This window comes from Cheilinus undulatus, linkage group 21 (assembly GCF_018320785.1).
Source record: "Cheilinus undulatus linkage group 21, ASM1832078v1, whole genome shotgun sequence".
Taxonomy (NCBI): Eukaryota; Metazoa; Chordata; class Actinopteri; order Labriformes; family Labridae; genus Cheilinus; species Cheilinus undulatus.
In genome coordinates this window covers 2,500,643-2,637,400 of record NC_054885.1, presented here as the reverse complement: position 1 = coordinate 2,637,400, position 136,758 = coordinate 2,500,643, and the positions used below count along the sequence as shown (strand labels likewise).

At 40.4% G+C, this 136,758-nt stretch overlaps 4 protein-coding genes and 3 pseudogenes across 6 annotated transcripts; 1 reads left to right on the top strand and 6 right to left on the bottom strand.

The window, feature by feature from the left end:
• Positions 1–23,747: 23,747 nt before the first annotated feature.
• On the bottom strand, positions 23,748–31,668 carry LOC121529527. The gene is made up of 4 exons (XM_041817458.1): positions 31,534–31,668; positions 30,989–31,388; positions 26,640–26,781; positions 23,748–25,801 (listed from the first exon to the last, which is right to left on the bottom strand). The coding sequence occupies exons 2-4, from the start codon at positions 31,290–31,292 to the stop codon at positions 25,333–25,335; spliced, it is 915 nt and encodes a 304-aa protein (XP_041673392.1). The 5' UTR covers positions 31,293–31,388; positions 31,534–31,668; the 3' UTR covers positions 23,748–25,332.
• Positions 31,577–41,649, bottom strand: LOC121529526 (annotated as a pseudogene).
• Positions 41,650–45,641: 3,992 nt separating this feature from the next.
• On the bottom strand, positions 45,642–55,562 carry LOC121503351 (annotated as a pseudogene).
• A 9,444-nt stretch (positions 55,563–65,006) lies between these two features.
• Positions 65,007–70,660, bottom strand: LOC121529299 (gastrula zinc finger protein XlCGF57.1-like). The gene is made up of 2 exons (XM_041817103.1): positions 70,379–70,660; positions 65,007–66,869 (listed from the first exon to the last, which is right to left on the bottom strand). The coding sequence occupies exons 1-2, from the start codon at positions 70,563–70,565 to the stop codon at positions 65,425–65,427; spliced, it is 1,632 nt and encodes a 543-aa protein (XP_041673037.1). The 5' UTR covers positions 70,566–70,660; the 3' UTR covers positions 65,007–65,424.
• Positions 70,661–76,663: 6,003 nt separating this feature from the next.
• On the bottom strand, positions 76,664–115,856 carry rab40c (RAB40c, member RAS oncogene family). The gene is made up of 6 exons (XM_041777865.1): positions 114,474–115,856; positions 94,773–94,833; positions 87,398–87,458; positions 87,158–87,235; positions 81,100–81,322; positions 76,664–79,866 (listed from the first exon to the last, which is right to left on the bottom strand). Exons 1-6 carry the CDS (start codon positions 114,613–114,615, stop codon positions 79,592–79,594), a joined length of 840 nt encoding a protein of 279 aa, XP_041633799.1. The 5' UTR covers positions 114,616–115,856; the 3' UTR covers positions 76,664–79,591.
• Positions 82,909–83,205, top strand: LOC121503447 (annotated as a pseudogene).
• Positions 115,857–121,567: 5,711 nt separating the features above from the next.
• On the bottom strand, positions 121,568–135,657 carry pigq (phosphatidylinositol glycan anchor biosynthesis, class Q). Of its 3 annotated transcripts, XM_041778455.1 has the most exons (15): positions 135,570–135,648; positions 135,183–135,268; positions 133,044–133,234; positions 132,609–132,795; positions 132,229–132,464; positions 131,806–132,002; positions 131,593–131,724; positions 131,362–131,482; positions 128,767–128,893; positions 128,478–128,631; positions 125,852–125,963; positions 125,694–125,774; positions 125,465–125,579; positions 125,321–125,382; positions 121,568–123,398 (listed from the first exon to the last, which is right to left on the bottom strand). In XM_041778455.1, the coding sequence occupies exons 2-15, from the start codon at positions 135,226–135,228 to the stop codon at positions 123,246–123,248; spliced, it is 1,914 nt and encodes a 637-aa protein (XP_041634389.1). In that variant the 5' UTR covers positions 135,229–135,268; positions 135,570–135,648; the 3' UTR covers positions 121,568–123,245. The 3 variants fall into 3 exon arrangements, with proteins under 3 accessions (XP_041634389.1, XP_041634391.1, XP_041634392.1); XM_041778457.1 differs by lacking the exon at positions 135,183–135,268 and having other exon boundaries at positions 135,570–135,657; XM_041778458.1 differs by lacking the exons at positions 135,183–135,268; positions 135,570–135,648 and adding an exon at positions 135,077–135,146.
• Between the last annotated feature and the right edge of the window lie 1,101 nt (positions 135,658–136,758).

Genomic DNA, 136,758 nt, shown 5'->3' with positions numbered 1-136,758 from the left:
CTGATGGGGTACCTGAGTTCAACAACACCCCTTAAAACACCTCTAAACAGGAGTAAAATCAGTCTGATAAACAACCCTACCCCATGGTTTAGGGTTTATTTGTGCTATTCTCTTTTCTCTGACCCTTCAGGACTTGGAGCTGATTCAAGAACCCCCTTCCCTCCAACAAACAAGCAATTACCAAAGAGGGTCATGGAAGTTCTGATCTTCCCCTCTGTGCTTCTCCTGTTCTCCACTCTTCATCTATTTCCTGAGCTGCTGAGGCCCCGATAACCTCACAGGAAGCTGACACTCTTGTTGCGGTTATGCTGAAGATAGACTGCACGACAAAAACATAAATTCAGCTGGATCTGGCAGCTAAAGTCTGTCGGAAACTATAGAACCCAGAACTGAAAGTTTAATCTTGTGTTATGCATCATTGAGCCTGTATAGACAACGCCTATGTGGAAACCAACTGACTGCAAAGACCGAGTGAGTCTGAATTATCTGCCATTGTGAGTATGAGTGTTTATTTCACAGCCTTCTAACTGACCACCAGATTATTCAGGATGCCCATTCTTCCTGACAATTAACCTCAAACAGGGAAAAGACGAGGTGTGATGGATGGCTGATTCCTCTGCACTCTATAGAAGTTAGATTTTATGAAAGATTTGTTGGTGAATTAAAGGGATATAGTCTGTGATGTGGCCCTCAGAGTCTGTGATGTGGGCCTCAGAGTCTGTGATGTGGCCCTCAGAGTGTTTGATGTGGCCCTCAGAGTCTGTGATGTGGGCCTCAGAATCTGTGATGTGGCCCTCAGAGTCTGTGATGTGGCTCTCAGAGTCTGTGATGTGGCCCTCAGAGTCTGTGATGTGGGCCTCAGAGTCTGTGATGTGGGCCTCAGAGTCTGTGATGTGGCCCTCAGAGTGTTTGATGTGGCCCTCAGAGTCTGTGATGTGGCCCTCAGAGTCTGTGATGTGGGCCTCAGAGTCTGTGATGTGGGCCTCAGAGTCTGTGATGTGGCCCTCAGAGTGTTTGATGTGGGCCTCAGAGTCTGTGATGTGGCCCTCAGAGTGTTTGATGTGGCCCTCAGAGTCTGTGATGTGGCCCTCAGAGTCTGTGATGTGGCCCTCAGAGTGTTTGATGTGGCCCTCAGAGTCTGTGATGTGGCCCTCAGAGTGTTTGATGTGGCCCTCAGAGTCTGTGATGTGGCCCTCAGAATCTGTGATGTGGCCCTCAGAGTCTGTGATGTGGCCCTCAGAGTCTGTGATGTGGCCCTCAGAATCTGTGATGTGGCCCTCAGAATCTGTGATGTGGCCCTCAGAGTCTGTGATGTGGCCCTCAGAATCTGTGATGTGGCCCTCAGAGTCTGTGATGTGGCTCTCAGAGTCTGTGATGTGGCTCTCAGAGTCTGTGATGTGGCCCTCAGAGTCTGTGATGTGGCTTTCAGAGTCTGTGATGTGGCTTTCAGAGTCTGCTCCTGTAACACATGGATAATAAATGATGAACAACCACAGGGAACTTTCAATGATAAAACTTTATTGACCATAAACCTGTCTGACAGCAGACGTTTTGGATTGGTCAACTTAACAGACAGATAGTGACAACAGAGTTAGACCAGACAGGGGATTTATCTGGAAGATGAAGTGACAGGGCAACACATCATGATACCATTTAATTTCAATTGACACCCAAAATTGCACGTACAAGACCATCAACAGCTGCAACAAGATCACCAAAAGCTGCAAGAAAACGACCAACAGCTGCAGCAACACGTGTAAGAAATCCTTCAATTTGATCTCGAGCTTCTAACTGGCATGGACAGACAACATTGATGATTTCAATTTGATCGGGATCCCAGACACAATCCTCCTCCAGACCGCTCGGTGTCATCCCAGAGTTGGGCGGCACCCAGGCCGTGTCAAACACCTCGCCGTAGCTGGGGTCATGCCAGGTCTTCTGACGTGGGTGGTCTTGATGATCAATGGTGATAACCCTCCCCACGTTGACCACGACTCTGATGACGACCTTGTCGTGCTCAGGATGATTCATGGGATAGCGTCTGGCTTTCTTAAGCTCTCTGCTGAGGTAGACGCCGGGGCCGAGCATCCCGTCAGTGGACTGGCGAAACCCCGTGGTCAGGATGGATCGGGCAGCCTTTCTAGAGGTACCGTGATACATCACATACCTCCCATCAGGGAGTGGAGCACCGTGACCCAGTCTGAGGACCCCAACGGGGAGTTTACCATCATCTTCGATCCACTGGTAGGGCATGTTGGCGTCAGGATCACTGAGAGACAGAAGATTATAGATTTACTCCACGGTTATTTCCAAACTAAAATAAATAATACTCTGGGACTGACAGCAGCTCTGCTCTGAAACTAAAGATAGTAAAAACATTTAAACCCTTCCTGATCACAGGTAAGAAATATCCTAATAAGGACAAAAAGTTACTGTGAAAGACATTTAATAAAAGTTATATGAAAATATATATATATTTTTACAACCAAATCTATGAATATCTTTGTGATTTTAACCCTTTACCTGCCAGTTTGACTGCAAGAAGTCATGGTTGTTTTTAAAGAAAAATAAATCTGAAAAAATGAGTGAATTTCTAAAAAATATATATATCCCATATCCTGGATATCTCAAATATTAATAATAAAAATAATTTTGATGCATTATTGTGTTTTTTTTGTTTTTTTTTTTTTTTTGTAGTGTAAAGCTTTACTCCCTAAGGAGCCATTCATAAACAAAAAGTCCACTTACAAAATCTGCTATAAAAATATAAAAGACTACTATTTTCTCCTTTTTGGCTTCATTCTTTCAAACAACTTCAGTCCTGTCCAAGACAAACACATATTTTAATATATATATATATATATTTTTTAACCCTTTAAATGCCAGTTTTGAATACATGGTGTCTCTGTCTTTGATGAAAAACACAACATTGTGGTTTTTTATATAATACATGATGGTGCTGCAGCATTCTTTATGTATTATTTTCTTGGATTTGTCATAGAATGAAAGCAAAATAGATTTTGATGCATGATTAGTTTTTTTTAGTGTCTAATTTAAGAATAATAACATAATCTTTTTGTGTTACTAATATTTAAATATATGTTTTAAAACAAATTTATTTTAATTTAAATGATTTGTCCTAGATTTTAAAGAGTTAATATTTGATGAATGGATCAATTAAATTAATGTTTAATATTGAAAAAAAAAAACATTTATTTAAAAAAAGAAGAAGAAGTATACATTGTAAAAAAGAAATAAAAGTAAAACATTTGGTGATACAGAAGTTTTTCATTAAGAGCGTAAAGGTTACATTTTTGTTTATTTTTGTTTCCAGTGCTGAGAAAAAAATAAAAATTTCTGACTGAAAAAAAAAAAAAAATCAAACACTGCCAAAAAATCTCAGAATTTTGACTTTTTTCTCAGAATGTGAAATAAAGGTTTGATTTATAACAAAAATCTTTTTTCACTGACCCTAATTCTCCTGTGTACACGTCAGACTAGGATTCTAATGTTTTCAACCAAATGCATGGAGGTGGTGAAAATGAATGAAATGGATAGAATGAGAAATCCTGGAGGAATAGATACAAAAATCAGATTTTACCAGGGTAAACCACGTTTTTGGTCACTGGAATCAGAAAGAGTTAGAAAGGTTTAATAATCTGACATTGCACCAAAAAACATGAATCAGATCAGACTGGGATTAAAACAGGAGAATAATCACATCATCTGTTTGAAAAGTTTTAAAACAGTTTTTTAAACAAATGCGTGTCCGTGGAAAATGATTCAACTGGAATTTAAATTTGATTAAATTGTGATTTAGAAAATAAAACCCATTTTGATTAAAGAAAAAGTTTGATAATATATATTTTTTTAACCATACTACCAAAAGTCTTAGTTTTGTTTTAAAAGCACTTTGAATGAACGGTGATCTATTAGTAATGTTACCATGACTGTTTTGGGGAAAAAGACACTGTTTTTAAAAAGGCATAAAAACTGGCATTAAAAGGGTTAATTTTGATTAACTGAACTAAATAAAAACATTTGAATAAAAAAGCTAAAATGAGTTCAGCAGTAAAGGAGCAGGAGTAGTAACAACATGCCTGACCCAGATCAGACTGGGATTATAACAGTACAAAAATTACATGTGAAAAATAAAATTACTAGTTAATGATACAAAACTGTGATTTAAATTGTGATATCTTACTACTATAACTGGCGGTGTGTGTCTGTCTTCATTTGCACGCTACAGCGTTGCTCCAATTGATCCAGAAACTTCTCTGAAGACTTCTTGGGTGTGCCAGTTTGAAAATGGTGCCATAAAAAAATCATAAATATCAACAGATTTTTAAAAAAATCCTAGAATATCATCATCCAGGGACTTTCCCTGTATAATGATGCATTCCATTTACACTCCAGGTTCAACCTGCTACAAGCTCATTTGATTAAATGATGATTTAAATTAATTAAAAACATTTCAATTTTAAAAAGTTTGAATGATAAAAAGAATTTAAAAAGTTGAACATTGAGTTGTTGGCCATTTTGTGGTCATAAGGAGTATAATGAAGTTTTTTCAGGTGTTATGGGGATTTAAGGTATCATCACATTAAAGCAGGTCTGTTAAAGTGGGCTTGAATGACTGATTTAGAAGATTCACTAATCCTAGGAGCCTTGTCTCCACAGACAGGACGTCCCGAAGTCGAGGGTACATGCTGATCTCACCTTCATGGTTTATGAGATTACAGAAAATCATTCTGAAAAATGTAAAAATCCAAAACATCATGAGCGCTGGCCTCATCCCTTCATCAGTAAAACATATTCTGACTCATTCGTTCTGACCTTCTCTCTTCACTTTTAGACATTTAAAGAATAAAAACAAATGTTTGTCCTCTTACCTCTGTCCTGGTTCCTGAGAGAGCGAGCGATCTGACTCCAGTCCACTCAGAAAGACAATGAGCAGCTATAGGGGAGTTTGAGTTTCTCCTGGGCCGTGTTTACAGGAAGAGACTACTTATATGGGCGTTGGTGTTACATGTCAGTTTTATTCCCTATCAGCAACCTAAGGCCGTGTTTGAGTCTGATTTATGTCTTACTTGTTTCCTTTGAATAGTTGTCTGGCTCTTTGTTTGTTTACTTTCTCAGTAGTTACCTTGTGTTTATTTCAGTTTATTCTTTTAAAGTTTATCTTTTTAATCATATTTTTGATATTCAGAAATAATAAATAAACTGAACCTGATGTTTGTGTCTTCAAATAACCATTTTATTTTAAATAAGGGTGATTACTTTGACGTCATATTTCTGAGTAATACATACTAATGCTGATATTATAATCATAAGAGTGTAATTGTCAGGATTGGTGGGAAAACTCAAAATGGAGGACCCAAAATGCAGATAAAATAAAAGACTGGTTTGATAAAACAAAACAAAATAAGTTACTCAAAATAAATCCAGGAATCAAACTCAAGTCCATTAAAACAAAACAAAATCCACTAGGAGCACGAGGAAGCACAAGAAGCAGAACAGGGAAGACATCAAATGAACCGGAGGATACAAAGAACCAAACACAAGGAGGGAAACTAAAACACAGGGAGGAAAACCGAACATAAAAACACAGGGAGTAATTCTAAACATGGAATAACTAAACATGAAACACAGAAAGTAACTAAACAAGGAACACAAGGAGTAACTAAATATAAAGCACAGGGTTAACTAAAGACTAGAATAAATAACTAGGAAAACTAAACATTAAATACAGGGATTACTAGACATGAAACACATGGAGTAAAACTAGACATGAAACAAGGAATTAATGAAATATGAAGCACATAAAACACAGAAACACAAGGGCTAAAGAAAAACTCCTAATAAACTCAAAACCTAATACAAAGTCAAACTAAAAACCTAGAAATCACAGAATTCACAAAGGATAACCATAGGAAAACTCAGGAACATAATAAATCAAAACCTGGATCATGACAGAACCCCCCCTTTAAGGGACGGATTCCAGAAGTCCCAAAATAAAAACCAAAAACAGTTCAAGACCAACAGGGTGGGTGCTAGGGGGGCCTGGAGGAGGGCCTAAGAGTTCAGGTGGGCGGCCTGGAGGCAGCTCAGAGGGACACGAGAGTTCTGGGGGGCAGCCCGGAGGCAGCCCAGAGGGACACGAGGGTTCAGGAGGGCGGCCTCGCAGCAGCCCAGGAACACAATTGGGGGTCAGAACCTCCGACAGGGAGTCAGGAACTGAGGTTCAGACGTCCTCAGACGACGGCCCAGGAGCAGAGGTCTGGATGGCCTCCGACGACGGCCCAGGAGCAGAGGTCTGGGCGGCCTCCTATGACGGCCCAGGAGCAGAGGTCTGGACAGCCAAAGACGATGAACCAGGAGCTTGGGTCTGGACGGCCATAGACGAGGAACCAAGAGCTTGGGTCCAGACGGACTCCAGCAAAGAATCAGGATCTGGGGTCTGGACGGCCTCCAGCGAAGAATCAGGATCTGGGGTCTGGATGGCCTCCAGCGAAGAATCAGGATCTGGGATCTGGATGGCCTCCAGCGAAGAATCAGGATCTGGGATCTGGATGGCCTCCAGCGAAGAATCAGGATCTGGGATCTGGATGGCCTCCAGTGGGGAGTCAGGATCTGGGGTCTGGACGGCCTCCAGCGAAGAATCAGGATCTGGGGTCTGGACGGCCTCCAGCGAAGAATCAGGATCTGGGATCTGGACGGCCTCCAGCGAAGAATCAGGATCCGGGATCTGGACAGCCTCCAGCGAAGAATCAGACGCCGTGCTGCAGGCGCAGGAACCAGATGGCGCTCTGCAGGCACAGGAACCAGACGGCGCACGGCGGGCACAGGAACCAGACGACGCTCAGCAAGCACAGAAACCAGGCAGCGCTTAGCAGGCACAGGAAACAGATGGCGCTCAGTGGGGACAGGAAGCAGATGGCACCCAACCGGAACTGGTGGCTGACAGCGCTCTGCTAGGACAGGTAGCTGACGGTGCTCTGCTAGGACTGGTGGCTGACGGCGCTCTGCTGGATCAGGAAGCTGAGGCTCAGGGTCACTGGAAGCAGCAGGCTGAGGCTCTGGGTCACTGGCTGCAGCAGGCTGAGGCTCTGGGTCACTGGATGCAGCAGGCTGAGGCTCTGGGTCACTGGCTGCAGCAGGCTCAGGCTCTGGGTCACTGGATGCAGCAGGCTGAGGCTCTGGGTCACTGGCTGCAGCAGGCTGAGGCTCTGGGTCACTGGATGCAGCAGGCTGAGGCTCTGGGTCACTGGAAGCAGCAGGCTCAGGCTCTGGGTCACTGGATGCAGCAGGCTGAGGCTCTGGGTCACTGGCTGCAGCAGGCTCAGGCTCTGGGTCACTGGCTGCAGCAGGCTCAGGCTCTGGGTCACTGGATGCAGCAGGCTGAGGCTCTGGGTCACTGGCTGCAGCAGGCTCAGGCTCTGGGTCACTGGATGCAGCAGGCTGAGGCTCTGGGTCACTGGCTGCAGCAGGCTCAGGCTCTGGGTCACTGGCTGCAGCAGGCTCAGGCTCTGGGTCACTGGATGCAGCAGGCTGAGGCTCTGGGTCACTGGCTGCAGCAGGCTCAGGCTCTGGGTCACTGGCTGCAGCAGGCTCAGGCTCTGGGTCACTGGATGCAGCAGGCTCAGGCTCTGGGTCACTGGAAGCAGCAGGCTGAGGCTCTGGGTCACTGGATGCAGCAGGCTCAGGCTCTGGGTCACTGGATGCAGCAGGCTCAGGCTCTGGGTCACTGGATGCAGCAGGCTCAGGCTCTGGGTCACTGGAAGCAGCAGGCTGAGGCTCTGGGTCACTGGATGCAGCAGGCTCAGGCTCTGGGTCACTGGATGCAGCAGGCTGAGGCTCTGGGTCACTGGATGCAGCAGGCTCAGGCTCTGGGTCACTGGATGCAGCAGGCTGAGAGGCGGACTGCTGAGACATCAGCATATTTTCCATAGCACATATTGCAAAAAAGTCAAGCAAAGTTATCATCTTATCTGCTGGGTCCATTGTTGGTTGGTTCATTCTGTCAGGTTCAGGCAAAATTCAAAAACAAAAGGAGGACCCAATTGCAGATAAACTCAAAGAAACTGATTTAATTAAACAAACAAAAGAACTTACTTAAACTAATCCACAAAACCAAAAATCCATGAAACAAAATAAAAACTACAGGAGCACAAGGAAAGCACGAGGATTAACACGAGGAGTAACAGATGCAGAAGACACCTGATGAAGCACAGAGAACTAACTAAACAAGGAACACAAGGAGTAACTAAATATAAAGCACAGGGATAAACTAAAGACTAGAATAAATAAACTAGGAAAGCTAAACATTAAATACAGGGAATACTAGACATGAAACACGCGGAGTAAAACTAGACATGAAACAAGGAATTAATGAAATATGAAGCACATAAAACACAGAAACACAAGGGCTAAAGAAAAACTCCTAATAAACTTAAAACCTAATACAAAGTCAAACTAAAAACCTAGAAATCACAGAATTCACAAAGGATAACCATCGGAAAACTCAGGAACATAATAAATCAAAACCTGGATCATGACAGTAATACTGCCCTCTAGGGTATTGGTTCCAACCTGGGGTCTGGGCACCCCGAGGGGGCGCCAAAGATCTCAGGGTGGGCGCAGGACCCAGTCTGCTATAATAATGTCAAAATTAGATATGTGTATATTTTTAAAATCCTGGTTAGAGACATGATGTATGACAGTGTATTAGTGCCACCCTAAAGGATAAAAAGCACAGAGGATCCATTTCTGAGGAAAGCCTTGACATTTTTGAGGGTACGAATTTAAATATTTAGAAGAAATCAACCCAGAACTTTAAAGTTTAAAAAGTTGTAAATTTAGACAATCTAAATTCAAAATTTGAAGTTTATTAAATAATAAATCTGGAACGTTCTAAAGTTAGGAATTAAGAAAAAACAAAAACAGAAAAGATGGCTGGATGGACCAAGTTTGCAGAAACATCTCTGCTAAGTCCTGATGATCACAAATGACTGTGGGCTAAAATCAGTCATATTTCTTTACTGATCAGACCAGGAGGAAATATCATCTGCAGTATGTATGCAAAGAAAATGATTTATATCTGGTAGGATTTTACTGCCGCAACCTGTTATTGGCTGCTTTATAATCTGAAAAAGCGTTACTTCACGTACATTTATGACTTTAAAAGGATGTTTCTTTTATAAATTTATGATTTTATTTTACACTTGAACAATTCTATTTCTCTTAGAAATCAAAAGATCATCATTATTTTCTAAAGAATCAATTACAATTCTTTCAAATCAAGACACACACACACACACACACACACATACTGTATATGAAATTGTATCTGTATACAAATATATACAAATATATAAATATACACACGTACACGATTTCATAAATAGATGTATAAATATTTTATTTATCAATAAAATGAAAACAAACATATTTATATATAAATGTGATTATATATTTACATTCATAAATATGTATATATATATATATTTACACACACACACACAGATTTATGAATGTTAATAAACATATAAAAACATATATACTGTATATTCATTTGCATGTTTTTATATACATATGAATGAATATATGTTTGGATATATATAAAACTGTGTGTATATGTATATATACATATGCATATATATATATATATATATATATATATATATATATATATATATAAATGAAAATACATACAAATATATAAATGTGTGTATATGTATACATATGCTCACACAAACATATTTATACATTGCTGAACAAATGTATTAGACACCACCCAAAGTAAGGTTTACGCCACAGCTGCTCTAAATTAACAGCATTGGTAATTACCAAAATCATTTTTGATGTTTCTGCAATGGTTAATACACCAATATGTAGAAGCTCTTTAACCCAAATGATATTTTTGATGCTAAAATATAATTTTTATTGTTATCCATTAATTTTCAAATTTACTGATTTACAAAAACACTGAAAAAATAGTAAAGTACATTAATATTTCTTGATTAATATGTCAAATTATAGTTATTTACTTGCATTACTGAAGAGAAAAATGAGTTTTAGTGGTTGAATGTTATGCTTGATTCATTTCTGACTTCTCAGAGAAGCCCAGTGAGCCGGCTCAAATTTGGGTGAATTCAGTTTGAAATTCCTCATTCCTGTTCAAAATGGTAAAATGTGGAAAGCTCACTGAAAATGAAAGAGTCCGCATTAAAGTACTTCATGATGCAGAATGGTCTCTGAGACAAATATGACAGGTGGTCTAATATATTTGTTAAGCACTGTATAAATTTATCAATAAAAATGAAAACATAAACATATTTATATATAAATGTGTGTATATATTTACATTCACATATATATATACACACACATATTTATGAATGTTAATAAACATATCACAAACATATATATATACATTTGCATGTTTTTAAATATATATAAACCAATATATATTTAGATTTATATAAAATTGTGTGTTTATGTTTATATATACATCTGTGAGTCAGTGATGTGGCCCTCAGAGTCTGTGACACACAGAGAAGATCAGAAACCTCACGGATTGTTTGGACAATATTCGATGCTCCTTTACTTTATCTGTATCACACATGGATAATGAAGATGAACACCACAGGGAACTTTCAATGATAAAACTTAATTGACCATAAACCTGTCTGAAAGCAAACATTTCTGATTGGTCAACTCAATAGACAGATAGTGACAACAGAGTTAGACCAGACAGGGGATTTATCTGGAAGATGAGGGTCTGCAACAACACAATCAACAACTGCAGCAAGATGACTATCAACTGCAACAAGACCACCAACAACTGCACAAAGAAAATCAACAACAATTGCAACAAGACCACCAACAACTGCAAAAAGACCACTAACAACTGTAACAAGCCAATCAACAACTGCACCAAGACAACCAACAACAAATGCAACAAGAGTACCAACAACTGCAGCAAGATGACCAACAACTGCACCAAGACAATCAACAACTTCACCAAGACAACCAACAACAAATGCAACAAGATCACCAACAACTGCACCAAGACAGTCAACAACAATTGCAACAAGACCACCAACAACTGCAAAAAGACCACTAACAACTGTAACAAGCCAATCAACAACTGCACCAAGACAATCAACAGCAAATGCAACAAGAGTACCAACAACTGCAGCAAGATGACCAACAACTGCACCAAGACAATCAACAACTGCACCAAGACAACCAACAACAAATGCAACAAGACCACCAACAACTGCAAAAAGACCACTAACAACTGCAACAAGACAATCAACAACTGCAGCAAGATGACCAACAACTGCAACAAGACCACCAACAACTGTAACAAGACAATCAACAACTGCACCAAGACAACCAACAACAAATGCAACAAGACCACCAACAACTGCAGCAAGATGACCAACAAGTGCAACAAGACCACCAACAACTGCAACAAGACAATCAACAACTGCAGCAAGATCACCAACTACTGCAACAAGACAATCAACAACTGCAGCAAGATGACCAACAAATGCAACAAGACAACCAACAAGTGCAACAAGACAACCAACAAGTGCAACATGACCTGTAAAAACTGCCTTTTTGCCTTGAGCTTCTTTCTCATGTGGATGGATGACATCGATGATTTCAATTCGATCGGGATCCCAGACACAATCCTCCTCCAAGCCGCTCTTCACCATCCCACAGTGCGGTGGTACCCAGGCCGTGTCAAACACCTCGCCGTAGCTGGGGTCATGCCAGGTCTTCTGACGTGGGTGGCCTTGATGATTGATGGCGATAACTCTCCCCACGTTGACCATGACTTTGATGATGACCTTCTCATGCTCAGGATGACCAATGGGATAGCGTTTGGCTTTCTTCAAATCTCTGCTGAGGTAGATGCCGGGGCCGAGCATCCCGTCAGTGGACCGGTGAAACCCAGTGGCTTTGATGGATCGAGCAACCTGGCTGGTGGTACCGTGATACATCACATACCTCCTATCATGGTCTGAATCTTTGTCCCACTGGTAGGGCATGTTGGCATCAGGATCACTGAGAGACAGAAGATTATAGATTTACTCCACGGTTATTTCCAAACTAAAATAAATAATACTCTTGGACTGACAGCAGCTCTGCTCTGAAACTAAAGATAGTAAAAACATTTAAACCCTGCCGGATTATTGGTAAGAAATATCCAAATGAGGTCAAAAACTTACTGTAAAAAAACATTTATTAAAGTTATATGAAAATAATTTTTTTTACAACCAAATCTATGAATATCTTTTTAACCCTTTACCTGCCAGTTTGACTGCAAAAAGTCATGGTTGTTCTATAAAGGAAAAATCTGAAAGAATGGGTAAATTTCTAAAAATGTAGCTCATATCCCTGCATATTTCAAGTATTAGCAATAAAAATATTTTTGGTGAATTATTAGGGTTTTTTGTAGTGTAAAGCTTTACTCCCTAAGGAGCCATCCATGGAAAAAAAAGTCCACTTACAAAATCTGCAATAAAAATATAGAAGACTAATATTTTCTCTTTTTTTGGCTTTAATCTTTCAAACAACTTCAGTCCTGTCAAAAACAAACACATATTTTAATATTCTAGGGGGGTTTAACCCTTTAAATGCCAGTTTTGAATATATACTGTCTCTGTTTTCGAAGAAAATCAAACAAAAAGTTTACTTTTTAATATAATACATGATGGGTGCTGTAGCATTTTTTACATCATTTTCTTGTATTTGTCACAGAGTAAAAGCAAAATGGATTTTCATCATCATCATCATTTTATTTATTTAAATCGTCAATGCATTGAGGGAGAACCCTCATTTACAATGATGCCGAGTTACAGACAACAATAAGGCAAATAAAAATATCATCAAGAGGGAATAGCAGTGAAGGGGAAAAACATTAAAAAAGAAGTTCAACATTCATAAAACTGTTTGCAGTGATTACAATAAATGATTAAGACACTAAACACAAGTATATAATTAAAGGCAGTGACAGCTAAGATCAATGAGATCAGAAATTAAAATTTTGAATTAACTTATCAGCTAGTGTCTTATTGTGCTCTCATTGTACGGGGGGTGGATTTTTTTGTACCACGATTGTTTGGATTATATTTAGGATAAACCTCACTTCACGCTGATTGGCGTGTCTCATTTGATTGGCAGAAAGCTCAACAGGCAGAGGCTCTGTCTCTGTCAACCAGAGTGCTAGCTAGCTAGCTTTCAGGAAGTTGCGCTTAGTGGGCGGCCCGTTAGGTTGATCCAAAGTTCAGTTGAGACCGCAATTTCAATATGGATGTTCTTGTGTTTCAAATACATGGGCCAGACGTGGCCATTGAACAGGCCGCTGATGCCTTTTCAGCTCTGCCCATAAACTTTCAATGGGATTGAGATCAGGGCTTTGTGATGGCCACTCCAAAACATTGACTTTGTTATCCTTAAGCCACTTTGTAACCAGTTTGGCAGTATGGGTCATTCGGGTCATTGTCCATTTGGAAAACCCATTTGCGCCCAAGCTTTAACTTCCTGGCTGATGTCTTGAGATGTTGCTTCAGTATTTCCACATAATGTTCTTTCCTCATGATGCCATCTATTTTGTGAAGTGCACCAGTCCCTCCTGCAGCAAAACAACCCCACAACATGATGCTGCCACCCCCATGTTTCACAGTTGGGATGGTGTTCTCAGGCTTGCAAGCTTCCCCCTTTTTTCTCCAAATGTAACGATGGTCATTATGGCCAAAAAGTTTAATTTTAGTTTCATCAGACCACAGAACATGTCTCCAAAAATTAAGGTCTTTGTCCCTGTGTGCATTTTCAAACTGTAATCTGGCTTTTTTATATTTCTTTTGGAGTAATGGCTTCTTCCTGGGAGAGTGGCCTTTCAGCCCATGTGGGTACAGGACTTGTTTGACTGTTGATAATGACACACTCTCACCAGCTCCAGCCAGCATCTTCACAAGGTCTTTTGCTTTTGTTCTTGGGTTGAGATGCACTTTTCAGACCAAAGCACGTTCATCTCTGGGACACAGAACCCGTCTCCTTCCTGAGCGGTATGATGGCTGGACATTCCCATGGTGTTTATACTTGCGTATAATTGTTTGAACAGATGAACGTGGCACCTTCAGGCATCTGGAAATTGCACCCAAGAATGAACCAGACTTGTGCAAGTCCACAATTCTCTTCCTGATATCTTGGCTGATTTCTTTTGATTTTCCCATGATGTTACACAAAGAAGCAGTGAGTTTCAGGTGTGCCTTAAAATACATCCACAGGTGTGCCTCTAATTAACTCAAATGTTGTCAATAAACCTATCAGAGGCTTCCAAAGACATGACATCATCATCTGGGCTTTCTCAAATTGTTTAAAGGCATAGTAATCTTAGTGTATGTAAACTTCTGACTTTAAAGAACGTAATAAAAATTGTCTAAAAAAATCCTTTTCTCATTATTCTGGCATTTAGCAAATAGAAATAATTTTGGTAATCCTAATTGACCAAAAACAGGAAAAGTTTAATCTGATTTAATGTTAGACGGAGAGAAAAAAGTTTTTGTGCCTTTTTATATAGTGTATGTAAACTTCTGGTTTCAACTGTGTTACTCCAGCAAGACTACACCAATTTAACCCAAATATTCCCGATACGTGCATTAAATGTGGTGACCAGAAGGGGTCGCTGTTTTATTGTATGTGGGGGTGTCCATTAAAATTCAGTTTTTGGAAAAGTGTTTTAAATATATGTAGCAAAATTATTAGTAAAGAGGTCCCTCTTAACCCCAAGATATGCATTCTTAATATCTACCCAGATGATTTTGCAATTTCAAATAACTTAAAGTCACTGCTTAATGTGTGTTTCTTGGAGGCCAAAAGATGTATTGCTTGGTTATGGAGACAACAATCAATCTGTGGTGTGTCTCAGTGGTTGAAAGGAATGACCCTTTATCCTGCTCTGAAAACATCAGTTACTCTACAAAGAACAAACTTGACAATGTATGGAATGTGTTTTATAGATTTCTTGACAGTAATGTGTTATCAAGTGAGGCTTGGACTGATGAACAGTTTGAGTATTTATAGGGCTGCTGTTTTTCTGTTTGTTTTACTGTGTTTTTTCTTTTCTATTACTTTTTAAGAATTGTGTCATTCGACATCTTGTTTACTTTGTTTTTCTCTTTATAAAAAAACCAAAAGAGCTCCAAAATGGCAAGGCTGGATAGGTGATATGTTTTAATGACTGTTCCCTCATTCAATCCAAAAATGTTCACACGAGGATGAATAATGCGTTCTCTATGGAGTATTGGGGCCACTGAAAAAAAAAAAATTTTGAGACGAAAATTTTTTTTTCACTTGTGAGAAAAAAGTCAGAATTCTGAGATTAAAGTCAGAATTCTGAGATTAAAGTCAGAATTCTGAGATTAAAGTCAGAATTCTGAGACTAAAGTCAGACTTTAGTCTCAGAATTCTGACTTTTTTCTCACAAATGAAAAAAAAAAAAATTGTCTCAAATTTTTTTTTCAGTGGCCCTAATACTCTTCCGTAGTTCTCTGGGTCTTCTTTCATCATTTCTATGTCTGCTTCTTGCCAGAACAACCGCAGCCACGTGTGCACAATTACGCATACAAACTGTTTGCACCTCCCTTCGAGACGTGTTAAATATGGACTCAGTTTCTATGAGCAAAACTGCTTTCAGGTTTGACAAATCGCTTTGCGTGTGCGACTTTTAGGACAGCCAGTAGCTACTTTCCTCACTGAGGAGTTGGTAACACTGTGCACTGTTAGTAAATCAATTTGTACCTTTTTTTGCGTGTGCAATGAGTTTGCACACGTATTTAAACACACAAACCTTTAGTAGATCTGGCCCCTGTGGGTTTAACCCAAGATGAGGGGGGTCAGGTTCAGTTCAGGGCAGATTATGTGAGCGGAAGCGAGCGGGGAGCGCGAGCAGAAGGATTTTGGCCAGACTGCGGAGCGGTTTTTTTCAAAAAAGGTGGACCGGCACCTTATCTTGCGCTCCATCCCGCTCCAATTTCGCTCCGGTACCGCTCACACCATGCGTCTGAAGCACGTCTCACCCAGAATGCATCTGGAAGAATCTGTATCCGTGAAGCATCCCGTGTTGGTTTCACTGCTCCTGCAGAGCGACAGCCACATCCAGCACGTCAGACTGGGCTTTCCGCCGGAATAATCCGAGAGACTTGAGATGCCTGCACAGTGTTATTATACTAATATTAACACCATCGTCATTTTTAAAAACATCAGTATTTCCCAGTGTCTGAAACCGAGAGGATGGTCATGGTAATGCGCTTTCGTGTTTTTGATTTGAGTGTTGAGTATATATCTTATCTCATAATAAACACATAGGTGTGAGTTTACACGTGAAACACCTGTTACTTTTGCTTTTAAATCTCCAAAGGCAAATAGCGTAACAGAATTTCAAATGTGACTTATCATAGGTACTATCTGATCTATTCCTTTCTGACTCATTCTGTTTCCTGCTCTCTCTTCCTCCTCTAATCTTCTTTTACTCTCTTCTCTCTGCTCCACTCTTTTACTCCTGATGGAAGTTTGCTCCAAAACAAGGAGTCCTTACATTTATGACCATAAAACTGCCATTAAAAGATCAAGTTTTACATGTATCTTAGTCACACTAATCACCTCTGCTTTCTTTTCTGTAACACAGCTCTATTATCAGATCAACACTTTCATCTTCTGCCTCTCTTCTGCTCCAAAAACACTTCAAATGGTCCACATTGATACCCATGACACGTTTGTTTTTTTTTTTAACCAGGCTGTAAACCACTTTATTTTCTTCTTTATTTCTAGTGTCAAAACCAGCTGTTTAACACGTGTCCAGATGGGACTTCTGGTGTTCCTGCAGACAGCCTCAAGTGGGCAGTCACAGTATTGCGATTTTTTGCCCTTCCCCATTGGCTTCATTTTTCAGGACCAGAGGCTGCTGCATGGGCTAAGCCCCTGATGTTGGCAACACATAGCTCTGCCACTGACCAGATGTGACCAGATTGTGAGCTTATGTTTGACCACTGTGTAATTATTAGCACTTTCTACATTCAACCTGTGATCAAAAATGAGGATGCCTGCATGGACTGTTAATACTCCTGCTAGCACCAACACGTGGCATTGACTGACACTATAATCTGATATGAGACCCATGAGGGCCAGATCATAACATCTGCAATTAAAGCATTTTGCCTGGCTTTGTTCTGGTTCAGACACGGTTTTTTAATACATAGAGGAAACTTGCTATCAGGGAAATAATGTTATTTATCACAAGAGTCCCTAAAAGTATGCATGAGTAGAATCAGAAGCATCTGTAGTTCTTAACTTTTTGTTTTAAAGTTTTTACCTCATGATCAACAACTAAAAAAGGAAGTCCTGTTAGAAAACCAGCTGCTGTAGCCTGTCAGTGATTTACAACAGTTAATTTGTTCTTACTTCTCTGTTATTTAGACTTTTAAAGACATAAAAACATAAAATTGTGTTCTTTTACCTCTCTGGTCGTTCATGGAGAAGTGAGCTCTGCTTCAACGCAAGCTAAAGAGGTGGGAGGGGAATTTTCCAACAGTCAGTTTCAGTTTCATCCTGAGTCGCCCCCAGTCATGGCCCAATTGTTGAAAAAAGGCGCCAAAGTGCCCTCTTGGAAGCCAAAACGTGTGTTAAAGTGTCCTCTTGGAAGCCAAAACGTGTGTTAAAGTGTCCTCTTGGAAGCCAAAACGTGTGTTAAAGTGTCCTCTTGGAAGCCAAAACGTGTGTTAAAGTGTCCTCTTGGAAGCCAAAACGTGTGTTAAAATGTCCTCTTGGAAGCCAAAACGTGTGTTAAAGTGTCCTCTTGGGAACCAAAATGTGCTAAAGTGCCCTCCTGGTTGGCAAAACACACTTAGCTCCAGAAGACCATTAGGACCAAGAAATACTATGAAACATTACTGTTGCAATGACTTTTATGTTGGGCCCTTTCTTGATCTATATTGAGCCAGAACTATATATAACAGAACCAGTTTGGATTATCTGGTGCTAATATGGTGTTAAAATGCACTAGAATACAGGAAATTGCATCTACTTAGGGATCCCCCTAGGGATTTATCTATTTATTTATTTCTGTGTTCTTCACAGTCCAACATTGAATCTCCACAGTTCTTGTGGATGCTGATCCTCACTACAAACTAACTTGAGTAGTCTGTCTAGTTAGTCTGTTTTAAGGCTATATAATGTACCATTTGTAGAACATATAAACATGTCTAAAGAGCCCTCGAAAACACACCAAACTTAGTGCCCTCTTCAGTGGCGAGAATGCGCTGTATGTGCCCTTTTTTTCTTTTCGCCCCTGCCCTTGAAAAAGTCTGTGCACGCCACTGTTGATGATGTCCAATGAATGGAACGCCCATCAAAACAGGCTTATAAGACTGTTAATACCGTATCAGTCTCAGGAGATTTTTGGATAATAACGAACTGCGACACCACGGTTTGGCTCTTATGAGTCCTGTGTCGTTCTCTGGTCAAATGTTTTTACGTCTGACAGCTCACTGTGATCCACAGAAAACACTTGAAAGCACATACTGCATTTAGATTTTTACTCACTTTCACCGTTGCTGTCTGACCAAATGTTTCTTTCTCCCGCTCACTTCTGTGTATCTTTAAGCGCTCCAGCTGCGCGATGTTTCAAGCATCTTCCTCCCTCCCTCTCCATCTTTCCCGCTCCGCATTTTGCAAAGAGAAGACCCGCCTTCCTCTGCCTCTGATTGGCTCTATGTCTTAGCTGACCAATCCAACTGACAAATGCAGCAGGTATTAACCAATCAGTGGCAGAGTAGGATGTAGATGGAAAAAAACCGGAACAAAACGCGTCTCGTATAGAGTGGTGCAGTCGTGACGTAATTTTGTAGGCAAACCCGGAAGTTGGTGTAGCATGAGTTCCCTCGGCATCGAGCCTATGGGATATTTGAACGGGTTTTTGGATTATCGCTGAAAATAAGCTCTGTGTCCAATAAAAGTTTATAAAACTTGCACGTTTTGTTCATGAAGATAATCTTTATAAACTGATACTAAAAACATCATATCTGATTCGTCAATCTAACTGGCGAAAGTAAAAAGCTAACGTCATGCTATATTGAACTAGAACACGGTCGACTAAATTTAACGTCATCACACGCAGATACAACAAAATGGCTCAGTTGCTGCGCTTCGGATGATGACGTATGTAGTCCCTGTTAGCTGTATTTTAGCAACCGCCTTTATTAAGATGTGAAAAGATACACAATTCAAAGGTGGGGCATGTTTCAGATGTATTTTATGTCGTAGGATAAAACGGTAAACTCTCGTGGACTTGTGTTCACCACAGACCTTATTTCAGCCATTTAACCGAAAACTCATTTAAATTCCCATAGACTTTCAGACGAGGGAACCAGAAGTGCTAAAATGCTAACTTACTTCTGCGTTTTAGGAGTCATTCCTGCACCACTCTATAGACTCAAAACGGGACGCAGCATTTAATTGTCAAATACGGGACGATTCTGTATTTCAAGGGACGGTTGGAAAACCGAACTCTTTGCTCTCTGCAGCTCCCTACAGTAAATTTATGACCGTGCAAAGCAGATGGATACACCCGTTTGTTTCTCACAAGTGGCAACCTCTGGTCCTGAAAAATGAAGCCAGTGCAAAACATTGCTATACCGCAAATGTCCACTCAAGGCTGGCTGCAGGAACACCAGAAGTCCCATCTGAACACCTGTTAAACAGCTGGAATTTTTTTGTACCGTTTCATCCTAAATATAATCGTTTGGATTATATTTAGTGGGCGGGCCGTTAGGTTGATCCAAAGTGGGGTTGACACCACGATTTCAATATGGAAGTCTCCGCGGATTGGCTTCAAGAGCCGTTTGAGTCCGCCTATTAGACGGCTGACGTCACACAGGGTTTTTCCAGTTCTTTCTACAGTCTATGGTTTCTCACTGGTGAATCCATCTTGACAAAATCACATCAAAAAATGCATAAAAACACAACAACAGAGCAGTATTAAACATAACCTGAGGTAGTAGAAATGTTTTCTTCTCACTTGAATAAAAGGAAAATAAATACAATGAAAAAATAAAAGAAATTCTGTAAATAGCAATTTAGTCACATCTTACCCAGACATATCTTAAAGTGCATAAAACTTTATTTGCACAGTTGTAGCTACAGTTGAAGAGGGCGTTTTATATTTGGTGTCTTGGGACTACTTTTGACAGCATCGCTAGCCACTCCTTGTAAAAATTCCGTCATACCATTTTTCAATCCGTCATCATTTTCTCATTAATGTCTGTAATATAATATAATTCATTATGACTTTATTAGTAGTGTTTAATAAATGAAGGACCCTTTCCCACCTTATGTTTAAAGAACAATCATTGAGGTTCTGCATTTTTATGGCATTAAGAGAAAGATGAACAAAGCTGCACAGTGTTTACTCCTCGTCGTTTTTACGCATATAAGGTGGAGCAACAATGCCTGTCTTCAAGCAATCAACTATGAACTTAACCATTTAAGATATCACTTACAGTTTTAAGGATATTCCTAATTTCAAGGTGTTGAAGTTTGACCATAGACTGTAGAGAGAATTGGACAAACGCTGTGTGATGTCCGCCGTCTGCTTACAAAAGGCAGACTCAAACGACTCTTGAAGCCAATCAGTGGAGACTTCCATATTGAAATTGCAGTCTCAACTGAACTTTGGATCAACCTAACGGCCCGCCCACTAAGTGTGACTTCCTGTCAGTCTGCTAGCTAGCATTCCGGTTGACAGAAACAGCCTGAGTCTGCCGAGCTATCTGTCAATCAAATGAGACGCGCCAATCAGCTTTCATCCTAAATAATCCAAATGATCGTGGTACAAAAAAATTCACCCCCCGTACAGTGGGAGCACAATAAGACCCTAGCTAATGAGACACGTTTGGTGTTTTGAACCTGACTGTAAACCAGTTTATTTTGTGTGTCAAAACCAGCTGTTTATCATGTGTGCAGATGGGACTTCCAGTGTTCCTGCAGCCAGCCTCAAGTGGACACTTGTGGTATAGCGATTTTTTTGCACTTTCGCATTGGCTTCATTTTTTAGGAGCTGAAGGATATCTGGATTTTTGCTTTTGTGAAGTTAGTGTATAATGCTGCTGATCCTGTGTCTAAAACAATGCTGCTCTGTAATCTTTAAGAGCACAGGATGTTTCTGAATAACAGGAAATATCTGTATCCACTAAACTATGCCTCCTCCACTGCTCGTTAGCTACACGTCTTGAAACCAACACACACTATTTTGATACACAAAGGAGTGAATATACGTGGGCTGACAAGGTTGGCGCAGCCCATGATAGAAGAGGGCCCTAGACCAGTATGAACTGGACTGCTAGAAGACCAACCCATTGTACGGGGCGCGGCCCAAGAAGATAAGTGTTCATCTCTTTTGTGTATCGGGGCTCACTTTCCTGAGACGTCAGCGCTGAGCACATGCTTTACCTGTGACCAGAATAAATGCTGTTGACTAGAGACCGATCCCTCTCTTGTCTTTCTTCAGAGCTTCCAACAAAAGAACACTCTTTAACAGAGCAGAGGTTGCCGCTTGAGTTTGACGACCATAGATAATAAGTTGTTAAAAGGCTGCACTGTGGAGCCGTTCGCATTTTTGTCTGCTCCATAGAAGTTGTAATCTGAAAAAATGTCATGCGCTCGGATCTTGCACACTGAGTCAGGTTTGTTTGTATCTGCCTGACTTTGAAAATTCGTAGATTATGGCAAATAGTTTCGTACCCGCCAGATCCATCTGGAAAACCTCTCATAGACAGCGTTTGGGAAAGTGCAGAGCCTTTAAAAAATCCTTGGAGGGTGATTGGATGACATTCTGTCTGTCACATCTATACGGGCCAATCAGAGCAACTAAACACGTGACGTAGCTGCTACTGAGGAATAAACTCCTTACAGAACTGAAGAACGTGAACCATGGCGACTGTAGACATGTCAGTACATGACTCTTATGGTTTTTGACAAGAGAACAACTCACTGCTGTTCTTTGTTCTTCTTTTAATGAAGAAAGTCAAGTTCTGATAAAACTGGCGCTTTAGCAGCATCCACGCTAATGTCATCCACCACTTCTACCTCTTGTTGCTGCTTGCTTCTGTCACGACTCCGCTGCGCCCGAAAGCACTGCCTCTCAACGCTGATTGGTCCTGTCACTTTCTAGCCCAAACGGTTCAGATGGGAGCTTTGCACTCAAAACAGTTAGATGCTGTTTTTTGTTCATTGTGAAGTAAATTTACCAAATCAGCCACAGTGGTCTATGGATCATTTAAAGCATCAGAACAGAGATTTGAGACAGAAAACAGACTTTGTCTCTTCTCTGGCACAGAGAGAGCCAGGCGTGCTCTGAGCATGAGGTCAACATAATGTCAAGAGGCAAGTTTACAGAATGAGAGCTTTCCTCCAATCGGATTGTATTTCTCCTGAGTGGGGCTGACTTCAACTCATTCAACTTTACTTTCAGGCCCTAATCTCTTAGGTACGCCTGCTCCTTTGTCTCTTTTCCCGGTTCTCTCCTTCTCTGCTCTTCCCCCCCCGACACATACTCCTTATATTATCTCATCTTCTTTTTGTTTATAATTTTAACCACTTATCAATATATCAGAATGACAGCAAGCACCCTCATGCCTTTGTTTGGAGATTATTTTTATTTTCTCCCACTTATTTGTGATAAATACATTCTGATAAGTTAAAATATCAGTCCTGTTGTTGAACAAGAATTTTTTTTGGAAATTTTTCTTTCCAAAACCCCTTTGAAAATTCTTCAACATATTTTTAAAGTATCTCATGAAAAGTACCCAAATACTTCTTTATATAGTCCTCAAATCTCTCAGTGAAAATTCCTCATAAAGCTGGAAAATTCCAAAAAAAATTTCCCCAAAAATTCCATGAAAATTTCAAGCAAATGTCCCAAATATCAAAGTAACTCTCCCCTTAAATTTATTGGCAAATTCTAGAAAAAACATTCTCCAAAATTCCATGAAAATAATGGAAACAACCCCCCCCCAACGTTTTCTAAGAAAAATGCTGAAAATGTCAAAGGACAATCATGAACTCCAAATTCCCGATCCAATTCCCCTAAAATTTAGTAATAATTTCCCCCATATTCCCGATGCATTAAAATTTCTGTAATAAATTCAAAGCCGTGAAACCTCCAAAATACACAAACAGTGCTTAACAAATTTATTAGACCACCTGTCATATTTGTCTCAGAGACCATCCAGCATCATGAAGTGCTTTAATGCGGACTCTTTCATTTTCAGTGAACTCTCCACGTTTTACCATTTTGAACAGGAATGAGGAATTTCAAACTGAATTCACCCAAATTTGAGCTGGCTCACTGGGCTTCTCTGAGAAGTCAGAAATAAATCAAGCACAACATTCAACCACTAAAACTCATTTTTCTCTTTAGGAATGCAAGTAAATAATTATAATTTGACATATTAATCAAGAAATATTAATGTGCTTTACTATTTTTTCAGTGTTTTTGTAAATCAGTAAATTTGAAAATTCATGGATAACAATAACAATTCTATTTTAGCATTAAAAATATCATTTGGGTTAAAGAGCTTCTGCATATTGGTGTATTAACCATTGCAGAAACATAAAAAATGATTTTGTAATTACCAATACTGTTAATTTAGGGCAGCTGTGGCATAAACCTTACTTTGGGTAGTGGTCTAATAAATTTGTTAAGCACTGTATATATACATAGTGTAGATGCTGCTATTTATTGATGCCTTTTATTGTGATTGCCCCCAGTAAGAAATAAGGGTTAGTCAATTGTAGCCTGACTCACATCAGCATTACAGAAGTGAAACCTAAAACTATAGCAGCAGTAGCACAATACATAGAGAATAGAGATTTAAAAAAATCTTTGTCATGTTATGCTCAAACATGAATTCTGTATGCCATCACAGGTTTCTGCAAATAATTGCAGCCTTTCTGTGTTGATGTAAATTCTCCTTGCAGTAAAAAAGCATTTTTTGAGACCAAATTACAGCTTACTCCTACCCAAGAGGAAAATTCAGTTGGTAATCATTAATCGAATTTTTTAGGCAAGGCAAGTTTATTTGTATTGCACATTTCAGCAACAAGGCAATTCAAAGTGCTTCACACAGGACATTAAAATACATTGACAAAGGAAAAAAAGAAACACAATGGAAAACATTTAAACGAAACATGTGAAAAGTGATTAAAAACAGCAAATAAGATACACAAAAGATAAAAACCCAGGTTCCTCTCAACCCTGGTCTGGAGACTGAATTCTGTCCCAGGCAGTTTCACATTTCTGGCCAATACTGGATCCTTGTCTGAGCTCCAAGCTCTTAACTTAAAACAATTTAAAAGAAGAAGGTAAAAGGTGATAAAAACAGCACATAAAACCCAAAAAAGATAAAACCACACATGTAAAAGTTACAGTGCAGAGTTCAAGCGAAAATAGAAAATTGTGAATATGAGAGGAGAGATAGGAGAAATATAGGAGACATAGGAGAGAAGATGGGAAAGGGACGGGGGTACATCTTAGTCCAGCATTGACCAGCTCCTTCATCTGGTCAGTGAACTCAAAATGGGGTGAGGAGGGAGAAAGGGAGAGCAAGGAAGAGAGGGACCTGGTTGGGGTTTGAGGGGGTGAGGCAGGTGGACCGTCATAGGTGCTGTTGTTGTTGAGGGGGATGGAGGCCTGTGGAGACTGCTCCTCCTCTAGACTCTGATGCCTCTTTGGCTCAGAGCTCTCCTTGGGTGGGGGTGAATGTTGTTCCTCTTCAAGGTTTTTATTCTGCTGTGTTTTTGTCTTTCTCCCTGGCTGATTCCTTTTGTTTAAAGTCCTTGGCAGAGGGGCTTTGCTCCGAGGTGGTTCCAGTGAGGACTACTACTTGTAAATTTATTACACAGAACAGAGCCTACCTGTTTCGTGGTAGCTTTTTCTGTGCTCGTTAGCTGTGTGTTAGCTAGCTCCTGTCCACTGATTTGAGCCAATCGTAAAGCGGTGTCATTCCCACCTAGTCCGTTTACTTCCACATCAACTTCTAGGTGGTGAGTTTTAGTCTCCAGCACGGCAATTTTCTGTAGAAGTTTGTGGTAATCTTTCAAAAAGTATGTCTCCAGTGAGTAAAGAATGTCAGAGACCTTCTGTCCACAACTTTTAGTCCAAAATAAAAAAAGGTATCATCGAAAGAATGTGAGCAAGCAGCAAAGCTTCTGCAAGTAAGAAAATCTGGCATTAGACTTTTTGGACCATATTGCCCAGGCCTAAGGGTGTGGATAAATGACTTCAAGGATTTGAATTTGATTAGGATCCCAAACACAGTCCTCCTCCAGACCGCTTGACACCATCCCACAGTTTGGTGGTACCCAGGCCGTGTTGTATCCGTGGTAGTGCCAGGTCGTCCGTAATGGATGGTCTTGACAATCGATTTTTTTCACTCTCCCAACATTGACAGCAACCTTAATGATGACTTTGTCGAATGGAGGTGTAAATCTGGGATAAAGTTTGGCCTTCTCCAGGTCTCTGCTGAGGTAGATGCCAGGGCCGAGCATCCCGTCAACAGACCGGCGAAATCCTGTGCGCAGGATGGATTGTGCGTTCGCCCTGGTGGTGCCGTGGTACATCAGATACGTCCGACCGCTTGCTGGCTCACTGAGACCCAGCCGACTAACCCCAGGAGGCACGTTACCGTCATCTTCAGCCCACTGGTACATTATGTTGGTGTCAGGATCACTGTAGGAGAGACGATAAATTAATCCATCAGCTGTTTCATATAGAGACCTGAGAAAACTGAAAACACTTGTATTTATGTTGTCTCAGTATATCAGTCTGCATATATATATATGTGTGTGTGTGTGTGTGTGTGTATGACTGTTTGAACAGAAGGTCTGGTATTTAGTCTTTTTAATGAATAAACTCCAAGACACTGAGACTACTATGAAATAATGCTGTTTCCTTTTGTTTTTGTTTTTTTTTTCAGGTTTGTTAAAGCAGTAGGTTATTTTCAGTCCATGTCCAGTTTGCACCAGATGTGACCAGATTGTGAGCTTATGTTTGATAACTGTGTAATTATTAATCTGTAGCACTTTCTACATTCAACCTGTGATCAAAACCGGGGATGCCTGCATGGACTGTCAGTATTCCTGATGGCACAAACACATGTGGCATTTACCCAACTCTTTTATCTGATATGTGACACGGCAGACCGGTGAGGGCCAGATCATAACGTCTGCGATTAAAGCACTTGGCCTGGATAACAGCTGGTTTAGTCTAGGATCAGGCCTGGCTGGTTCTGGTTCAGACACGGTTTTTATACTCAAAGGAAACTTGCTATCAGGGAACTAATGTTATTTATGACAGGAGTCCCTAAAAGTGAGTATGAGTAGAATCAGAAGCATCTGTAGTTCTTAACTTGTTGTTTTAGAGTTTTTACCTCATGATCAACAACTACAACAAAGAAAACCTGTTAGAAAACCAGCTGCTGTAGCCTGTCTGTGTTTTACAACAGTTCATCTGTTCTTATTCTCTGTTATTTAGACTTTTGAAGACAGAAAAAAGTTTGTTCTCTTACCTCTGTGTTAGTTCCTGGAGGAGTGAGCTCTGCTTCAGTCTGCTCCAAAGAAAACTGAAGAGCTGTGAGGGGAATTTTCCTGCAGACTCTAAGTTTCGTCTGAGTCCTGGACCATTACAGGACTCTGGTATGTGGTCAGGTTGGTGTCAACAGCAGGGATGTTTGTTTTCTGTCCTGTTAACTCTTTGCTCTCTGCAGCGCCCTACAGGAGTCTTGTAACCTTGCAAAGCAGATGGAAACGCCTGTTTCTGTGTTTCTCACTGGTAAATCCATCTTGCAAAGCTCCCATCTGAACAGTTTGGGCCCGGTTAGAAGGTGACAGGACCAATCAGTGACGAGGGGCAGTACTTTAGGGCATGGCGGAGTCATGACGTAAGCAAGCAGCAACAAGAGACCGGTGATATTGTGGGGGAAGACATTTGCGTGGATGCTGCTAAAGCACCAGTTTTATCAGACTTTGACAACATTTCTTCGTTAAAAGAAGAACAAAGAACAGCAGTGAGTTGTTTTCTTTTCAGAAACGACAAAAGTCGAGTACTTACATGTCTATAGTCTCTACGGTTCGTGGAGTTTACTCCTTCAGTTGCGGCTACGTCACGTGTTTTTTTGCTCTGATTGTGACAGAATGTTCGTCCAATCACCCTCCAAGTTTTTTGCCCTTTCCCAAACGCTGTGTATGAAAGGTTTTCCAGATGGATGTGTGAAACTGTTAACTTTGGAAGCTATTTTTGATTTTAGTCTTAGTTTAGTCTTTAAATGAAATGCCTTTTAGTTTCAGTACCATTTTAGTCATTGCTATCCTTTTTAGTTTTAGTCTAGTTTTGGTGGATGAAGACTCCAAAACTAGTTTCGGGCCGGCCACACACTACAAGATATTAAGCCCGATTTGGGGCAAGATTTGCCTCCCCTGACGATCGTGGGGGCGTATCCCAAGAGGAGCCTCGTCGCAAATGACTGTTCATCTGAGTAGTCTGCATGTGTGTGGTGTCAACACGACTGTTTTACTGCTCCAAATCGTGTCGTAGCCTCCTACAGACATCCCTGTTTTGTTTTGTTTTGTTTTGTTTTCTGAAGTCACGTGATCACGGGAGGTTGTAGGCAGGTCGGCAGGTGTGTGGTCTCCAGTGATCTGACAGTCTGGCTGAGTCGTCAAGTGTGTGCTTTCAGAGGATTAAAGATGAAAAATCTTTGGAAATTGTCCTGAAGTCTGTGGTCTCCCACAGTTTAAAAATCATTCCAGATTAAAATTATCGTCTAGTGTGCGGCCGGCCTTAGTCAATTAAAAAAATCCTCACATTTTAGTCTTTACTTTTAAGCCAAGCATTTATTCTCTTACCTAAATCTGGTACCAAATCCTGATAGTGTGTTCTCTGCACCCTGCCAAACTTGGGGTCCCTGCTTTCTACAGCTGAGAGACAGAATAGCAACAGCTGCATTGTTTTTTGACAGATTTACCCACAGTTGAGAAAAACCACAGATTTTGAATGTCCGATGAAAACTACATTACATTTGAATCTAGTTTTAGTCATCTTGATGAAAACTAAACCTACTTTTTGTCAGTTTTAGTCACCACAGATTTATTTTTGTTAGTCTAATTTTTGTCACGGAAAAAAGGCTGTCGACGAACATTTTAGTCTGAGTCTTAGTCGACGAAATGAACACTGGAAACAAATCCATCAGGCATGTCAGGTTGGCGTTTTGTGTTTCTGTCATAATTTTGTAACTCTTGGTGCGCGTTTCGTTTCTCAGTAGTTGCTTCGTGTATGGTTTTTAAAAGTTTAGTGTGACTTCAGTCACTTTATGATTCTTTTTAACCATGCTTGTGTGCATCGCAGGTATCTCGATTTCCACCAGCGTCTAAAACCAGACATCCCAATCACACACTTGGTTTCCGCACTTAATTTTTAAAGTACGGCTGTCAAGATATTCAATTTTTAATTGCAATTAATCTCACAACTTTCATAGTTAACTTTTTTTTTTTTTTTTTTTAAGATTTATTTTTGGGCTTTTTGTGCCTTTATTGGTAGTGGAGTATAGAGGACAGTTGAAAACAGGGAGGAGAGAGTGGGGAGAGACATATGGTAAATGGCCACAGGCCGGGTTCTAACCTGGGCGGTCCGTGTACTTGGGGCGCGCCCTAAGCCACTAGGCATTTAACTGACTACCTTTCAATAAAGGCAGTGACATCAGCTAACAACAGACTAGACTAAGATGAAGTGCTCTGTGATTTTAGATTGTAGTGTTAGAGGGGCGGGGTCATTCCCCACTGTGGGCTAGTGACATCATGAGCCCACATATTAGCCCCGCCCACATTAAACCCAGCCAGGAAAGAGGTAAAAAATCTTTCAGTCTGAATCCAGAATTCAGTCAAATGTAGATCTCAGTGTTTTCACATGTTTGCAGCAACCGTATTCCAACAGATCTAGAGTGTTCAGACACACTTTGGATTTCAATTTACAGGGACTTTACTTCTACAAACTTGATGTGTAATTTTACTGAAATTTGACCTTGGGGTTAATAACACAGTTGCCTGCCACAACAAACCTAAATACAGATATATTATCACTTTACAGGGTCTTAAAATCTCCTCATCCTGACTGGAGGTGCCCCCTGCTACATGACGTACAGTCCCTATCCATGAACTGTTAACCTTCTTCCTCTCCTCATCCACACACCACCTCAGGAATAACTCAGATTCATTAGGACCAATTTTATTTTTGTTTTAAGGTTACAGTGTCAGTAAAAATGCTTGCAATCTTTTTTATCCAAACATATTAAAATACATTTGAACAAACAGACAGCACAGAGCTCACTTGTAGCCTCCTGCACCATGCCCACCGCGGGACTTGACAGGGCGTGGACAGATGGCTCCCATGATCTTGATTTGATTGGGATCCCAGACACAGTGCTCCTCCAAACCACTCGGCACCATCCCACTGTAGCATTTACACTCAGTATGCAGTTGGGAAATCTGGAAAGTAAAAATGCTAACAGGTAAGCAATGATAACCAAAAGTATTTAGTTGATGGGCTAGAGTCAAATTATAATTTCTAGGCTCACTCTAGGAGGCTGAGGACCAGTAACAACAAGCAGCAGACAGGTAAGTTGTATTGCAGGTACCTTTTGTATTATGTTATAGTGCAGAATATTTACAATATATACAGATCAGTCATGACCATTTTAACAGAAAACAAAACAAACACTTTAACCCAACGATAACCCAATTGGTTTCTGTCCAATATGTATCAGCAGTTCATTATGAATCAACAGTCAATATGTATCAGCAGTTCATTATGAATCCGCAATCGATATGTATCAGCGGTTCAATGTGAATCAACAGTCCATTAGTATCAGCAGTTCAATATGAATCAGTAGCTCAATATATTTCGACAGTTCAATATGTTTCAATTGAGTCTCCTTATATGCCCCTGAGATCAGGATGAATTCAGTGAATGTCTTTCAGTTAAAGTCCAAGGAAGAATGCAACAACAGTTCAATCCAGAGCAGTGAGATGAGAGCTGTGGGGGCATTGGGCTAGAGAGAACTAGAATGCAGATCTCCTACCGCACAGGTGGAGAAATCAACGCTCATCAGTTCAGGTTCAGGTTCTGGGTAAGCTCGCCATCTTAGATTGGTTTAGATCAGGAACAGAAAAAAAACCCGGCCTGTATAAGTAACAGGACCAATAAATTAGCTGTAAGCGGATAACCAACAATAAATGTACAATTTCAACTCAAATACAAACATCAGTCATAGTGCACTATTAATGTCATAAATTCATTTCAAATGCATTTCAAATAATAAATATAACATGTTCCATAGAACCACAGTTAATTGGTAAATGAAGTCACGCTGTGAGCGCAACCTGCGACCAACACTATTGTTAGCATATCATGAAGCTAATGAAGGTCCATAAGAATACATGTGTAGCATGCTAATGCTAAGCTAATGCTAAGCTAACTATTAATATGAATAGGCACGCGGCTAGCGCCGAGTTAGCATCAATAGCAAACAACAACACTCACCAATTCAAGTCGACTTTTAGAGCGTGTCACTCGCTTCAACTGGCTCGTTTTAGGTTGTAAACATCTAAAGAAGGTTTGACACAAGTATGAGACGATGTATACACAGAATCAAGTACTTTAGTGAGTTTCGTAGCGACTACTGACCTGCTGCAGCCCTGTATGGAGCGTCCCCCACGTCTCCCGACTGACTGAACCGCCATGATTTTCAAAGGATCAGTTCACATGACTCACGTGCGTCATGTGACTGAGTTCACACGAAGGCGCCAAAATACCGCGAGAACTACCAAAGACCAGCTCAGCAGTTAACTTATGAGAGTACTCAACTTTTTACAGGGGTTACACCACAGTTGGGTGGCACCCAGGCCGTATCGTATATCTCACTGTATCTTGGGTCTTGCCAGGTCTTCTGACGTGGGTGGCCTTGATAATCGATGACGATCACTTTGCCTACGTCGGCCACGACTCTGATGACGACCTTGTCGTGCTCAGGATGATCGAGTGGGTAGCGTCTGGCTTTCTCCAGATCTCTGCTGAGGTAGACGCCGGGGCCAAGCATCCCGTCTATGGAGCGTTGAAATCCACGGGCCAGGATGGATCGAGCAGCATGACTGGAGGTGCCGTGGTACATGACGTACCACTGACTGGCTCAGGCAGGTCCAGCCGGCTCGCCCCGTCAGGCAGACTGGAGTCATCTTCAGCCCACTGAACTCTGGTCCTTGCAGCACTAAGGGAAAGGTCAACATCCTGATTTAACATGGAACAAACCTTAAACAGCTTCGGGGGGTTTTAAAGATGTGCAGGTATTTGACATTACTTTGTAGAAGTCTGTTTTCACTTTGACATTAGTACAAAAATAAGGTAATACTCACGAGGATCTTCCAAATCGTCCTCCTAGGTCTGTGTTGGGGTAGATGACTTTAATGATCCTGATTCGATCTGGATCCCGACAGGGTCAGTTGATCTCTCCCAACATCAACTGAAACCTTCAAGACCACCCTTTCATGTTCAGGGTGATCCATGGGGTAGCGTTTGGCTTTCTCCAGGTCTCTGCTGAGGTAGACGCCCCGGCCAAGTATCCCATCTTTGGATCGTTTGAATCCAGTGGCCTGGATGGATCGTGCACCCTCCCTGGTGGTGCTGTAGTACATGACGTGTCGTCTACCAGGGGCTGACTCAGAGGGTCCAAGTCAACAAACCCCAGAGGGCAGATCATTGTCATCATCATCATCTGTGTCAGAATCGCTGGAAGAAACAAGATTATTTCAGTACAGCCCATAGTGCTGCTAACTTGACAGTAGGTTGCTGTTACCAGCAGTCGTCTGCTTACAATGGGCGGACTCAAACGACTCTTGAAGCCAATCAGTGGAGGCTTCCAGACTGAAATCACGGTCTCAACCAAACTTTGGATCAACCAAATAGCCCGCCCACTAAGCATGACTTCCTGTCAGTCTGCTAGCTAGCTTTCTGGTTGACAGAAATGGAGCCTCAGCCTGCCAAGCTATCTGTCAATCAAATGAGACGCGCCAATCAGCTTTCATCCTAAATATAATCCAAACGATCGTGGTACCAAAAAATTCAACCCCTGTACAGTGGGAACACAATAAGATAGTAGCTAATGAGACACGTTTGGTGTTTGAACCAGTTTATTTCTAATGTCAAAACTGGCTGTTTAACAGGTGTCCAGACGGGACTTCTGGTGTTCCTGCAGCCAGCCTCAAGTGGACACTTGTGGTATAGCAGTTTTTGCACTGCCATATTGGCTTTATTTTTCAGTTACCGTTTATATTCAATGCATTTTTACAAACTTTAACCTGTTTTGCCTTTTTAGACTCATCTTCGCCACTTTAAACGCGTCTTCACCACCTTAACTCAACTTTGCCACCTTAACTCATCTTCGCCACTTTAAGCTCATCTTTGTCCAACTAAACTCATCTTGGCCCACTTGAAACTCGTCTTCGCCACTTTTGCCACCCATTTTCTTTTCCCTTCCTGTCATTTTTATTTTATTTTTGTCAGCTTTTCCCACTTTTTCCCACATTTTTACAAACGTTTAACCCGTTTTTGCCAAGTTTGGTTAAGTTAACGCCTTAAAGCCTGAATACACAAATTGTAGCCGGAGATTTGTCATTTTTTGGAACCAAAATGTTTATTTCACTCTCTACTGAAATAATAATAATAATATTAAAAAAATGAGTTTCCATAAAATGTAACATATATATATTTTTTGTATCTCTTTTGATACATTAGATGTTTTTGGTAACTGATCATCCACTTAAGGGCGTTTTTTTTTTTTTTTGTCATTTATCAGATTGTATTCAGAATATTTTTTAGTATTGATCATATTGATTAGATAGAGGTATCATACAAGTATGTATCAAATATGATACAACAGGTTTTAAGGGGTTAAACCTGTTTTGTGACTTATTGCTACTCTTAGCCCATTTTCACCCCTTTTTGCCACTGTTAAACCATTATAGCATCTCTTTGCCACTTTTTACCCATTTACTCTACTTTTTTGCCACTTGTGACTAATTTTATCTACGTTTTGTAGCAGTTATTATGTAGTTTAGACGAAGGTCTTGTGAGAAGAAAAGCAGTGAAACAATTAAAATCTATTTTGATTTTTGAAAATGGTTGGTAAACACTGTTCTACAGCAATAATGAATAAAATTGATTTTTACAGTTCTGATGAGAGTGATTATTATTCACATTAGAAATGAAATGTGGTTATCACAGCTTAACTTTACAGTGGGCCATGCTGTTGCTGACCTCCATGGCCCCCAGTTTAACAGGGCCCCCTAAAGCTCTCCCCTTTATCTCCACTTATGGACTGCCATGATTGTAAAAACAAAACTTTTCCATTAGTCATCATTTACCCTTGTGTACTGGGGCGCTCATGTTATCAGAATCAGTTAGATCTTAAAAATCCTCCAGAGTGACGCGCCAAACTCAGATTGTGGAATATGCCAAAATAAACAAAAAATAAGGGTACACTCACGAGGATCCAGAAAATCCTCCTAGGTCTGTGTTGGGGTAGATGACTTTAATGATCCTGATTCGATCTGGATCCCAGACACAGTCCACCTCTAAACCGCTCGGCACCATCCCACAGTTTGGCGGCACCCAGGCCGTGTCGTATCCGTGGTCATACCAGGTCTTCCTGTACGGGTGGTCAAGACGATTGATTTTTTTCACTCTCCCAACATCAACTGAAACCTTAAAAACCACTCTGTCATTCTCAGGGTGATCCATGGGGTAGCGGCTGGCTTTCTCCAGGTCTCTGCTGAGGTAGACGCCAGGGCCGAGTATCCCATCTTTGGACCGTTTAAATCCAGAGGCCTGGATGGATCGAGCAGCCCTCCTGGTGGTGCCATGGTACATGACGTATCTTCTACCTTCTACTGGCTCAGGAAGGTCCAGTCGACAGACCCCAGAGGGCAGAACAAAGTCATCTTCTTCCCACTCAAACTCCATGTTGGTGTCAGAATCACTGAAAGAACATTCATGACTGTTAGGAGTTAATGCAGAGCAGATAAACATCAGAGTTAATCAACTATAATAATTATAATAATAATAATCTTTATTTATAGAGCACTTCAAAACAAAGTTACAAAGAGCTTCACAAGAAAGAGAAATACAATGCAACAAACAACACTTAAAGGGCTAATATCATTAAAGTACCTTTTTACCCTTTTTTTCATCCATCTGTGCAATCATTGGCCACTTCAATTTGGTGCAATTTTTCCAGTTTTCCAATTCCATTTTTTTCCACTTAAAACCATATTTTTCCTTGTTTCAATTATTTTTCCCACCCTTTTGGCCACTATAATCACTATTACTACAACTTTAACCCATTTTGCCACTTTTGAACCCTGTCTGCAACTTTTTATACCCATTGTTGCCATATTGTTGCCTCTATTGACCCATATTTTGCCACTTTGAACCGATTTTGCCACTATTAACCCCCTTCTACCATTTATTTTTCTGCAGGTTTTGGCCACTTCTAACCAATTTTTAACCCTTTTTCACCACTTTTTTACTCCTCTGGTTCTTATATTTGCCAATTCTAACTCATTTTTGCCACATTTTGCCACAGGATCTTATAATCATCATTCCCAGGATCTTTACTTGCTATCCGTCCCAAAGGTCTGAACTGAACTGGGAAAAAAGGCATTTAAATTTGCTGCTCCCTCTGCCTGATTTACAAAAAGAGTTGAAACTCAATGAACTGATGTCATTGGACACTTTTAAGAGAAGGTTGAAAGACTTGGAAGCAGACACTTCTGGATGCAAATGCTTTGACTAATGCTGGTTGTGTTTGGTAAATAGCTGCTGCCTGAATTCTTGTGTTTTTTTGTTTTTTTTTTGCATATGGACTACATATCTTGTATTATGTTGTATAACTGTTTTTATGTATGTCTGAAACTCTGTTCACTGCTGCTGTCTTGGCCAGGACACTCTTGAAAAAGAGATTTTTAATCTCAATGAGGTTTTCTCCTGGTTAAATAAAGGTTAAATAAATAAAAATAAAAATAAATAAATTTTGCCATATTGTTGGCTCTGTTGACCCATTTTTGCCACTTTAATTGCATTTTAATGTTTGTTATGGCCTTTTTTGCCACATTTTAAAAAATGTTCACAACTTTTATCGCCCTTTTTGCAACTTTTAAAGCCAGTTCACAACTTTTTTTTTTTAAATGTTTTATTTGGAATCAGAGATAAAAGACAATGAAACTAAATCAGTGCCATCTGAGTTTGAATTTGAATTTCTAAAACTGAATTTTTTTAGCATTAAAATTGGATTTTGAATTTTTAAACCATCAAATTAGCATCAAATTATTTTTTGCCCCTGAATCTTTAACCAGTGCAAAAATAAATTAAGTGTAAAAAACATTAAATGTTTAAAAACAAAATCAGTTTAAAAAAAAATCCAATCTCAAGAAAAATTCAGTTTAAAAAAATCAATCTAAAAAACCCCCCCCAAAAAACAAAAAAATCAGCGTAAAAAATTCAATCTAAAAAAAAAATAATAAAAAAAAATTCAGTGTCAAAAAATTCAAAAGCAAAAAATTCAACTTCAGCATCAAAAGAGACTAAGTAAACCAGGGAGAAGCAATCGATCCCTGTCTCAATTGATCAGCATCCTCTGTTGGCTGACATTGCTGATGAAGCTTCGAGGGTCTCTGTCACATGACCAAGGAAGCGTAACCTGATTGGCTGGATGTTAGATCAATTGAGACAGGGATCGATTGCTTCTCCCTGGTTTACTCGGTCTCTTTTGATGCTGAAGTTGAATTTTTTTGCTTTTGAATTTTTTGACACTGAATTTTTTGAGACGTTGAATTTTTTTTACACAGAATTGTTTTTAGATAAATTTTTTTACACTATTTTGTTTTAGATTTTATTTTTATACTCTTTTTTTGAGATTGATTTTTTTAACACTGATTTTTTTTTTCAGATTGAATTTTGTTACACTGAATTTTTTTTTTGAGATTGAATTTTTAAAAACTGATTTTTTGAGACATTGAATTTTTTTTTTCACTGAATTTATTTTGTTATTGGATGAAAATTCAGTGGCAAAAAAAGTTGGTGCTAATTTGATGGTTTTTCAAATTCAAAATTCCAATTTTGATGCTAAAAAAAAATCAGTTTCAGAAATTCAAATTCTAACTCAGATGGCACTGATTTACTTCCATACATGACTAGCAAAAAGACGTCCCTGATCCCTCTTAAGTTTTAATTTTAACACAGAAATGAAAAAAAGGGAAAAAATATTACCAAGAAGAGGGAAAAACAATATAAATTACACTTTTTAACATTAGAGCATGGGGTGTCTCATCTAATAAAACAGGAAAAAATATTTTCACAGAGGTGTCCGTAAGATAAATGAGTTTAAATTTAAAAAAAAAGAGCTTTTAGGGAGCAGTGTTAATTTTGTTGACTAAAACAATGACTTAAAATGTTCATCAACAGCTTTTTTTTCCATGACGAAAACTAGACTGAGACTAACAAAAATAGATCTGTGATGACTAAAACTAGACTGAGACTAACAAAAATAGATCTGTGATGACTAAAACTAGACTGAGACTAACAAAACTAGATCTGTGATGACTAAAACCTACAAAAACTAAGTTTATTTTTCGTCAGACCGGTGCTAATTATGGCAGGTTTTTTTTTATTTTAGTTTCAGTCTTTTAATGAAAAGCATTTTAGTTTTAGTCCCATTTTAGTCATTTCTACCCCTTTGTAGTTTTACTCTAGTTTTAGTCGACGAAAACTCAAAACATTTTAGTCTAGTTTTAGTCCATAAAAGTCCTCACATTTTAGTTTTTACTTTTAGTCCAAGCATTTATTCTCTTGCCTAAATCTGGTACCAAATCATGGTAGTGTGTTCTCTGTCTAACCTGGGCTCCCTGCTTTCTACAGCTGAGAGGCAGAATAGATACAGATGTGTTGCATTTGGACAGATTTACCCACAGTGGAGAAATATCACAGATTTTTAAATACATTGTTGCATTTTAAAAGAACTCAATCTGATGTCAGGTTCATTTATGCTCTCCTCTTACGTCTGTCAGTATTTAAAGAAACAAAGCTGTTTGTTCTCTTACCTCTCTGTTAGTTCCTGAAGTAGTAAGCTCTCAGCCTCAGTCTGCTCTGAGGGAAGGTCAGGGGCTTTGAGGGGAATTTTCCTGCAGCCCCTTTTACTTTCACTTCCGTAGTTATTCCTGGACCGTTACTTCAGGACTCTAGGATCATGTGGGCGTCAGCAGCAGGGATGTTTTCTCCTGTCCTGTAATCTCTCTGCAGCTTTTTACTTACTTTCTGTTTCTATGTGATCATTTTAAGGTTCAGCTATCTTTAAATCATGTCTGTGGCTCTGTGCAGTAATTTGTGTTCTTTCTGGGTTTTTGGACTTTGTAGATTTTCTTTTTGGCAGGAAAGATGGGGGTTCATCACAGGTGTGAGCATTTGGCTCCATGTACTTCTCGCCATGGTTTCTGTGGCTGTTGTTTGTATTTCTCCCAGAGTCTAAAGTCCTCTAAGATTATGCAGACCAGATGTCCGGACACCGTGTCCTAACTACACGCTTGCTCTCCACACTGAAGGCAGTGAAACCTCATTTCTCTGGTTTGTACATTTCAGGATCCCTGTGTTAATAATAATGAGATATAAGGGGCGAGAGCAAAAAGCTAAATTAGTGTGTTAAAGTCACAGAAAGCATCAATAACTAAGAAAATCAACAAAAATGGGTTTGAGGGAGCAAAAAGAAAGGTTTATCAGGGTCCATTCTCTGGGTTTGTCAGGGGTCATTCTTGGGTTTATCAGGGGTCATTCTCTGGGTTTATCAGGGGTCATTCTTGGGTTTATCAGGGGTCATTCTCTGGGTTTATCAGGGGTCATTCTCTGGGTTTATCAGGGGCCATTCTCTGGGTTTATCAGGGTCCATTCTCTGGGTTTATCAGGGTCAATTCTCTGGGTTTATCAGGGGTCATTCTCTGGGTTTATCAGGGTCAATTCTCTGGGTTTATCAGGGGCCATTCTCTGGGTTTATCAGGGTCAATTCTCTGGGTTTATCAGGGTCCATTCTCTGGGTTTATCAGGGTCAATTCTCTGGGTTTATCAGGGTCCATTCTCTTGGTTTGTCAGGGGTGATTCTCTGGGTTTATCAGGGGTCATTCTCTGGGTTTATCAGGGTCCATTCTCTGGGTTTATCAGGGCCCATTCTCTGGGTTTATCAGGGTCCATTCTGTTGGTTTATCAGAGTCCATTGTCTGGATTTTTTTCATTCTTATTTTCTGTGGGATCTTTATTAAAAATGTCGGTAAATCCATTTACAGAAGTATTATAAAATACTTGTATTTTTTATATTGAAGAGGTTACAGCAACATGGACGTATGGAAAAAATACTGAATTTAATACAACAAAAATAAACAGAGTAAAGGTTGATCAGCTGAAATGGTAAAGAAATAAAATCTGGAGTATTCTAAGTATTGTGAGGTGGCTATTTAAGCTTTTTAAGCCTACATGTATGCTGTTCGTCGTTTTAGTTTTAACTGCAGTACAAAATAACATAAATACATACTTCTAGGCTGTGGTAAAGCTACTTTTAGGCCATGTTTCTGTCAATGCATTACTGATGAAGTTATGATTTAAAGTTAAAGAAAATAAATTTTACCCAGAAACAAACACATCATGACCATCATGATGGACTTTTTTTTTGTTCTTTATGACAAAGTTGAGATTTTTGATCACCATATGTAGCAGAGATGTTAAAATGTTTATTGCTGTAGGCTGTGGGTCATTTTTAATCATTTACTCTAATAGTAAACTGCTTTATTTGGAATAAGGAATAAACACAGATTCGTTGGGGACCCATTTATTTTTTAACAGCAAAAATAAACAGTGTCTTCTCTGTATCCAAACATATAGAAATACATTTGAACAAACAAACTGAAAACAGAGCTCAGAGCTCACTTGTAGCCCCATGCACCATAACCACCAAAGGGCTGGACACGTCGTGGTTCGATAGTACCCAAGATCTGGATTCGATTGGGATCCCAGACACAATTCTCCTCCAAGCCGCTCTTCACCATCCCACAGTTGGGTGGCGTCCAGGCCGTGTCGAACACCTCGCCATATCTAGGGTCATGCCAGGTCTTCTGACGTGGGTGGCCTTGATAATTGATGGCGATCACTCTGCCCACGTTGACCACAACTCTGATGACGACCCTGTCATGCTCAGGATGTTTGAGTGGGTAGCGGCTGGCTTTCTCCAGATCTCTGCTGAGGTAGACGCCAGGGCCGAGCATCCCCTCTTTGGACCGTCGAAATCCAGAGAGCAGGATGGATCGAGCAGCCTGACTGGTGGTGCCGTGGTACATGATGTAATTTCTACCACTGGCTGGCTGAGGCAGGCTGAGCCTTTCGACCCCATAGGGCAGAGTGAAGTCATCTTCAACCCACTGAACCTGCATGCTGGTGTCAGAATGGCTTAAAGAAAGAAGATTTATGGGGAGACTTCATTAGGATTCAATGCAACAGTAAAAAATCAACAAAGCATAGTGTAGAAAAACATGAAAGATCCACTTCTTCAGGGTTTTTTTTGATATCTTGAGCATCTATCAATCTCTTAAATGTAAAATAAACCAAACTAGCCCTTTCTTAACGGCCTGTCTATGTCTGAAAACAATAAATGAAGTTGATTGAAAGTTAAATATCCTGTTTGAATTGTCTGCTTTAAGTGCTTTCCTAAGATGCAGCTGTAGGTTTAGATGGCCGGTCTCCAAACTTTTGTTTTACTGAGGGCCATATCCAGAAAAAAAACAATACCGAAAGGGCCACTCTGTGACTCTGAGTAGAATACTCTACTCATTGAGTAGAATTGCTGTCGTTTTTATTTTGTTCATCATGTAGTGTTAAATTAAAACACTGTAGAGCAGCGTTACTCAACCCTGGACAACCAAAGAGCCAAATTGTTGAAAAATACCTTTGCAAGATCCACAATCTAAGTGGTGAAAAGTGACAAGAATGGGTTAAAGTGGCAATAAAAATAAGTTAGAGAGGGCAAAATGGTCAAAAAGAGGCAGAAAGGGGAAAAAGTAGGCATAAATTAACAAAAACTAGGTGAAAAGTGACAGAAATGGGGAGAAAAAGTGGCAGAAGGGCAGAAAGTAGCAAAATTTGGTTGAGAAGTGACAAAAAAAGAGTTGCATATGGCAAAAAAAGTCAAAAAGTGGCAAAACATGATAAAAAATGAGTGAAACGTGACTAAAATTGGCAAAAAACAGCAGAGAGTGGCAAAACTGGGGAAAAAGTGGCATTTAATGGCACAAGAGGGCTTAAATGGGTGAGAAGTGGCTAAAAAATAGCAGCTAAAAGAGTCAAAAACTGGGGGAAATAGGGCAAAACTGGATAATACTGGCAAAGATGGGCAAAAAGAATAGACTAAAGTGGCCTTTTGTTCATCATGTAGTGCAGAATCATCATTTAGTGTTAAATTAAAACACTTTAGAGCAGCGTTACTCAACCCTGGACAACCAAAGAGCCAAATTGTTAAAAAATACCTTTCGCAAGAGTCATAATCTACTTGATGAAAAGTGGCAAGAATGGGTTAAAGTGGCAATAAAAATAAGTTAAAGGGGGTAAAATGGGGGAAAAGTGTGAGAAAAGGAAAAGTAGGCATAAAAATGACAAAACCTGAGTGAAAAGAGGCAAAAATGGGGAGGAAAAATTGGCAAAAGGACAGAAAGTAGCAGAATTGGGGTGAGAAGTACCACAACAACAGAGTTGCATGTGGAAAAAATGGTCAAAAAGTGGCAAAAACATGACAAAAATTGAGTGAAAAGTGACTAAAATTGGCAAAAAGCAGCAAAGAGTGGCAAAAGTTGGGGGAAAAAAGGGTGAAAGGTGTAAAAAAAAAAAACAAAAAGCAGGATAAAATCGTCAAAAACTGGAGAATATGGGGCAAAAACTGGATAATAGTGGAAAAAATGGGCAAAATTTGGCTTAAAGAAGTGACAAAAGTGGCCTTGAAGCAGTGAATCTGGATTAAAAGCGGCAAAAAAAAAAAAAGAAGCAAAATACGGTTAATGGAAATATACAGATAAAAATTACGGTTGACTATTAAAGCCAAGTGTGGGAAACAAACTGATTAATGTGACTCGCAATGGATAATTACTGAGGTCAGAGTTTCCCTTTTTTTAAAGGTTTTCAGGAGAAATAATATTTTAAATGAAGTCATAAGAGAGCCACGAATCATCACAAAGGAGCCACACGTTGAGTATCACTGCTTTAGAGTTAAAAGAACTACACTTTAAGTGTAAGTTTTTGGTGAAAACAGGAGTTCACGTACCTCTCTCCAGGCTCCGTTCAGAGTGAATGTCGTGAGTTTCCTCTGCTGTATTTATCTGAAAACCTTTTTCCACCTTTTAGTTTCGTTTCACCATTTGCTCTTTTGTAAGTTTCCGTTACAGTCAGACAGGAAGTCTTTAGGCGTAGTCAGCTCAGCGCACTTTTTTATTCTTCCAGCCAACAGAAAAGTCCCAGGATTTTCCTCATGGGCCCTTTAAGATGAAACACGTTTTAACTCTGGAGGAAGAAAGATAAAACATCATCGTTCATGCACAGGGGCAGACTTGTGGAATCAAATGATCCTTATCAGGACAAACAGGCGTGGAAACTGGCGGTCACACTGACAGCAGCATTCCTTTGTTTGCTCAGCTTGTTAGCATATTTGTGCATCTTGTGTTTGCTCCCATGGAAGCGTAAAATAAAGCTAAGTGTAAGGTTTACATTTAACATTTATACTGATCCGTCTCTCTCTAAACAGTCCTCCTTTAGGCCCATATTAACACACAGGTTAAAAATCCTCCAAATACCATCCCACAGTTTGGCGGCACCCAGGCCGTGGTCATACTAGGTCTTCCTGTATGGGTGGTCGAGACGATTGATAGCTTTCACTCTCCAAATAAAACCTTAAAGACCTCTCTGTCGCTCTCAGGGTGATCCATGGGGTAGCGGCTGGCTTTCTCCAGGTCTCTGCTGAGGTAGACGCCAGGGCCGAGGATCCCGTCTTTGGACCGTTTAAATCCAGAGGCCTGGATGGATCGAGCAGCCCTCCTGGTGGTTCCATGGTACATGACGTATCCTCTACCTTCTACTGGCTCAGGAAGGTCCAGACCCCAGAGGGCAGAACAAAGTCATCTTCTTCCCACTCAAATGTTGGTGTCAGAACTGAACAGAACTGAAAGAAGATTGATGACTGTGTGAGGAGTTAATGCAGAACAGAAAAACATTAACTATGATTAACATTTAAAGGGGTAAAACCATTTAAATTACCTCTAACCACTTTTTCCACTCATTTGTGCTACTATTATTTGCCACTTTTCATCTTTTTTCTTTCTTTTTTTTTTCAATTTTCATCCATTTTTGCCACTTAAAACCAATTTTGGCCTCATTTTATCCTCCTTTTATAATTTTTTTCTGCCCATTTTTTTTCTTTAATCCCAATTACTGCCATCTTTAAGGCAATTTTACCACTTTTAAACTGTGTCCACAAATCTGTGCCCATTTTTGTGACTATCTGCTTATTTTTTTTCTTTAATCCCAATCCCTGCCAATTTTAAGGCCTTTTTGCAACATCTAACCCATTTTTTTGCTACTTTAAAACACAGTCCACCAATTTTTATGACCATTTCTGCCACTTTAATTCCAATTTCTAGTACATTTGCTATTATTTGCCTCTGCTAAACCCATTCTTTGCCACTTCCTGCCTATTATTTGCCTCTGTTAAACCCATTCTTTGCCACTTCCTGCCTATTATTTGCCTCTGTTAAACCCATTCTTTGCCACTTCCTGCCTATTATTTGCCTCTGTTAAACCCATTCTTTGCCACTTCCTGCCTATTATTTGCCTCTTTTAACCCATTCTTCGCCACTTCCTGCCTATCATTTGCCTCTGTTAACCCATTCATTGCCACTTCCTGCCTATCATTTGCCTCTGTTAACCCATTCATTGCCACTTCCTGTCTATTATTTGCCTCTTTTAACCCATTCTTTGCCATTTCCTGCCTATTATTTGTCTCTGACTGTGTCCGAAATCACTCCCCATTCACCATTTAGTGCACTATATAGTGAATATGCCATTTTGTAGTGGTGTCCAAATTCTGAGTGAGCATTGTTATTTACTATATAGTGCACTCATTCTATCCCAGAATGCATTGTGAAAAGTGGTGAACAACCGATGGTTACTAGCCCAGCAATATTTACCATAATGCATCACGGTTTCTGCTCTCAAACATGACGGATGAACGAGAGGAGCACAGGAACATATAAATGCTTTTTTGTTTGTTGGTTTTATTAAATCTGTAAGATAACATTAAGGATTCAAAATGGAGTAACTTTTTCCCCCATGATGATTACAAGACTTGAGACCATCATCTTTGTGCAAAAATAAGTGATAATACACACAAAAATGTAGATTATTTTGTCACTAAAGAGACAACTTTTTAAATCTATCAGTATATCTTTTTTTTGTGAAAATATGTTACATTTTGTAGAAGTTTTCATTGAAATTTTACCGTTTATTTCGATCCTCAGCCGTTGTAAAGGAAATTTACGAGCAGTTTTAAATTGTGAGACGGCGATGACATAATCGCCCGCAACCGGGGTAGTGTCCGAAATCATTTTTGTGTTTTGCAGTTGAGTCCACTATATAGTCTACTATATGCTGCTACTATAGAGTGGATAGGGAGTAGGGAATGAGTGTGTGGTTTCGGACACAGCTTCTGTTTATCCATTCTTCGCCATTTCCTGCTTATTATTTGTCTCTGTTAACTCATTTATGCCACTTCCTGCCTATTATTTGTGTTTGTTAAACCCATTTTTCGCCACTTCCTGCCTATTATTTGCCTCTGTTAACTCATTTATGCCACTTCCTGCCTATTATTTGTGTTTGTTAAACCCATTTTTCGCCACTTCCTGCCTATTATTTGTCTCTGTTAACTCATTTATGCCACTTCCTGCCTATTATTTGTGTTTGTTAAACCCATTCTTCGCCACTTCCTGCCTATTATTTGCCTCTGTTAACTCATTTACGCCACTTCCTGCCTATTATTTGTGTCTGTTAACCCATTTTTGCCACTTCCTGCCTATTATTTGCCTCTGTTAACTCATTTATGCCACTTCCTGCCTATGACTTGTCTCTGTTAATCCATTCTTCGCCACTTCCTGCTTATCATTTGCCTCTGTTAACTCATTTTTGCCTCTTCCTGCCTATCATTTGCCTCTCTTAACTCATTTATGCCACTTCCTTGCCTATTATTTGTGTCTGTTAACCCATTCTTTGTCCACTTCCTGCCTATTATTTGCCTCATTAACCCATTTTTGCCACTTTCTGCCTATTATTTGCCTCTGTTTATCCTTTTTTTCCACTTCCTGCCTTTTTTGCCCCTGTTAACCCATTTTTGCCACTTCCTGCCTATTACTTGCCTCTGTTTATCCTTTTTTTCCACTTCCTGCCTTTTTTGCCCCTGTTAACCAGTTTTTGCCACTTCCTGCCTATTACTTGCCTCTGTTAACCCATTTTTCCCCACTTCCTGCCTATCATTTGCCCGTTAACCCATTCTTCGCCACTTCCTGCCTTTTATTTGCCTCTGTTAACCCATTCTTCGCCACTTCCTGCCTTTTATTTTCCTCTGTTAATCCATTCTTCGCCACTTCCTGCCTATCATTTGCCCCTGTCAACCCATTCTTCGCCACTTCCTGGCTATCATTTGCCCCTGTTAACCCATTCTTCGCCACTTCCTGCCTTTTATTTGCCTCTGTTAACCCATTCTTCGCCACTTCCTGCCTATCATTTGCCCCTGTTAACCCATTCCTTGCCACTTCCTGCCTTTTATTTGCCTCTGTTAACCCATTCTTCGCCACTTCCTGCCTATCATTTGCCACTGTTAACCCATTCCTTGCCACTTCCTGCCTTTTATTTGCCCCTCTTAACCCATTCTTCACCACTTCCTGCCTATCATTTGCCACTGTTAACCCATTCCTTGCCACTTCCTGCCTTTTATTTGCCTCTGTTAACCCATTCTTCACCACTTCCTGCCTATTATTTGCCTCTGTTAACCCATTTTTGCCACTTCCTGCCTATTACTTGTCTCTGTTAATCCATACTTTGCCACTTCCTGCCTATTATCTGTCTCTGTTTAGATTTTACTTTACAGAGTCTTTAGGTTTATAAACTTGATGTGTAATTTTACTGAAATTTGACCTGGGGCTTCATAACACAGTGGCCTGTCACATGACAAACCTATATACAGATATATTATCACTTTACAGGGTCTTAAAATCTCCTCATCCTGACTGGAGGTGCCCCCTGCTACATGACGTACAGTCCCTATCCATGAACTCCTTCTTCCTCTCCTCATCCACACACCACCTCAGGAATAACTCAGATTCATTAGGACCAATTTTATTTTTATTTTAAGGTTACAGTGTCAGTAAAAATGCATGCAATCTTTTTTATCCAAACATATTAAAATACATTTGAACAAACAGACAGAGCACAGAGCTCACTTGTAGCCTCCACCATGCCAACCACGGGACTTGACAGGGCGTGGACAGATGGCTCCCATGATCTTGATTTGATTGGGATCCCAGACACAGTGCTCCTCCAAACCACTCGGCACCATCCCACAGTTGGGTGGCACCCAGGCCGTGTCGTACACCTCACCGTATCTTGGGTCTTGCCAGGTCTTCTGACGTGGGTGGCCTTGATAATCGATGACGATCACTTTGCCTACGTCGGCCACAACTCTGATGACGACCTTGTCGTGCTCAGGATGATCGAGTGGGTAGCGTCTGGCTTTCTCCAGATCTCTGCTGAGGTAGACGCCGGGGCCAAGCATCCCGTCTATGGAGCGTTGAAATCCACGGGCCAGGATGGGTCGAGCAGCATGACTGGAGGTGCCGTGGTACATGATGTACTTTTTACCACTGACTGGCTCGGGCAGGTCCAGCCGGCTTGCCCCGTCAGGCAGACTGGAGTCATCTTCAGCCCACTGAACTCTGGTCCTTGCAGCACTGAGGGAAAGGTCAACATCCTGATTTAACATGGAACAAACCTTAAACAGCTTTGGGTGATTTTAAAGATGTGCAGGTATTTGACATTACTTTGTAGAAATCTGTTTTCACTTTGACATTAGTACAAAAATAAGGTAATACTCACGAGGATCTTCCAAATCGTCCTCCTAGGTCTGTGTTGGGGTAGATGACTTTAATGATCCTGATTCGATCTGGATCCCAAACACAGTCGGCCTCCAAACCGCTCGGCACCATCCCACAGTTTGGCGGCACCCAGGCCGTGTCGTATCCGTGATCGTGCCAGGTCTTCCGATACGGGTGATCAAGACAATCGATTTTTTTCACTCTCCCAACATCAACTGAAACCTTCAAGACCACCCTGTCATTTTCAGGATGATCCATGGGGTAGCGTTTGGCTTTCTCCAGGTCTCTGCTGAGGTAGACGCCCCGGCCAAGTATCCCATCTTTGGATCGTTTGAATCCAGTGGCCTGGATGGATCGTGCACCCTCCCTGGTGGTGCTGTAGTACATGATGTATCGTCTACCAGGGGCTGACTCAGAGGGTCCCAGTCGACAGACCCCAGGGGGCAGATCATTGTCATCATCATCATCATCTGTGTCAGAATCGCTGGAAGAAACAAGATTATGTCAGTACAGCCCATAGTGCTGCTAACTTGACAGTAGGTTGCTGTTACCCTAAGACCTCCTCCACACCTGGTTTCACCTGCTGAATGAGTGGGTGCATGGCATGCTGTTTGGCTCATTTAATTTTACAACACATACTATTAACAGGCCTGCCAACAGAATGGGCTGCCCCCCCACGTGATTTATCGATGATATACTGTAAATATATGCATGTTGGCTCCGTAGCATTAGTGCTGTTTTTTTCCTGTATCTAACCACAAACTGTAGAAAGAATTGGACCAACCCTGTGTGGCATCAGTCGTCTCCTTACAATGGGCGGACTCAAACAACTCTTGAAGCCAATCAGTAGAGGCTTCCAGACTGAAATCGCGGTCTCAACCGAACTTTGGATCAACCAAACGGCCCACCCACTAAGCATGACTTCCTGTCAGTCTGCTAGCTAGCATTCTGGTTGACAGAAATGGAGCCTCAGCCTGCCGAGCTATCTGTCAATCAAATGAGACACGCCAATCAGCTTTCATCCTAAATATAATCCATCGTGTCCGATAGTGGTACCAAAAAATTCAACCCCTGTACAGTGGGAGCACAATAAGACACTAGCTAATGAGACACGTTTGGTGTTTGAACCAGGCTGTAAACCAGTTTATTTCTAATGTCAAAACCGGCTGTTTAACAGGTGTCCAGACGGGACTTCTGGTGTTCCTGCAGCCAGCCTCAAGTGGACACTTGTGGTATAGCAATTTTTTGCACTGCCATATTGGCTTTATTTTTCAGGACCGGAGGTTGCCGCTTATATTCAACGCATTTTTACAAACTTTAACCTGTTTTGCCTTTTTAAACTCATCTTCTCCACTTTGAACTCATCTTCACCACTTTAAACTCGTCTTTACCACTTTAAACTCATCTTGGCTTTGTATACTTTAAACCCATCTTCATCCACTTGAAACTCGTCTTCGCCACTTTTGCCACACATTTTCTTTTCCCTTCCTTTCATGTTTATTTTGTTTTTGGCAGCTTTTCCCACTTTTTCCCACATTTTTACAAATGTTTAACCCGTTTTTGCAAAGTCTGGCCAAGTTAACGCTTTAAAGCAGGGCTGTTCAATTTGGGGCCCGCGGGCCAACTTTAGCCTCCAAGCGATTATTTTTGGCCCGCCGCCCATGTTTGAATTTTTGATCCCCCCCCCACTGCCAGCAGTCTAAATATTTCTTTTAATACTTATTTATTGTTGCACTTCCTCTCCTGACCACATATTAACATTGTGTTACATTGGGGGTAGGGTGGCGCTGTTGAGCTCCCATCAGCTCAGAAGCCCATGACCAGAGAGTGAGTCAGTGAGAAGATGCTGGGGTCATGGCAGAGATGGAGGGTGTGAGGCAGTGGCACACTGATAAGAGGAAGTTTAAAAATATTTGGGAACATGAGTACTTTTTTACTTAAATTGACTTCAAGGCGGAATGCCTAATTAGTATTTGTGCCATATGGATGTTCAGTAATTTCATGCTATGAAACACAATAAAGAATAGTGTTATTAATTTTCAAAATTACTTTGTATGAGTTTTTATTTTGCAAAATTATGCTATAGGCATATTTTATTTCATGCACTACAACATAAATGTTTAGTTTTGACCCGCGACCCTCCACCCGGATTCATTTTTGGCCCTTCACTGAAAAGAATTTGGGCACCCCTGCTTTAAAGCCTGAATACACAAATTGTAGCCAGAAATTTGTTATTTTTTGAAACTAATCTGTTTATTTCACTTTCTACTGAAATAAAAAAAATTAATTTCCATAAAATTTAACAATTATATTTTTTGATTCTCATTTAATACGATAGATGTTTTTGGTAACTGATAATCCCCTTAAGGGCATTTTTATCATTTATCAGACTGTATTAAGTATATTTTTTTAGTAATTTATTGATCATATTGATTAGATAGAGGTATCATACAAGTATGTATCAAATATGATACAACAGGTTTTAAGGGGTTAAACCTGTTTTGTGACTTATTGCTACTCTTAGCCCATTTTCACCCCTTTTTGCCACTGTTAAACCATTATAGCATCTCTTTGCCACTTTTTACCCATTTACTCTACTTTTTTGCCACTTGTGACTAATTTTATCTACGTTTTGTAGCAGTTATTATGTAGTTTAGACGAAGGTCTTGTGAGAAGAAAAGCAGTGAAACAATTAAAATCTATTTTGATTTTTGAAAATGGTTGGTAAACACTGTTCTACAGCAATAATGAATAAAATTGATTTTTACAGTTCTGATGAGAGTGATTATTATTCACATTAGAAATGAAATGTGGTTATCACAGCTTAACTTTATAGTGGGCCATGCTGTTGCTGACCTCCATGGCCCCCAGTTTAACAGGGCCCCCTAAAGCTCTCCCCTTTATCTCCACTTATGGACTGCCATGATTGTAAAACAAAACTTTTCCATTAGTCATCATTTACCCTTGTGTACTGGGGCGCTCATGTTATCAGAATCAGTTAGATCTTAAAAATCCTCCAGAGTGACGCGCCAAACTCAGATTGTGGAATATGCCAAAATAAACAAAAAATAAGGGTACACTCACGAGGATCCAGAAAATCCTCCTAGGTCTGTGTTGGGGTAGATGACTTTAATGATCCTGATTCGATCTGGATCCCAGACACAGTCCACCTCTAAACCGCTCGGCACCATCCCACAGTTTGGCGGCACCCAGGCCGTGTCGTATCCGTGGTCATACCAGGTCTTCCTGTACGGGTGGTCAAGACGATTGATTTTTTTCACTCTCCCAACATCAACTGAAACCTTAAAAACCACTCTGTCATTCTCAGGGTGATCCATGGGGTAGCGTTTGGCTTTCTCCAGGTCTCTGCTGAGGTAGACGCCAGGGCCGAGTATCCCATCTTTGGACCGTTTAAATCCAGAGGCCTGGATGGATCGAGCAGCCCTCCTGGTGGTGCCATGGTACATGACGTATCTTCTACCTTCTACTGGCTCAGGAAGGTCCAGTCGACAGACCCCAGAGGGCAGAACAAAGTCATCTTCTTCCCACTCAAACTCCATGTTGGTGTCAGAATCACTGAAAGAACATTCATGACTGTTAGGAGTTAATGCAGAGCAGATAAACATCAGAGTTAATCAACTATAATAATTATAATAATAATAATCTTTATTTATAGAGCACTTCAAAACAAAGTTACAAAGAGCTTCACAAGAAAGAGAAATACAATGCAACAAACAACACTTAAAGGGCTAATATCATTAAAGTACCTTTTTACCCTTTTTTTCATCCATCTGTGCAATCATTGGCCACTTCAATTTGGTGCTATTTTTCCTGTTTTCCAATTCCTTTTTTTTCCACTTAAAACCATATTTTTCCTTGTTTCAATTATTTTTCCCACCCTTTTGGCCACTATAATCACTATTACTACAACTTTAACCCATTTTGCCACTTTTGAACCCTGTCTGCAACTTTTTATACCCATTGTTGCCATATTGTTGCCTCTATTGACCCATTTTTTGCCACTTTGAACCGATTTTGCCACTATTAACCCCCTTCTACCATTTATTTTTCTGCAGGTTTTGGCCACTTCTAACCAATTTTTAACCCTTTTTCACCACTTTTTTACTCCTCTGGTTCTTATATTTGCCAATTCTAACTCATTTTTGCCACATTTTGCCACAGGATCTTATAATCATCATTCCCAGGATCTTTACTTGCTGTCCGTCCCAAAGGTCTGAACTGAACTGGGAAAAAAGGCATTTAAATTTGCTGCTCCCTCTGCCTGATTTACAAAAAGAGTTGAAACTCAATGAACTGATGTCATTGGACACTTTTAAGAGAAGGTTGAAAGACTTGGAAGCAGACACTTCTGGATGCAAATGCTTTGACTAATGCTGGTTGTGTTTGGTGAATAGCTGCTGCCTGAATTCTTGTGTTTTTTTGTTTTTTTTTTGCATATGGACTACATATCTTGTATTATGTTGTATAACTGTTTTTATGTATGTCTGAAACTCTGTTCACTGCTGCTGTCTTGGCCAGGACACTCTTGAAAAAGAGATTTTTAATCTCAATGAGGTTTTCTCCTGGTTAAATAAAGGTTAAATAAATAAAAATAAAAATAAATAAATTTTGCCATATTGTTGGCTCTGTTGACCCATTTTTGCCACTTTAATTGCATTTTAATGTTTGTTATGGCCTTTTTTGCCACATTTTAAAAAATGTTCACAACTTTTATCGCCCTTTTTGCAACTTTTAAAGCCAGTTCACAACTTTTTTTTTTTAAATGTTTTATTTGGAATCAGAGATAAAAGACAATGAAACTAAATCAGTGCCATCTGAGTTTGAATTTGAATTTCTAAAACTGATTTTTTTTAGCATTAAAATTGGATTTTGAATTTTTAAACCATCAAATTAGCATCAAATTATTTTTTGCCCCTGAATCTTTAACCAGTGCAAAAATAAATTAAGTGTAAAAAACATTAAATGTTTAAAAAAAAAATCAGTTTAAAAAAAAATCCAATCTCAAGAAAAATTCAGTTTAAAAAAATCAATCTAAAAAAAAACCCCCAAAAAACAAAAAAATCAGCGTAAAAAATTCAATCTAAAAAAAAAATAATAAAAAAAAAATTCAGTGTCAAAAAATTCAAAAGCAAAAAATTCAACTTCAGCATCAAAAGAGACTAAGTAAACCAGGGAGAAGCAATCGATCCCTGTCTCAATTGATCAGCATCCTCTGTTGGCTGACATTGCTGATGAAGCTTCGAGGGTCTCTGTCACATGACCAAGGAAGCGTAACCTGATTGGCTGGATGTTAGATCAATTGAGACAGGGATCGATTGCTTCTCCCTGGTTTACTCGGTCTCTTTTGATGCTGAAGTTGAATTTTTTTGCTTTTGAATTTTTTGACACTGAATTTTTTGAGACGTTGAATTTTTTTTACACAGAATTGTTTTTAGATAAATTTTTTTACACTATTTTGTTTTAGATTTTATTTTTATACTCTTTTTTTGAGATTGATTTTTTTAACACTGATTTTTTTTTTCAGATTGAATTTTGTTACACTGAATTTTTTTTTTGAGATTGAATTTTTAAAAACTGATTTTTTGAGACATTGAATTTTTTTTTTCACTGAATTTATTTTGGCATTGGATGAAAATTCAGTGGCAAAAAAAGTTGGTGCTAATTTGATGGTTTTTCAAATTCAAAATTCCAATTTTGATGCTAGAAAAAAATCAGTTTCAGAAATTCAAATTCTAACTCAGATGGCACTGATTTACTTCCATACATGACTAGCAAAAAGACGTCCCTGATCCCTCTTAAGTTTTAATTTTAACACAGAAATGAAAAAAAGGGAAAAAATATTACCAAGAAGAGGGGAAAACAATATAAATTACACTTTTTAACATTAGAGCATGGGGTGTCACATCTAATAAAACAGGAAAAAATATTTTCACAGAGGTGTCCGTAAGATAAATGAGTTTAAATTAGAAAAAAAAGAGCTTTTAGGGAGCAGGGGTCATTCTCTGGGTTTGTCAGGGGTCATTCTCTGGGTTTGTCAGGGGTCATTCTCTGGGTTTGTCAGGGGTCATTCTCTGGGTTTATCAGGGGTCATTCTCCGGGTTTACCCGGGGTCATTCTCTGGGTTTATCAGGGGTCATTCTCTGGGTTTATCAGGGGTCATTCTCTGGGTTTATCAGGGGTCATTCTCTGGGTTTGTCAGGGGTCATTCTCTGGGTTTATCAGGGGTCATTCTCTGGGTTTATCAGGGGTCATTCTCTGGGTTTATCAGGGGTCATTCTCTGGGTTTATCAGGGGTCATTCTCTGGGTTTATCAGGGGTCATTCTCTGGGTTTATCAGGGGTCATTCTCTGGGTTTATCAGGGGTCATTCTCTGGGTTTGTCAGGGGTCATTCTCCGGGTTTGTCAGGGTTCATTCTCTGGGGTTGTCAGGGGTCATTCTCTGGGGTTGTCAGACCCCAGCCATTTCTTATTGTGTCTGTGGGGTCTTTAAACATATTAAAAATGTTGGTAAATCCATTTACAGAAATATTAAAACATACTTTTTTTTATATTGAAGAGGTTACAATCACATGGACTTATGGAAATAAAATACTGAATTTAATGCAACAAAACTAAACAGCGCTAAGGCTGATCAGCTGTAAGAAATAGAAAAGGAGTATTAAAAGTATCCTGACCTGCTTTAAAGGTTTATCTAAGTCTACATGTATTCTGTTCATGGTTTCAGTTTTAACAGCAGTACAAAATAACAAACATGTACTTCTACACTAGACTAGGCTACTTTTAGGCCATGTTTCTGGCAATGCAATAATGGTGAAGTTATGATTTAAAGTTAAAAAAAAAAAAAGATAAAATAAATTTTACCCAGAAACAAACACATCACCACCAACATTAAGGAGTTTTTTTTCCTTTTCTGATGATAAAGTTGAGATGTTTGATCACCACATGTAGCAGAGATGTTAAAATGTGGGTCATTTTTAAACATTTACTAAAATAATAAAATGCTTTATTTGTGTTCTTTTTAAAACAAAACCTTAAATTTACTCATCCTGCTGTCCCCTAAGATACCAGATTGCCCCCCCCCCCCCGGTCAGGAATGAACTCAGATTCATTGGCAAACAATTTATTTTTTAACAGTAAAAATAAACATTTTCTTCTTTGTATCCAAACATATAAAAATACATTTGAACAAACAAACTGAAAACAGAGCTCAGAGCTCACTTGTAGCCCCACGCACCACAACCACCAAAGGACGGGACACGGCGTGGTTCAATGGTACCCAAGATCTGGATTCGATTGGGATCCCAGACACAATTCTCCTCCAAGCCGCTCTTCACCATCCCACAGTTGGGTGGCGTCCAGGCCGTGTCGAACACCTCGCCATATTTGGGGTCATGCCAGGTCTTCTGACGCGGGTGGCCTTGATAATTGATGGCGATCACTCTGCCCACATTGACCTTTACTCTAATGACGACCCTGTCATGCTCAGGATGATCGATTGGGTAGCGGCTGGCTTTCTCCAGGTCTCTGCTGAGGTAGACGCCGGGGCCGAGCATCCCGTCTTTGGACCGTTTAAATCCAGAGGCCTGGATGGATCGAGCAGCCCTGCTGGTGGTGCCGTGGTACATGATGTACTTTCTACCACTGGTCGGCTGAGGCAGGCTGAGCCGTTCGACCCCATATGGCAGAGTGAAGTCGTCTTCTTCCCACTCAAACTGCATGCTGGTGTCACATTCACTGAAAGGAGATTTATTCTTTTATTGCTGGTCTCCAAACTTTTGTTTTACTGAGAGCAATATCCAGAAAAAAAAATAGTGAAAGGGCCACTCTGAAAGGGGTCATCAGAGTGACTCTGTGACTGTTTAGGGGTTATCAGAGTGACTCTGTGACTGTTTAGGGGTTATCAGAGTGACTCTGTGACTGTTGAGTGTTAATCAGAGTGACTCTGTGACTGTTGAGTGTTAATCAGAGTGACTCTGTGACTGTTGAGTGTTAATCAGAGTGACTCTGTGACTGTTGAGTGTTAATCAGAGTGACTCTGTGACTGTTGAGGGGTCATCAGAGTAACTCTGAGTAGAATACTCTACTCGTTCATCATGTAGTGCAGAATCATCATTTAGTGTTAAATTAAAACACTTCAGAGCAGTGCTACTCAACCCTGGACAACCAAAGAGCCAAATTGTTGAAAAATACCTTTGCTAGAGTCATAATCTATGCGATGAAAAGTTGCAGGAATGGGTTAAAGTGGCGATAAAAATAAGTTAAAGCGGGCCAAATGGTCAAAAAGAGGCAGAAAAAGGGAAAAGTAGGCATAAATGAACAAATACTGGGTGAAAAGTGACAGAAATAGGGAGAAACAGTGGCAAAAGGGCAGAAAGTAGCAAAATTTGGTTGAGAAGTGACACAAAAATGAGTTGCATATGGCAAAAAGGTCAAAAAGGTGGCAAAAACATGAAAAAATGAGTGAAAGTGACTAAAATGGGCAAAAGTAGTGAAGAGTGGCAAAAATTTGGGGAAAAGGGGCATTAAATGGCAAAAGTCAGCTTTAATTGGTGAGAAGTGTCAAAAATAGCAAAAGGGAGCATGAAAGAGTCAAAAAACTGGAGAAAAGTGGCAAATATGGGCAAAAAGTGGCAAAAAGAAGTGACAAAAGTGGCCTCAGAGCAGTAAAATCTGGATTAAGAGTGGCAAAAAATTGCAAATAAGGGCAGTGGAAATATTCAGACAAAAAATAAAGGTTGATAATTAAAGCCAAGCGTGGGAAACAAACTGATTAATGTGGCTCGCAATGGATAATTTCTGAGGTCAAAGTTTCCCTTTTTTAATAATAATAATAATAATAATAATAATAATATTTCAAATGAAACCATAAAAGAGCCACGAATCATCACAAAGGAGCCAAACGTTGAGTATCACTGCTTAAGAGTAAAAAGAGCCCCTCTGTGGGAGTAAATTCCAAACAGAGTGGGACCAAATATTACATTTTTCAGAGTTAAATTGTATCTAATTTGAGTAAACTGTACTCAGGTAAATTTACTGTGTAATAAGAGTAAAACAGCTGCAGTTTATGGTGAAGACAAGAGTTCACGTACCTCTCTCCGGGCTCCGTTCAGAGTGAATGTTGTGAGTTTTCTCTGCTGTATTTTTCAGGAAAAAATTTTTATCACCTTTCAGTTTCATTTCACCTTTGCTCTTTTATAAGTTTCTGTTACAGTCAGACAGGAAGTCGTGGTCAGCTCAGTGCATTTTTTTATTCTGACTCACTGACACATCTGTCTAGATAAACCTGATAAACCTGAGCAGTCCTTCATGATATTTACCTGATTAGATAACCTTAGTGTCATGTCTACAGTTTTAGTTCAGTAGAAATGAAACGTCCTCAGGCCGATGTCTTTTCCAAGCTTTCAAACTTCAAACAGGAAGACATTCCATTCATCCTTTCATTCATGTAATAATCACTCATTCATCTTTCTGTTTTCCAGAGAATGGCCCCTGATAAACCCAGAGAATGGCCCCTGATAAACCCAGAGAATGGCCCCTGATAAACCCAGAGAATGGCCCCTGATAAACCCAGAGAATGGACCCCTGAAAAACCCAGAGAATGGCCCCTGATAAACCCAGAGAATGGCCCTGGATAAACCCAGAGAAAGGCCCCTGATAAACCCAGAGAAAAGCCCCTGATAAACCCAGAGAATGGACCCTGATAAACCCAGAGAATGGCCCCTGATAAACCCAGACAATGGCCCCTTATAAACCCAGAGAATGGCCCCTGATAAACCCAGAGAAAGGCCCCTGCAAACCCAGAGGATGGCCCCTGAAAAACCCAGAGAATGGACCCTGATAAACCCAGAGAATGGCCCCTGATAAACCCAGAGAAAGGCCCCTGCAAAACCCAGAGGATGGCCCCTGATAAACCCAGAGAATGGATCCTGATAAACCCAGAGAGTGGCCCCTGCAAAACCCAGAGGATGGCCCCTGATAAACCCAGAGAATGGCCCCTGATAAACCCAGAGAATGGCCCCTGATAAACCCAGAGAATGGCCCCTGATAAACCCAGAGAATGGCCCCTGATAAACCCAGAGAATGGCCCCTGATAAACCCAGAGAATGGCCCCTGATAAACCCAAAGGATGGCCTCTGATAAATCCAGAGAATGGCCCCTGATAAACCCAGAGAATGGCCCCTGATAAACCCAAAGGATGGCCCCTGATAAACCCAGAGAATGGCCCCTGATAAATCCAGAGAATGGCCCCTGAAAAACCCAGAGAATAACCCCTGATAAACCCAGAGAATGGCCCCTGATAAACCCAGAGAATGGCCCCTGATAAATCCAGAGAATGGCCCCTGAAAAACCCAGAGAATAACCCCTGATAAACCCAGAGAATGGCCCCTGATAAACCCAGAGAATGGCCCCTGATAAATCCAGAGAATGGCCCCTGAAAAACCCAGAGAATAACCCCTGATAAACCCAGAGAATGGCCCCTGATAAACCCAGAGAATGGCCCCTGATAAACCCAGAGAATGGCCTCTGATAAATCCAGAGAATGGCCCCTGAAAAACCCAGAGAATGGCCCCTGATAAACCCAGAGAATGGCCCCTGATAATCCCAGAGAATGGCCCCTGATAAACCCAAAGGATGGCCCCTGATAAACCCAGAGAATGGCCCCTGATAAACCCAGAGAATGGCCCCTGATAATCCAGAGAATGGCCCCTGATAATCCCAGAGAATGGCCCCTGATAAACCCAGAGAATGGACCCCTGAAAAACCCAGAGAATGGCCCCTGATAAACCCAGAGAATGGCCCTGGATAAACCCAGAGAAAGGCCCCTGATAAACCCAGAGAAAAGCCCCTGATAAACCCAGAGAATGGACCCTGATAAACCCAGAGAATGGCCCCTGATAAACCCAGACAATGGCCCCTTATAAACCCAGAGAATGGCCCCTGATAAACCCAGACAATGGCCCCTTATAAACCCAGAGAATGGCCCCTGATAAACCCAGAGAAAGGCCCCTGCAAACCCAGAGGATGGCCCCTGAAAAACCCAGAGAATGGACCCTGATAAACCCAGAGAATGGCCCCTGATAAACCCAGAGAATGGCCCCTGCAAAACCCAGAGGATGGCCCCTGATAAACCCAGAGAATGGATCCTGATAAACCCAGAGAGTGGCCCCTGCAAAACCCAGAGGATGGCCCCTGATAAACCCAGAGAATGGCCCCTGATAAACCCAGAGAGTGGCCCCTGATTAACCCAGAGAATGGCCCCTGATAAACCCAGAGAGTGGCCCCTGATTAACCCAGAGAATGGATCCTGATAAACCCAGAGAGTGGCCCCTGCAAAACCCAGAGGATGGCCCCTGATAAACCCAGAGAATGGCCCCTGATTAACCCAGAGAATGGATCCTGATAAACCCAGAGAGTGGCCCCTGCAAAACCCAGAGGATGGCCCCTGATAAACCCAGAGAATGGCCCCTGATAAACCCAGAGAATGGCCCCTGATAAACCCAGAGAATGGCCCCTGATAATCCAGAGAATGGCCCCTGATAATCCCAGAGAATGGCCCCTGATAAACCCAGAGAATGGACCCCTGAAAAACCCAGAGAATGGCCCCTGATAAACCCAGAGAATGGCCCTGGATAAACCCAGAGAAAGGCCCCTGATAAACCCAGAGAAAAGCCCCTGATAAACCCAGAGAATGGACCCTGATAAACCCAGAGAATGGCCCCTGATAAACCCAGACAATGGCCCCTTATAAACCCAGAGAATGGCCCCTGATAAACCCAGACAATGGCCCCTTATAAACCCAGAGAATGGCCCCTGATAAACCCAGAGAAAGGCCCCTGCAAACCCAGAGGATGGCCCCTGAAAAACCCAAAGGATGGCCCCTGATAAACCCAGAGAATGGCCCCTGATAAACCCAGAGAATGGCCCCTGATTAACCCAGAGAATGGCCCCTGATAAACCCAGAGAGTGGCCCCTGATTAACCCAGAGAATGGATCCTGATAAACCCAGAGAGTGGCCCCTGCAAAACCCAGAGGATGGCCCCTGATAAACCCAGAGAATGGCCCCTGATAAACCCAGAGAATGGCCCCTGATAAACCCAGAGAATGGCCCCTGATAATCCAGAGAATGGTCCCTGATACAGGGTCTGTATCTCTGTATTTTCTTCTCTATCTTCCACACTGATTATTGCAACAATCTGAGAACAGTTAATGCTTTCAGCCACTCAGTCATTTTTCTCCTGTGGAGTGAGCGTGAACAAGAGGAAAAGGGAGTGAGGCTGCAGGCATTCAAAAGAGAAAGAGAGAAAGTAACAGAGCCAAGCAGAGCAGAAAGAGGAGCTGTGAGCTGACAATCCAGTGATTTGTTCATTTTTGGAGCAGCTTTCCAAACTTTCAGGCCTCATACCTCCTGCTCATTTGGTTTTACTGCCAAAGTAATGGCAAGCTCTGGAAATTAATGAGGGGGATCACCTTCTGTTTCTGTTTAACTGTGAGTGTTGCAAACCCACATACCCCTTGTGGCAGCACGCTCTGTTGCTGGCACTCAACAGTTGCCATACTCCCGTGGTTGCAGCACATCCAACACATGCAACGGGTTGCAAGGGCCCGTCATCGCTGCTTGCCGCTTTAATTATAATTGGGTTTTGATGTTCAAACTATTTATTCCTGCCTCTGCAACTGTTTCCTTCTATTTTACCTCGTTTGTTTTCACATTAACGTGGCAGAAAGGGGTTATACGTAGAAAATTGGTGGTCAAAATGGTGAAAAGTAGTTAAAAAGTGGCAGCCAAGGTCAAACTTTGTCAGAACCTTCTCACCGATGGTGATATGCTTGGAGACCGCCCAGGGTCTTTGGGCCCTTGGGACACCCACATCACGTCCAGGGGTTCATGGAAACCATCTTACCCACCAGACCATACTCTCAGCCAGCACCCCCACTTCTTGTATCTAAGAAGACACACAGAATAAAGGTGATATTACTGTCCAAAAATCACCACTGATTGTAATGGCTTCATAGATAAAACCCCATGGAAATATACCTGTCTGTGTTTCTATAAAATCTAGTAAATAGAAATCTATATCTAACAACCTCAAAGCAAATAAAGTTTTGCACTCCCCTGAGATCTTTGGGGTCCTGGACCCTAAGGTGGGAACCAATGCCCTAGGCTGCACTTACTTACCGCATCCACCCCGACCCCACCCTAAATTTGCCAACTTTATTTTTTTAAGCCCCATGGTAATATCCAAGGACATCCAGAGCACTACCAGGATTGTGTCAATCTTCCTTCCTGCCCAACAGCGCCCCCAGGTGGGCTTACTCGCCATTACACGCCTCACTTCAGCCTCAATTTTTGGCCCAAACATGCCTAAAAGTTCTACACAGTACTGTAAGTTTGATAAAATCATCTAGAGTGTGGCCAGCCTCAGAACACTCTGCTGCCACCTAGTGGCCAAAATGAAACACTTACAGCTTTATTTCTTTGAATTTTCCTTTATTATCCAGCTTTGAGAGAGAGAACAGATGATTCGTCCCTGGATGGATGTTGAAAACAGTTTTTTGTCTGTTATTGAAATAAAACAAAAGTCCAACGGCATTAAAAAGATTTAAAATTGAAGGCCAAGAGAGTGGAAAAAGTCCTGATGACAGATGCTCTGATGCTTCCTAAAGTGTGGTCCGTGGTCCCTTGGTGGTCCCCAGAGACACTACAGGTGGACCAGAGAGGTCACTTAATAAATGAAAGCCAAAACTTCATTTTTAAAATCAAGGGTTATGGTTTATTTGGTGATGGATTAACTGGTGACCCTTTAACATTCAACTACTATGCAGCGTCACTTCCTGCTCTCCAGAGTGACCACGCCAGAGTGTGAACAGCAGTAGGGTCAGCGGTAGCAGGAGTTTGTGCCTCAAATAAATACAAAGCCGGAATTGACCACGTTGTTTTCATCCTTGATAGATGAAGGCGTGTTAAAGAGGAGCTCTGTGTCTTTGGGCTGGAACTAGAGAAGATTATAGGGTCATGTGTCGGACCGTTAAGGTGTTTCTACTGACTCTGAATCAGAGAGCAGCAGCTGGAGTCTGCCTGCTAACAGATTATTCACTGATGTAGTTATGACTGGGGCTGGGCAATTGATCGAAATGTAAATTAAATCACAAATAACCTACTGCAATTTTCAAATCGCAGAGGGTGCAATATTTCTTTGACCTGAAATGTGTTTTTGAAAAAGCAGTTTAATACATTTTTTTAAGCAGAGGTGTTTTGCTCTACACATAATGCAAACATTCAAGATCCGATATTTTCTAGAATAATTGACAAAAGTTTCTACTTTCCTTGTTTCTGTATATTTTTGTCTTCTTCAAACTAAGAAATCCATAAAATCATCACTTTCTTCATTATAATTTGCAAATTTGCAATATAGTACGAAACAATTGCAATAAATATTTTTGTTAGATTGAGATGAAATTTGGGGGATTTATGCTTAGAAATGTTTTTGATATTTTTGAGGAAATTTGAGAAATGTATTTTGAAATTTTAGGAATTTGATTTGAATGGGGGGGGGGGTGCTTTGAAAATTTAAAGTATCTTCTTGAAAAATTTGATACATTTATTTGTAAAATTTTGGGAATTTGATTTGAATTTCTTTGGAAATTTGTATTTTTATGGAATTTTTTTAAACATTTGTTTGTAGATTTGGGGGAATCTGATTCAAATTTCTGGGAGAATTAGCTCTGAAACTTTTAGGTAATTCATGAAAATGTGAGAAATTCATTTGTAAAATTTTAAGAAGTTGGTTTGATTTTTGGGGGGGATGCTGTGCTTTTTATTTTTAGTAATTTTATGAAAATTTTATGAATTTATTTGTAATCTTTTGGGAATTTGATTTGATTTTTTTTGGGTGGTGGGGCAGATTCTATTCTTTTAGAATTTTTGAACATTAATTTGTAGATTTTGGGAGATTGGATATAAATTTCTGGGGGAAATAGCTCTGTGTGTTATAATATAGAATGGTTTATGAGGAACCTGAAGAATAATCACATTAAATTGCAATCACAATGTTGGGTGAAAAAAATAACAATTAGATTATTTTCCCAGATCGTTCAGCCCTAGTTATGTTTTCAAAGTTCAGAATCATCTCATAGAAACAGAAGACATGTGATGTCAGTTTATGGCATCTCTGGTCACATGATGCTTGTCCAGTTTGACTGAAGAGTCTGAACACCATAAAGACTTATGATTTAGTTTATTTCATGATGTTATAATTCCAGTTCTTATTCAGAAACTAACCTTTACTGCAGATCTCTCTAGCAACTGGAATCACAAGTTAAAATTTCATGAAAAACTTAATTTTCTTCCATATATTCTAGATTCATCATCTCAGAGAGAAATGTTTCACAACTTTTGTTGCTTTAATTTTGATGCTATGAACTATGGGTAATTCCCTCTGCAGATATGCCCGCTCACAGAAAGGGAGCATGAAGGGCTCAAAAGCCTGCGAGAGATTCCTCACACGTTACGATTTGACAGTGGGACAGCCCTAAGCTCTCATGGTCTTAGCAAGTGTGTGAGTGTGGACATGAGACTGGGCCAGTACCTGGGACTGGAAACACTGGACTACAAGACCTGGAGGATTCCTCTCTGATCCTTCTCCAGACTCTGGGACCTGGACTACAAATGAAATACTTTCATTTGGTCTAATTTGAAAACTGGACTTTGGACCACTGAGACCACAACAGTCCAGTTCTTCTCCTGGTCCAGGTGAGACTCTGATGACGTTTGTGGTTCAGGAGTGGTTCAGTGTTAATTTCGTCGACCAAAACTCAGACTGAAAATGTTCGTCGACAGCCTTTTTCCATGACAAAAACTAGACTAAGACTAACAAAAATAGATCTGTGATGACTAAAACTGAAAAAAACCAAGTTTAGTTTCATCAAGATGACTAAAACTAGACTAAAATGTTATGTATATATATACCATGATATTTCTCCACTGTGGGTAAATCTGTCAAAAAACAATGCAGCTGTATCTATTCTGCCTCTCAGCTGTAGAAAGCAGGGACCCCAGGTTTGGCAGAGAACACACTACCATGATCTGGTACCAGATTTAGGCAAGAGAATAAATGCTTGGACTAAAAGTAAAGACTAAAATGTGAGGACTTTTATGGACTAAAACTAGACTAAAACTAAAAAGGACAGAAATGACTAAAATGTGCCAAAAACTAAAATGCATTTCATTGAAAGACTAAAACTAAAATTGAAAATAGCTGCCAAAATGAACACTGGAGTGGTTCTAAGAAGACCACACTTGTAGTCCATTTCCTGGACTCATCTGTGCGGTGGCCCTTGATCCACTGATTCCAGTCTCAGTCCAGTTCTTGTGAAGCTCCCCTGAGTTCTTGGATCTGCTCTGATCCAGCCTCTGAGAACAGCCTGTCCTTTCAGCGGTGACATTTGTCCAGTCAGCAGTCTTCCCCCTGATCGTGGTTGTGTGAACTGAGCCAGAGTGAGAGAATGAAGGCTCAGGAAACCTTTGAAAATTACACTTTTCCACAATATTCTCATATTTAGAGATCATGAATTTTTAAATTTTGTGAGCTGTAAGCTGTAATCATCAAGATTAAAACAAAAAAGTTTTGAAATATTTCACTTTGAATCTAGAAAATATGGAAGTTTCACTTCTTGGATTAACCCTTTACCTACTGAGCCAGCGCCCACGCTGTGTTTTATATATCCGGAGTATTATTACCATAACTCTGTCAAAATTTGTCCGATCAGAAAAAGTCCAACAGTGTTGGAAAGCTGACAACTGTGGGCATGCGCACATACATGGTTCATTACGGTACTTGCAACCATATGACGTGGGCATTCATAGCAAAACACCAGAAGTATTGTGAGACCGCTACACAGATTCTCAACACTGTAACTCCTCAAAAGTTTGCTCAATCTAAAAAATTCCAACGCTGACAGAGAGCTGAGAATCTGTGCTTTCCGGCAATATATGATGTGTGGTATATATATTACGGTAATGTCAAACAGCACCGCAAAAATGGCAGCTTTGGCAGAAGACGAGTGAGAAAGGAGAGTGAAGGAAGAGAGTAAAAGGAGAGCGAGCGAGAGTGGTGTTTTATTTTCAAAAAGTAGCGTTAGATAGTGGCATTTGTGCGTGTCTGTCATGTGCAATAACAATATGTTACTGAGAATGTTGAGAATGCATTTTTCCACCTTTATTTGCACTGATTGTAGCTTATGTATATAGTTATCTTTTCACTGTGTTTTGCACACCCAGAGTCCTAGACTCAAAAAATCAAGAGGGTCTGGCTGCAGCCCTCGAGCAAACCTCTACGCTGGGGCGTTCGGCTGGATACCACTACGCTGGGGCGAAACCTCTTCGCTGGGGCGTGACGTACATTGCCCAAGCCTACGCTGGGGCGTGCAGCGTGTTAGCCGTTGTTAGCATGACCTAGCTGTTGTTAGCATGACTACACTGCTGTGCTTATGACACATTAGCATAGCTCCGTACGCTGGGGCGAAGCGTACGGAGGAAACGGGTCTATATTTGGGCATGCAGCAGAACACACGGACCCCTATGCTGGGCCGTGCAGACGCCGACCCGTCAGCGTACGGGTCTACGCTATTAAAACCTGACTGGTTCTGTTTAGGCGTTTAAATCCGACTGGTTAGATTTAGGGTCAGCCTGTCAACAAGCGGATAGAGCTGAAATTTCGTCGCAGGCAATGTACGTCACGCCCCAGCGTAGAGGCCTCCAGCCGAACGCCCCAGCGTAGAGGTTTGCTCGAGGGCTGCAGCCAGATGCCTCTCCAAAAAATGACTGGTGATTGTTCTAACCCAGTGATTCCCAACCTGTGGGCCGCGCCCCCCTGGTGGGCTGCAAAGGTATTGTAAGTGGGCCACCAAATCATTTCCAAAATAGTATGATTTTTGTGGGGGGAGGGGAAATGTAATTAAATAAAAATAAAAATATACAGAATACTGTTTTAAATGTTAAAACTCAGTTACGTTTCAAAGGATATTAAAATGTTCAAATATTCTTTTCATTATTTTGTTGTTTTTTTTTCCTTCAAGTATTAGACGTGACAAGCAAATGAGAGATAGGAACTTTTATTGTTATCTAGAGGTTACTGTGTAGACAGCTCCTTGAAAAATGTAATACTGAAGGTGTTGCAACGTGTTACAGATGCTGTGTTAGCGACTGTGGAGCTTTCAACATGTTTCTCCTGTATTCAGTTCAGTCCTTTATGTTCAATCTTCAATAAAAAAAAGTGCTCTGAGAATGCATTATATGGCCGCTGTATTTATGGGGTCGGAGGTGGGCCACGAAAATTTTTGCTGCTTAAAAGTGGGCCCTGAGTTGGAAAAGGTTGGGAACCACTGTTCTAAACATGTATAGGTTCACATTTCAAATGTCAAATCAAAACTTCATGAGCAATAACGGCTGACAATTCCATATAATGTGCAATAATCATGAACCAGATGTTGAAAAGTCAAGTTCAAGTACTCCTGAGAAAAGGGACCAAAGCTCTCTGACTTAGGGCGTTTCCTGACTATTTTACAGCCAGAACAACAAAATATGTCCAAATCGCCATTTTTAGACTCAGTAGGTAAAGGGTTATATCACAGTGGAAAAATAAACTTTTTTATGATATTCTATTTTTTCCAGATGCACCTGCATTTATATATTTATAGTTATATTTATGGTGACTTTGCAGATCCTTGATCAAAACAAATGGAAACATTCGTGGCTCAATAACTGCACTTTGTGATTGTAAATATTTTCCTCGGAACACTAATGTCTCTGAAAACTGAGTGTTGGCGTTTAAATTTTCTGTTTATGAAATAAAAATATGAAGGCAAATCGATTGGGCAAAGGATCCCAGAAGGTTTTCAGGGCTCTAACTGGGCCGTAGCATTCCTAAGTTTGGGAAAGGCTAAAAGAATTGATAAAACGTCATTAAACGTAAAAACAGCTCTTGTTTTCTAAAGTGTTCGTCTCCACCTCGCCGTTTACTACTCCATGGAGTGGCTCTTCATGTGGAGCCTCACGTATGTCTTTCGGTGGAAACCTTTCCCGCAGATCTCGCAGCGGTGCGGCTTCTCTCCCGTGTGTGTGCTGGTGTGCTGCTTCATAGTGGAGTGGTCACTAAAGCTCCGCCCACAGAAGTTGCACAGGTACGGTTTCTCCCCCGTGTGCGTCCTGATGTGTCGCATCATGTTGTGCCGACAGTTGAAGGACTTGCCGCACTCGCTGCAGAGGAACGGTTTCTCCCCCGTGTGGACCCTCATGTGCATCTCCAGGTTCCCCTGGCTGTCGAAACACTTCCCGCACACCTCGCACACTTTCCCGTTTTTGTGCGTTTTCAGGTGAAGCTTTAAGGTTTCCTCGGAGTCGAAGTGCATGCCGCAGACGCCGCAGAGGTCGGTGGAGTGACTTTTGGCATGATTCACCAACGACACCATGGAGTGGAACGTTTTCCCACACACTTCACAAACGGTCCGACTCAGCGGCTTCTTCGGCGACGGCGTTTTCGCCTCCGTCTCGCCTCCATGTTCATTTTCGTTTGCAGTGTAAGTCAGGATCATGTTCTTCTTCTGCTCGTGAGTCATACGGTGGCGTTTTAAGGTGGTGTAGTCGTTGAAGCATTTTCCACAGACGGTGCAGCAGTACGGCCGTTCCCCCGTGTGAATCCGGGAGTGGCGCATCATGTTGTGCCGGCAGTTGAAGGATTTCCCACACTCGTTGCAGCGAAACGGTTTCTCTCCCGTGTGGATCCTCATGTGCGTCTGCAGAGAGCTGGACGCCCCGAAACATTTCCCACACACCTTACAGATCTCAGCTTTCACGTGCGTCTTCAGGTGAACTTGAAACGCTTCCTCTGTCTCCAAACGTTCCCCGCACACGCCGCAGACGTCCTTTGGGTGGACCTCCATGTGATTGACTAGAGAGACGGTGGCGTGAAAGGCTCTCCCGCAGATCTTACAGGAGATTCTGTTTTTCAGTTTTTTAGTTGTTTGTGGTTTTGGAGCGACCGGTTGGACAGGCGCCATTCTGTTCGGGGAGCTTTCACTCTCACTGTCGTCATCGTGAGATATCGCAGCGCCCCTCCACTCTTCATCGCTGTGGTCGGTTACAGAAGACACATCGGAAGCCCCGTCCTCATCCTCGACTTTAGTCTGGTTCTGTTCGGCTGACGTGCTCGGCAGAGGGTCTCCTTCTGTTTTTATGTTCTGAAAATCCGTCTGAAGCTCATCGAGCTCGCTCTTCACGTATGGCGAGGTGAAAATGAACCTGATGGTCGTGTCCTCCTGCAGTTCCTGAAGCGGTTCCACCTCCTGTGTGCTCGGAGGGTCCTCCTGGATCTTTTCTGTTTGTGGAGGCTGCTGGCTGACGTTGCTGTGGTCCAAACTGGGGCTCCACTCCTCGTCCCACACAGAGAGAGTAAGCTGTGGTGGCTCTAAAAGACAAACAAACAAAAAAAGGGGAAAAAATGAAGAAAATATGGCGTATCAAAGAAATAATACGATGACTGTGTGGAGATGGGACAAAGTCCCAGAAGGACAACCATCACTGGAGCCCTCCACTGATCTGGAGTTTGCAGTGAACTCCGTGTGGACAAGCAGGAAATATGGTGGCTAATGCTAAGCTAACTGCAGAAACAATTGAAAATGTATTTTTAAAAAGGGAAAAAGACATTCAATGTCGCAGGTGTGGATCTAATCTGTAAAGACCCTGGAAAGTCCGTCAAGTTCCAGGCATGCTGGAAAACCCTCAGTAAGAGCTACAAAGGCATGGATAGCATCATTAGAAAGGCACAATGGAAAAAAGGAAAGGGCTGATTTAACTTCTTAAATATATCAGAGAGAAAGTCAAAATCAGTTTAAAAGGAGTTTAAAAGGTCAAAATATGAAATTTGTAATCATGAAATTAATGGTCAAAATATGATTCAAAATTTTAAATTGTGAGTCTAAAAGGTCAAACTATGGGATTATGAAGTCAAAGTCTGGAGTTGAAAATGAGTTTAAATACAAAATAACTGGTTACTAAGGTCAAAATATCACTTAAAATGATAATTATGAATCTTAAAGCTCAAACTATTATATGAGAAGTCAAAATTATGAGTGTAAATGCTCAAACTATGAAATTAAAAGTCAAAATCCTAAGTTTAAGTCCTAATTGTGAGATGCTAAATTGAAAATGTGAAATTAAAATACAAATTAATTTCTATTCCCACATTCCTGACTTCTTATCTAAATATTTTCACTCCTTACTTTTTCAGATTTTTTTGACTTAACAAGGAAATCTTTAACCTGACATGCCAGATGGATGTGTTTCACGCATCCATCTGGGAAAGCTTCAATAGTAAACATTTGAGAAAAGGCAGAGGATTTTAAAAAAGCTCTGAGTGTGATTGGATGAACGTTCTGTCTGTCAGCTAGCGAGGAATAACGCGAAACATGGCGACTACAGACATGAAAGTACTCGACTTTGGTCGTTTTTGAAAAGAAAACAACTCACTGCTGTTCTTTGTTCTTCTTTTAATGAAGAATTTTTGTCAAGGTCTGATAAAACTGGCGCTTTAGCAGCATCCACGCTAAGCTCTTCCTCCATAACTGCACCAGCTCTTGCTGCTGATTGTTTACGTCACGACTCTGCTGCGCCTGAAAGTACTGCCCCTCATCGCTGATTGGCCCTGTCACTTTCTAACCGGGCCCAAACAGTTCAGATGGGAGCTTTGCAAGATGGATTCACCAGTGAAAAACAAGGAAACGGGTGAATCCATCTGCTTGCAAGGTTAGGAAATCTTAAATCAGACTGATGGGACAGTTAGAACCTTGAGTTTGACACCTGTGCCTTAGAGCCTGTGTCTCCTTTTGTCATTTACAACAACATTATATATATATATATACAGAGCTTAACAAATTAGTATTAGTATTAGACCACCACCCAAAGTCAGGTTTATGCCACAGCTGCCCTAAATTAACAGCATTGGTAATTATCAAAATCATTTTTGATGTTTCTGCAATGGTTAATACACCAATATGTAGAAGCTCTTTAACCCAAATGATATTTTTAATGCTAAAATAGAATTATTATTGTTATCCATGAATTTTCAAACTTACTGATTTACAAAAAAACTGAAAAAATAGTAAAGAAGAAAGAAGAAAGAAGCCATTATTGAGGCCTGCAAACATCCAGAAACGCCTCAGATCTGCCAGGGAGCACAAACACTGGACTGTTGATGACTGGAAGAAGGTACTCTGGACGGACCAGTCCAAGTTTGAACTCTTGGGTCAGCATGGTCATGTTTGTGTCTGCAGAAAAGCTGGAGAACGTTTTGATGCCAGATGCACCCACAGTGAAACACAGTGGGGAGTCCTTTATGGTACGGGGTTCCATTTGTGGATACGGCGTGGACAAATGAGGGAAAATGGACGGTATAATGAACAAGAACGTCTACCACAACATCTTAGTGCATCATGGAATCCTTCTGGACTGAATCTGATTGGTCGTGGGTTCATATACCAACAAGACAATGACCCCAAGCAGACTTCAAATCTGATCAGGAAAAAGGACTCTGGAGTACTGGAACTGATGGACTGGACAAGTCAAAGTCCGGATTTGAATCCTATTGAACAAGTTTGGGATTTAGTAGATCCAAAGATTGATGGCACAAAAGTTTCATCTAAAGCAAGTCTGTGGGAACAGCTAGAAACTATTAGAAACTCAATAACAGAAGAGACTGTGGAAAAGTCCATAAAAGCAATGACAGCAAGAATGAAGCTGTTATCAAGGCCAAAGGAGGCCACGCAAAATATGAACTTTTTTGGTTATTATGTGTGAAAAAGGACTATTTAGTTGTTTCAGTTTGTTATTTGCCAAATAAATAACAATAACATTTTTAGTTTTAAACAAGTTTTTGAAAGATTTCTAAAATATTTAGGCTTATGTTTGCTCGTTTTTAGGACGGGTGGTCTAATAAATTTGTTAAGCACTGTAGATATTTATTTTACTTTGGAGAAATTGTCATTTTTATTGAAATTAGCGTAGGTGGGTGGGTAGGTAGGTAGATATATAAATAGGTAGACAGACAGATAGATAGATAGGTAGATAAATAGATAGATAGATAAATAGATAGATAGGTAGATAGATATGTAAAAATCATTTGCACCCCGAGGGAACTTTTCTACTGCTTGACGTCATCTGCAAAGAATCAATCAACAAATCAATCTTTGTTTGTTTGTTTGTATAGCCTAGTGCAAATTCATAACTGAAATTCTCTCGACACCTCAAAAAGACGGCGGTCTAACCATCTCTGATGTTTCATTGCTTCTACGACTGTCTTGTTTTATCTGACCTTTAGTCAGTAAAACCGGTTCCTCTTACCCCTGTCTCCCCTACTGGCAGGAGTGGGCTTCCATAGCTCACCCCGGAAGGACCTGAGTACCAACACAGATATTACCCTGATAATGAGAATACTTTTATATTAAACGATAAAGATTTAGATTTAAATAAAACTAACTTTCTATAAATAATGAAAATGGCTGAATTTTCGACTTCCAGCGGTAAAGTGGGCGTTGTTCACGCTCTTATCGGTGGTGGTTCATTGTGCGGTCGGAGCCGGTGTATCGGTTTAAAGAGTGACCGTGTTAGCTGGTGACCTAACGCCGGAAGCGTTCATGTTTGCACTATCAACAAACGCTGAACAACGTTTCAGTCCTAACTTATGCCTCTTTATTTTAGCTAAATTAAATCTGTTCAGATATTTTTATATATTATAACGAAAATCTAAACAAAGAGAAATCTGTTAGAGCGACTTTCCCTTTCAACATCCGCTGTAACTACGACAACCACTGACGCATTCGGCTAAAAGCCACCAGCTACCACGGTCACACTTTAAACCGTAACACCGGCCATATGAATCTGTAAAGTAATAGAATGAGTGTGAGCTCTTATATCACAAACCTGAGGAGTTAATCTGATCTTTAGAGACAGTCTGCAGGATTTTCCTCTGCCGGCGGATCTCCCGTCTGGATATCTGGATCTCTTCCTCGTAGCCCGCGATGGTCTTCTTCACCGCTTCAAAGATCTCCTCTGCGGCCGCAGACAGCCGCTCGTTAACGAGGACCCGGAGCAGCTGGATGCTCGACATGATGCTAACCGACACCGAGCCTTGGTACCACACCGATAACTCACCGGTACTCTCTGTTTTTACGGTGTTTCTGACGAGAAAACGGCTGCTCAACGTGCAACGGTTAACGTAGGAAAGCTAGCGCTAATGCGCGGCTAGGGAGAAGCACATCCGGGCAGGCACTGCCCTTTCAGAATAAAACTTACCCACGTAACTAAATTCAAGCATTTTTTCTTTTTTTTCTAATACTTTAAAAGTAAGAAAGTCAGCATTATGAACATTTTAACAAAGAATAATGTTGTTTTTAATTTAAAATAATATTCACTAATAAGCTAGAATATATGGAAGCCCTGATGGGCATGCTTTCATACATTTATCTTTTATTTATTTATTTATTTATTTTAAGTAGGTTGGTTTTCTAGGTTTAAAACTTAATTTAAGTCATTTTCTCTAGATTTTATAAAATTATAAATATCTATTTATTATATAAAGCCTAATTCCAAAAAAGTTGGGACATTGGTAAAACACAAATAAAGAAAGAATAGTTATTTGTGAATCCTTTTCAACAGATAATCAACTGGATACATCACAAAATAAGACATTTAATGTTCAAACTCATAAATTGTATCATTCTTATGGAAATATACCCACACTCTGAATTTGATGCATGCATCATGTTCCAGAAAAGTTGGGACAGGAGCATGTTCACCACTATTCCATCACCCTCTCTACTAACAATCTGAAAAGCTACGTTTCCACCAGGTGAATCATCATTTAGACCTAGTGTATATCAAATATCCTAAAGTCATAAAAATATAAAAATAAAATAAAATAAAATAAAAGTTAAAAATATTTAGATAAAAAGACAAATGGGAAAATAAATTAGTGTTTTCATTTTGTATTTTAAAATTTTTCATTGCACAATTATGATTTCAGTGTATTATTTGGACTTTTATTTCACATTTTGACCTTTTACATTTATAATTTTGACTTTTTGTCTTATATTTTGACCTTTTCAACTTATAATTTTGACTCTAATATTTTGGCTTTTTCAATTTATAATTTTGACTTTTTATCTCATATTTTGACTTTGTCAATTTATTATTTTCACTTTTTATCTCATATTTTGACCTTTTCAATATATTATTTGGACTTTTAGCTAATATTTTTACCTTTTAGGTTCACAGTTTTAAAGTTTGAGTCATATTTTTGCCTTAAAATCATGAGTGACTTTTAAAAAATATATATATTTGCCTTTGAAAAGCATTATTTTGACATCTAATTTTATGTTTTGACCTTTTTCACTAGTAACTTTGACTTTGTATCTCGTATTTTGACCTTTTCAATTTATTATTTGGGATTTAAACTTTGACCTTTTAGGTTCACAGTTTAAAATTTTGAGTCATATTTTTGCCTTAAAACATGACTGTGACTGTCTTTTTTTATATATTTGCCTTTTTAAAGCATTGTTTTAACATCTACTTTTATGTTTTGACCTTTTGCACTAGTAACTTTGACTTTTTATTTTGAATTTTGACCTTTTCAATTTATAATTTGGACTTTTAGTTCATATTTTTACCCTTTAGGTTCACAGTTTTAAATTTTGAGTCTTTTTTTTTTTTGCCTTAAAAACATGATTATGACTTTTTTATATATTTGCCTTAAAAGCATTATTTTAACATCTTATTTCGTGTTTTGACTCTTTACACTAATAAGTGACTTTTTATCTCAGATTTTCAGCCTTTATCATTTTGACTTTTTAATCTCAAAATCATTTCTCATCAGTGCTAATTTTTTCTCCCCATTATTTATTAGTGGCAAAAATGAGGGGGGCAGTTTAGTTTGATGTGGACCCCGTTAGGCCCTCAGGTTAGACCTTAGTTCAGAATCCGGCCCCATCTGTGATTGAGTTTGACACCCCTGGTTTAGACCCTGGTAGATCTAAAGGGGGGCTGATATTTTAATCCCATCTCCTTCAGTTTCGTGGGTCTGTTGTGTGTAAATTGGGTGATGTACCGTAGTTCTCCAGCAGGTGGCAGCATTCACAAAGACTTGCCTTCAGAGCAGCAGATCAACAAAAACTCACTAGAAGCCGGTGTAGACTTGACATTCAATAGTTTTATTGTGAAAAAGTCTGTTCATACCCTCGCCTTGAAACTGTACAATCAATAATTTAAAAACAAAAGAAAAATGGTCAGCTCGGTGTTTAAACGTCACTCTCTCACACGCTCACCTCAGATTATTCAGCAGCCACAAACCAGAGTAGTGTTTTACAAGGTTTTTCTGACCGTCTGATCTTTATACAAACATTAAAACATCAGAGCATCCTTGAACGTCCCCCCACAAACACGTCCCTCTCTAAATATGTCTAACTTTGTTCTGGAGAAACACTGATGGAGGAAGAAGGAGGTAAAATACAAAATAAAACATTATAAATACATTTGATCAGAGTTAATACGCTCTGTGGGTCGGCTACAGAAACAACCAGAGAGAAGGAAACCTCTTCAAACGTTAGCAAGCGTCTGCTGCTTTAAACACTGATCTGAAAAAGAGCTGACCTCAATCTCCCTCGCTCTTTAACTCCTCCACTGTGAATAAATACGATTCTTCAGAGCCTCCTTAAAAGGACCAAGACTGGTGTTTGAACAGAGTTTAACCCATTTATCCTGGTTTTAGTTTGTCACATTAAAAACTCTCCTGGCCTTTGGATATCTCGTTGTATTTTCTAGTAAACAAGCTCAGCTGATGATTTATTTTTGATAGTTTGATGCAAAATCCACATTATTTTAACAGTATTGAATTTTTCTGTCACAGAATTTGAGAAAAATGGAACAATATCGGTACGTTTCAACAACACAGCAACAAAAATAAAAGCCCTAAACAAATGTGGATTAGCTTCTTGTTTTAGAGTTAAACTGCTAACATCTGTTTGGGCAACAACCCACAGACGATGTTTGGGAAGGGAAGAACCTTTCAAAATAAAACTCAGAGGATGAACCTTCTGTCACATTTATGATTGGCCAATCAGAGCAACAGAGCGTTTGCTGCCATGAGGAGTAAACTACACGTGCCAGCCGGTCTGGAGAAGAGCAAAAACATCTGTAACACCTGGAAAACCCTTCAGAGTGTTTCTTTGCTCTGCTTTATAAAGGATTATTGTCCACTTCTGATCAAACTGCTGCTATTGGCTGTCTGTAATCACATGATTCTGAATGTCTGTTGGGGTCAGGACGTTGGGCAGCCGTTAGGAGAGAATTAGCATCTAGACCAAAGAGTCTAGAACTGAGCTAAAAGGCTAACATGCTTAAATTGAAATACAGTTAATTTTAAAGTGAGCCACTGTAGCTTGCTCCTGACTGCCAGCTTCCTTTCCTCCATCCTCCATCGTTATTTGATCCACATTTAAAAACCAAACTGGTACCAGATGAAGAGCAGCCAGCTCTGCTGAGCTAAATGATCCAGATCCCTAAAAAGAGGCAGATTTTCCGTCACAACGAGCGAGACTGGACGGACACCCGCTGAGGAAAGACGGGCAAGATCAGAGTTTAATGAGCTAAACTAAGACAGAACTGGACGGCCATTTAGATACTGAAGACTTTCTAAGCCAATACTCGGTGGCTGAAATAGTGAAAATGCTGTCTCTGGGCGGAGATGGCCAAGTGGTTAGGCCGCAACCCGTGCACATGGACGAGCCAGGTTCAAGTCCAGCCCGGAGTTACTTTCCTGCACGTCTCTCATCCCCATTTTTCCACTTTTTTTTACCATTTTATGCCCTTTTCGCCCCTTTTCACCCCTTTTTTGTCGCTGTTTGGCCATCATTTGCCACAATAAACTTATTTTTAATGCCACTTTAATCAGTTTTTACCACTTTCACCACTTACATTGTGGCTTTTTCAAAGGCATTTTTCAACAATTTGGCTCTTTGGCTGATCAGGGTTGAGTAACGCTGGGTTAAAAGGGATTCAAAGGTTTGGTGTTGCATCTATCCTGCAGAAATCTGACTCTGGATCAGTGCAAATCTTCCCTAAAGTGAAGGAGCGTCTTCTCATGAGTCGAGATGTGTTAAAGTCTGAAGGCGAGAGATCAGAGGAGGAGGAATGAGACGGGCTAGAGATAAAGGCTCAACATTTAACCACGGGTTCAGGGGAAATCTATCAAACACCTTCGTAGCAGCGATTAAACGGACCTTAAACACGATTTAAAAACAAGCGAAGAGGGAGATTTTTAACGTGATAGAGGACTCAGAGAAAGCAGAGGCTGAGGAGGATGAAGAAACAAACCATGCTGAGCTTCCTGAGGAGGAGCGGAGGATGAAAGAGAGAGAGAGAGAGACTGAAGGAGCCCTCCAGAGATCTATGAAGAGAGCATCTATTATTCAGCAGCTATGAATCATGGGACAGCATCAGGCGGAGGCGATGGTGCAGATCAGAGGAGGCGGAGAGAGGAGGAAACACGCTGCGCTCGTACTGGTGGGAGATCCAGTCGGAAAGGTTTGGAGCAGCGATGAGGAAGAAGTCACATGATCAGACTGTTCAGTCTGATCGTGTTTGTCAGACGTCGTTCAAGAAAAGAAGACGAGGCGATGCTGTAAAAACACGTTTACACCTGCTCCAATATCAGATCAGCTGATTTAGATCTGAAACATCAACAATAGACGGCACTAAATCAAACACAGGCTGAAGTAAAACCTGTGAGATCCACCAGTTTGGTCCTTTAAGTTGCTGCTGTAGGAACGAGGGTCTGTTTACTGTCAACATCTCACCTGAAGCCTCCACATTCCTCCGTCCTGTCCAGCTACTCTGACTGGTTTCTGTTTTCACTCATCACAGCATCTCCAGATATCTGAGCTTCATCTCCCTGCAGGTCGAACGCTGAAATAAACGTACGGAAACACGTGAGGTCACACCAGGGAGGGACTCAACGAACAGAGGCACCATTTCTAACAATAATCAGACTTTTTCTAACTGCATGGGAACTTAAAGACTGGACGTTTCAGAGAGAGAGAGGGAGTGATAGCAAAATAAATCTCTGCCTTCATCCTGGCACACTTCTTCTCCTCCTCAGACTACAACTCACAGAATCTCTCTGTTTTTGATATAGAAAATCTCAAACTCATAATCCACAACAGCTGAGGCACAGAGGAAGTCTTGGTCTGGGGTCTGAGCAGAGCGATGATCTCTAAAAGAAGAGCTGTTTTTAGTTTTAGGCCACGCCCACACTAAAACAAAGGTAACCGTTATGTCGCTGTTTGATCTCTGCTTTGGGTGCTTTAAAGTTTCAGATATGGCACCATCTCCGTCCTTTTATTCCCAGCCGGGACCCCCTAGAGATCTCAGGAGGGGATTAGATTGGCATATATGAACGAAAATCATGGCAAACCTTTACTTCGATAAATACTAAGTAATAGAAATGTATTTTGGTATAATAGGCTGATTTTTGACAGTAATCGATCACTTTTAATTTGTGTGGGTCTTGGGTAGGTATAAATAGGGGCGCTCAAGGAAAAAAGGTTGGGAACCACTCCTCTAAGCCAGGGGTTCTCAACGTTGGGGTCGGGACCCAATTTGAGATTGCAGACCCTGAGAGGAGGTCTTCAGATGCCTTAAAAAAACTAAGAAAAGTTTTAAATTACTCTGTACCAATTTTAACATATTTTTGCCACTTAAAACACATATTTTGTCAATTTTATACCCTTTCCACCACTTTTTTCTGCCTGTTTTTGCCTACTGTTGGCTCTGTTGACACATTACTGCTACTTTTAACCCCTTTACCACTTTTTAGGCCACATTTCACAATTTGAAAAGCCCATTTATGCCAGTTTCTGCCTCAGCTAACCCTTTTTTGCCAGTTTATATCAATTTTCATCCCATTTCACCAAATGTCCACCTATTTTTGCCACTTTAACACCATTTCAGCCACTTTTGAATCTCCTTTTTACCACTTGATATGCTCATTTTTATCATTTCAACCCATTTTTGCCATTTTTTTGGTTATTCATGCGACTTTTATCTAATTTTTGGCACATCTAACCCATTTCTGCCACTTTTAAATCTAATTTCACCACCTTTCCCACCATTTATTGCCATTGCTAAGCAATTTTAGTTATTTTAAAGGTATTTTAATTCTGTTTTTAATGTGCATGGCTGTACCCTTCAGGTACAGTGGGGGTCTCCAGTCACTGGCACTTTTATTTTGGGGTCACGGGCTGAAAAGGTTGAGAACCTCTGCTCTAAGCTCCTGAATGCAGCTCCTCTGAAAGCTCAGACTTTGCACATGCTCATTACGGTTCCAGTCATATCCATGTGTGAGCAGACAGACGACAACAACAATGGACTCCTGAGTTTGTCTGTCTGCATGTTTTGGATTCTACTCGACAAAATGGAAATTATCAGACAGCAGGAAGACGGTTTAACTTTTTTTGTACTGGAGGGGGACCAAAGAAACCAGACTGTTGCATTTATACCTGATTTTGCTGTATTTATTAGGGATGCATGATATTATCAGCACGATATGAAAGTTTCTGCCAACAGACATATCAGCTACGAATATCGGCCCTGTGTACTTGAAAATTTTCCGACAAGTTCGAGGAGTTTTTAGCTGGACCAACAGTCATTCTCCGTTCATCCTCAAATAAATTTGAGTAGTTAAAGATGTTTTGGAACAAGAAGGTGGTGGTGGATCCTAAAACTGGACGCTCCTAGACTTACAGGTTTATGGTCGCTTGAATGGGGCGTTTCCATTGCAGCTGCTTTACTTGGTTTGAGTTGGCACGGAAGGGGATCTGCACTTCAGCTGTGCTTCAGTAAGCATCGTTTCTACTGAGGACGTTCCTAAACATCTGTTTCCCCACTCGGCTAAACGTCCATTTAAATTGCATTTAACTGATTAGTGTAAAGAGGAGAAAACACTTTGAGAACCGTCAAATTCCTCACAGGGTCAGTGTGTCAGCAGGTGTGATGTTAGACTCATATACTCTCTACAACGTTGCTAACATTAGCAGCTAGCTCCGGCAGCTTTCAATCCTTTTTGCAGATCAATATCAGGCTTTGATGTTTGGCCTCTTTTAGCTGGTTGAGTAGTGACACGTGAGTTCAACCCTCAATGGCCTATAGACCACTTTATTTCCCTTTTCTACTTCATTAAAACTGGAAAGCAGCAGCCATTACCTGAAGCTACAGCGGCCTCTAGTGGCAGGAGGCTTCATTACAGTTGAATAGAGCTTTAGACTGGGATTTCAAGCCCGTGTTTATAATAAATGATAGGTGATTAGTTTAACCCTCTTGAATTTAACTGTGCACATCTATAGTTTCTAACTCAGGTTTCTTCTTCTCCTGTTAATCTAGCAGGTATTTCGAAGTTTGGAGCAGCAGCTGCTACTTGCGAGGCATCCCAGAATGATGACGAACCGCTGTGAAGGCACCATGGCACGCCTGGTGCAACCAAACTGGGGAGGAAATAGTAAATCAGCATGGCTTGGTTCATAAGTCATGGTGGAAAAGCCCCACAAGCAGCAACCCCACCTCATCATGTACCTGCACAAATGTTGATTTGTTATTGTGTTTTTTGGTACGTCTACACCTCACTGCTCTGTAGAAGGAAGAATATTCATGCTTGTGCATGTTGTTTCCTTACACCATGGCTGAACAGCGTGCAAACATCAAGACACCGTGTCACAGCGTGCACTCTCACTGTCTGAAGTTCTGCATTTAAATAACAGGACATCTAGTGCTTTAATTTTGAATGCAGGCAAACAGAGGTGAGTCACAACTATCTGTGCTTTGTAAATCAAGCTGACACGCTCTGTGAGTGAGGAAAATGAAAGAAAATCAAGGCAATATTCCTACCAGACACTCCTGATGCCTTCTCATCCGCCTGCTATCTTGTTCCTCGTCTAAATGTGAGCAGCAGAGAGGAAAATAGGACCAGGGCAACAGGGGAAATGCCACACCATTGTGCTGAATCGATACATGCTACCGTCCAGATGTGCTTATTACAGCATATTTTAGCTGTTTTTGAGTAATTGTGGCCTCTAACCTTTAAACAAAATCCAGCTCCTGTAAACAGAGGATCAGAAACCTTTAAAAAGCTGAGCTAATGTTCGTATTTTTAAAAAAAGCTGCTTTATTAGGGGTAATTATTCACTGTTTTTTATCTTAGAATTATCAAAAAGATGATAGACAATTCTGGTGCATGTAAATATAAATAAAAAAGATGGTGAACTCTGTTTTCATGCCCCTTTAAATCCCAAGAAACTCCTCAAATGTGCAGCCTTTTCATATAAATCTGTCAGACATGGTGAAAGAGTGATTCCAAACCCTCGTGATCATATTTCTTGCCCAGCCCTAACCCTGGGGTCGGGGTTTAAAGGTCAATAAGAACCTTCACCCATCCCATCACCAAGATTTCCCCTTCCTTCAGTGTCATTTGTGGATGAAATAAAACCTTAAAACGAGTGTTTACAGAACTTTTCACACCGGCTGAGGATAAATAAAGATCAGTAATGGACTGATTGTGTTAGTGTCTTGATCTTTAGCTTATTGGTCAGTAAAATGTAAAGAGAAAAGGTGCAAACATAACCAGACAGACAGAAAGGTGGGAGAGGAAGCTTGAGGTGATTTCTGTGATGCACTGACACAGAGAGCGGAGTGCATCCTGTCGAGGAGCCAAAGTAGCTTGAGTTGGTGAGGGGTTTCTGTACATGTAGTCAAGCAAACGGGGATTGATCCAGAGTCTTTTTCTCGTTCATAGCAGTCAGAAGTGGTGAGAATCAGGTCTGTGGAGGCTTAAATGTCTGTTATGGTTCTCTGCTGATGTTTGAGACACCATTTGAGCCGCTCTCCTCCACCTGGAAGTTTTCTTTTTTTTTTTTTTTTTTTAACACAAAGGTGAGAGGTAGTGCGCATCCGTCCCGTGTCCATCATTCTGCTCGTGAGCTCTTCAGGTTCAGGGACGTGCTCCTTTCTTCTAAAATGATACCAACCTGTATATCCGGCTCCTGATCACATGCTCTTCATCGTCTCTAACCCGCTCTGCTCCTAATCCGTTAATTAGGAGATTTTGCAGTTGTTGCGGGTGCAGTTCTGCGGTGGGCTCTGCGGAGGACGGATGGACTTGGAGCGCTTCAGGCTGTTGCCTTTAGAGCCTCCGGCCGGGTTGGCCAGCGAGTACGAGCGTCCATGCATCATGACCGCGTTCATGCCGTTGGCCATGGAGAAAGACTTGAGGTGGGACTTGATGGCGACGGGCAGCGGGAGCTTATCGATGAGGTGGACCGGCGTGCATGACACGATGGCTCTGCAGCAGAGATCCTGCAGGCTGAACACTGCAGAGAGGAGAGGAAGGGAGGGGGTTAGAGCTAGATCCAGCTGTTTACAAAGGTTTCATCTGCAAATCCTGATTCCAAAAAAGCTGGGACACTAAAAATGTAGATAAAAACAGAAGTCAATGATTATCAAAAACCCATATTTTATTCACAATAGAACAGAAACAACTTATCAGACTGAGACATTTTACCATTTCAGGAAAATATTAGATCATTTGACTGTCATGGTAGCAACACCTCTCAAAAAAGTAGGGACTGGGCCATATTTACCCAAAGATGGGCTTATATGAGATTTGACAATCATTGACTTCTGTTTTTCATTTACATTTTACACAAGACACAACTTAGGCTGCACGGCGGCACAGGGGTTAACGCTGTTGCCTCACAGTAAGAAGGTTCGCTTCGGGCCACTTTACACCAATTTTGTCAGGCCTTTCTGTGCCGAGTTTACACGTTCTCCTCGTGCATGCGTGGGTTCTCTCTGGGTTCTCCAGCTTCCTCCCACCACCAAAAACATGCTCTTTAGGTTAATTGGTGACTCTCAATTGGCTGCAGGTGTGAGCGTGCCTGGGTGTCTGTCTCTATATGTCAGCCCTGTGACTGACTGGCGACCAGTCCAGGGTGTACCCCGCCTCTCGCCCAATGAAAGCTGGGATAGACTCCAATCCCCCTGAGACCCCCAATGGGATAAGCGGTATAGAAAATGGATGGATGGACAGGACCCAACTTTTTTGGAACTGCTTTGTCGATTGTGGGCTGGAGGCTGAAGCAGGATGAGAGTCTCTCTGAGTCTGCTCATCATTAATGCTCTGAGGTTTAGCGAGACGCCACTGCAGCCTGATTTCCTCGTTAATTACGGACAAAAGGATGACGGGCATGAGGGGAATTAATTAGCGTATGGAGCCGTGTCATCCCATTAGACTACTCTGGCACATTAGCACAGAATGACGCATTACTGCGGGCCCTGGAGTCCTGGACTTAATCCAAGGGAGAGTATGTTGTTGATGAAAAGACAGAAGTAACTCACAAACAATCTGGAACCACGCAGCAAGAGACGGTAAATTATTTAAAACAAAGGCCTGTCCTTTTAAAGACACAGCTTTATTAATAATTCCCTGTTACTGAAGCGTCTTTTGGCGGTGGCCCAGGCTGTCAGGGATGTTAAAAGGCATCATACAGACTACAGAAGCAGCTGGAATAAATATTCGGGGGTCCCCTCCCCTGTCCGCTCACCTCTGTTGGGCCTCCAGAACTTCTCCATGCCGTGCCTCATCAGGACGATGCGCGACAGCTCCGTGAACGACTCGATGACGTTGAAGTTGCACAGAGGGCTCACCTCGAAGAATGTCATGCCGTTCTTCTCGGCGTACGCCCTCGCCTGCTCCGTGGGAACTTGCCGCTTGAAGGCCAGATGTAGGCGGTTACCGACGAGGATTCGAGGCACGCCTGGAGCATGCTGGGAAGAAAACCAAACAGAGGGCAGAGTTAACGGTAGCTGAAATAAACATTTAAACAGGTTCTATATAAAAACGTTCTCCTTTCAGTGTATTTAAGAGCTCTCTGCCTGTCTGTGAAGCTTTAGGAGCCAGTACACACTCTTTCCAAGTTTGGTCTGGCCCATTAACTCTCTGAGCTTGAGTGCCATTTAAACCTGACATCTTTTATAAAGTTGGCACTTATATTGGAGCTTTAACAACCTTTCTGAGTTGTTTTAACAACAGAAATCTGTCCAGATGAGATCCTAGTGAAGCATGTATTATAGAAATGGTCCATTTACTCATTATGACGGTCAGAACAGAGAGGATGAGGAGCAGATGCACAGACAAAACTGTGTACTAAACACACAGAGACTACGGACTATCTCTCTCACTCAGCCCTGCTCCACTATTTCACTGTTTGAAGAGTCAAGCAGACTAGCAGCGCCACTTTTAACAGCTTTTCTCCCTCTTTATGTCAAAAACATACATTTAAAGAAGAGTGAACAGTAAATAAACCAGTGGACTGTGGTTTTGTTGAAGACTTCTTCATTCAGGAAGCGTCTCTAATGGAGCAGTGTGTCTCTGGCCATGATTAGACCTTTAGGTCTGCACCAAGGGAAGCAGTTCCTTTGCATTTGTTATTCCAGTTATTGCAAGAAAATAAAAACAAAAACTCAAAATTATAGGGTAAGAGGAATTGTGCTGCTATGTCTGACTTAATGTCTTGAGCCTGACCCCGCCTGGGCCAAGGAGAGGGGTGGGAATCTGGGCCTGTCCAGGGCTGCTTTTCCTAAGATCAGATCTTCTTCCCTGTGCATCTTTAATTATTTAACCCTTTCTTGTCTGTATATATTTGTGTCTTTTAGTGTGTAAAATGTGTCACTGGAAAAGAGGCTAAAGCACTGTAATTTCTAGGGATGCATGATATCAATTTATCAGTATGGGCGGATATTAGTGGAAAAAGCAGATGGTCTAGTGGTTAAGTGGCGCCCCATGTACACAGGCGGCCTGTTTCCAGCTCTATCCACACTCTTATCTCTCTAAAACAAACATCCACAAATAAATCTTTAAAAAAAGTGAATTATCATATCAGCAGATATGACCATTTCTGCTGATATTAACCAACATTTTAGCTATTAAATCTGCCTCTATCAGCTGTAAATATAAACAGAATAAACAAATAAGTTAGTCAAGTTTTAGGCTGCAAGCGCTACACCATTTTAAAGATTTTGACTCGTACTGCAAATTGGATTTGAATTCTTGTATTGAAGGGAGGGATCATTTTATGTCATTCTCATATTTAATAAGAAAAAGCTACAAAAATGAAGAAACAGATTTTTGTAGACTATTCTTAAAAATGGCACTTGAATGATTGCATGACATGTGATGCATAACATCTCTGCTGCAAAAAGAGTTTAAACTGGTATGTTGGCACAAATTTAAGGTTAAAGGAATATTGCAGTGGTCTGTATTGCGATTAAATCTAATTTGTGATTAATTGCCCAACCCTAGTCAGAACTACATTTAAATATCTAGATAAGTTTCTGCTCCAACATCTTGACAAGGAAACATGCCTCCTAAACAAGACAAGAAGAAGGACACTGGGAAGTCCAAGAAGGAGAAGAACCCAGCCAATAAGTCTGGAGGCAAAGCCAAGAAGAAGAAGTGGTCCAAGGGAAAAGTGGGGGATGAGCTCAGCTCTTCGACAAGGTGACCTATGACGAGCTGTACAAAGAGTCCTGTTGCTGTTGTGTCAGAGAGGCTGAAGATCCGTGGTTTCCTGGACAAAGGCGTGATCAAACTGGCATCCAAACACGGAGCACAGCTGATTTACACACGCAACACGAAGGGAGGAGATTAGGAGACAGCAGCAGAGAAAACATTATCAGGTTCTCCAGTATGCTCTCTCTTGAAAAGGTGTTTTAAAGGAACAGTGAATAAAAACTGAAAAGACTAAAAAATCTTTTTTTATATATATCGAGATAGGTATGTGTGAAAATTATTTTGTAAATACTGTAGATCGACAAATATCCAACGTGCAACCCTTACAATTTTCATGCATTTTTTTTCCAGTGACAAAAACTTGCAGTCGATGTAAACCAGCCTAAGTGAGACCGCTCCACAACAAGAACTCGCTGGGCAGTAGAGCAACCTGTCTGCAAACGCCCAGCAGAAACATAACCACCTCTGCTGTTTAGCGAAAGCCTCTTTAGTCACATAAAAGCCTGATATTTACTCTAGTTTGGCTTCTTGCTCTCACAGTTGCTTTATCTCTCCTCAGCTTTCTCTTCCATGTCTTAGAGACGGGCTAACTGGCTTCTTTTAAGCAGACGGCTGGTGTGTGAACCAGCGCTGTAAAGCAGGATGCACTTCTCATTAGAGAGCAAATGCCTACTTTAAAAATTAAACACAGAAGGCAACTGGGACATCCTGTGGTGAAGAGAGAGACGCCGTTATCACTGTTGAAAGTCACTTTTTACTGCGTTTTAAAGGTAAAAAGTTGCATACTATTGGTGTGAGGATCAGTGATAGCCTTAAAATTGCCATAACATCTTTGTGGATAGGAAATGCTCCCATGCATTCTTCGGTGATCAACGGTGATCAGATTTAAGATCAAAGCTGGTGCTGGATGTGGTAAAACTGCTCTGGATATTGTGGACATCCCCGAGGGAAGGACTTTAGAGAATCCAGAAATTTGAGTCTGGGTTTCAGAGCAGGAAATAAAAGAAAAAGACGCACTGGATGCACACAGTAGATACTTGCACTATAGAAGAAATCCAGAGGGTGGCAGTGATGCAACTCATTTGGATGTCAACTGCCATGAAACTCCACAAAGAAGATAATTGCTACAAGTTTCATACATTAAGACTTTACATTTAATTTCATGAAACACATGTAAACTCTCTTTGCAGCTTTTTTACACAAGCATTTCTGGATTTTGATGCAAGGAAAACCATGAAATAAGAGACAAATCTGGACTAAAAATTTCAACAAAAACATTTGTTAAGTTCTGATTTTCTGTCAGATTCAAAGCCATGCAGCATCTCCAGCCGATTCAAAGCCTGAGACAGAGAGAAGAGCGTAAATGAAAGATGCAGCATTCATACAAAGCCAGCTGCAGAGGCTTGTTATTAATTCAACAAGCTAAAAGAGGCTGCTTGTATCTCATCCTGCCGCTCGGGCTCATGTCTCTCTAATTCATCCCCGTCTGTTCTGACAAACTGAATGAAACATGATGGCAGCAAAAGGTCGACCTCCTCTCTCCTCCTTCACTCCTTCTCTGCTCCAGACTGTCACCATTCATCAGCCTCTCCTCCCTGCTGCCTTTTCATGCTCCGAGTCTCTGCAGAGGTCAGTCCCTGACTGCCAGCAGCAGGAGAGGAGACGGTATCGGCTTTAACAGCACGGAGATGTGGATGGAAGCAGCAGCGTCTCTGCAGTGACTCTGCATTTAGGCTGAGGGAAGAATCAAAGGCTGGGACGTTTTTATTCAAACTGTAAAATGCTCTAAATTTAAGTATCAATGATGTTCTAGGTGGTATGTTAAATCTAAACCATGCACTTCTACGTGTGCTTACAGTCATTTAACCTTCATCATACAGATATTTCCATCCTCTCAACCTCGGTGCAGTTTTTAATTCTGCATCACGTCTGCAGAGGTGGAGCAGGAAAGAGCAAACTGGAACTTACATTCCACAGGCTGAAAATATCACTGCACACAACCACAGCGAGCAGAAACACACACAGGACACGGACATCCTCTTTCTCCAAGTCAGCAGGAAGGACATGATGAGAGTATCCCACTCGCCCACACATAAACACAGACACAGAAACGTGCTCATCATAAGCGGCTCGCTACTCTCCCTCTGTTGACCCTCTGTTCCAGTAAACCTGGAACATTTTTATAAAAGCTGAGGAGATGACTTCAGACCGGCCCTGCTGCTTCATGTGAACATCAGGCTCGTTTTTTCTAACATGTAGGAGCTCAAAGTCATGATTTGAAGTTAAAGAGATTGGGGGGGGGCTGATGCTAGACCAGTTAAACAACATGGGAATAAAACATTTGTGAAGACTTCATAGATAAGCCATGATGTACAAAAATGTCAGGGTGTAAGAAAATAAACTTGATAGAACTGAAATAATGTCAGGGGGAACATAGTTAAGGACTGCGAATTAGCCATGGCCAGAAGTTGTGATACACTGTAAATTAATGCCTATGCGGTGTCCCCACAAAAAAACTAAGGAATAAATAAATAATTGCAAAAAAGTGGAAAAGGAAAAAAACTGGGAAAAATGGTGACAGGTGATAAAAGAGGAAAGGCAAAGTAGAGTCAAAAATGGCAGGAAAATGGGGAAAATCCAATAAAACGTATCAAAAATGGGTAAAAGGTGTCCAAAACTGGCAACATGTGGCACAAATGGGTTAAAACAATGATACTAATGGGTTACAGAGGCAAACATGGGTTAAAAAAAAAAAAGAAAAAAGAAAGTGTAACAACTGGCAGAAATAAAATTCTAAATAGTGGTTACAGAGTGACAGAAATGAGTAAAAACGGGTTAAAAGAAGCAAAAATGGGACAAAAGTGGATAAAAGTAAGGCACAGAATGGTCAAAAACAGCAAAAAATCCAATATAAAGTGTCAAAAATGGGTTAAAATAAAGGTAACAATTGGCTACAGAGGCAAAAATGGATAAAAAACAAAAAGAAACTGCAAAACATGGAAGAACTAAAATGGTAAAAATGGGATAAAAGTGGCAAAAATAAGTTAAGAGAGGCAGAGGAGGGGTTAAAACGGTAAGAAAATGGGGGAAATCCATAATAAAGTATCATTAAATGGGTAAAATATGTGAAAATGGGTTAAAATAAAGGCAACAATGGCTAAAAAAATAAACCAACAACAGGCAGAAAAGAAAATGGTAAATAGTGGTTACAGAGGGGCAGAAATTAGTAAAAAGTGATTAAAAGAAGCAAAAATGGGATAAAAGTGAAAAAAGAGTCAAAAAAGGTAAAAGATGGTCTGAAATGGGTATGAAAACAGAGGTTAAAAGTGTCAAAAATGGGTATTGGCATTGACGATGGCTTTCTGAAGAGCTCCTGAGCCCACGTTCTAATATGCATCCCAGAATTACGATGGTTTTTAATGCAGCGCTGCCTGAGGGGTCAAAGATCATGGGCATTCAATACTGTTTTTCAGCCTTGCCCCTTACATGCAGAGATTTCTCCAGGTTCTCTGAATCTTATTTATTTAAGATGTATTTAATAGGGATAGATACAATAAACATAGACAACTGAGAACAGGCACCCCATGCAAGTATCATAGTGTTTGTAGTGAATGCTAATTTGCAACACCCGTTCCTAGAAGGGCTTTTGTAAGAATAAAAAGCTAAAACAGTTGATTAAAAAGGGAAAAAATGACCGGGTGGACTTTAAATGATCACATCTCTAAATGTTCATAAACTGTTGAACTTTAACCCCTCTCAGTCTTTCACAAATTTGAAAACCTCATGTCATAGCTGAGCCTTTTAAGATGCTCTTTTTATACCCAATCCTGGTACGATTGCATGTTACCATTCCACAACTTTCCAAGTCTTTTCTTGCTCCTGTCCCAACTTTTTTGGAACATGTTACAAGAATCCAATGCAGAATGTGTGTAGATTTAAAAAAAGCAACAGAGTTTATCAGTTTGATCATTCATCATGTCTTTGGGCTTTATTTTGGTTGAAAAGGATTTGAAAATCCCGTTTTTGGCTTTTGTTCACATTTTAGACAATGTCCCAGCTTTTATGGAATCAGTGAAATCTTTGAGACATACCTCATCAATCTCTCGGATCCACCTGTCGATCCCATCGAAGGACCACCGGTTGGTGATGTCGTACACCAGCAGGATCCCCTGTAAAGAAACAAACATGTAAACAGGAAGTCAGCAGAACAAGCACAGCTGGTTTGTAAATCAGTATTTGATGAATACTGACTATTGAATATAAAACCGTTCTCTCTGAGCAAAGCTGGAGCAGAGGTTTTTTTAAGACACACAGAGAAGTCTGTTTGTTACCTGAGCCCCACGGGAATACGAGCGAAAGATGGTGCAGAACCTCCCCTGTCCCGAGGTGTCCCTGAGGAGGAGGAGGAGGAGGAGAAAAGACAAACAGAGAGATAAATCCTCTGCTCAGATCCTCTCCGGGAAGGAAAAGGTTTTATTTTTTATGTTTCAGCATCAAGAACTAAACACTGCCTCAAAAACTTGTCTGACTTTATTGTCCAATAATCTCCTCATCAGATTTGGCAGCAGAGATCAAACTGGCTCTGAGAAGAAGACCAAACGGAGCACAACGAGGCTACGTCTGGAACAAATTCACACTGACCACCAATGTTCTTCTAGAACACTCCTATTCAGTTCAGTTCAAACAACTGAAGGGCCAGCTGGTTCAGAGCAGCACCGTTTCCCGTTAAGCAGACAGCCGTGTTTCACACTGTTTTGCTACTAAGCCCAGCTGTGCAGTCATGTCGGTACATAGCCGCTATTTAAATGTAGTATAGATCTAAAACTTCAGTCCTTAAAGAAACCTTGAAAGTTTACGGAATAAGGATGAACATTAGGGATGAGTATTGAATTTGGCACTTTTATAGATACCGACCGAATTCTGTCAGTATTCCCAAGTACCGATTCACGTAAAATCAAACGGTACCGTGTTTCGGTACCTAAATGCATCCTTGTCACTGCAAGAGAGTGGAAGAGTAGTCAATTACGTGAGTAATGACGTCGGTAGCAGCTAACTGAATCAACAAAACAAGCGTGGCTGACAGGAAGTGGTAAAGGTAGCGCTCCACTTTTCAAAATAAGATGCAGATTACGCTGCAATATTTGTGACATGAAGTTCACTGTTTACCCCGACAAAACTTCTAATCTGAGGAAGCAGTGTGATGGCGGATGACTCTGATTGGCTCCCGCTGCTTCCTGCTTGTTCGCCCCCCTCCCTCTCTCTCTCTCTCGTACCAAATCCTCGCTTTAAAAATCGTGATTTGCCTGTTTATCATGTGGATATCTACCATATACCAGATACAGGGACACGTTTGTTCTCTCAGTCACCTAACAGACACTGGATAAAGGTACAATACAGACTGCCTAGTGTGAGTGCGTCCTAAAAGTTGCTCCCCATCTCTCTAACCTGGCGCAGCTGGTGCCGTATGAAGCGCTGTCAGGATGGATGGATCCAGAGTGATTTTGAAGGAGTGACAGAGCCACAGGCTCGTCCTCTGCTTATTTTCATCACAGAATGAAACAATTTGCCACTTTCTATAATTTTTTTGCAGTAAATACAAATAGAACATAATGGTGTGCACGGTTCGGGGTGTGACGCGTTTTTTCGTATTAATGCTCGGTTATGCTTCTGCGTGGACGGGTGCATGATTGATTGATGAGTGAGGAGCAGAATCTGCTCTTACCAGGGAAAGATGACATCTTAGTTTAGTTGGAAAAAGAACTGCGTGGGGAAAGAAGTATGCAGTACATATAGTTCATGGTAGAGGAAGTAGTTTGTTTACTTTCATTTGAAAAACTTTAATTGGTAAAACCTTTTACCTTTATTTATTTATTTACTTAGTTATTTTGACTCCATACTCTGTTGTTCATTTGTTTCAAACTTCTTCGCCCTTCATGGATCCCAACGATCATTTTTCCAAGAGGGGAAATTAGAGGAATAGGAGGCAGTGGGGCTGGGTTTTCATTTGTGCAATGTAAAGAAAAACCACTGGGTAGTTATAGTGGTTTAGGTTTTCTATGTTGGACTTATTTGTAAAAACACTTGTGATGTTACATGACAAACGGTGTTTGATGTTGTTTTCATATATTTGATATTTGATAGAGTTTTGAGATAGAGAAATGAATATCTAAAATTCAGAAGGTTATATAACATTTATTATTGCATATTATTCACACACAAAAGTGCAGAAAATGGGTACTGGTTCACAGGTACTGGGAGTTGGGACTGTACCAGTTCAAATTTGAAAAGGTACCCATCACTTATGAACAAAGATCTTTTGGTTCAACCTAAAACTCCAAAATTATCCGGACATACGGCCAGCGTTTACAGACAACATATCAGTCGTACATGTCAGCAGAAATTCGTTCATCTGCTGATACTAATATCATCCCGATGACATTGTGCATCCCTATCTAAAAGCTTACTGAGGTTTCTTTAAAGCAGTTGTTTATGAACCATTTCCTGCATTAACATGGTAAGGATACATTTCTTTTAGGTGGCATTTCACCATCTTTTTACCCCTTCTTCTGTTTCTGAATGTGCATGTGATGCACTGTAATAAATGCTGTAAAAGCTAAATGACATGATTGTGCACATGAATGAGAAAATCCAAAAACCTAAAATGCTAAGGAGAGAACAAATTTATATAGTGCTCTGGCATCAAGGTGCCAAATAAATTTTAAGCCCTTTAGACATGTAAAAGTAAGAATTTTTATGATCTTAATTTTTCAAAATGTAATTCAAAGCTTTTTTTTAGACTACTGAAGGATCCAGAGAAACCTTGTACTAACCCCTGAGCCTGTTCTTTACAAAAACAAGCACGTTTAGTGGTCGTACTTTGGTGGGGAAATCTACCCAAAGGGATTATGTTGCAGCCTTTCTAGCTTGTTCACAGCTGCCAGCTGAAGAAAATCTACCAGAGCCAAATCCGACAGTTTCCTGATAGTCCTAAAGACCCTAAATTATAAAAATAACATGCACAGACTTAAATATACTACAGCCCCCCTTTGTCTTGGCTTTGTTTGCATAGTTTAAATACATAGAGTGCTTGTTTGTGACTATTTTCAGGTGTGGATTAATCCACATTTGGTGGTAGATTAGTGGGGTGGTTCAGTATTTGGGGCAGCAGGACGGTGTGTGTGTGTGTGTGACCAAGTCCAAACACACACCAGCGTGAGGACACAGATGGCAGAAAAGACAGAAATGGAAAGCTGAGGCGAGGAAGAAAGATAAAATCCTGGCTGTGAAGCAGAAGTATGGCAGTGAGGAGAGGAGAGAAGATTCTCCTTCGTCATGCTGCCTCTAAACTTTCGTCTCCACAGGGAAGATGAGGCGTTGCTGCTCCCATGGGACGGTTGGATTCTTTGGCCTACTTTTACCAAACGGGCCTGGCTTTGGAAAGCTGAATGTCTAAACTGATAATGACAGCGATCTGCTGCTGCTTTATTCATGCAGGATGCAATGATAACGCAGGAAGTAACATCATATCACTCAGATGTTATATAATCTTTCCTCTGTGCTGTCTGCAGATGTTTCAATACAGAAGTAAATAAATGTATCTGGTTCTTTATGTTGCCTCTAGACTGTTTGCATAACCATTAAAGCATTCACCTTTTTTAGTTAAGCAGCTCTCACTCTGACAGCCTCTCATTCCCTCTGTATTCTGTTTTCAGACTCCTCTCTGAAGCTTTAGGCTCAGTTAAATATTCAGAGACAAAACTTCATCACACAGAAATATTTAGCATGTGTTCAGCATCATTCCACCCTCATCTCTGGAAGTTTCACTGACATATTTATGCTGTGCTACATCTGAGCATGCTCATAACATTCAACTGGACTGGTCAATTTCCAGCAGGGCTGGTCAGTGATCGAATTAATCGAAAATTGGATTAAATTCAAATTAAAGTGGGTGGAAGGGAAGTCCTCGCTCTCACCAGTTCCACCCAGTTTTCCAAAAGTTGCCAACAAGACACAGTCAACATAAGGGAGAGATTTTTGGTATTTCTGTGTTCTAAAATGATAGAGAGATGAAATATGCTGATTTTTAATAGCTTGTCTGTTTAGTTTGAAGGTTTAGGAGCCATGCATAATTAGGGGCGTGGCTGATATACAAGCCAGAATGATGCGGCTGTTTGTCAGGAGGCTTCGGACCTGACATTTACAAGTTAAAGACCCTGTAAAGTGAAAATAAATCTGTATTAAGGTTTGTTGTATGACAGCTCACTGTGTTATGAACCCCTAAATCAAATTTCAGTCAGACAAAACATCTCCAAGTTTATAAAATTAAGCTTCAAAATCATGACAAATGAGGCAGCAAAATCTGCTCCAGGATGGTGTGGGTGTGTCTGTTTAATGAGCTGAAGCCACGCCCACTCAGGAGAAATATGATTTAAAGAAAGCTACAATCTGATTGGAGGAAAGCTCTCACCCTGCCTCTTTACATTTTGTTGATCTTAGAAGAAGAGACAAAGTCTGTTTTCTGTCTCAAATCTCTGTTCTGATGCTTTCAATGATCCATAGACCACTGTGGCTGATAGATTTGGTAAATTTACCTCACAATGAACAAAAAAACAGCATTTAACTGACCGTTAACTTTCAATAAAGGCAGAGACATCAGCTAACAACAGACTGGACTGAGATGAACTGCTCTGTGATTTTAGACTGTAGTGTTAGAGGGGCGGGGTTATCCCTACTAGAGCTGGGCGATTAATCGCAAATTAGATTAAATCGCAATTTGGCATGCTGCAATTTTCACATCACAGACAGTGCAATAATTCTTTAACCTTGAACGTGTCAAAATATCAGTTTGATAAAATCTTTTTTTTTCTTTTTTATGCTTTATACCAGCGTTACTCAACCCTGCTTAACCAAAGAGCCAATGTGTTGAAAAATACCTTTGCAAGAGCCACAATCTAAGTGATGAAAAGTGGCAAAAACAGCCTGAAGTACCAATACCAATGAGTTAAAGGTGTCAAAAATTGTCAAAAAACAACAAAATTGGTGAAAAGGGGCAAAAATGGGGAGGAAAGAGGGAAAAAAGGTCAGAAAGTAGCAAAAATGGGTGAGAAGTGACAGAAAAATGAGTTACAGTTGGTATAAAACGGTACAAAAGTGGCAAAACCGTGAAAAAAAGGAGTGAAAAGTGACTAAAATGGGCAAAAGTAGTCAAGATTGGGCAAAAACTAGGAAAAAAGTGGTATTTAATGACAATAAGTAGCTTAAATGGGTGAAAATGCAGAGAAAAAAGGGGCAAAAATGGGATAAAAAAGGCCAAAAATGGGTAAAAAGTTGCAAAAAAAGTGTCAAAGGTGGCAAAAAAGTGGTATTAAATGGCAAAAGACAGCCCTACTAGGCAAAAATGGGTTCCAAGTGGCATAAATGGGATAAAAAGTAGGAAAAAAGTGGTATTCAATGGCAAAAGGTAGCTTAAATGGGTGAAAGGTGAAGAAATGGGTGAAAAAGTGCAAAAAAGTTTCCCTTTTCTAAGGTTTTCTGGGGGAATAATATTTAAATTAAGACATAACAGAGCCACATGTGGCTCTAAAACCACACGTTGAGTATCACTGCTTTACACATTATTCAAACCTTTAAGTATCTTTCTTATTTCATTTTATCTTTTACAAAAATCTTACTTTTCTTGCTCCTCCATTGATTTTTCTTCATCAAAATGAGAAGAATATGAGAAATGATCATCCCCTTCAATAAAGCAGCTGATATCAAATTTGCTTTACTAGCCAAAATCACAGAAAGATATTTTTTTCTAAATTTAGCCCTAGTTTAAATTTATCTAATATTGTACTTGTTATAATATAGAATGATTTCTTGCTTATGTTTGTTAAACAACAGAAAAACCTAAATAATGGCATTTCAAATCGTAATCGCAATATTGCAGGAAAAACATTGCAAATAGATTATTTTCTCAAATCGTTCAGCCCTATTCCTACCGTGGGCTGGTCCCACATATTGGCCCCGCCCACATTAAACCCAGCCAGGAAAGAGACGAACAACTCTAACAGTCTAAATCCAGAATTCAGTCACATGTAGATTTCAGAGTTTTCACATGTTTACAGCAACCATATTACAACATCTCTAGAGTGTTAAGAGACACTTTATCATTATTCACTTTACAGGGTCTTTAAGATACAGATCAATTAAGGAATCAACTTCAAAGCCTCAAAGTGAGTCTTCAGTTATTTTTTGGGGCAGTCCAGAGAGTCAGCTGATCTCGGTAAGTCTTCCTACAGTGTTGCAGCAGCTACAGAGGAGGCCCTGTCTCTGAAATTCCTTGATGTGGTGGTTAAAAGTCCTTGATCTGGTGATCTGAGGGGCCTAGCTGTGCTGTGTGGTGATGGGAGTTCAGTGATGTTAACTCCATGAAGAGTTTTAAACACAAACACACATTCTGAGCTGAACAAGGAGCAAATATAGGGATGCTGAATAGAGGTATGTGACGCTTTTTTTTGCATCTGCAAAGGAGTAGTGCTGCAGCATTTTGAGCATGATTTAAATGGTGTATAGAGGCCTGATTAATGACAAAATATAGATAGTTTGTATTTGTTTCTACAGGAACAGGTATTACATGACTTAAAGGTCTTTGCACAAGTCTGTTATTTTTGGATACATTTTTTTTGGTCTGTAGTCTGATTAAAAAAAACACATTCAAACCTTTCGCTCTGCAAGCACAGCAATGAGGCATGTGTTCCCTCCAATTCAGTACAGTGACACACAGTGAGTGTACTCGGTTTATAGAGCGTCTAACAGCCTGTCTGGGGCTTTAGCACAAGCTGTGTGCTAAAGCGAATTGACTCGGTTTCTTAAGCTCGCTGCTGCAGCTATCATACCATAAGGGCTTAATGAACTGTTTAAAGGTGGGCTTAAACTCATGACTCGGTTATTTTACTTCCATGATGATCCAAAGGAGCAGGCTTTGGCGTTAAACCAATTCAGAGCAGCAGCTGTAAACACGGTAGCTCCACGCACTCACTGCAACCTCTGCTAAAGTTGAGTTAAATCACTGACAAACACACAGTTTCCAACAAGTTCTTCACATTTAAATCTACAATTCTTGTTTTATTTGAGTGCTTTAATTGTGATTGCTCACATCAGGAAATGTGGTGTTGTCAGGAGCTGCTAATCAGACCTCAGCAGGAGAGAAATAAAACTTAAAAGTAAAGGTGCAGTTAATAGTTTTATCATCTATTTTCCTTGTGCATTTTGAGCTTTTAAAATGTAAATTTGCTGCTTTAGTCTGATGGAAAACTCAGTATTTTAATGTCCATTGATTGCAAAATTACCAGATTAACCAAGGATGAAATTTTAAGATTCAGCTGTTTTTTTTTCAAGCTGTTGAAAGGTTGTGATACGCTGCTGTAATGAAAGAAATCACACCAAAACAAGGACATGAAAAGCTGAAGTTACTGTCATAGTTTGCCTCCATCAGATACAACTGGAAAACTTTTTATGTTTATTTTCTATTTATTTTATCTAAACTTTATTTAACCAGGAAAAAAAAACTCAGTGGGATTTATGTCTCAACTCATAAAGGTCTAAGAGGGCTTCATCTGAATTGTAGTGCAGAAGACCTCAGAGGGGCAATGCCTGAAAAAGCAGAGCAGTGATTCTAAGAGGAACAACAGTTTTTTTGGTTCAACAGGGACGTTTGCTCACCAAAGCTCCAGCTTCACTCTCCTCCCGTCCAGAAGGATGGTGGTGGTTTTGTAGTCGATACCTGCAGACAGAGGACAGGAGACGGAGAGGGATTAGACAAACAGATGCTTCAAAAAGTCAAGCTTATCGGAACAACACAGCGATGAGAGACGAGCCGACACCAACACGGTGATTCGTTTGTCTGAGCTGCTACAGAGAGCTCTTATCATCAGAGGTGTGTTTAATGCTGACAACACAAGCTGCAACAATACAGACGTTTGATTCAGTCTGACAGAGATAAATCACCCTCCTGCTCATGTATCTGACATGTTTCCATCAATGGTAAAGATCAGGTAGTCGATGGTTTTACAACTGATAAATCAGCAGAGATAACTAAAAAACAAGTCTAATATTGACCAACATCATCTACATATCTCATAGAGAAAGGGTTTAATGTTAAAAACAAATGATTTGTTCCAGATGTGTCTGATTTAAGAGGCTGCTAAAGCTAGTAACACCTTTGTTTACAATAAATTATCAAATTCTGATCATCTTAACACAGATGTTTACTCCTAGAGAGAAGAATCAAAGCGCCTTTAAACCCTGTATTGCCAAAGACTGCATTTAAAGCAGAGGTACATGTTACAGTTTCTCTCATACTGGATAATGTAACGCTGAGTTATAATCTACTTCCTGTTTCATGAAAAATATGCAAATGTGAGGGCTTTCCATGGCCAAATCCTTTGACTTTTGTCCAAGATTTTGATTACTTTTCAATATTCCAGTCTCTTCTAGCTGTCCACCAAAATTCAGCTGAATTGGAAATTAATCTTCGAAGGACGCTGGGAAATGGAAAAAAAAAACCCTGCCAAATTTGACACTTTGTTCAAATGCTGGACTTCCTGTTGGAAATTCACCATGACAGTTAGGAGCCTTTTTCATACGTCTTGTGAAGCTGAGTAAGTGGATGAAATTGCATTTCTGTAAGTGAAACAGCCTTGAGGGGCTGAGTTTAAAGCTCAGTCATCAGGCCTCATGCATGTGCAGAGTTTCATGCCTTTTTGGATATGTTAAGGCCGCCAAATTTGAAAAATCTCACCGAATAGATTATACATAATTCAAAAGTTTTCTAGACAGTCCTCTGCACTGTCAGTGCTCAGGCCCTTAAAAATCCATTCAGATCATTAAAAAGAGGGAACTCTCTGAAATTGAATCAAAATAATTGGTACCATCTACTAAACATCTCTTTTGAACCAGCTCCAATTCCAGTGCTGGTTTCCTTTCCTCCCCCTTTATCGAGCACAACAACCAGTTTGGTTTAGGGCCGTTTTGTCAAGAAACACATGATTTTTGGTAATATTCGTCTCTCTTTATTAGCAGTTATTAATTTGCACATATTGCTGTTATTCTTTTTTGTCAGTGTGGCTGTTTTTGGATCCCACTAGCCAAGCTTTAGGAAGAAGCAGCACATGTTCCTGTCTTTACCACAAGGAAAGCCTGAAACAGGGAGAGAAGCAGCAATAAATCCAGAGCAGAGCAGACATCAGTGACGATCTGACATTCATTAAGTCAGATGTAGCATAAAGGAGGAGCTGGGGTGGAGAAGGGTTGCAAAACGCAGCTTGCAGAGGGAGCAGTAAAGAGTGGTTAGAGAAGTTAAAGGGGACATATTTTACCCTCTAAAGACAAGTTTATATCAATCTCAGAGGTCCCTAAAACATGCCTGTGAAGTTTGTTGCTGAAAAAAACACTCCAGTATTGGATTTCTGCATGTCTAAAAACTCCTGTTTCAGCCCTGCTCAGAACGAGCTGTTTCTGTGTCTGTAGCTTTAAATGTTACTGAGCTGTCTGGCTCCGCCCCTGACCACGCCCCTCTCAGGAAATGGATGTGGCTCTCCTGATCCTCCTCTCAGCTGCCAGCTGACAGAGGATCAGGGGAGAAGGGTGGAAATTTTTTCCAAGGAGGAAGGGCCAACCGAACCTGGGGGCTGGGCTAACTCCCCACATGACATCATGAGGGGGAAATCTGAGAACGGCTTGTTTTAGCACACATTTTCTGAAAGGTGTATATATATATTTTTTTGGAAAAGCCTGACAAAGTGTTTTTGCATAATATGTCCCCTTTAAAATAAGGCAGTATGAGTGCAATTAGCAAACAGCATGCTTAGAGCAAATCAGCCGGCCTTCAGCTGATGAGGGCTTGCGTTTCATGCTGGTCTTGTTTATCTGGCAGTGCTCGACTCTGAGGCCTGCCTGAACTAATGTTATACGCTTGATTTCTACTTCTACCAAATGATCTGGATCTCCTTTTTAAATCATGTTAGGTTAAATATCATATTCTGTGTTTATTTACATAAAACTTTAATCTACTTGACAAGCCTCACTAAACATAAAAAAAAACACCGATAACGCTGCAGTTTGAGACTTTGGTGTTTTTAATCCACATTCACAGTTTAACCGCCATGACATCAGCAGCCTCAGGCAGCTAACAGATCCTTAAAAACCTGTCTGACTGCTACACCTGTTGTCCCGCTGCTGCATGTCTCCACACGCTCGCCTCGTCATGTTCACCTCATCTGGCTCCCCTGACTTTCACTGGCTCTGGTACCACCTGGGGCCAAACAGGTGAACCGCTGAGATAATCAATGTTTGCACATGTTTATCTGTCTGCTAAGCACCAGATTTACCAGGGAGTGTGTAAAACTTGTTTAGAAATACACTTCGCCCTGCCCTGACATGCTAACCTGCTAAATGGTGTTTGAGCTTCTTTTCTACCCAAAGATGAGTTTAACTAATCCAGTCCTTCTTTGACTGGTTGGATTAAGAACAGGGAGGGTCAATCTCTCTACTTTGTTGCAGTTAAAAGGAGGAAGAACAAAGAGTAAATTTATCTTAATTCAAAGAGTATAAAGTAATCCAGCTCTATTCAGCTGTCAAAGGGAAGGGCAGTAAGTTTTTCTTCAATTGAGGTGTATCCAGAGCTTGCTGCAGTTTTGCTGTTGAAGGAAGCAGCCTGATTTTTTAGGTCAAAATGAGGCAAACAACCAGTAAATGTAAACTTAAAATTGTTAGTGATAGCTAAGCTGAAATAAAATGATATGTTGCAGCACAATTTTGCAGCACAACAGAGTAAAAACAGCAAGAAATGGATCTAATGTACAAGTATGAAATGAATCTCAGCCCAATGTGGCTGTTCAATAATAGGTTGGAATCTTTAGGCACCATGCAATTCGACTGAGATTCACAGGGCTACGATTCGATTCTTAATCGATTATTGATGCTTTTTAAAGCACTTGGTTTTTTTTTATCGTGTTTCTGTTGTTTTCACTGTGTCAAACTAAATAAAATCATTACATTTGTGTTTAGAAAAAAAAGAAAAAAAATCTAATTGTGATGATTTTGACTTGTGTTGTTAGCTGGATATAAATTGTTATATTGCCATTCTCATATTTGATAAGAAACAAGTATAAAAATGAAGAAAGTAGGATATTTTTGTCTATTCTAAGAAAAGCACTTGCATAATTATAGAATGCATAACATCTCTAAACTGGTATTTTGAAATAAATTTCAGGTTAAAGAAATATTACACCTTCTGCGATTTGAAAACTGCAGCAGGTTATATTGTGTTTTAATCTTATTTTTTGATGAATTTCCCAGCCCTACTGGGCACCCAGTATACGGTGAGCTGGACCATGCCTGTAAGAGCCAATCCCCGCTCTCCTGAGCACATCAGCGTTAGACACATGGTCTAACAACGATACCAGACGATGCACAGAAGAGGTCACAGAAGAGTCCAGCCTACATCTCTAGCCATCAGTCAGCATCCAGGAGTAACGTAAGAAGACCAAGGACTGAAAGAGTCTGACTTTAGTCTGCATGTTCAGATACCAGAAAACTCCACACTTTCCTGCTCACCACAACAAACACCCCATGAGCGAGTGTCTGCTGGACTTCACAAACTAGCAATAAATATATCTTTATCACAAATACTAGATGTGTCACAGCATGATTTTGACATCAAAAAGAGGGAAACATGCAATTAATGCATGCTAACTGCAAGTATAGTCTTTTATAGCTCTATAAGGGTGTCAAATAAGGGCAGACCACTAATAAATGAGTCTTTATGGCCAGTTTCAAAGCTCTATTTTGCTTTGAAAACAATCAAACAACAGTAAAATCTAAGTGCTAAAATCTACAACTTGAGTATAAAGTTATTTTGGGAATACGTCACATTAATGCTGCGTACCTGTGCTTGTGTGCAGGCATGAGCAATCGTACCTAGTCGAAGTCCACCTTGCCTATTTTGACACCCCCTCTGTAACTTTTATACGTTTACTTGGGGGGCATTAACTTTTTCCCCTCGGTCAAATTTCATGACATCCAACCAAGATGATTTTCAAAACTTAGAGCCAGAATCAACAACCCATTCCTCCTCCAGCTTTACTCAGCCAGACTGTTTAACTATGTGGCTTGTTTACCTGTAAGCCGTCAGCTTCAATATAAAATATTAAAACTACTGTAGGAAAAAAAAAACCTTGGCATTGCATCTCTTATTTCCCAGATCCTCACACATGACTGCCTCAGCCTCTGGCAGGTAGCAGCTGCTGGCTAACAACATTAGCAATATCTTCCAATTTTCCAGGCAGCATAAAGCTGCTGCTGGCCTAAAGTGCTGAGCTCAGCCTGGCCTAATTTAATTGGAGTGAGTGCAGGGCTTCGTACCAAGTGGCTCCTCTCCTCTGGTTGCCAAGGCTCACTTAGATATCCCAGATAATCAATAGCTGCTCTGATGTCTCTGATGTCTTAGCTGAACGCTGCTGCTGCTGCTATTCTGGGAGGAAGAGGCTGACTGTGTTTGCTGTGTGGATGCACTCAAAGCTGCTCAAAGCTGCTCAAAGCTGCTCCAAGCTTTAATGTTTTCTCTAACTGTGTCACAGAGGCACTGATTTAACTTTATGGTAATGAGACCATGTTTTTATTCTACGGAACAAAACACTGAGGCTTGGAGTGGGCGAGATGCAAAGATGCAGAGTGTGAATGTGATAATAAATTTAATTAGAGAAGATTTTCACAAAGATAAATGAGTTAATGTGGGTGGAAACATTAAAATTAGAGGTTTATGCTAAATGAATAGCGACATTATCTGAAACTGTAGAAGAAATCCTGCAGGGTTGCAAATGCATCTGTAGCAAATAAAGGACTAAATATGTTGTTGGTTGCTCAGTGCCACAGCAGCGTGGGTGTGAATTTAATCAAAAACCTTTTTTATTAGTACACTTTTCTTGTGCTGTTTTGACCTCAGTTAGATACCTATCACATCGAGGGCTCCATGGTAGTCAGAACAGGCGCCATGCTTTATACTGAGGGCATGAAAAGACTGTTTACTTTGGCCAGAGTATCAGATAAGCAATCAGCGTGCATCTTAAGGGACACAATACTGCCTCTGACTTTATTTGTGTTACAGAAAAATACCCAATGAATGCATTTTTAAAAACAATTTTGGTGTAAAATACTCAGAGATTTTATCTCCAGGCCAAGCTGACTGTCCCAACACTGAGTAAAGTAGCAGGAGACTAAATACAGCTTATTAAATCTTACTTCATATCTGGCAAACATTTACTAGTATTTAACCCTTAGAGCTCACGCAGCACGGATCCGAGTCCAGAACTTTGGTGACTTTTTGGGGTCTTTAAAGATTAAATCCACGGTGTTAGATCCGATAATAAGCGCCTTTTTGTCAATTTTTTATCCATTTTCGATCATGTACTTTGGCTTTCTTCAGTGGGTAGCGCCATATTTGTTGAGGGCAATGTTTACATGCAACGCACCGTGGGAGGGGCTGTCCTCCAGTAGCAAGATGTTGCGTCTACTGTTTAAAGGAACAGCACAAATGAATCATACCTGCAAAAAAGCGCATGGACTTTTCTTGTATATATGCAGATATTTTGAAAACCTTTAGTCACAGAGTATTTATTTTTTTTACTGTTTTGTCCCCAAGAGATGAGAGAACAAGTCTGTGCAAAGAAAATCCTTAGTCACTATTGTTTTCTGTGTGTTATCAATAAAAATCTTTGAGTTTCAAATTCCGTTGTTTTTTTCTTTAGTCTTTAGAGTCCTACTATTTTTTCAAAATTCAAGTGACATAACTGTAGTAGATATATTCTATAGGCCCAGGTTATCCTAAAAAAAAGATGTATAGAGCTTGACTGTGCACCACAGAGGTTGATGTTTTATAAGCTTTTTAAGACAAAAAGTCCAGAGACATGATGGTTAAAAAAATAGCTGTGAGCTCTAAGGGTTAAAAAAGGTTTAGACATTTTTACATGCAAAATGAAAAATTTAAACTGCACCAAGAAGGCCAAAACCAGTAAATCTGCACTAAGCAGGCCTTCTAGTAGAAACAATACCAGAATTATAACACATGATATGATTCTAGTAATAATCAGAAGGTTTAGATTAGGGATGAGGCATGAATTTCGAATCACTGTTCAATAAAAAAAAGGGGTCATGCACTGTCATCTTATCTCAAAACTATGGGCTGTTTGCAGTCATGTGATCCTAGGATTGGGACAGGAAGTGAAATAATGATCATGTATTTAAGTTAGCCCATTAAAGCTCTAAGTGGACCTGCACGCTGCAGTTATCATCAGATCACTTCTACATCCGTCGGCTATCACCCCTATACTTTACAAAAAGGTGATTTACCTGGAGAGGAGGTGATCCAGATCTCTAATGACTCAGTCCTGCAGATCTTCTATTGCAGGTCTGGACTAGAGGAGTCTAAGACCGAGCTAAAAGGCTAGCTGAGCCTCTTCAACCACTTTTCTACCTTTCTTTATAAACATGCTTTAATGGAAACACTGATATATGTTTAATAAAATAAACCTTGAGGGGTAAGAGACCAAGTAGTGATGTGTCATTCATGATCTTATAGATTTGGACGATAGGCACCCGTTTCAAAGAAGTTTCATTTTTTCCATTTATGCTGTTAAAATCCACATTTAAAAAGCCAAACTGGGACCACTTGAGGAGCGGTTAGGGAGCCAGAAGTCCGGCTCTTACTACTGAACTGAAAATGATCCAGATCTCTAAAAAGAGACACATTTCCCATCACAACAAGCGAGGCTCGACGGGCATCAGCCGAGAAGACACTGGACTGAACAAAACCAGACTGCTTGGTGGAAACGGACCACATTTGAGCATCGTCTGACTGATTTAGACAGAGGCTTTAAATCCATGTCTGCTGCTGTTCTCAGTGAGCGTTTCAACCTTTTTTTTTGCCTGAATGAGTCCATACCTTCAGGACTAGAAAGTAGCTTAACCTCCTGAGACCGGAGCATTTGTTTATAATACATTTTTAGTTTCTCCCTCGTGTTTGGCAGTGGTAGGACCTGATAAGTTTAAATTCTAGGCCTCATCTTTGAACAGGAATTCATTTTTCCCCCAAAAATGATGTCCAATAATCTCCTGAAGGTCCTTTCTGCAGAAAATACAACACTGGATGGGTTTTAGAGCAGATGTTTGGACAGCATATCGACCAGGTGGTCGGTTGTTGGGGGTCTTCAATCAGTCAGACATGGTGTCAGTCATTCAGAGAGGGATGGGGGAGTCGTTCTGATGATGGACCACAAGGACTCTTTAAGGCCAAGCATGAGCAGTATGTCCTCTAAAAGCTATGAATTTCTAGGAAGTTCTCCTTTAAGAAATCAGCACAAAACCCTTTTAAACATTTCTGGGAATATATTTTTCAATACATATCCCATAAAACATAGCCAAAAATGTAATCCAATATTCCTCAAATGTTCCAGTGAAGCTTAAGGGTGCTGTCACATTAGGCCCAGTTGTTTTGACTCACGCCGTGCCCCCCCGGCTTGCTTTCACACTAGCAACATCGAACCATGCCTGGGCGCACTTGCGTATTTACTCGGTCTGAAACAGCAGGTGGCGGTATGCATGTACCTTGTTTACAACCCCACAAAAGAGGAGAGGGCAGAAGAAGCTACCATGGCAACCACCGGGGTCATGACCTAAGCGAAGATCATTTTTGCTTTAATCCAGCAAAAAATCCATCCTGCAGCATGGATGATTAAAATCACTTTTTAAGATGCCGGCAACTTCTCTCTTCATATCTGCACATCTACTACAGCTCAGAGGATTAAATGGGCTAGCGCTGCGCAGATACAGCGGTTTTTGAGGTGACAGGAGACTTTTATTGCCTTTGCATCTCCTCTCACTGACTCCAACTTGTGTTCGTCTGTAAGGTGAGTCACAACAGACCGTTTATTGGCTGGATTCTGATGATTTCTGCCCTTTATTGAAAAAAATGTGAACAAACTGCTGGGCTGTGGAAAGACGTTTAGTTTTTACGATGTCATAAAGCTGATACGACGCTCTGTCCCATATCCGAGTGCAGGTGCATTCACATCTCATCCGAACCACGCCAGAGTCCACTTGAATCGCACCAGAGACCACCTCCCCAAGTGGGCCTGGGCCCAGTGCTCGGGCGCGGTTCGTTTGCATTCACACTACCGAAACGAACTGGATTTTGGGCTCAAGTGCACTCGGATCTGGGACCGGGCCCCTAGTGTGGAAACCACCTTAAAAAAATAAAGATTCCAGCTACAATTTCCCCCCAAATTCCATGTAAATTCTTGAGAACGTTCAAACAAATCCTCCAAATCTCAAAGCAAATTTCCCCCCTAAAATGTCTTCTCAAATTCATAATGATTTACAAGCATTACCCAAAATTCCATGAAAATGGCCAAAAATTATCCCCATTATACAAAGTAATTCATTTGAATTTTTGTTTAAAGAATCTTTCAAATTTCAAGGACAAACCGCTTAAAATCCCAATGAATTTCCTGAAAATTAACAAATAAATATCCCATAAATACTCCAATAAACAAATAACAAAAAAAAATTAAAAGCAGATTTTCAAACTAATTCCCCTAAACATCCAATCAATTTCCATGAAAAAGCCCAAGAATTGCAAAGTAAGTTTCTCCCCAAAAGTTCATTTGAGAATCTTCAAAGTATAACAACATATCCCTGATATTTCCATGAAAATTCCAGAAATTTTCATAGCAAATTTTTACCAACATTTCAAGCAAATTACCTAAACTTTAGTGGACGTTCTGGACAACCATTTCGAAAGTTTTAACAACAGAAATAGTCACCATGTTGTAGAGAAGCAAAAATGTGATGTCCTCTATGGACATGCAGGGTCTTGGGAGGTCAAGCCTTTTAACCCTGATTTGATGGGCTGGCACAGCCATCAACAGCACAGAACTGTGGCGTTTTGGTGACACTTCTCTGTGCAGAAATCTCTCCCTGCCCCCAGCTGGAGTTCTAACATGGCTTACCTGCAATAACCTGTACATGTATTTGAAATTCCTACAACCATAAAACCCATCAGAACTACAACAAACAAAACCTGGAGCATGAACCAGATCAGCAAACAAAGTAAGCATGTTACTACCGTGGTAAAGCAGTGAATATATCATGCAGATGGAAAAACCATATCACGCTGGTGAAGGGAGAAAGGAAACTGGGTAAAATAGAAAGTAAAGGACAGAAAATCTGCTTTGACAGTGGTGAAGCTCCATTTACAGATAATCTCTGATGATATTAAACCTTCAGAGTGTCAGTCTGTGCATCTTCCAGAAGGATTAAACCAGGTTCAGCTCTTCATTTACCTATCAGTCCTCTAAATCCCACGGCCCTCCTCCAGAGCAGAGTGTTTATGTGTGTTTATGTGTGGGGGTTATCTCTGAGCTGGCCTGTGTCCACAGATAACTGTTGTGTATGGATATGCAACTGTCAACACAGCCCTCCACCGCTACGGAGGAACAATGGGCCGCTGTGGCTGCCTGACCCCGGGGGAATATTCCTTTGTTAGTGTGTGCTGAATAAAAAAATAAAAAGACTTAAGAGTCCCACTTGTCTGGCAGCTGCTCTTAAAAGTGTCTTTTCAGCCTGATTTTGCATTTTAATTGGCTTCAATCCTCCAAGGCTGGCGTTATCTGATGGCTAACATCCACAGACCGTGAATTTCAAAACCTCAGTGCAGTGTCGAATTAATCTGCAAATTTCTTTGTTACCTTGCATGCCACTTTCCTGAAGCCCACCTTTTAAAGCTATCAGTTAATCGTTTTCTATATGGGGGAATTGTCTGCATTATTTCAGAGGAGACAGAGGGGGAATTGGTGCTTTAAATAGCCCACAGAGTGAGGAAACAGTGATTCTGTCACACCATTATAGTTTAGCATCCTGTGCAGAAGTCCTACAAGATGACACTGATATTATAGGGAAGTTCTGAGTATTGTGAAGGGTTTTAAAGGGATCTGATCATCACAGGTGATTTCAGAGACTAAGCCTGTTACCGCAGCCATCATGTGTAATGAATCTGGCATCTCTTGAATGACACTTTGGGCTTAAAACTCTGAGCATCAGCCCCTGCAGCACTGGGGCTTCAGTAGGGATGGGTACTACAGCACCGGGCATTTTACTGTCCATCTCTTCAAAACAATGCTTTTTTTTTATTACGACTACTGCAGGAAAAAAACAGATGTTAATTCAAAATGAAACTTCAAAAACAACTTAAAATCCTAAAAGTCACACCCAGATCTTAGCTTTAGTGAGGTTTACAAATCTACAGTAGAGGAGAATCCTTCTCCTTACAACACCACCATCAAGTCCAATAAAGTACAGAGAGTCTGATAAATTTACCACATGCTTGGCTCAATAATGCTGCTGTTTGGGAATTGAAGGGCAAGAAATTCTTCATTAAAGTTTAGGTTGTTTGCAGATGTCGCTATGTCACAGAGAAGAACTCCAAGAAGTGATTTCTGCATAGAGAAGCGATGTCAAAATGTTGAAGTTCTGGGCTGTTTATGACTGTACCAATCGGATAAATTCCACTAAAAACCCAAATATCAACTACTTTTGAGTCCTGGAAGTTGTTGCAAATTCAGGCTAAAAAGAGCAGGGATGCATGGATTGGATTTTTGCCATGTCTACAGTCACCATGGTTCACGGCATTATGCAGTTCTCTGTGGAGTTTACTCCTTTTGTAGGGGTGCAGGTGTGCAGCTTGCTAGCGGCTATGTTATATGCTTTATTGCTCTGATTGGCCCATAAAGATGTGGCAGACAGAACATTCATCCAATTGACCTCCAAGTTTTTTTTAAAGGCTCTGCTCTTTCCCAAACGCTGAGAGGTTTTCCAGATGAATGTGTGAAAAAAAATCCATCTGGCGTGCCAGGTTCAATATAATATCAGTTCTTAAAAAGTTTTGAAACCCAGCTATGGTGGTCTAGTTTGGTTCAGCCCAGTTCAGCCTCGCTCGTTTTGATGGGAAATCAGTCTCCTTTCAGAGATCTGGATCATTTGGCCCTGCTCAGTAATAGGCACCTGTCTTTTGGCTCCCAAACAGCTCTTCTTTTGGTAACAGTTTGGCTTTTAAATGTGGATTAAACACCAGCAAAAATGGCTCTCAAACAGGAGCCAGCTCCCATCCTTCATGTAAAAGAGCCATTTCATAGAAGCAGCTCATTCCTGAACCACACATCATCGCTCAGTCTCTGACCACACCAGGTTTTTTTCTTAATCAAATATCAGCGTTTCCATTGAAAGCATGTTTATGACAAAATAAGGGACAAAAGCAGTTAAAGATGCTTAGCTAGCCACCTAGCTCGTTCATAGACTCCTCTAGACTCTGGTCTCCCTTCACCTGTCTAGACCTGTAGTGGGAGGTCTGCAGGACTAAGTCATTAGTGATCTGGATCACCTCTTCTCCAGGTAAATCAGTAAACCTGTGGTTAAAATGACGTTTTTGTAAGGTGTACAGATGATAGCTGATGGATGTAGAAGTGATTTGATGATAACTGCAGCATGCAGCGCCACCTAGAGCTTTAATGAACTAGAATTCCTGAAAGAATCATGTGACTTAATCACAGATTTAGTCCAGTATTTTTACTAATGCCTGGTTTTAATATTTCCCTAGGACGGTGGCTTTAACACACGAGACAGTTCTTTATTAAATATTAAATACAGAAATCTCCAGTGACACAACCAAGGCAATTCAATGCAGAGAGGGTCAATTTTACTAATTATTTTCATAGAAACTTTTAGTTTAACAATCTGTTATCCTATTACTGAATGTTTAATCTGCACAGAGCAATGCTAGCTCTGTTAGCCTGTTAATGGCAATTTACATTTTGTGTTAGCATTCAGCCAGTCAGCATTGCAAAATGGCACTACATGGGAAAACACCAAAGAAACCTGTTTAAGGTAGCAAGAATGAACAAGAAGAGTCATACTGGGCACACATCCAACAACAAACACCCTAAACATAGAAAAGGAATGAGACATTTTAAATATAAAGTCATTTTTCATATTAATCTACTAATAAAAGGATGACCACAGAGAAACCAACCACTAAGGAGGAAAAGTTACAGACAAACCCAACTGGCTGCTCCGTAATCATTAGAGGAACCAATCATAGCCTGCGGACTGTGTCATCCAATTAAATCCAGGCCTTCTGTCCTGGTTTTCTGCTCTTGAAATATTTAGGCTCCTTACCAGCCTTCCCTTCATGCTAACCTCTCTGTGCCAGAGGGATGGAAATCAATAGCAGAGCTTCTGTCTGCACAAACATCTCAGCTGAGGCCTGTTCAGCTGCGTTCCTCTCTGCCCTCCATATTTAATGAAGCTGTTTGAAGGCTTTGATGATGCTGCATCAATTAGGACATCTTTCTCTTAGAGAGTCCAGAGCTGACCGGGCAGATGAGTTAAAGAGTTGGTCCTTTCAGGAATGGCATTATTCAGTGTTTCAGAAACATCCAGGATGAGGGTTATGTTACTAAGACGTTTAGGCATGTCGAATTTAACTGATTTATATTTGGGTTTCCAGATCAGAAGTAAAGCAGTTTTTCAGCCTGGCATGTTATCATACATTACAGATGTACTCAAACTCAGCACAGAGTTTGCCCCCCCTAGACAGTTTAGAGTAGTCCAGACCAGTGGCTCTCTAATGGTGTGGCACTGGTGGGCCTTGAGGCAAATCCAGGCGTGCCTTTGGAATTTGTATAACGATGCATCATTAATTTAACTAGACAATGACTGAAGGTACTACAAATAGTACCTTCGGGGGGGGGGGCAAGTGCTTTCTCCCCATGTGAGGTCACTAGGTGTAAAATCTGAGAACGGCTTGTTTCAGCACACATTTTCTGAAAGGGGGAGAAAGAGAGGGGGAGAGGGAATGGATTTTTCTGGTACTTGAGGGGATTGCGGACAGGCCAGAGGCACATATTTGTGTTACAAAAGCCTGAAAAAGTGATTTTTGCACAATATGTCCCCTTTAATGCAGATGCACCTCTCTGCTGCTGCTGGCACAGCTTCACCTCCTCCACCCTAGCCTCCTTCTTTATAGCATAAAGCTGGCTGCACCCTCATATTCAGATCCATGCTACCATAAAGTCATTGCTTTGAACTAATTCTATTGTATTCAATATGCATTGTCATAAATGTATGCATCCACGGGGGTTTCTAGCCATGCAACCCCTGGAAATTCTTAACATGCTGCTTGGCTAACCCAGGGAGTATCTTTTGAGCAGAGCCTTCTCTGCCCAGTAAATCTGTAGATGTATTTTGCAATAAAATGGTTAAATGTACAAAAGTGTTCCTGACTCAACAAGAATTAAAAGGGCTATTTTGCATTGAAAAAGATGTGGTGTGCCTTAAGCTCCGACATGATCTCAGGTGTGCCTTGGGTGAAAAAGTTTGAAAAACACCGGTCTAGGCAAAGTCTCCTAAAATCCAGCGAGAAACACGGGGCAACTAAAATCTTTCTACATCACTCAAATCAAACTGGGACCTTGTGAATCAGAGTCAAACTGATTCAGGCAACCAGCAGTGATATACAACCCTGAGGGAAATCTCAGGGTTGTATATCAAAAATTAAAAAATCCCCTCTACTCTCTAAATCACCTGCTACAGTCAAACACTGTCTTTCAGTGGACGCAGGAGTCTGAAAACACTCATGACCACGGTCTTCATACTGCGGAGAAATGCCAACAGGCGGCCTCATCCCTCGGTAGAATTCATTATGAGATAAGCTCTGGTGAAAACGGGTCATTCTGCTGACTGATGTATTTTTCATGAACAGAAGCTTTCAACCTCAGGGAAGATGATGGAAATCTGCTTCATCTTACAAGTTAAAGAGATATTTATGCTATCATCTACAGCTGCATCTCTGATGAGGAACACGTCCTTCAGGAAGACACACACAAACACGCCGTTCACATTCATGTTTCACCTTCCAAACACAGACAGCAGCAAGAGGTCTAAAGTAGTGTCGAGTCTAATCACATGCATGTAATGGAGGTACTCTCTTCCTTTCAGTCCTGCTGAGCAGAACATTAACGATTCCTGACAAACAACCTATTTTAGCACGAGTAGAACAAGTCCAATGATTCAGGATTCACTCAGGGCATTGAAACCAGAGCAATAAATAACCCTGAGCTTTCTGTGGACCATACACAGGTTTTACATGTCCAAGCCAATCTTAAAGACACGCATGTTGTTGAAATTGTTGCTTACTATTTTTTACATCAGTTTAGAAAACTGAAAGTTGTCCAAATTGAGGTAAACCACAGCAGTTAGCAGCATGTGAGCACTTTTGTTGTCATTGATATAAAGCTTTGACCACAGAGACTTTCATTTAGGCGTCTTTTCAGTCAGGATAATGCAGTTAAAGCTGGTAATTATTTAAAGAAACAAGGGAAAACAGTGAGGCAGACCCGTGTGAATGCAAGCTGCAGCAATGTGCTATTTATAAAGATGTAGCCATATGGAGAATAGAGGGTTTCTGATACTGAAAGCATAGAAGTAAACAGTTTGATGACTTGTGTTGTGAAAACACTGTCGTGTACTTGGTTCCTGCCAAATCCCTGAGAGAAAACATTAATATCACCACCACTTTAGAGAACGTTAAATATTTATGTATGCATGATTTGTATTAAATGGAGTGTAATATACATAAACACTGCTGTGCTCCGTGTTAAACTTCCTTCATTTTCCTCCCCTCTGATCTGCTCCTCAGGCGTTCCTCTGAAAGGAGTGGGAGACCGTGAGTATGCGTGTGAGAGCAGCCACAGCCCACCAGCTCACTGCAGCAGCAGGCACTGATCAGATAGTAGCTTTCAGCCCTGGAGCAATAGCAGCAAGACAGGCAGGTGATCTGAGCTGCTACACCCAGGGAGGCATCATCTGACTGGGCACTGCTCCATCAGCCTTCCCCCTCACAGCATGGCATTGTTTTAATGGGATCTCCTCTAAAGCAGCAAATGAAAACCTCTTAGAAATACCATTATAATTCAATTAGCCTTCGTTATACCCAAATCAAATCTGCAGATGATTTCTTATGGGTCTGGGACAAATGTCTGCACCTTGAATACTTGTGCATGCATGCTACAGTATGCTAAAGTATTAATGCAGTCAAAAATATTCATACTCTGATCCTTTTCACTACCAATGCCAGTTCTTAAACAATTCAGTCTCTATTATTTCAATGAGAGATATCATGAGAAAGTGCACAAGCTTAGAAAACTGAGTCTATTTTGAAGACTGATGCTTCAGATGCTGCAAACTCCTACCTAGGAGCATGAACGCCTCCATGCCTCCAGCATGTACGGTGATGATAAACTCCTTTTCAGCTGATTCTATGAATTCTCTTCTTACTCACCTTGCTATCAAATTAGCAAGACATTATACGTCTAACAGTGGAGGATTATACGGATTATATGTCTGACAGTGAAGACATGGACAAACTTTACACATCTGTATATTTTGCACATACATGTTTTACTTTTGGCACCCATGCAGTGCACACTGTCTTCTATGATGATATCCAAAGGCAGACAAACGCGCGACTTCTGCTATGTTAGAAATTCCTGCTCTTTCAGAACTTTGCATGGAAACTGTGGAGAATTCAGTCAATGTGCCATGCCAGAGTAAATCACTTTCCATCACATTAACTAGGTGTAGAAGTCTGACTTTAAGAAATTTGATTTTGTACAATTTAAATTGGGCAGGGATGCATGACATTGGATTTTTGCTGATATCCGATAGATAATAGATGTTTTCAAACTGATTTTAGCCAATACTGATTTATGCAAACACTTTCTTTCCATTCTAAAGAACACCAACGGTCTCCTGAGCAAACAGAGGCTGAGTAAAGCAGAGCTGAGAGAGGAAGTAGACAGTCTGGTGGTTGTTTTTCATTTTTGGCTTCATTTAAAAATGTTCAGAGCTCACAGTGGACCACCCATACCTGATGGTACACTAATACATAATAATAATACCACCATTATGTACAACTGCTATATTGGCTGAAAATCTTTGCAGAAATTTTCATATCTGCCAATACTGACATGATGCCAATAATACGATGCATCCCTACAATTGGCCATACATGTTTAAATGCATTTCAAAGTTCCAGTTTTAGTCTCATCTGAGCAAAAATGTGATTTTTTTCTGGCTGAATCCCAATTCTCCCCTTAACCCTCAATCTTACCCTCAAGCTCAACCCTCAGTCTTAACTCGCCCCTCAAGACCAAGTGTAAGGGTCATCGCGTAACTTAGAAATGGGACACCCTTAATAGCAGTTTTGATTTCAGACTGTAGAGGGCAGTAATGTGCCAAAACTGTGTACTCTGTCAATTCAGAGGATGAAGAAGAAGAAGAAGGAGACGGCATGGTTACCGGCTTACGATCGTAAAAATAAAAGTAAATGTTACGCTACAAAAAAGCAAATAATACATAAAATAACATTAAACTAAGATATTGGAGTGGTTTTAGTAAATTTTAGATCTCTATTAACAAAGAAATTTACATTTGTAGCTCGATTTCTTCCCCGCATTTACCGCCATCTTTCTCTGAGTGATAACCCTCAAAACCAAGGGAGCTCCAGGAACGTCTCAGAATTGAGGGGGATAAAGCCCTCAAACTCGCCCCTCAACTCAACTCTCGGGAGAATTGGGACAGCCCTCGCACTTTGCGGGAACGCACATTTTGAGACTGAGGGTTAAGATTGAGGGTTAAGATTGAGGGTTAAGGGGAGATTTGGGATTCAGCCTCTGACTGCAATTTAAGCGTACTGTGCTGGAGTTTCCGTTCAGTATTCTTAAACTGAAACAACATTGTTCCCAGTATTGGTCGACTAGGACTTCACTTGTTCCCCTCGTATCAAAACAAGAAGCCTACTGGTGTAATGTGATTTTCACTAGCATTTTATCAACTAGGGATGCACAATATTAGATCTTTGCTCATACCCAATAAAATATTTATACATTCACTTAAGCCGATACCAATCCTGATATTAACGAAATGAAGTTCAGACCTAAAAGTTCAGTTCTTAAAACAAGGGTTAAAATTTAAGGAATGAGGATGCACACGAAGACTTCAGCTGTAGGTCTGTTGATTTGCTGAAAACCACTCAATTTTGGATTTATGCAGATAAGACAAGAGACAAGACAAGAACCGAAAAGGTTCTAACCCAGATCCCTCCACATACCTCTGCTACCCCCACTTTACAATGTCTACATCTAGAGGTAGAGCGTCCTGATTCTTGTTGAGTGGAGAGGAAGGGTGGAGGGCTATATGGGCCTTCAAACAGATTTTACAGAGGTAGACTCAAAACTTAAAGATATCTCTCAGAACGCCTCGTGAATCATTAGCAAGATTTGCAACTTATCGTGTAATATTGTTTCACTGTGTTATGGTCCTTCGATTTCCAACAAACATTTAGAAAAAAATGTTCACAGTAGAAATGACCAGTATTGATGCAACGTTTGTTTACTTTATGCGGCTGTGACTGCTGAAGAACTATCACGGCCAGCTGCAATTAAACCTCACTGAAGAAGGAGGATAGGGGTTGAAGGCCATCCCCATTTCATAGAGCAGTGTTACTCAACCTTGGGATCGGGACCCTCTTGGGGGTTGCGAGATGCTGGGAGGGGGTCGCCAGATACCTTAAGACAACTTAGAATACACTTTTTAAATTATGCTGTTGCCTATTAACACCAATTTTACCAAATGTTAACCCTTTGTCATCACTTCTGAACACCAATTTTGCCATTCTTAGCACTTTTTTCCACGTAAAACCCATTTTTTGGCAATTTCAAACCCTTTCCATCACCTTTTTCTGCCTGTTTTTGTCACTTCTAAACCAATTCTTGCCACTTTCTGTCTGTTGTTACCTCTGTTCACCCATTATTGCCTCTATCAACCAAGTTTTTCAATCTTTTTGCCCATTTTAACCACAGTTAACCCATTTTCCCCTTTTATAACAATTTTTCATCCCATTCCACCTAATTTACACCTTTTTTTTTTTTTGGCACTTTAGAGCCATTTTATCCACTTTAAAGTAGTCTTCTACCACTTTTCATGCCCGTTTGCCACTTTAACCCATTATTTGGACATTTTTTACATTTTTAACAAATTTTTGCCATTTTCGTTCTTTAAAAATCCAATTGCCACACCTTTTTTTTAACCATTTTTAGCCATTATGAACAAATTTAGCAATTTTTAACCCATTTAAATGTTTTTAACAAAAGTTTTTTCATCAGAAAAGGTTAAATGAATAAATAAAGACATGTGCTTGTTGATAAGAGTGGTTATTAATCAGATTAAATATAAAATATGGTTTTCACAGCTTAACTTTACAATGGACCATGGTTTTGCTGACCTCTGTGGTCCCCTAGTTTGGCTGGGTCCTAGAAACCTCCCCCTTTATAACTCCTTATGGATGGCCTTGTCTGCACACAACTATTCTTGAATGTTCCTGGCTATTCAACATCTGTCAGGTCCAGTGGGGGTCCCCGGTCTCTGCCACCTTTATTATGGGGGTCGCGGGCTGAAAAGGTTGGGAACCACTGTCATAGAGGAAGATTTCACCACTACCACATGTAACAAGAGGCAAAGGGAGAACTTAAAATCACTGAGGGGTTGGAGTAAAAGTTAGAAATAGGACTAAGCTTAAGTTTTGGAGATGCTCCTAAGGACTGATTGAGCTGCAGCCACGAAAAACTTCACCTCTTTTTAAAATAAAGGAGAAAAACACATCTTCATTAAGTTGTCAGGCACCTACAAAAACATTTAGAGTATCTCAGTGACCAAACAAAAGTTTTAAGGAACATACTTTGATCGCATTTACTCAGAAGGATTATACAGCAGCAGCTGCAGCTTGTTTGGCAGCTGCCAAGTGGTGTAATCCAATGGAGCAGTTTCCAAACAGTTTAAACCCATTATGAATTTATCCAAAATCATCTAAAAATAGGGTTAGATTTGAAAAACATGGAGGAAAAAGAGGAATCAGCATCAAACTGATGATGCAGTCTGGAAAATATTCAGTAGGTCTAACCTATTGTCTCGACAATGAGGTCATGAAAACTATTGTTTATAAAGACAAACCATCCGCAACCACAACAACAACACACATACAGTCATGAGTGTGTGACTTGCTTCTGTATGAATGCTGTATGTGATGAGCATCACAGGGCTCTTTGTGTATCCTCCACAGCCCCACACAGCAAAATGAGCAGCTAGTATTTTCAGGACTTTTGTGATGAGCCAGCATGACATAACACACGGAGCTCATCATCACAAGAGGGCAAAACAGAGCCAACAGATCCCCGATCAGATGAGACGAGAGTGACTCACCACTACTGTAAGCATACGGCGACTCTGCTGATCCATCCTGCAGGCTGTCCAGGATCTCTCCTTTGCCCACGTCGCTGTCTCCGACCAAGAGGAACTTGAGCAGGTAGTCGTAGCTCTTCACCGGGCTGCCCTGGCTGCCCATGGTGTCTCACATCTGAGCCCTGGGACAGCGGAGGCTGAGGATGAGGGACTGTGGACTTCCTGCCTTCACACAAGGATGGGTAGCCAGTGAACCAACCCTTCTGTTTGCTGCTTTGCTCACTTAAACCAAAACAAAGGTTCTGTCCTTGCTGGATGGGAGTCTTCCTTCATACAGTCCTTGTTTGGTGTAATATCTTTGACAATCCACCAATTACAGGAGATAGTTTTATATTAAATGAGGCTAAAATGACACAGAATTAAATATATTTCCTGGAAAAGCACATTAGGTTCCAAAAATCATTTGTAAATAGCAAAACATCCTGATATTGTTGAATATAAAAAGTTTGGTGCTCAGTGGGGACAAAACTTCAGTAAACAAGCAGTGACTGAGTTTATAAATGGGTGTAACCACAATCACAGTGAGGTTAAAGTTCAGTCTTTAGTCAAATAAATCCTCATCTGAGTGACAGATTAACATCTGGTATGGATTTAGAGCAAAGACATTAAAAATGTCTGGAGGTTGGATCCAGAAAAGTCTATGTAGGAAAGAAGAACATCCTTATTGTCTGGTATGGTAATTATCATTACACATGAGACTAATGCAGATTTTTTTATGTGTATTTGCTATTTTTAACATATATGCTTCACTTAAAATGAGTGTTTTAAACGGAACATAAAATATCAAAGTTGGATGTTTTTTCCTCCAATTAACAGACGCTCTCCTGGCTAAATTAGCAGTGGGAACAACAAGCTAGCGCTCCCCCAAGCTAGCCAGTTAGCCTAGCTTGTGCTAACGGTAGCAGACACGATAATTATTTAAAGACGGTGTCAGCGGTTCTGCGTTCAGCAACACGGCACAGAAATACTCGTCATGTCGCGTTACTCTTTGCACGCTAACTTTATAATAACAAAGTAAAGACTTTTAGGAAAGCTAATGCTAACTCAGCTAAGGCTGCCCGTGTCTTAACTCAAACGGACGTCCGTGTAATTCAGGCCCCCTTGTCTTCCTTCAGTCCGGGTAACAAAGATTCCTCTAACTTCGCTGCGTTAAATCCAGACGACAGCAATGTCTCCTGCAGTAGTTTTACGTCCAGTCCAGATCTCTGTAGATGCAGTCAGTGATCTCAATCGGTAGCTTTTCCATTTTTCTCCATCGTATCTGATTATAATCACAGCTGTGACTCCTCCACACCGCTCAACAACACTGAAAATGCTGCTGACAGCTCGGCTGTTGGCCACAGAGCTCTGCTGTCGCCTAGCTCTCTGTTCCCGCCCTCTGAGTCCAAGTACCGCCCATTGACTCGGGGATTGGATGGAATCTTCAATATGATTCTACACTCACCGGGGATTGGCTGATTGAAACGTCTATCAATATTTTCTGTCAACAACACGCAGATGGCGGGGGGAATGTGAACAACAAAGATAATTCATTTTTTCTCATTGAAAACGAACAGAACAATGGAAAAGACATCCTTGAAGGAAATAAAACATGAAAACATTCAAGATTTGACTCAAAATTATGTTTCATTCAAAAGATGACAGGAGATAAAGTGACAAAAAATACGCCATTTAACAAGAATAAGCGTGATTTAATTCAATTTTAAAAGAATGACACAAGAGATTAACCAATAAAAACAGCCCTTTCACCAAACTTAATATTATTAAAATCAATCTTAACATATAATTACCCTTTTTTAATAAAAAATCGACTCTTATGAGATAAAGCAAAATAAAAAGGCATCTTTCACGGGAATAAAACCTAATTTAATCCAGGCTTTAAAATACATTTGTCTTTTTTTCTATTTAAACGAAACCTATAACTTTTGGGGGGATTTTTGGGAAATCAAGAGTCTCTCTTTGCAATCAGAAGTGGGTCTGAACGATTTAGTAAAATAATAAAATTGAAATTTCTTTTCCAATTTTGCTATTAATTATGCAATTATTTAAGTTCTTCATCTTATGCATTTTTTTACAAACAGGCCAAAAAAATCTTTGTATATTATAATCAACACAATACAAGACACACTGTGTGGACGAAAGTATTCGGCCACCTGTCCATACCACCAGCAGGGACAGTAATGATATTTTATTCAAATACATGTACTTTAATTTGGAGTTGGTCCCCAGCCTCCATTATTCTACTGAGTGATTCTATGGGAATTTGTGCTTCCTGTAGAGCAGCGGTCATCAACCACATCTGAACAAGGGCCAGATTTAGTCTCCACTGAGACTCTGGGGGCCGGACTTTCAAATACACAAAAATTAAAAAAATATTTTTGTCTGTTTAAAATATTATTGTATTAGTATTTGTATTTCTTTTCAAAAGGCACATTTTTAGGTGTTACAGCGAGACCTATCCCTGTTATCTATAATGCAGCAGGCCACAGAGAAACAGGCCGGCCCACAGAACTGTCCAGGCTCCTGAAAATCCCAAATAATGGGCCCTCCCCAATTGTGATTAATATTAATTCATTTTTGACACTTTAACCCCTTTCATTACTTCATTTGGAAATTTCTGCAGCATTTTCTGCCCCTCAGAATATTTTTTTAAAGATTTTTGCCAATTTTAAAACAATTTCTGCCACTTCTGCCCATTTTGACACTCTTTAACCCATTTTCACTACTTTGCCAGGCTATTTTTGCATTTTTTTTGCCACTTTTAACTCATTTTTGATACCTTCCTCTTTAAAATAATTTTTCTTTTCTCTAACCCCTTTTAAACCTTTTTTCCTGCACATTTTTAGCCTCTTTGTGCCACTCTTGTATCCATCTTGCCACTTTTTAAACCTTTTTCATGACTTTTGTGCAACATTTTTGCCACTAATAACTCATTTTTTAAATACTTTTTGGCCCTTTTTTTCTCTTTTACCAATTTTTTGCCACATTTTAACCACTTTTCCTGCACATTTTTGCCCCTTGGTGCCACTCTAGTACCCATTTTTCCACTTTTTAACTATTTTTAACTACTTTTTTGCACCATTTTTGCCATTAACAACCCATTTTTTAAACTTTTTGCCTTTTATTTCCTTTTTACCAGTTTCAGCTGCATTTTAACCTCTTTGCCTGCATATTTTTGCCTCTTTGTGCCACTCTTGTACCCATCTTTGCCACTTTTTAACAATTTTTAACTACTATTTTTCCACCATTTTTGCTACTAACAAGCCATTTTTTAACTTTTTGGCCCTTTTTCCCTCTTTTATAATTTTTGCCGCATTTTAACCTATTTTCCTGCACATTTTTGCCTCTTTGTGCCACTCTAGTATCAATTTTTGCCACTTTTAAATCATTACTAACTATGTTTTTGCACCATTTTTGCCACTAACAACCCATTTTTTATACTTTATGACCCCCCATTTCCTCTTTTACCAATTTTTTTTGCTGCATTTTAACCTCTTTTCCTGCACATTTTTGCCCCTTTGTGTCTCTCCACAGCCCATTTTGCCACTCTAACCCCTTTTCATCACTTACTCAGGCCATTTTTGCAACATTCCTGCCAGTCTTAACCCATTTTTAAAAATTCATTTACTAATTATGAATCACGAGTGGATTTCTGTAAAAACAGGTCAAAATCAGATCATTCTAAAACTATTTCAATAGTTTTTTTTTTTTTTTTTTTTTTGATGTATTTAACAGCTGCAGACATTTGAAGCCAAAAGACACTCCTTAAAGCACAACATCTTCTTTTCCTCCTTTTCTGAATCTAATGATCTTCTGGGGGCCAGACAGAAAGCTTTGGAGGGCCTGATTTGGCCCTTGGGCCGCCAGTTGATGATCAGTGCTGTAGAGCATTTATGAGGTAGGGCACTGCTTGGCTCTGGACTTGGTGATTTGAGGCTTGCATGCAGCTGCTCCGCCATGGAAACCCATTCATGAAGCTCCTGCTGCAGTTTTAGTGTTTACATTAATGCCAGTGGCAGTTCAGAACTCTCCAGCTATGGAGTCAGCAGAGGGTTGGAGACTGTAATGAGCCTTAGCAGTCGTTGACTCACTCTGTGATGGTCTTCTGCTTCATGGCTGAGTTGCAGTTGTTCCTAAACTCTTCCACTTTCTAATATCACTTACAGTTGAATATCCATCAAGAACCGTCTTATTGCAAAGGTGGCATCCATCACAGAACCACTCCTGAAGTCTCTGAGCTCTTCAGAACGACCCGTTTAGGACCACAGATGTTTGAGAATAGAGACTGCATGTCTAGGTGATGATTTTATACACCTGTGGGTCAGATTCAACACCTGAATTAGCAGGCGTGGCCGTATACTTTTGTCCCTAGATTAAACTAGGGCTGAATACTTCTTTAAAAAAAATATCCAGTTGTGATTTTTTTGGACTCATTTTGCAAACTCAAATATGAATTGTTGTAGTGAAGGTAACGATTTCTATGTAACTGTCATTTTTAATAAGAAAACAAACAAAAAAAAGTAGGATTTCTTGTAAATGATTCTAAAAATCACGTTTGAATGTCTAGATGATATGAAGTGCAGAACACGTCTACTCCTACTGAGAAAACTGTTTTTAACTGATATTTTTGACACATTTCAGGTTTCAGAGATATTGCACCTTCTGTGATCTAAAAGCAGACGACATATCATAGTTTAATCCAAATTTAGATAAAGTGCCCAGCTGTAGTCGGAAGCAGAATCTTCTTAAATAATAAAATTCCTGAGATGCAACACCTCTATGTGTAGCATCTGTTCTTCCTGTTCTGCCTCCATCTTTAAATAATATTCAGCCACTATGTCAGGAAGGAAACACAGACTCTGACATCAAACCAGTTTGTAGGAGGAAAAAGCGTTTTTATCCATATATCCTGCTTTATCACAGCATGTGTGGGGTATAAATATTAATGAGGAGTATGGCGTACAGTAGTGTGTATTTGATGCTCTAATCTGTTTGTGTAACATCATGACTCACCTCTGCTAAGCTGTTCCAGAATAATCTGCTGATTAACGCCCACTTTAACATAATGAAACAGCAGACAGACATATATTAGCAGCTTCAGCCCGCCAGCGATGGATAATATGACTAATGCACATTTACAGTGGTAATAACTCATGCATTATATCATAGAAATAAAAAGATTTAAACCCACACGCTTTAAAATCAGAAAATGCCATTAGATTCAATTACAACTCAAACAGAGGAGACGGGCTCAGTTCTTAAGCCTGCAGCTCTGATGGTATGGGGTTGCATTAGTGCCTATGGCACTGATCATCAACTGGCGGCCCCAAAGCTTCCTGTCCGGCCCCCAGAAGATCATTAGATACAGAAAAGGAGGAGAAGAAGATGTTGTGGTTTTAAGAGCATCCCTTGGCTTTAAATGTCTGCAGCTGTTAAATCAATCCTACAAACAATTCATATTGAAATAGTTTTAGAATGACTCAATATTTGATCTGTTTTTTGCTGAAATTTAATGTCATAATTAGTAGATATTTAAAAAGGGTTAAGGTTGGCAGAAGTGCTGCAAAAATGGCCAGATGAAGTCGTGAAATGGGGTTAGAGTAGCAAAATAGGTTATAAGTGGTGAAATGGGTTTTGGGGTGGCAAAAGGGACAAAAATTGGTAGAAGAAGTGGTGAAAAGAGGATAAAATGTAGCAAAAATTGGTAAAAGACAAAAAAGGGGCAAAGACTATCAAAAATTGGTTACAAAAGACAAAAAATAATGCAAAAAAAGTAATGAAAAGGGGTTAAAAAGTGTCAAAAAATAGAAGAAAAGTGGCAAAATGAATAAAAGAGTGGCACAAATGGGATAAACATGCAGGAGAAGTGGTTTAAAATGGGCTAAAGAATGACACAAAATGTATCATGCAGGCAAAAAGCAGCAAAAATGTGTTAAAGTGGCAAAATTTGGTTTTAAAGTTGCAAAATTGTTGAAAAAAATGTAACGAAAAGGGGTTTAAAATTGGCAAAAATTGATAAAATTGGCACAAAGGTGTAAAACATGCAAGAAAATTGGTTTCAAAAGGGGTTAAATCTTGAAAAAAATTGGTTACAAAGGCAAAAATGAATTAATACTGGTACTAAATCATAACTGTAGAGGGCCCATTCTCTGGGATTTCCAGGGTCCAGCCATTTTTGTTGTGAGGCTCATTGTGGCCTGCTGCATTATAGATAAGAGGGATAATGGTGATTCTTAAAAATGTCCTGCATTTTGAAAGAAAATACAAAGACTACTACAATTATATTTCGATTAAACCCAAAATATTTATTTGATTTTTGTGTATTTGAAAGTCTGGCCCCCAGAGTTTCTGTCAGGACTAAATCTGGCCCTTGTGCGAATGTACTTGATGACCCCTGGCCTATGGCGTGGGCAGCTCTAACATCTGGAAAGGAACTATCAATGCTGGAAAGTTGAGAGAGGTTTTAGAGCAACATATGCTCCCATCCAGACAACATCTCTGTCAGGGAAGGCCTTGACTATTTCAGCAAGACAATGCTAAACCACAACAGCATGGCTTCACAGAAGAGGAGTCCGGGTCCTGAAATGGTCTGACTGCAGTCCAGACCTTTCACCGATAGAAAACATTTGGAGCATCGGAAAAGGAGAAATCCAGCAAAGACCCAGATAGAATCCTTCATCAGACAAGAATGGGACAACATTCCTCTACCATCAACTGGCGTCCTCACTTCCAGACGTTTACAGACTGTTGTTAAAAGAAGAGGAGATGCTACACAATGGTGGCCCCGTCCCAACATTTTTGAGTTGTTTTGCTGACATTAAAATTCCCAATGAGCTAAAATTTTTCCTGACATGTTTGATTGTCTCAGGTTAACATCTGATGTGTTGTTTGTGTTCTATTGTCAATCAAATGTGGGTTTATGAAATTGGTGATCATTGACTTCTGTTTTTATTTACATTTTACCCAGCGCCCCAACTTTTTTGGAACTGGAGTTGTATTTTCCATTCAACAAAGTGTACACCTAAATCAGCTGGACAGAAGAGCCGTTATTAATCATTAAATAAAGAAATTTATTCAAATTCATTTGAACATTTAGGGCAGATCAATGGTAAACGATAAATCAGAGGTTAAAAAAGAATTTAGGAACTTAAGTTTGATTGAAATAGTGCTACAGAGTTAGGCATAAAGATTTAGGCAGAACAGAAATGATAATAATTCACATTAAAGAAATCAAAGTTAATCACAGTTTGTTCTTTAAGGAGTACAGAGATTGGTCACGACTTCTTCAGTCTAACCAGGTACAAAAGGACTGACCGCATCAGAAACTAAGACTGGTGAGGAGCTGAAGGACACGGTTGGAGATAAAGAGGCACAAAAATAACAAAGGACAAAAATGTCAAACTAAAATCAACAGTACACAGGACTGTTGATGTTTCAGTAACAGTCTGAGGTGAGCATCTCCAGTGTTGGAGGAAATATGGCAACAAATTAAACACAAAAAACACTTTTAACATTTCATTAATACAAATATGATCACAAAAATATCCCATTAGATTAATTTCAAGTAAATTCTGACTAATAATTAATAATAATATAAATCTACAGGTATTCACATGGTCAGTGCAGTTAAAGCATAAACGCTAGCGTCTCTCTTAGTACAAATAAACTATAATTATAGAAAAAAACACCATAGAACAGGACCTTGAGTGAAGGTTACTGTCCAATGGTGCCGCCATATGGAGTCATATTTACCGTGAATACAGAGGCCAGACAAACGGCAGAAAGCTTCACGACTCCCCAAAACAAGTTTAATTTATAGGCAGCGTTAAATACAGCCTCTGTGTGCTGCTTTATACTCAGTTTAAGCCACATGTATTGAATTTGTAAGAATTAGAATTTACTTTCATTTATACTGGGATGTTTACAAAAGCCTATTAGGGCCATTCTGCAAAACAGAATTTAAAAAACAGTCTTAAGCAGTTCAGACCAAAGATGAAGCTGTATCAGATTTACAAATTCACAGCTGAGGAAAGTGGACTGGGTGGTTCAGTTACTCTTTAAAATATTGAAAATCAGGTTTTTTTCTCTACTCAAACCTTGTTTTTTATAATCTCAGAATTGTTTTCTGTACATTTATGACCTTAAATCTAAAAAATATGTGTTTTTCAGAGTTTATGGCTCCTATTTTAATCACTAGAATGGCACTAATATGCCGCCGTAGCTCTTTATGTTCTGACAGTTAAAACTAAACAAGAGAACACTAGTTTGGTCCTTAAGTATCGTTTCCCTTTCAGACGACGATGTTTTTAGTAAATTTCTACCTCATAATGACGGTGTCTAAAATTGGTTTAAAGAAGAAGCACGTGTGCAGCTCATAATGTGACTGCAAAAATCAGATTTCCCTCCTGCACCTGAAGTAGTCTAATGGATCTTAAAAACAGCCGGACGTGTCTACTTGCTGGTTTTTCACATTGGTGTTGTTGCTCGTTAAACTCTCAGACACTGACACCTTTTTGCTCTTTCGCCCTCTGATCAGAAAACCTCCGATCAAACAGAAAAAAGTGTTGACTCAGCAACTTCACTTTCATGAAAGGAGCGTTGACTCAAAGATCCGGCTCCTGGATTTACCCTTGTCCTCCTCTCACCCTCCGTCCCTCTGCCTCCTCATTATTTATTCAGTTGCTTCCCTTTCCGCCGCTCGCTCCTCTCTCTCTCTCTCCTGTTGGCTGTCTCTCAGTCCGTCTTGGTGGTTTTGTGTCTCCACGGGTAGATCAGCTCCCCGACAAACAGCTTCTTAACCAGGGCGGCCCACGAGTCTTTGGGGTAGCAGCTGTAGGTCGGGGTACGGTAGGTCTGGACCACCGTGCTGCACTTCAGAGGGTTAATCTGAGGGAGGAAAGAGGACCGCTCAGATCTTCAGAATTCATTAACACATCTGTTAGATTCAATATTTACCCATTTACAAAACTTAGGTCCAAAACGTAAGGACACTGTGCCAAATGTAAATAAAACTTTTTTTTTAACCAATATTAGACTGAATAAAGCACACAGATGAGATATTTAATGCTCAAACTGACACCTGGATGCTTGCAACATGTTTCAAAAAAGTCGGGACAAGAGCATGTTTAACTACTGTATTGCATCACCTTTCTCCTAACATGCTGCAGGTGTCTGAAGACTTTTTTTTGGTAAATTGAGCTTATTTTTTCAATGTCTAGCGACCCCCCTGGGGCTCCCGACCCCACTTTGGGAACCACTGCTTTTAACCGATATTCAACTGAAGAAAGCACAAAGACAAGCCATTTAATGTTCAAACTGGTTTAAGTCATCGTTTATTTGGAAACGTGCATACAATCTGAACTTAATTCATGCAACACATTTCAAAAAAGTTGGGACAGGCACAAAGTAATACAGGGAAATTTGTGGAATGCTCACAAACCCCTGGAACATTCCACAGATAAGCAATTTCAATGGTAACAGGTGATCGTACCACGATTGGGTATTAAAAGAGCACACTTAAAAGGTTCAGTCATTCACAATCAACAACGGCGAGAGGTTCTCCACTTTGAGAAAGACCGTCTACAGTCTAAAATATCATCAAAGATTCAGAGAATCTGGAGAAATCTCTGCTTGTAAGGGGCAAGGAGGACACCCAACATTGCATGGCCATGACCTTTGATTCCTCAGGGGGCGCTGCTTTAAAAACCATCATCATTCTTTGATAGATATTACTGCAAACACTTCAGAAAACCACTGCCAGTTCAGATGGTTACCTGGGGACACCACTGCATCTACAAATGTAAGCTAAGACTCTACCATGCAAAGCTAAAGGTAGTAATCAGCGTTTAAGAGCCAGCAACTGTGATGGTGTGGGGGTGTATCAGTGCCCATGGAATGGGTCACTAGCACATCTATGATTGTATGGGGGTGTATTAGTGCCCATGGCATGATGCACTAGCACATCTGTGATGGTATGGGGGTGTATTAGTGCCCATGGCATGATGCACTAGCACATCTGTGATGGTATGGGGGTGTATCAGTGCCCATGGAATGGGTCACTAGCACATCTATGATTGTATGGGGGTGTATTAGTGCCCATGGCATGGGTCACTAGCACATCTGCAAAGACAGCATCAATACTAAGAGGTTTATGCAGGTTTTGGAGCAACATATTCTTCCATCCAGACATCTTTCTCTGGAAAGTCCTCGCTTTTTTTTAGTGAGACTATGCCAAGACATGAGGTCACTGCAGCTTGTGAAAGAGGGATGGGCCTAAACTGGCCTTATACTGAAAGTGTACGGAGCACTATCAATCACAAAAAATGACAACAGGAACCCTGCGCTACTGAGCAACTTAAGATGAACAAGGAGCAAGAATAGGAATGAATTTAACCCTTCAACAATCAGAGTCTTCAGTCCTCAGATGCTTTGGAGAAAAGGTGATGGAGCACAGTGGCAAACCTGCACCTGTCCCAACATTTTTGGAGCACTTTGAAGGCATCGCATAAATACCAAACCTGCAAAAAGGGGCTATTCTACATCTGTTAATACATTCTGTGAGTGACCGTGTTAAATCATGACTGCTGCACAAAAAAACTCAAAGACTCCAGGAAATTTAAAGAGCTCTTTTATGATTAATCTGTGATTTAATTCAAATTAAATACTAATATTTTAAACAACTTTAACCTCAGTTAAACGCCTCATCTTCTGCTAAATCATGTTCCTAAAGATTGGACTGAAGACGCATTAATGGCGACCAATCCAGTGACATTGGCGATCTTTTAACTGCAGCAAAGGTGACGTCTTACCTCCATCAGAAGGTGAAGCGCCGTCCCCGGCTCCTCACACAGAACCCTGAACTTCACTCCTTCTGTAACCAACATTAAAACACACCTATGAGTGGTCTAGGCTTCATTAAACTGACTGGGTAATGAGGGATGACGGTGACGTACCTGCCAGTCTGTAGGAGCGACAGACTCGGAGGCCGACAGCAAACAGAGGGAAAGAGTTGATGAAGTCCACGCTGAGGTGGAGGACGCCCTGGACCAGCACCACCACCAGACGGAGCTGCAAAACAAAGGGACGTACAGGGGTCAAAAACAAACACACCTGGTAGTTACATACAATATATACTCAATAGAGAGAAATCTTCAACAAAGACAAGAAGGCGCCTCGTCCTACCAGGGTGAAGACAAGGTAGTAGAGCGCCGTGGTGGGCAGCAGGAACAGCAGGATGGTGAAGAGCAGTGTCCCAATGAAGAGCTGAAGAAACACACTCACGATAAATGTTTGCATCTTTGTAATGATAACTGTGAAGTGGGGGATGTGATGTGTGCTACCTGGTCCATGTCGTAGGAGCAGGAGTCCACCCTCTGTCTCAGGACGTTCCACTTCTTCCCTCTGAAGAGCCTCCAGAGAGACGAGAGGCCGTAGATCTTCAGACAGTACAGCCTGAAGGAAGCAGAAAATTCACACCCTTAAAAATACAACATTTTATAAGCAGCTCTTAATGTTCCCATCATAGACGTACTTTTCCTAGATTATTACCTCTACAGAGACCGCTGGATCATCCTACCCTTCTCTAAACGTATTTTTCTTCATGATTTGTAAAGTAAAAACTGAACTGTGATCTGAGCTGCAGTTATTTTTGGGTCACAGCGTAAAGATTTAATAGGAAACCCTGATAAAGGCTCCCTGTTGGAATTCAAACATGATCCAAAAAGCTGTTGGAGCATAAATATATAACCAGGAGAGTTGGTAATATTTCATTATACACCACAGGCAGCGAGCAATGCTATCTTTAGAGCAAATGCATAATTCAGTCATTCCTCCAACGTTCAGCGCTGTTATCACAGCGTTCATGCTTCAGCAGACCTACAGCCATGACTCAGCCTTTAAAACACAATAATCGATGATGTATAACAGCAGGTGAGTCTACCTGGAGGTCAGCGAACAGCTTATCTGACTATATGATTCTTCAGAATGATTTAATGTGATAATATCTGAAAGCTTTAATGCTGCTGCACTTTTAGAGATCTAGACCCAAACAAGCTTTGTGATTCTCCTTTATCTGAAGCTCCTGGATGAATGTGTTTAGGACCAATCCATCGCTGCCTACAGTCATTATTATCCTCCTTCTTTGTCAGGGATTGTTCTGAAAAGCTCATTAAAAACAGAAATCTTCAGTAAACTGGAGAATAGTAGAGAATAAGAGCGAGCTGAAACTGAGGCAGTCTGCAGGAAACAAGCTCTGAATTATTTTTTACAACCTTCTGACTGAGTTATGTAACTTGACTTCCTCTTCTTCATTCATACATGATTAAAGAGAGAGATAAACAACAGGGTATTTACATGCCTACATGTCTGTGAGTGCTTTTAAATCTAGTGGGGAGCTGCTAAAAAAAAAACAAGCATTCTGACTGATATTTAATGTTTGTTTTGCAAACCTATGTTTCCGTTTACCAAGAGTCGAAACTTACTGAAGAAAATAAGATGATCAAAGTCAAAATAGCTGATGTTTACAGAAGATAGAGGCCGATATTTACAGCTGATATGGGCCTTTATTTACAGCTGATATAAGATGATATAGCTGATATGGGCTGATAATGACACCTGATATGTGCCCATACTTACAGCTGATATAGACTGATATTTACACCTGATATAGGCTGATCATTACAGCTGATAAAAGGTGATATGTGCAGCTGATATTGTCCGATATTTACAGCTGATATAGGCCGATAATTAGAGCTGACATAGGCCGATAATTACAGCTGATACAACATGATATTTACAGCTGATATAGCCAGAAAATTACAGCTGATACAGACCGATATTTACAGCTGATTAAGGCAGATAGTCACAGCTGATATAGGCTGATATAGGCTGATATTTACAGCTGGTACAAACAAATTTTTACAGCAGATATAAGCTGATTTTTACAGCAGGTATAGGCTGATATTTAAAGCTGACATAGTTACATATTTAAGCTTTTTATAGGCCAACATTTACAGCCAGGATGATATTTACAGCAGATACAGCAGATAGGCCGGTATTTACATCTGATACATGTTGAGATAATAGCAGATAATAAGGCTACATAGCTTATCATAAGGTGCAAAAGTTCATATTTAGCCTCAAATGATTGTTCCACAGAAAATAAATAAGAATGAAAACAAGCACTTCCTATAAAGGTTGTCAAATTCTTGTTCAGTACCCTCCCTTTCTCCGGGATCAATAAAGTATCTAATCTAATCTCCATTACCATGTGTCTAAAATGGTACTAAATCAAATGGGTCTTACTTTTGAGAGAGAGCAAGAGCTAATATGCACAAAATCAATGTAGACAGTGTGAAGTAATGAAGCCGCCTATTTTTGCAATTGAAAACAATATTGTTTGATTTTTACTAAACACATAACAGACCTTTAAAAACTGCTATCATGATATCTTAAAGTTTCTCTATGCTGGAATTATTTTCCCTGGGTTCTTCCTTCCTTTACTCTTGCTCCAAGCTCAACAAATGCAGTGGCATTTGGCTTGTTTCCTAACATTTTTTAAGCTCTCCTGACCTTTAGTCCAAAACCAAATCAAAGAAAAAGTCAAATATTACAATCTTCAGGTAGGTTGGCATGAAACCCAAAGGATGATCGCTGTTTCCTCTCCTGGGGGAGAGTTTTTAGTGCCTCCTTCTGCATTTAGCCGCTGACATTTAGAGGTCAAGTAACGGGTCAACAAAGAGAAGTTACTAAGATGTTTACAGTGAGGAAAGTTTGAAAAATAAAATCCTGTGCAAGAATTATAAAGGACTTTAAAGCACTCTGATCTGATGATGCTGCTCCTTTAAAATAGCTGTCAAACAATGTATAATAATTAGTCATATACTTTTACTTTAATTGTGTTTTATGTATTTTTATCATATTTTTATGTATTTTTTACTTTATCGTTTTTGTGAGGTTGAGTCCCACCTGGCTCCGTAGACGTAGAAGCAGTAGATGTGGAAGGTGAGCAGGGCGATCATGTCTGAGAGCAGCGAGAGGGCAAAGGTCAGGCCCAGGCAGGCTGAGAGGCCGCCGTACCACAGGATTCCCTCGATGAATGGGGACATGAGGTGGATGTAGCCTGGAAGGAAGCAGGGATTACTCTCAGTCAGAGTCCATGTGACCTTTTTCTCTTTAATTTTAGAATTTAAACATCTAAAGAGGATTTCTGCAGAACATGAAGCTCTGTGTTCAGGTTTAACGTGCAGGGACTCACTGATCCAGAGGTGAATGTGGTAGAGAAAGAAGCGGCCGAGGACCTGGTCCAGGGCTCGGTTCATCTTCAGCCCTGCAGGAGCTCCCATCAGCCACTGCAGCAGCTCCTCCAGCTCTTTAGCCACATGCTGAGGAATAATAACAAGATTTAAATAAAAAAGGATGATAAGAACCTCCTAGATGTGCTCAGATTTCAGCAGGAATGTCAAGATTTCTTAGGAAAAACTTTTAAAAAGTTGAAGTTAAAAGTTAAGAGAAGAAACACAAAAATCAGCAAAATCACCGCTATCAAATCAAGCGTCTAAGTTAAATGCTTTGAGCTATAATGGCACAACTTGCCTTAAAAGTAAGCCAAATTGTTTTTGTCTATTACCTCAAAACAAAAACATAAATTCCTCATTGTCTTGAAGAATGAACTCTGGTTTTATTTCACTAATATTTTATTCTGAGAAAGCAAAAACTAAGGATGCAACTACATTTTTGAGTGCTCTATACAGACAGTAGATGAAGGATATATTCATACATGTATTTTTTAGGGTTTCCTTTAGTTACAGGTAAATTTCAGTATTTGTTTCAAGCTTTCTACTCATTTATCTCTTTTTCTTTGGATAACACTCTTAGTTTCTCAAGAAAACAAGAAAATTCTCCAAAAAATAACAAAATTTCTATGCTGTCTTTGAAAATTTTAGTAAAATAAGATGTACGCATGTGTTTTCTTCTGTAATGATGTGCTTTTAAACCTGTTTATTCAGCATGTGTTTTTTCCATTCAGGGCCCAAAAATTTATATGATAAATTTCAGTGGTTGAACATTTTCAAAAGCCTGGGTTGTGATTTCTCTAAAGGTGGGTCCTGATGCCCAACCAGTCGAGAACCCCTGTTCTAAGCAGTATGTCTGGAGGAAAGAAGGAGGTGCTTATCGCCTGGCCTGGCCATTACCATCCCAACAGGGAAGCATGGCAGTGGCAGGGTCATGCTGTGGGGGTGCTTTTCAGCAGCAGTTAAATGAAGCAAAGTTACAGAGATATCCTCAAGGAAAACCAGTTCTGCAGCACTCAGGATGCCAGACTGGGTCGAGGGTTCACCTTCCAACATCACAATGACCCTAAGACCACAGCCTAGACCAGTGGTTTTCAAAGTGTGAGGCGGGCCTCCCCTGGGGGCGCCACAGAGCTTCAGGGGAGGTGCGGAACCATAAACCAGAAAAAAGGTGATTTGCTTTTCTAACCTCTGCTGTGCATGGAGCAAAATGGACAAACTTATAGTTAGTATAGGGACTATGCTATAGAGCAGTGTTTCTCAATCCTCAACAAAAGAGCAAAATTGTTGAAAAACACCTTTGCAAGACACACAATCTAAGGGGTGAAAGTGGCAAAAACAGCTTGAAGTAGCAATAAAAATAGGTTAAAGGTGGCAAAATGGTCAAAAAGCAGCAAAAAATGGGTGAAAAATTAGGAGAAAAGTGGAAAAATGGTCAGAAAGTAACAGAAATGGGTGAGAAGTGACAAAAAATGAGTGGAAAGTGACTTAAATGGGCAAAAGCAGTCAAGAGTGGAAAAAATGAGCAAAAAAAGAGGAAACAAGTGGTATGTAATGGCAAAAGTTAGCTTAAATGGACAAAAAGTGGCAAAAAATGGTTTAAAAAAAGGGGGCAAAAATTGGGAAAAAGTGGCGAAAAGACGTCGCAAAAATGAGCAAAAAAATTGGGGAAAAAATGGATATTTAATGATGAAAGGTAGCTTATATGGGCAAAAAGGTGAAAAAGGGCAAAAATGGGATAAAAGTGGAAAAAAATGGGGAAAAGTGGAAAAAGAAGTTGTAAAATGGCCAAAAAAATATGAAAAAGGGTATTTAATGGCATTTTAACCAAATAAGAGGGTAAGGCAGATGTTTAAGGACATTTGCAAACCAAAATATCCAAAATATATTAATGTTAAAAATGTTTAAAGATTAGACATATATGTTTGAAATGTTGTTGTTTTTTTTTTTTAATTTCAATCCATTTCGTGGGTGGGGGTCCACTGAATGAATAATTTATTCTTAAGGGAGGCTCACTCTCACACACTTTGAAAACCCCTGGCCTAGACGACACAGGAGAGGCTTAGGGACGACTCTGAGCGTCCTAGAGGGGCCCACCCAGAACCCTGACTAGAACATCTCTGGAGAGACCTCAAATGTCTGTCCATTAACAGCCCCCATCCAACCTGGCTGAGCTGGAGAGGAATTGCAAAAAAGAATGGCAGAAAGTCTTCCAGTCCAGGTGTGCAAAGGTTGTTGGATCATATTCAGAGAGGCTCAAGGGTGTGATCGCTGCCAAAGATGCTGAATACTTACATCTATGTGACATTTCAGTTTTTTATTTCTAATAAATTTGCAAATATTTCTAATATTCTGTTTTCACTTTGTCATGATGGGGTCTTAAGTGTAGATTAATGAGAGAAAAAATGAATTTAAACTTCTGTAGCATCAGGCTAAGACAGAAGAGTTGAAAAAAGGGCACTTATATTATTAAAACTGACTCTGCTAGAACATAATCATGACATTACAATCAGCTACGGTGAATTTCTTAAATGTTACAAATACTTAAAGTCCCTTACATCTGCTGCAGGCACCAGTGTGTTTGCTAGTGTGCTGATGTGGTCGTCTCTGTAGAGCCACGAGATGAGCAGCATACCGAGAGCCACGTCGACCAGGAACGACACCAAGATGTTTGCTTTCCTGCAGACATGAAGGCAACCAACTCATGATAACATCATAAACTGCAGGACATTCTGGGGAAGCTTCATGAAAACTGGATTCTACCCAGCGTCCTCTGCGTTTACTGTTACCTCATGAACTCTGTGTGTCCTGAAGCCCGTTTCACAGAGCTGATCGCCCTCATGTGTTCAGTCCTGTAGCTGACCTGGACGCAGGTGGACAGCTTACTGGACAGGAACCGAAGTGGGTACAGGCTAAAGATCCTGCAGACAGAATACAGTTCATATTGTTCATTTATCTTCATGATTAATGTAAAAATGTACCTGCGAGGTTTCTCTTCTCACCTCATGTTACAGATCCAGGTCCAGATGGAGAGCAGCCAGCCGACAAGCAGGCAGACCGGTATGGAGGCCTGTTTGAGCAGCTCCACGATGATGCTGGCCTCTCGACCCTCAGACTGCCAGTGAGTCGACTTCAGCGGGCCGTCGTCGTATTTGTCCAGGAAGAAGAGCGGCTGGCTTCGGGCCACCGTCTGAAACACCTGGACCACAGGAGGCGAAGACGAAGATTTAGTTTAGGGCTTTTTTTATTTAGAGACAACAGGAAGTAGAGTCTGGAGTCTGCACCTCGGATATGACAGCCTCTGCACACGAGGTTCATGCATTCAAGACCATGATTTATAATCCCAATAAAAGGGTAAAACATCCAAGGAGGTGAGACTTTTTATCTGACAATCAGCACTGTTTTTATTCTCCATGTTCTCGTACTTGTCTGAGCTCAGATGGCGGTTCAGTTTTGGGGTCCGGGACTCCGTTCTCAATGGGATGAAGCTGCGACAGCATCACTTTCCTCTGCTCGTAATGGACAAAGATCACCTTCTCCTCCTCCTCCTCCTCCTCTTCTTCCTCCTGCTGCTGCTCTTCTTTTTCCCCTCCAACGTCTTCAACCTTCTGTTTCGCCTTCTTCTTTTTCTTTGTAGCGTCCTGCTGAACCACCTTTCCATCTGCTCATAACAAAAAATAATGCTTCCTCTGTCAGGAGTGGGTACCAGAGCTTTCAAAAAGATAATCAAATGTTTTATATTTCACAATTTTAACCTCCTGTTTCTCTGTTTAAACTCTCTAACTGTCAGTCCGAGGTTTCTTACTCTGATTCCGGTTGAGAATCTCACAGGTGAAGCCTGTTTTCCCCATCTGGCGTTTGATCTGGAGCCAGCGTTCCTGAGGGAAAATGGTGCTGAGGTCTCTGAGGAAGCTCTCCATCCCCTCTTGGCCCTCTTTAGGTAAACTCCATGAGCCCAGAACCGACAGCTCCACCCCACTCTGAGCCTGCATCTGAGGGGAAAAGGTAGTTTTGTTTGGATCAGAAAAAAAAACTTTTGGTACAGGTCAAGATAAAGTCTGTTCTGCAGGGAAAGTAATCATTTGTTCATCCAGCATCTTTACAGATTCTTGAAATAACTTCTAAAATAGCAAACTGTTTACATCAAGTTTTTCAACCACCCTCTTGTGAGATTGAGATGAAATTTAACCCTTTCCCAGAAGCATACAGAGCACAAAAGCATACCCAGTGCTGCCCTCACCTGCTGGATGTACTGCTTCACCTGCCCAGGTATAAACGGGTAGTGGATTACAGCCAGCACCACGGCCGAGTCATGACCAGAGATCCAGCGTCCGACCAGCAGCCCGCTCTCCGCCCGGTTACAGCACTGAGGGAAGAAGATCTTCAGCACCATGTCTCCACTGATGCTTGGTGTTCGACCTCCAGCTGAAACTGAGAATAGAGAAGAACGGGGGAATCATTTGCACAGAACACAGAAACCATCTGGGGCTCTTATGGGATTCTCCAAAATATGATGAATACCTCTCTTCTTAACCTCAGAGCTAAAGGACTTTCTGTTTTTATACTCAAAGCTCTTTGGTTTTTACTTCAGATGGAAATCTTTTAAACAAGGACAAACACGGCGCTACACAGGGCAGATCAAATAAAACACGACATTTATATTTTTATCAATTCCGATATGCCGGCCAATTTGGTTCAGATTTAGAAAAATAAATCATTTCTGTGTTCACAGATAGATGAAAGCAAGGAAAGAGTAAAAAGAATGGAGGAAAGAAGGGAAGGATATAAAGGTGGAGGAAAGAAGAGAAGGATGAAAAAATGGAAGAAAGAAGGATGGAGAGATTGAGGAAAGAAGGGAAGGATGGAAAGATGGAGGAAAGAAGGGAAGGATGGAAAGAAGGGGGAAAGAAGGGAAGGATGTAAAAATGGAGGAAAGAAGGGAAGGATGGAAAGATGGAGGAAAGAAGGGAAGGATGGAGAGAGTGAGGAAGCAATATAGGATGGATGGATGGATTGAAGAAGGGAAGGAAGGCTACAAAAAGAAAGGAAGGAAGGAAGTACAATAAAAGGGAAGAAGGCAGGATGGGATGAATAAAGGAAGGCATGAATAAATGAAAGATGGAAGGAAGGCTAGAGAAAAGAAGGGAGGAAGGGAGAAACTATGAAGAAACTATGAAGGAAGAAAGGAAGAAGAAGGTGGAAAGAGTGAAGGAAAGCAGGAAGGAAAGAAGGAGGACAAGAAGGAAAAAAGAAAGGGCAGCAACAAGATAAGGTTATAGGGAAGGAAGGGTGGTAAAAAGAGGCGGATCATGGGTGGAAGGAAGAATGTCCAAGGGGAAGAAAGGAAGAGGACAGGGTGCGAGGAATAACGGAAGGAAAGAAAGAAAGGCAAGAAGGAAAGAAGGAAGGAAGGAAGGAAGGCTATGACAAAGGAAGGCAGGGTGAAAGGAAGGAAGGAAAGAAAGGCAAGAATTAAGAAAGGAAGGAAGGAAAAAAGGAGAAAGGGAAGAAAGCAATAGGACAGGATGGAGGAATAAGGGAAGCCAAGAATTAATCAAGAAGAATGCAAGGAAGGAAGGAGGGAAGGAAGGATGGAAGGAAGCACAAAGGGAAGGTAGAAAGGAAGGAAGAAAGGAAGGGAAGAAAGCAATAGGTCAGGGTGGAAGGAATAAGGGAAGACAAAAAATTAATTAAGAAGAAAGGGAAGGAAGGAAGGAGAGATTGCAAAAAGGAAGCCAGGAAGGAAGGATGAAAGGAAGTACAAAGGGGAGAAAGGAAGGTAGGAAGGGAATGTTTAAGCGTGTTTAAATCCACTGTTGTCCTTCCTCAGACTGACACAGGACCGTCAGGTTTCTCACATCTAAATCACCACAGAAATCAGCTGTGCAGCGACACTGGGAGAAAAAAAGGTTTGATTTGTTAAAGCTTTGTCTGAGGAAAAGGTGGCACACAGTTTAACTGCAAACAGAGTTAACTGATCATCCAGAGAAACAACGGAAGCTTCATTTCTCACCATGAGGAAAAGCTAAAAAGTTAAATAGCTTAAAGCTAATAAATAAAAGCCAAAAATTCCCTGTGAGAGTAGACAGAGATCTGCTGGACAGATATCGGGATTATGTACATAAAATAAGATTAATTATGATAAGAAACGAGAGTTTGAAAGGCACATAAGTAAAATACAAATGTCACATTCATAACAAGTCGGTGTGTATTAAAATGAGTACAGTCCGATAAATTCTACCGGATATAAGCTGAAACTATAAGCGGACCCACGTGTTTCATTAAAGATGTCCTTCTTCTATTAAAAGAATAAAAACAGGAACAGTTTAATTTTTTATGGAGTTTGGTGAAGACAGAGGATCAGGGTTAGATGTTTGACCTCTTTTATCGACCTTCACAGATCCAGTTTGCTGTTGTGACAACATGAAGAGCCTGAGGCAGAGCTGGCATCGATGTCTGTGATTTCTATCAGGATAACACGGGAAAGTAGGTTAACGAGGGAGTTAGTTAGAGAAAAACACGAAAATTATCATGAATAAAGCCGTTAAACTGGGCTAAACACGTTCATTTTACTGGGACAGAAGCTGTCAGGTCTCTACATGAGCTTTAACATCCCTGCTCAGAGTTCGCTGCAGACATTTTCTCTAAAAATGAGCAAAATCAGACAAAAACGTCTATACCTGCTGCAAAAATACGACTGAGCATTAAAACTAAAAATCACTAAATCTGACACCGGGGAAAAGCATTAAAAAGATGAATAATTTACCTTAAATTAACCTGAACACCAGCCGACTTCTTCCATCTATTTCAGCGAGTAGAGTTAAGCTAAGCAACAAGCGGCGCCATATTTGTTGTTGACAGTCCTTGAGTGAAACGCTCCGGGTGGAAACACACATAACTTTGGGTTCCTCTTGACTCTTCAAGCGTTTGAGCGACTGAGACGCTGGCAAACTAAAATTGAATGCTTATTTTATATCATGATCATCATTATTATAAATAAGTCGACGTTTTCAGTTGATTCAATATATTCTCCAGGAAGAAAATCACCCCAGTTTATCACTAAATGCTGGTATTACCGTACTAAATAAGTGACTAATTAACTATAAACTTTGAATTCGGCGCTTGCTACCGTTCTGTTCGTAAATTTTGCAGTTTATTATTGTTATTAAACGAGGAACCTTTGTGAGAGGTTTCTCGCATTTCTGACCACTAGATGGCAGTAACGCCTGCTGTTAATGTTCAACTGTCAACCTATTAGATACACAATTCACAGAAATAAACCAAAAAAACGTTGAAAAAATAATTTTATACAAGATAATAGCGTCAGATAAAATCAAAGTAAACAGCAAAACAAGTCAGTGTGCAGGTTTAAACACTTTTAAGGCAAATTTCCACTGAAAAGGCTGTAAATGTTCCATTATAAAATGATAATTAAAGTCTTTTACAGGTGAAATAAAGGCCATTGACCCCTCATTTTAATGCACTCTGAGCGGTTTCGTATGGCAAACTTGTTTATTTCTTCATGAGAAATTAGAGTAAGAACAGCTAAAATTATTTATCAATTTTCTAAAAGTTGAGTAAGTGTCGGTAAAGTCAGAAAGTCACAGTTAAGGCCATTACTAGGGTTTAAATGTGATGCTAGTCAACGTAATAAATGATTAAGAATAACAAAGAACATGTAATAATACTAACAAATACACTAATAATAACACTGACCTTGTTACTCTCCAGTGATTGTCCAGTGTTTGCTCTCACTGTTACAGTTGTGGAGGAGTCAGGCAACTGTTAGAGTTTATCTATTTATCTCCCTCTGCAGTGACACAGCAAGAAAAGAGCGCCAAGAAACCCCCAACATTCAGTATACAGTCAGTAGTAAAAAATAATAATAAATAACAATAATAATAATAAATGTATATGTATGGTATAATCTGTATATATTCTTTTTATTTATAGCC

What these genes read in the sequence shown, in the direction of transcription:
- LOC121529527 (XM_041817458.1), bottom strand. Translation starts at nt 31,292, where the DNA reads ATGTACCACGGCACCTCCAGTCATGCTGCTCGATCCATCCTGGCCCGT. An exon ending in TGGTGTAACCCCTGTAAAAA is followed by an intron (nt 26,782 to 30,988) that starts GTTGAGTACTCT and finishes GCTGTTGACACC; the next exon opens with AACCTGACCACATACCAGAG. An exon ending in CTCCAGGAACTAACACAGAG is followed by an intron (nt 25,802 to 26,639) that starts GTAAGAGAACAA and finishes TCTCTCCTACAG; the next exon opens with TGATCCTGACACCAACATAA.
- LOC121529299 (XM_041817103.1), bottom strand. Translation starts at nt 70,565, where the DNA reads ATGTCGAGCATCCAGCTGCTCCGGGTCCTCGTTAACGAGCGGCTGTCT. An exon ending in AGATCAGATTAACTCCTCAG is followed by an intron (nt 66,870 to 70,378) that starts GTTTGTGATATA and finishes TTTGTCTTTTAG; the next exon opens with AGCCACCACAGCTTACTCTC.
- pigq (XM_041778455.1), bottom strand. Translation starts at nt 135,228, where the DNA reads ATGTTGTCACAACAGCAAACTGGATCTGTGAAGGTCGATAAAAGAG. An exon ending in GGACACACAGAGTTCATGAG is followed by an intron (nt 131,483 to 131,592) that starts GTAACAGTAAAC and finishes TCATGTCTGCAG; the next exon opens with GAAAGCAAACATCTTGGTGT. An exon ending in CCACATTCACCTCTGGATCA is followed by an intron (nt 128,632 to 128,766) that starts GTGAGTCCCTGC and finishes GCTTCCTTCCAG; the next exon opens with GCTACATCCACCTCATGTCC.
- rab40c (XM_041777865.1), bottom strand. Translation starts at nt 114,615, where the DNA reads ATGGGCAGCCAGGGCAGCCCGGTGAAGAGCTACGACTACCTGCTCAAG. An exon ending in GCCGTATGCTTACAGTAGTG is followed by an intron (nt 94,834 to 114,473) that starts GTGAGTCACTCT and finishes CTCTGTCTGCAG; the next exon opens with GTATCGACTACAAAACCACC. An exon ending in GTTCTGGAGGCCCAACAGAG is followed by an intron (nt 79,867 to 81,099) that starts GTGAGCGGACAG and finishes TCCTCTCTGCAG; the next exon opens with TGTTCAGCCTGCAGGATCTC.